At 42.9% G+C, this 144,179-nt stretch overlaps 5 protein-coding genes across 6 annotated transcripts in view; 2 read left to right on the top strand and 3 right to left on the bottom strand.

Moving 5' to 3' along the window:
* The window catches only part of ERI2 (ERI1 exoribonuclease family member 2), a 17,033-nt gene extending 10,434 nt beyond the window's left edge, over positions 1-6,599 (top strand). Inside the window, 2 exon segments of the mRNA XM_075564588.1 lie at positions 268-409; positions 412-6,599. Coding sequence (XP_075420703.1) covers positions 268-409; positions 412-1,610 — 1,341 coding nt within the window. The 3' untranslated portion in view covers positions 1,611-6,599.
* On the bottom strand, positions 2,676-33,794 carry ACSM3 (acyl-CoA synthetase medium chain family member 3). 2 transcript variants are annotated; one of them, XM_075564589.1, is made up of 14 exons: positions 33,656-33,794; positions 28,174-28,443; positions 27,145-27,355; positions 20,436-20,643; positions 15,091-15,234; positions 14,819-14,975; positions 14,492-14,571; positions 12,291-12,417; positions 11,021-11,101; positions 7,109-7,210; positions 4,890-5,017; positions 4,689-4,788; positions 3,631-3,750; positions 2,677-2,940 (listed from the first exon to the last, which is right to left on the bottom strand). In XM_075564589.1, exons 2-14 carry the CDS (start codon positions 28,414-28,416, stop codon positions 2,854-2,856), a joined length of 1,788 nt encoding a protein of 595 aa, XP_075420704.1. In that variant the 5' UTR covers positions 28,417-28,443; positions 33,656-33,794; the 3' UTR covers positions 2,677-2,853. The 2 variants fall into 2 exon arrangements, with proteins under 2 accessions (XP_075420705.1, XP_075420704.1); XM_075564590.1 differs by lacking the exons at positions 14,492-14,571; positions 14,819-14,975; positions 15,091-15,234 and having other exon boundaries at positions 2,676-2,940.
* A 10,772-nt stretch (positions 33,795-44,566) lies between these two features.
* THUMPD1 (THUMP domain 1 NAT10 acetyltransferase adaptor) lies at positions 44,567-53,287 on the top strand. Its single transcript, XM_075564587.1, has 4 exons — positions 44,567-44,869; positions 47,800-47,974; positions 49,326-49,574; positions 50,476-53,287. Exons 1-4 carry the CDS (start codon positions 44,636-44,638, stop codon positions 50,889-50,891), a joined length of 1,074 nt encoding a protein of 357 aa, XP_075420702.1. The 5' UTR covers positions 44,567-44,635; the 3' UTR covers positions 50,892-53,287.
* Positions 53,288-55,256: 1,969 nt separating this feature from the next.
* Positions 55,257-80,593, bottom strand: LOC142423156 (acyl-coenzyme A synthetase ACSM4, mitochondrial). Its single transcript, XM_075528361.1, has 13 exons — positions 80,393-80,593; positions 76,646-76,856; positions 74,111-74,318; positions 69,872-70,015; positions 68,499-68,655; positions 64,432-64,511; positions 62,385-62,508; positions 61,462-61,542; positions 59,702-59,803; positions 59,172-59,299; positions 58,478-58,577; positions 56,435-56,554; positions 55,257-55,343 (listed from the first exon to the last, which is right to left on the bottom strand). The coding sequence occupies exons 1-13, from the start codon at positions 80,591-80,593 to the stop codon at positions 55,257-55,259; spliced, it is 1,743 nt and encodes a 580-aa protein (XP_075384476.1).
* A 4,850-nt stretch (positions 80,594-85,443) lies between these two features.
* ACSM6 (acyl-CoA synthetase medium chain family member 6) lies at positions 85,444-138,324 on the bottom strand. The gene is made up of 12 exons (XM_075528106.1): positions 138,133-138,324; positions 137,143-137,353; positions 124,177-124,384; positions 114,319-114,462; positions 110,597-110,753; positions 109,718-109,800; positions 100,689-100,812; positions 97,267-97,347; positions 95,740-95,841; positions 92,996-93,092; positions 85,789-85,961; positions 85,444-85,626 (listed from the first exon to the last, which is right to left on the bottom strand). Exons 1-12 carry the CDS (start codon positions 138,322-138,324, stop codon positions 85,444-85,446), a joined length of 1,755 nt encoding a protein of 584 aa, XP_075384221.1.
* Between the last annotated feature and the right edge of the window lie 5,855 nt (positions 138,325-144,179).

Raw genomic sequence — 144,179 nt, 5'->3', positions numbered from 1 at the left:
ACACTAAGGATAGTGAGTCAAACTCACTCAGCAGCTCTGTGGAAGAAAGACCTGTCAGTCAGCTGCCATAAAGATGACAGCTGAGAGACCCAATTGGGTTATACTCTGCCACATGGCACCCTTTGGAGTCAGAATGGACTCAGTGACACATGACAGCAAATCATTATAACTCAAATCAGTGACATTTTCCTTTTGTCTTGTGTGGGATACCGAAGCAATTCTAAATGCACAGTTTCAAAGCTCTTGAATTTGTCTGTGGAATCACAGGTACGCCCTCAGAAGAATCCCAACATTTTGGCCAGCAATTTGAATACGAAACACGTTGGAGACACTTCTGCCTGTCGCAGTACCCTCCAGGTTCCCGGTCCATTGGATAAGCAGCCTAAGAGTGCTACAAATGCTGGGGGGGAGCTCAAATGAGATCAGCTTATCTGGGTTCTTCGAAAAAGGTCCCGCAAGATCAGTTACAATTAAAGATGAGCATGAAAGAAGATCTCCAGAGTATCCAAAGCCATTTATCGCTTTCCACTAATAAGTCGTTTACTTCTCTGGGAAAGTTGCAATCCCCCAGCTTCAATTCAACTATCCACATGCAGAAAAAAATTAAAAATGAGCACCTTGCATTTGATACCAAATCTCACTCTTCGACAGTTGGTTCAGGATCATTATTTGTTTCTACCACCATTTCTTCAGTTAATCATGTTTCTGATGCGGAAATTCCTTCTGCTCTTGACTGTTTACCTATGTTGGCTGATTGGGAGGAGGTAGCTTTACTGCCAGCATCTCAGCCTGAGCAACATAAAGGTGGTACACGTCCCATCAGTGACTCAAATGTAGACATTTCCTTTAGCTCTGGAGGAGGAGTGACGGTTTTGAAAGAAGCTGAAATGCTAAATTGTGAAACTTGTAGTGGTGTAGAAGAAAGCCCACAAAAGCTTGAGACCTCGAAGTCTGTTGTGTATAAGAGCCCTCACACTACTATTTACAATGTAAAAAAGGTCAAGGACCCGGTTTCACATGTTTCTGCCTTTAAGTTACCAGAACCCAAATCGAGTGCCTTCAGTAACATGAATGTCAATTCGACTCATTCTTCAATTTTGGGGAAACGGCCTCTATTTTTAGGCAGTACTAAAAGGAACTCCCCCAACCCCCCAGCTTTCCCACCGGCAAAAAAACAGACCTTCACTATTCATGAAGAAAAGTCTACTTCATCTGGTTGCTCCCCAGCAAGAAGTACCTCCCCAAAGAGTCACCCCTCTGTGTTAACACCTGCAGTTAACATACAGCAGCCTTGGAAGCTGGGGAGAGTGACACCTCCTTTGTGCCAGTGTGGCCGGAGATCTAAGAGGCTGCTTGTTTCTAATAATGGACCAAACCATGGGAAAGCCTTCTACTGCTGTCCTGTTGGGAAATACCAAGACAGTAAAAAACCTTGTGACTATTTCAAGTGGGAACAGACACTTCAAAAGGAGAGAGCCAGCAACCCAGTATTGGCTCATTCCCCTGGGGGACTCAGAGGTAGGGCTCCAGAAACGAGCCCAATTTCTGACAAAAGTATACATTTTTCTACTAAAAAGTCTTTGAGACTGAGACCTTCAATGAGGAGTTGATAGACTGCTTTTATATCAAAAGTAAGTTGTTAATGTGACTTTTAATGTAAAGGGGAAAAGCATACAGGACTGAGTGATGAGAGCTAAGAGGGCATGTTTGACTTTTTAGAGGGAAAATTTTCATGGCCTTACAATTTTATATACTACTTCATTCTTCCATTTGCCTTTTGTTTGTGTATGAATTCAAATTGTTCCTTAAATTTCTAAAAATTTTGGGTATTATGCTCCTGTCGTAAAGAAACCCTGGTGGTGCGGTGGTTTAGCACCTGGCCGTTAATGGAAGGAATGGCGGATTGAACCCGCGGGACACGCCACAGGAGAAAAAGTGGAGTTAAAGATTGTCACCCTGGAAACAGTTCTCTGGGACAGTAATCGTCTGCTATGGAACTGACTCTACACTAGCCTTTTTGGTTTTAATATCTTACACTCTTCATTTATATTTGTATGTGTTAACATTAGTGGGTTTACCATTTCTTCAGAATCACACACAAAATGTATTTATTACTGTCCAAGCTGATGTGAATATCAGCTGAGGCATCTAATTTTACCACAAAAACTGCATTTAAAATGTGCTGGAAAACTTGGCTTATACACGAGTATATTCAGTAGATTAAAGATAGTAAGAAACAATGGTATGTGGGATCCTTTGACCTTGAAGTAAATTTAAAACTGTTTTAGATTGTGATATTTGTTGAGTATAGCACGCCCACACAAGGCAGCCGTGCACACAGCGCGCATACTGCCAGAGGCGCGGGAGAACCCTCAGGATGGCTGCACATGTGCCCGATGTGTATGCTAAACTACGGCGTTTGACTAAAGTTGACTAGAACTAACTCCTCACTCTGTTTTCAGGTACATACTTGATGGTTTCCATAATGCTAATCTCCTGCCTGATATCTTTTTCTAAAAATTGTATATATTGTTTGGTTCTACTAGAAGGATTGAAAATTGTAAATTGGAAGAGTGATTTTAAAAGCAACAGTAGAGATTTGATTCAGATAGACTTTTAAATTCTTCAGCAGTTGGTAATATTTTTGTATTACTACAGTATAACGAAAATGATTCCAATACAAAGTCTTTACAGATTGTTGTATTTCAAAATCCAGTCTCCATGTCATAACCATAAGATATTTTAAGGCAGTCATATAACCATACTGCAATTTTTTATCATTTCTCCATAATCATGTGGGTATTACAGAATCTCTGGCATATAGGCACTGTGTTAATTAATGGAATTATGAATTTAAGTTCTTCCCCATTCTTTTTTTCTCAGTTCATTTCTTTTTATCTTCCCACTGACGGTTTTTGGCAGCTCTTGAATAAATTCTACCTGTTGGTGTCAAAGGAAAGAAAATTAGCCCAGAATTTTTAATATATTTATTTAGATAAAGTAGATTTATATCGCAATTCTATCATGAATTCTAAATGAGAGGATTAGGATACCTATTTTAGTGAGTTTGGGGCACTGACCAAAAAGAGAAAATAGTGTTAAGGAGATTTTTCTTGATTTCTGTTAATTGAACCGGTGACCCAACAAATTCAGTTAAGGGTTTAGTTTCTGTCTCAAAAGATTCTGATTTTTCTCCATTTGTCATTAGTTCAGCTTGGAACATTTAGTATAGCTCTTTTTAGGAGAATGTTCATTGGTGCTGGGGTCGGGCTGTGGTGGTGCATTTCTGCCTCTAGGTTTCCCCTCTGGGCTGCTAGGAATTGGGTTTCTCTGTTCTAGGCACACAGTTAGTTACTTTCTGGCTCATGCTGCTGGCTCGGGTACCATATGGCATCTGGCCAACCCCCCCCTTCTATATCCCTGGTGTGGAGAAGACAAGATCTCCCATTGTTGAGAAGCTGATCTCACTGCCTCTTGTGAGTCAAGAATTTATTCCAGGCATTCATTGAGTATCTGATGTGTGTCTGTTGACAACTTTGAACACTGGCACAACTCAACAAAAGACACCTGGGGGGAAAACAGATTTTCCTAGAATACTGTGCAAATACGCATCATAATTAGAATACTTACCTTTCTGGGATATTTGTAAGGTGCCGTCATCCTTTTTACATGTTCCTGAATCTCCTTTTTTAATTGCTCTTGGTCACATGACTTGTAATCAGCATTCAGAACAATAAAAGCTTTTACTACCTAAAATCAATTTAAAATGCCAGAAAAATAAGTTGTGTAGCTCTGCTTTTAATGTGTCCGTATTTGCTTTTTTTTCCCAATTGGATTTGATCCTATTGCTGATCCTGACAGCCAACCCTATTCCTCCTTGTTTGTACCTGACAAAAATGAGAGATTCTGGAACAACCTTTACTTTTGTTTATAGTCTAACTCTTGACCGGTCTCATCTTGACCTCTAATTTCTGACCTGTTCATGATGATCTCTGCCCTTGACCTTTGCTTTATTTTTTTCTCTCCTTCAATAAGGACAGAAAATTGACACTGCACTAAATAAAGCCCTTTGGATTTCTAATCTGTGTCCTTACTTCCCTGAGCTCCCACCAGGTTGGCCACACATCAACTGTGAGAAAATAGTTATCTGTACTTTACAGCCACCCACTTGTATTTCCTTTATAGGAGCACCGAGAAACCAAAAAGCAAACGAGAGTACCATTAAGCCAAAACCAATTGGTGGGGTGGGGGTGGGCGGTGTCACGCAGCACAAGTCAGAGTGGGCTTTCAGAATCTCTGTTTTGTTCATAGTTTATTTTCTGAATCTACTTACCTGGCCTGCTTCTGATGTCAGGCACAGCACCTGTGTCTCACCTTGCTCTTATCCCTGGTAGCCAGTGCCAGCCAGTCCTCAGTTATACCAAAGTGCTCTTAGCCAGCCTGGGGTGAGCCTTGGTGGCTGGCATTTACATCTTTGCCTTGTTTGTGTGGAAAAGAGTAAAATTCTTTCCAATATTGATTTTCCAATCTTAATCTTAGCAGTACAGATTTGTGTATTTCTATCTGACCTGCTTATTTAATAATGATTTTCTATCTGACTTGAAATTTAGTGTGTGAATCATGATTTTTTTAAACAACATGTTCGATTGCCAGCAAATCACAAAGTTGCGATGAGTCCGTTCTTGTACCTCTCCTCTGATGGGATCCGGACTGCTGACGACAGCTGACTCTACAACCGCAGGGTGCTCCATCAGTGCGCTTTCCACTTCAAACGGCCCGATCCGGTAGCTGGGAAAGAAAGCATGCAGCAGGAATCTGTAAAGTTGAAGAGCAGGTTAAATTACTCCAGAACCTAATGATCCATTAATAATGACACCTGCAGACATTACCCAGAGGATAGTATGACATCATCCGATCTTGCAACGAACCAGAAATAACCGTCTTCATCCATATAAGCCCTGTCTCCGGTGATGTAGAAATTGCCTCGTAGGGTTGAAGCCGTTTTTGAAGGGTTATCCTGCAAAGCAAATGTGAGCATTGTAATTGTATCATGACTGTAGCTATTCTGCTTTGCTGAGCGTTTGAAAATTCTGTTGTCAATTTAACACAAACTTTGCCATTTTAGTCATTTTTAAGTGGACAGTTCAGTGCCATTAACTAGTCATCATGTACAACCATCATTTCCAAAACCATGTGGATTCTTTTAATCCTGTGTGTGTATGTATTGAATATATAGCTAACAAATAATTTGCCACTTTAACAGTCTTCGTATGTACAATCCATTTGCATTTTTAAATGCCCAAAGAAAAAATGGTTCTGGAATAAAACAATGAAAAGGAGCCAATGTAAGATGGGGTTAAATTCCAACAGGAAGTTAGCCCAGCGTAAGAAAGGTAAGTGGCAATCACAGTCCTTAGGCCTCCATCCTGAGTATTGTCTCAGGTGGATCAAAACCAAATAGTGCACGAGTTCAGAGCCCAGAGGAACCGGAGAAATAAGTCTTTGGTTAAGCCTACGCTGGAGAAGAGGACAATCAGAATTGTAGAGAAGCACCAGCATCGAATGAGTTTTGGTTTTGTGTTGTTTCGTTTTGCTGTGCACAGAACTAGAGAGCTGCTGCTGTAACTTTGGCTTCTTGCTGTCATCAGTCACACAGGCCAGCGTAGAACTACCCGTGTGGGTTTTTAGACTATGCCCTTACAGGAGTAGAAAGCCCCATCTGGTAGTTTTGAACTGCTAACCTTTAGGTTGGCAGCTCAATGCATTAAAAAAAGGCATTGCATTATGTGAAGTTTACTGACAAGTACTGCCTGGACATTAAAAACTAAACTTTTATCTAATTTATATACTATTTAGTAATGATAAAATTATGCTTACAACTTTAAAGAGTTTTGAGAGAAAAAAAAATCCATTGTCAGCAAGACCCTGTGGGACAAAGCAGAACCTCCCCCAGGGATTTTGCAAGGCTATAATCTTTATGGAAGGGGTGGGGGGGTTGTCTGGCCAGCCATTGGGTTGGCAGCTAAGCTGTGCGAGCACTCTTCCACCAGAACTGGGAGCTCTGAAGGCTTCTAGTGAAAGGAACAAACTTCACCCCTTTTCTCATCCCTCCCTCCCTTCTCTCAAGATTTCAGGGTATTGATTGGGTCATGTTTTAGAGTGGAGGAAGTCAGTGAGTGGAAAGACGCTGTCTTTCCAGGAGTCACCCTTGCCTTCATGGACCTAAAGCAGTGATCTAGCTTAGATGGGTCCATTTGCTCGTGTCTAGTAAGCATTTGGGTACACCTCAGTACCCTATCTTGTATACACTTGGATCAAGTTTGGGAAAGAGAAAGGTTCCTGAGGCCACATGCTTTTCCCAGAGTTCTCTGCACTGGGACTTCAGGCGCAGACTGAGGCAACAATAAAATGCTTCCTTTCCTTTTCCATTAACCACCGTGCTCACATGGCTTCATTTTCCGGCGACAGTCTTGGTTGATGCCTGTGGAACCAGTGTACCTTTTCTTCCTTTTTTTTTTTAACCGTTAACAGTTTTATTGATGTATCATTCATGTACCATACAGTTTCAATGGCTTGAATATATTAAAAAGTTGTTCAATCATCACAATTTTACGTTTTCTTCCTTTTGTACTCATTTTTCTTAGCTCCTTGTTTCCCACCCTCCCCTGCCATAACCTTAAACTGTTCATCTAGTTATTATCTTTGTAGACTTACCTATCCTGGATTTTTTTATAAAGAAAATCATACAAGTACCCTTCAACACCCCCCCCCCAAATAAAATACAATAAAACCAGGAAACCTATCCACCATTGTAATTACTATCCTTTAATAATTAAAACCTTTGAATTATTCTGATTTGGAGGTCAAATTGTCTGGCTTCCTTATGTAAGTACCTTAACCTGGAAGTGATTTATAATAGAATTTGGATAGTTCTTGATCATGAAAGCTCTGATTTACAACGTCTCTAGGAGACATTAAAAATAACAAGTGCTCATTAGTGTCTGTACAGAGTCCCTCATCTGCATGATGATTATTCAGGCCAGGTACCAATCCACGGCCCATCTTAAGACAAATCTTTTGAAAATAAAAGATTACTAGCAAGTCTTACTACATATCGAGTAAAAAGGCCAAGTGGTCGTTGAGGTAGAACTTGAATTCCAATATCTCCTTCTTGTCCAGGAGGTAGAACATTGCCATTTACATCTAAAATCTAGAATAAAACAGAATAGCTTTATTTGAAGAAATTTTGTTGTCACAATTAAAACTTTTATTTTGCAATTTAGAGATAGAGGCTTCCATTTTTTTAATCGTTTTATTGGGGGTTAATGCAACTCTTATCACGATCCATACTTCCATCATTGTGTCAAGCACATTTGTTGCCATCATCATTCTCAAAATATTTTCTTCTCTAATTGAGCCCTTGGTATCAGCTCATTCTACCCTCCCCCCGCCCCCTGTGCCTCTTCCCTCACAAACCCTTGATAAGTTGTTATTATTTTGTCATGTCTTACACTGTCTGATGTCTCCCTTTACCCACTTCTCTGTTGTCTGTCCCCCATGGGGGGGCTTATATATAGATCCTTGTGATCAGATCCCCCTTTCTATTCCACCCCCCAGTATTGCCATTCTCACCACTGGTCCTGAGGGGTTCATCTGTCCTGGATTCCCTGTGTTTTCAGTTCCTACTGTACCAGTGTACCATCCTCTGATCTAGCTGGATTTGTAAGGTACAATTGGAATCATGATGGTGGGGAGGAAGCATTAAAGAACTAGAAGAAAGTTGTATGTTTCATTGTTGTTATACTGCACCCTGACTGGCTCGTCTCCTCCCCGTGGCCCTTCTGTAAGGGGATGTCCAGTTGCCAACAGATGGGTCTTGGGTCTCCAATCTGCACTCCCCTTCTTCACAATAATATGATTTTTTGTTATTTGATACCTCATCACATAGACAACCTCATGATCACACTGTCTGGTGTGCTTCCATGTGGGATTTGTTTCTTCTCAGCTAGATGGCTGCTTGTTTATCTTTGAGACCCCAGATGCTATATCACTTGATAGCTGGGCATCATCAGCTTTCTTCATCACACTTGCTTATGCACCCATTTGTCTTCAATGATCATGTCGGGAAGGTGAGCATCATGGAATGCCAGTTTAATAGAATAAAGTGTTCTTGCATTGAGGGAGTACTTTAGTCAAGGCCCAATGTCCATCTGCTACCTTAATACTAAACCTATAAATATATGCACATAGATCTATTTCTCCATCATCATATATGAATATATTTACATATGTACATGCCTGTACTTAGACCTCTATAAATGCCCCTTAGAGGCTTCAATTCTAAGTATGGATATGGAGAATGAAGACCACCCCTCCCAAAGAATTTTATAGCTACTTGGCCATAGTAAGAGAAGCTAGAATAAGGTCCAGTTCCCCTTCACCTCGTTAGTTTATGGAACAGCTAGAACAATAGGTTTCTTGACTCGTTAATAAGTGTGCCTAAGTTTGAAAAACTATAGTACCATGGATTTAGTAGAAGATTGACCCTGGAATTATTACCCACCTTGTAACTATGTCCTGGGGTCACATGGGCATGAGGTGACCCCAGCCACTACACAGCTAGATAATGAAAACCCAAGAACCAATCCCCATGCTGCTTCCTTCCTAGCATTTGTCACTCTAGTGATGCTATAATGAAAGAAGTTTTTTAACTTGCCACTCCCATTGAAGATGAAACACTATTAAAACTACAAATCCATTCGATTATCAATGAAATCAAAAGTAATACTTAGAATCTTAAGGATTTGGTCAAAGGGGTAAACATCATTAATTTTATTGCATCTTGATTCTAGAGTACACATCATTTTAGTAACGTGACAAACTTGGAGGAATTTTCAATGTGCTTTGCTGCAGCCCCAAATATGATGGCTTAATTGCAGAAAGCACTTATGGGATTGAGCTGCCAGTTGGCTGTTCACTATTCACAGGCCACTGTTGTTGAAAGGACAAGTAGCAGACAGGTGGTGGCTATTTTAACATACTCAGTGGGCAGACATGTTCTCAAGCTGCCTGTCACTTCAAATAAACTGGCAGCATTCATTCCCATGACAAAATGTAAATTAATATGCAGAAATTAGGGTTATGGAGAACGCTTTCCTGTTGCTCGTTTCTCTTCAGTTGGGATAGATGGTGATATTAACATGTACAATTTTTTAATAGTGTCATATGCTAACATTTAGAAGGAATGCGTAATGCATTCCTTGATGAACCAACATTTTCCAAATGTTGTTACTAAAAATCTATTGTAAACGAAAAAGTCTGGTTGATTTTAATGTAACAGTATAAAGAAAGGTATTGGTGAAACTACCATTTTCCATGTTTGGGTGTTGTATCAAAAGACGTATACTCAGTTACCTGGAATGATTTTAAAATCTTTTCCACTCTATACCCTGATGTCGCCTTAAAGTTAGCCTGCCTGCCTGAGCATTATGCTATTTTAACACCAGTCTATGTGGGATCAAATTTATAATACACGCCTGCAAGATTAGATAGAGACTATGGGGCACTGAGTTTGTTGGTGAGAGAGGGGGCAATTGGTTGTACAGCGGCAAGGATGTCATCAGTATCCCTAAGTTGTACATGTAGAAACAATGTTTTACTGTGCATGCTCTCGACAAAATAAAATGAGGAAAATCTTTTTTAAAAAGACAGCCAACATTGCTACTGGACTTCCCCACAGTGTCAACTTTATACAACTTCTCTTTTTCTTGCTAAATTAAAGTGGGTGAATTGGCTCCTGTGCTTCAGGGCACGGGCCTTTAATGTGACAAAATGTACTAGGGTAACCTTTGTTTAATAGTAAGAAAGAGCTCAACCAGTTACACTACCAATCGTGAAGAGAACACTTTCCGTGCACCTTCTAGCAGGGAAGGGCTAACAGCCAGAATGTAAAACTCGGAAGGCAAAAGAATTCTAATCATGAAAATTTCTTTTTACAGCTCGTAAGTAAATAATTGAACGCTACAAATTCCTACCCAGTCCTTCAAAACATGCTTGACTCCAAGGACCAAGGACTTAAGAGTTCCTGGGGGACGCAAATGCACTGGACTATTAGCCACCAGGTTCAAACCCACCCAGAGGTGGACAAGAACGAAGACCTAGTGATCTGCTTCTAAAAGGTCAAGCCTTGAGTGTTTCCGGGAGCAATTTCTACTCTTCATAGATGGGGTCACCATGCGTTGGAATTAACCAGAGCTAACAGTGACCACCGAGGGATTCTTGATGGAAAGGAAGTAAGTTAACCAATCACTCGTCACTGGCTACTCTTTAATAAATGGGAAAGCAGTCGATCTCTTGGGAAGAATCTCTCCTATGTCTTAGCGCTCACAAAGTCCTAAAATGTTGCACCATGACAATTACGTAACTTTGGAGTTCAAAGATTCTGTTACCCAGGTGGTTGGAGCACATCACCTGACACCTGAAAGTCATTGCTTATGCTCTTAGAGTACCAGTTGTACCCTGCGACATTGGGAAAACTGTTGATTTTCTCCTGTCAAGCTGTTTATTGTATATTAACTTGTGAAGTTAAGACTGAACCCTGAACCAGCTCAAAGGAGAAACTTGGCCGTTTTCCTCCTGCAAGCGTTGCAAGAATGAATTTAGAGTTTCTCCAATCAACCAGGTCTCTGGGGCCACAGCGACGGGCTCTCCTGGACCCTGGCAGTCTGTCATCCAATGGAAGTGTGGTGCTGTGGTTCCGGGACCACCAGTGTACATCAGTTCTTTACTTTTGTGTGGTTGATCTGTAAATGAGTCTAATGTTAATATCTCTCATAGGTTCCTTCAGGGAATTAAAGGGGCTAATACAAGTAACATGCTTAGGATTAACAAACAAACAAACAAACAAACAAACCAAAACATGTTTAAACGAGACCAACAACACATATCTGTGCATAACAACTGCGTTCACAATCACAAGACTCCTCACAAACCTAAGGAGAGGGTGGGGAGATAGGCAAACCTTAACATCAAAGGCAGGAGAAGGCTTTCCCATTGAGCCAGGTTTAATTTTCATTCCCTTAAAATTTCCACAGACCAGCACCTAAGTAGGAAGGAAAAAGGAAGATCACTACCAGCAAATTTGAACTAGACTCAAAACCGATTCCGCTCTCACGGGGTAGCCACCATCAACATCGACGATAAAACAACAATAAACCTATAGTTACTAAACAATCCACATTTATTATAAACCTAAGAACCCAGCCCACTTCCGCTGATGCAATTCCGACTCCTAGCAACACGTAGGACAAGGTCCTGCTCCTGTCCATGTGCTGTGTAGGGTTTCCAGACTGAAGGGCCCAGGGAGACCACTGCCACCTCGCTCTCCTATATAGCAGTTGGTGGCTGGTGAGTTCAAACTGCTGGCAGCCAAGTGCTTGAACCACTGTGCTGCCACGTGTACGATTTTTCATTAATTTCATAATTATTTCTATAAGCTCATGAAGGAACTCTTTTAAAGTCTGTTTTGCCAAGGAATTGTCGAACAAACTTGATATTTCAAGGAACTCAGTTTTCTGGTTTTCTTTTTTTTAAAAACAGTTTTATTGAATTTAATTCACATGTTAAGTGATTCAATAGTTTAGAGAGAGCTTTTCTCTTGAAGTAGCTCCAATTAGCACCAAGTACCCCATGATGTAAGGCAGTGCTTCTCAACCTTTCTCAGGCTGCAACCCTTTCAGACAGTTTCGCATGTTGTGGTGACCCCCAACCATAAAATTATTTTCGTTGCTACTTCATAACTGTGATTTTGCTACTGTTATGAATTGGGCTACCCCTGTGAAAGGGTTGTGACCCACAGGTTGAGAACCGCTGATAAGGGGAAAATTCTCACTATAAAGCTAGTATTATTTGTAGTCAGTTTAAAAAGACTATAAATGTCTCACAGATGTTCCATAGTGTGTTTCTCAGTAACTGCTATTTAACCAATAAATATATGTTTTTTAATCTGTTGTAGAGCTTGCTTGTAACTAGGTTCCCTCAAACTTAAAAAAAAAATACTCTTCTGCTAACCACATCATTCCTTCTCTATCCCTTAAATAATCAAAAGCCTTTCGTAACCCACTGCCATTGAGTTGACTCAGATTCATAGCAACCCTCTAGCACAGAGAACTGCTCTTTAAGGTTAGGAGGCTGAAATCTTGTGGAGAGCAGACAGCTTCGTCGGACACTTGGATCGTTATTCATCTGAATGAACCAGATCTTGTCCTGTTGTCTCAGCGGGGCCAACATACCGTTTCAGTCTGTCCGTATCCTTCATAGATGTCCAGGCCTGTCCTGTTTTTCCATTGTTCCGTCACTTCAGGGTTGATTGGCTCTCCAGCACTCACGCAGTGCTTTAAGCTTTTGAACTTACAGTTTCTTAGGAAACAGATAACAAGTTAGGTTAGGTTAGGAGGGAAAATGGAAGAAAGGGAAATTCAGGATGCATCTAGTCTCCTTTCCCCAATATACCCTGAACACTGGGGTGTCTTTGCTCCAAAAAGGGAGACCATTTGTTGCAATGAAAAGCCATGCTCTCGCAGGCTTTGCTTGGGAATACATTCTACAGTTGATTCCAACTCGAGGTGACCCACGTGTGCCAGGCCAGAACTGGGCTCCGTAGGGTTTTCAGTGGCTGATTTCTGGAAGTTGATCACCAGGCTTTGCTTCTCAGGTGCCTGTCAGTGGACTTGATCCTCTAACCCAGTGGTTCACAACTTTTCTCATGCCGTGACCCTTTAATACAATTCCTCATGTTGTGGTGACGCCCCACAATAAAATTATTTTCATTGCTACTTCCTAACTGCAATTTTGCTACTATTAAGAATTGTCATGTAAATATCTGCTATGCAGGAAGTATTTTCATTGTGACAAATGGAACATAATTAAAGCATAGTGATGAATCACAAAACAATATGTAATTATATTGTGAACTATTTATTTCTAAGGACAAATGAAATTTTGTCTTGAAGCTTGGTGTAGCATGGGTAATGGTCTTCACACTGGGTACTCGTAGGTGGGCGTATCTGAATGTGGGTGTAAAGCCTGGAGACGGATAGAGGAGCGGTGGTCTCAGTTCCTAAGACCATTGGAGCTATGTGTTTTCCGTTGCTCATTGTTGACCCCTCTGAAAGGGTCGTTTGACTCCCAGAGAGGTCGCGACCCACAGGTTGAGAACCGCTGCTCTAACCTTTCATTTACTAATAAAGGATTGTTAAATGTTTGCACCACCTTTTAATGTTTCCTTAGATTAGGCACCACCTAATAACATTTAAGCCAATAATTAAAAGTTTCTCAGTTGTCTGATAAAATTGTGAAATGCTAAATGGTTATACAAAGACCGAGGAAGCTCCTAGGTAGTGCTGCCCAAGAGAACCTGTGCCATCAAAGGGATGCTCTCCAGTACAGTACCCGTGAGCCTTATATTGCTAGTGAGGACTTGAAACATGGCTGAAGAACTGGATTTGAAATTTGATTTCATTCAAATTTAAATAGTCACACGCAGCCAATGGCTACCATATTGAACAACACGGTTTTAGGATATATGAGGGGCTTCAAGAACTTCCTGGCAAATGGGCTTCAAAGATAATGGAATTTTCCCATGACCCTTTGAAAGCACTCATATTGTGAAAGGGGAAGAAAGCAAGGTACAAACTTTGTGCCTATTATGCTATGGCTTTAAAAGAGAGGGGCAGAAAATATGCATATTGACTTGTATATGCATTGATTTTAAGAAGGGTGTACAGGAAATTAGAAACATTGGTTCTTTGGAGGAGGAGAACTGGGTGACTAAGAACAAGGATTAGAGGGGACCTTTCACCGTATGTTCTTACATACCTGTTGGATTTTATATCATCATGTCATTGTATTCTCTATTCCAAAATTAGGTGTTTACCAATCTACCCTTTCCAATGGAATCAGCAGTAAAGTAAAGGATATTCATCTTCTTCTTTATTGACTGGCATAGAGTTCCAAATAAGAGCGACTTCTCTACTTTCTCAGCTCAGGTAATAGCCGCCACCCAAAAGGTTCAGCAGCTTGTCACACCATACCCACTGGGCTGAGCAACCTAAAATATAATGCTCCCTATGCTGCCCTTGTTTGGGGAGCTCACATTGGCAACATTTTATAAATGATAGTTATAATCATTGATAGCAAGAAGGGGGAGGTGGAAAAGAAAGCTCGCTAAATCCTTTACAGCTTCCTTTTCCCTCTTTCCCTACCCAAAACCAAGCCCCTTGCCATAGAGCTGATTCCAGCTCCTAATTCCCCTCCGGAACAAGGTTACCAAGGCTGTAACTCTTTAGGGAAGCAGACTACTAAGCCTTTCTCAGTGGAGCAGCTAGTGGGCTCAAACGGCCACCTTTTCAGTAGCAGTCACACATTTAGCCACTACCTCACCCCGGCTCCTCCCTTTCCCCCAACAAAGTGTCGATGTATCCATTTTTCTTACCTAGTCAAATCGTCCTGAACAAGCATTCGGTATGCAGTTGGAGCCGAACAAAAGACAGTGATGGGAAACTTGGAGAGAGTCTGAAATTTAGAAGAAGTGAACGCTTGGCCTTACAGCTGTCATAAGTACGTAAATGGGAGGCAACAGGAGCCCTTGTTGTTCCTTTTCACATAAGTGCACCCTCATACCTTTGCATAACTTTTCAGACTTACTCTCAACATGTGAAATCCCTTACATCATTTCGTTTACTCTGATGTCTATAAGTGGCTGCACTTGCTAATTCTGGTCATACATTTCTAAATGCTGCCTGCTTGGGTTCTGCCTTACTTGCACAATAGAACTTGGCTCAAAGCGTGGCAAATAATGTGCAAAGACACATGCTCCTTGGATCCATGGAGAAAAGACACTACTCCAGGCAGACTTCGCCCAGCCTGTGTCTGAGGTATTCCACATCACATCAGAGGGTGTCAAGTCCAGCCAGAACCTGGAAACACAAAGAACAGGCCTGATACAGATGGGGGCAAGGATTAGAAAAAGCTAGTAAATGAATTGTCATTTTTATAGTTTTGACACATCAAGCTGCTGTGCTGTGGAAATACCTTCCATTTACAGATAACCCTATACCAAAACTGCCGTGGGTGTGTTCGGTCATCTTAGGCGATCCGCTAGTTCCACTGGTAAAGTAAATGGCCATCGGCTCATTGTGCTTTGTCTTCACACAGGTGTGTTTATCGCTGACATGTCTACGAAAGAAAACAACAATGATTCCCCACATAAGGAGACTGCAGAGCTGACCTCTTCATCTCACGGATCAGTGCCCAGTTGACCTAGGTTCAAAGTCAAGTTCAAAAAGCCGCCTCTCCATCTGGCTAGGGGCTTTCTGGAATCACGTTAAAACTTTACCATCAATGCAAAAAGTCATCTTTTCCTGGTGGTGAAATGTGGAAGCATTTAAGACTCTCAAGAGTTTCTTTTAATCTTGTCATCACAGGTACATAAAGACCTAACCCTTCTGCTCCAATGTAAAAATACTTTTAAAATGGTTTTAAAAAATTTTTTGAGTATGTCAATAGGAATCAGTTAATGGTATAAAGCAGGAGTTACTAACCTGTAGCCAACAGACCAGATAGGGCCCGCCTCCTGTTTTGTTTTTTTTTCTTTGAAAATAGAATTTGGAAAACAGCCATGTCTATTCATATATTGATTCCCTGTATATATATCTATATATCTGTATCTATCTCTTTCTCTATATATATATGATGCAATAGAAGAGTTGAATCACTGTATTAGGGATTATATGGCCTACAAAGCTTACGATATTTACTACCTGCCCTTTTATTTTTTAATGTAGTATTTATTTGGTGAATTTACATGGGAGGTAATTTGCAGAAGAAAAGATACAGACAGGTGCAGCCTTCGGTGCAATCTCAAAAATTTTCAGAGCAGGCAATAGAATCCACAAGGATCTATCTTTCCTTTGTAGAGAATGTTTGCCAACTCCTGAGAAAATTGTTTCCCACAAATGTCCACATAGTCCCAGCTAGACAAAGCGTTAAGACTAGAGAAGCATCCATGCAGAGGAAGAAATGACCCCGCTCAAAAGGAAAAAGTATTTTGGTTCAAAGAGTAATGGGGCTGCTATATGTTATCCGTAGCCATGCCCTTGAGTCGATTCCAACCATTGGCGACCCTCTAAGACAGAGTAGAACTGCCCTCCAGGTTTTCCAAGGCTGTAATTTATATATCATATAATTTAATAGTTCAATCAAAGACTCTATTCTTTATGGAACCAGACTGCCACATCTTTCTCCCATGGAGCTGTATGTGGGCTTAAACTGCCACCTGTTGGTTAGCAGCCAAACACCTCACCACTGCACCGCTAGGACTTTCTGCTCATATAATAGGGCAGCTGAAAAGTAAAATCTGCACACAGGAGACAGAAAATGCAGCAGTTAAAATTTGGACTCAAAATCCAACATGCCTAGATTTGAAACCCAGCTCTGTCAAATTCTGGTACAAGGCCCGAGGTGGTCCAAATGGTTACTACCCTCTGCTGCTAACTGAAAGGTTGGGGGTTCAACTCTACGTGGAGGCACCTCAAAAGAAAGACCTGGTTATCTGTTTCCCCAAATTCAGCCACTAAAAATCTTTCAGAGCACAGTACTACTCTGACACACTTGGGATCACCATGGGCCAGAGTCACCTTGAAAATAATTGGTGTTGATGTGAGATTTTAATTAATGAATATATGAGAATCTATAAGCAAAATATTGAACGATACAGGAAGCATCAAGAGAAGATGGAAAGACTACCCAGGGTCACTGCGCCAAGAAGAACCACGTGGCATTCCACCATGTCAGGAGGTAGCATATAAGCAAGAGCCAGTGGTGCTGAAGGAAGACGTTCAAAATACACTGAGTGCAGTAGGCAAAACATTGAGGGAACACCACTGAACTGTTCCCGAAAGCCCAAGCAGCACTGGAAGCACTCACTTATTCCAGGCAATTTGGAAGACAGCTACTTATCCACCTGACTGGAAGAGAGCCATATTTGTGCCCATTCCAAAGAAAGGTGACCCGACAGAATGTTCAAACAATGGAACGATAATTGCTATCACATGCAAGTAAAATTTTGCTTAAGATCAACAGTTGTAGCAGTCCATTGACAGGGAACTGCCAGAGGTCCAGGCCAGATTCAGAAGAGGATGTAGAACAAGGGAAATCAATTCTGATGTCAGAAGGATCTTGGCTCAAAGCAGAGAATACCAGAAAGATGTTTGCTTGGGTGTCATTGACATCAACGGCATGCAAAGATCCACTGTGTGGAACATCATAAACTAGGGGTACCCTTGAGAAGAATGGGGATTCCAGAACACTTCATTGTGCTCATTCGGAACTTAGCTATGGATCAAGAGGCAGCTGTGTGAGCAGAGCAAGGGAACGCGGAGTGGTTTAAGATCAGGAAACGTGTGTGTGTCAGGGTTGTACCTCTCACCATACTTGCTCAGTCTGTACTCTGAGGAAATCAGAGAAGCTGGATTATGTGAAGAAGAGTGTGGCATCAGGGTTGTAGAAAGGCTGTGTGCAGATGACAACCTTGCTTGGTGGAAGTGAGGAAAACTTGATGCACTTGCTGAGGAAGAGCAAGGATTGTAGGCTTCAGTATGGATTACAGCCCAATGTAAGCCAGACCCAAATCCTCACAACTGGGTCATAGGTAATGTCATGGTAAATGGAGAAAGAGTTTAAGTTGTAAGGATTTTGCCTTGCTTGAATCCACAATCGATGCTCATGGAAGCAGCAGTCAAGAGATCAAAAGATATATTGCATTGGATAAATCCGCTGTACCAGACCTCTTTAGAGCATTGAAAAGCAAGGATGTTACTTTGAGGACTAACGTGTGTGCCCAACCCAAGCCGCCATGTTCTCCATGATATCACATGCGTGTGAATGCTGGACAGTGAATAAGGAAGGCCACAGGAGGCTCTTGCTGCATTGTGGTGCTGGGGAAGAATGTTGAAAGTACTGTGGACTGCCGAGCTAAGAGGACAAACCTCTGTATTAGAAGAAGTAAGGCCAGAGTGCTCTTTAGAGACAAGAGAGCAAGACTTCAAGAGAGACCAGTCTCTAGAGAAGGGCATCATGTTTGGTAAAGTGGGGGAGGGGGAGGCGAAAAAGAGGAAGGCTCTTAAGGAGACTGCTTGACCCAGTGGCTGCCTCAGTGGGTTCAGATACAGGAACAATTGTGAGGATGGAGCAGGAGCAAGCAGTGCTTCGTTCTGTGGTGCACACGGTCACCATGGGTTGGAACTGACTCGGTGGCACCTAACAACTACAATCTATCTAAAGTGCTGGGAGAGTGTATAGCCAGCATGTGGTCAGCTGTTACTGCAGTGACAGATTTATGAGAAGACTGTTTGGTTTGGGAATAGCATTAAGAACTCGACATGTCGGCCACTGGAGATCCCCTCACAGAGGGGTTTAGGAGAGGAGATGGGTTAGTCAGGGTGCGACGTAGTACCGATGAAGAACACAGCTTTCCCCCAGATCCTGGATGCTTCCTCCCACCAACTACCATGATCCGAATTCTACCTTGCAGGACTGGATAGGGCAGAGGTTGTACACTGGTGCATATGGGAGCTGGAGGCACAGGGAATCCAGGGTGGACGATACCTTCAGGACCAGGGGTGTGAGGGGCGATGCTGGGAGAGTGGAGGGTGAGTGGGTTGGAAAGGGGGGACTGATTACAAGGATCCACATGTGACCTCCTCCCTGGGAGATGGATGGCAGAGAAGGGGGGGAAGGGAGACTCCGGATAGGGCAAGATATGACAAAATAACGATGTATAAATTACCAAGGGCTCATGAGGGAGAGGGGAGCGGGGAGGAAGGGGATAAAAAAAAGAGGACCTGATGCAAAGGGCTTAAGCGGAGAGCAAATGCTTTGAAAATGATTAGGGCAAAGAATGTATGGATGTGCTTTATACAATTGATGTATGGATTGTGATAAGAGTTGTGTGAGCCCCTAATGAAATGTAAAAAAAGAACTCGACATGTGAGCTTGTCGAGCTGAGCTGCAAGCCCATAGCTGCAAGGACATGTGTAAACACTTGAGGAAAGCAGGAAGTTCATTCTGAAGAAGGAATATTAGAACCAGCAGCTGTAGAATTCAAAGGTAACCCTGGAAGCACCCCCGTGCAGGCCTTGGGCATCAATGTGATTTGTTTTTAAGTGTGCTCACAACGTGATAGTGTGGCTGTCACCAGAAATTGTACACTGGTACAGATAGGAACTGGAAACACAGGGAACCCAGGGCGGATGAACCCTTCAGGACCAGTGCTGAGAGTGGCGATACTGGAATCTACATATACCCCCCTCCCTGGGGGACGGACCACAGAAAAGTGGGTGAAGGGTGACGTCAGACAGTGTAAGACATGACAAAATAATAATTTATAAATGATCAAGGGTTCTTTGTGGTGGGGAGGGGGAAAATGAGCTGATATCAAGAGCTCAAGTAGAAAGCAAATGTTTTCAGAATGATGAGGGCAGCAAATGTACAGATGTGCTTGACACAGTGGATGGATGGATGGATTGTGATGGTTGTACGAGCCCCCAATAAAATGATATTTTTTAAAGTGTGGCTATCAGTAATAATATAATCTACACAGAAAGGACTAATCCAAACCAGCTTCCTTGGGAGTCAACAGCCCTGCAGTGGGTGCCGTGATCGCCTGGAACTGCCTCCACAGACACAGGACTTAGGTCCCCAGATGCTAGGGATCGTCTTTGAGAAGCACCCTAGTGAGGTAGCCCCACACTACCTTTTCTCGGAAGAGCCCACAACTACTTACCAGTCAGCGTGGAGTATAAAGGCTTGGGCCTTTGCATTTGGTGGGGATCAGACCTATGAAGGAGCTACCAAGCGCCAGAAGACCTTATGGGTTGGCTGAGGGTTTTTTAGAAAATGCATCAAAGATGAGGCTATTTCTCACTTAATCCCACTTCAGCTCCCCTCTCTCAGAGGTGTTGATCCTAAGACACTTTTGTTTTAATAGCGGTTCTCAACCTGAGGGTCGTGACCCCTTTGGGGTTTGAATGACCCTTTCACAGGGGTTGCCCAGTTCCTAACAGTAGCAAAATGACAATTATTAAGTAGCAACAAAAATAATTTTATGGTTGTAGGGGGGCGGTGTTCCCAGCATGAGGAGCTGTATTAATGGGTCGCAACATGAGGAAGGCTGAGAACCACTGCCTTAATAGATTTCATACTCAGGGTCTGCCTCCTGGGTTTCCCAACCTACCCACCCCAGAACTTTGCACCGTTAGTGAAGCACTAATTGTTCCCTTGCTGATTATTTTTAATTTGCATTTTGCTGATCACAAGTGAGTCGAACATCTTTTCACTGTTTCCTTTTGGGAGACTGCTCTACCACGATGGTTACTCACTTCATCATCTCCTTGAGGTTTCTCCACCCTTCTCTGGGGTTTGGAGAGACGATGAGCTTGGAGTTCAGATGTTCACATTTAGGTGCAATAGCGTCGACCGCCGGGGCTAATGCGTCATTGGTGATAACGCACTTGGCTTTGGACGACTGTAACCTGTAGAGGATGTCTCTTTGCGTCAATTGAGTGGTTCCTGTAATTAAAACTGTCCCTAAGGAAGCAGAAAGGAAAAAAAAATGTTTAAAAGGAAGGAATTCCCTCATCGTGTTAGCTAGAGTCACATGAATCTGTCATATACAGAAGGGATTAATAAATTTACCAGGCAAGGTATATATATTTTTTTTACTTTTTTTTTTAATTTTAACAATTTATTAGGGGCTCATACAATTCTTATCACAGTTCATATATATATATACATCAATTGTACAAAGCACATCTGTACAGTCCCTGCCCTAATCATTTTTTCTCCTCTTTTCTTTTTTTACATTTTATTAGGGACCCATACAACTCTTATCACCATCCATACATATACATACATCAATTGTATAAAGCACATCCATACATTCCCCGCCCCAATCATTCTCAAAGCATTTGCTCTCCACTTAAGCCCCTTGTATCAGGTCCTCTTTTTTTCCCCCTCCCTCCCCTTTCCCCCCTCCCTCATGTGCCCTTGGTAATTTATACCTCGTTATTTTGTCATATCTTGCCCTATCCGGAGTCTCCCTTCCCCCCTTCTCTGCTGTCCCTCTCCCAGGGAAGAGGTCACATGTGGATCCTTGTAACCAGTTCCCCCCTTCCAACCCACTCACCTTCCACTCTCCCAGCATTGCCCCTCACACCATTGTTCCTGAAGGTATCATCCACCCTGGATTCCCTGTACCTCCAGCCCTCATATGTACCAGTGTACAGCCTCTGCCCTATCCAGTCCTGCAAGGTAGAATTCGGATCATGGTAGTTGGGGGGAGGAAGCATCCAGGATCTGGGGGAAAGCTATGTTCTTCATCGGTACTACCTCGCACCCTAATTAACCCATCTCCTCTCCTAAACCCCTCTATGAGGGGATCTCCATTGGCCGACACTTGGGCCTTGGGTCTCCACTCGGCACTTCCCCCTTCATTTAATATGGTATATATATACATATACATATACACATATATACACACACTTATATCGTTGTTTTTTTGCATGATGCCTTATACCTGGTCCCTTGGCACCTCGTGATCGCACTGGCCGGTGTGCTTCTTCCATGTGGGCTTTTTTGCTTCTGAGCTAGATGGCCGCTTGTTCACCTTCAAGCCTTTAAGACCCCAGACACTCTCTTTTGATAGCCGGGCACCATCAGCTTTCTTCACCACATTTGCTTATGCACCCATTTGTCTTCGGCGATCCTATCATGGAGGTGTGCAGTCAATGATATGATTTTTTGTTCTTTGATGCCTGGTAACTGATCCCTTTGGGACCACTCGATCACACAGGCTGGTGTGTTCTTCCATGTGGACTTTGTTGCTTCTGAGCTAGATGGCCGCTTGTTTATCTTCAAGCCTTTAAGACCCCAGTCACTATCTCTTTTGATAGCCGGGCACCATCAGCTTTCTTCACCATATTTACTTGTTCATCCACTTTGGCTCTAGCCGTTGTGTCGGGAGAGTGAGCATCATAGAGTTCCAATTTAATAAAAGAAGGTATTCATGCATTGAAGGAGTGTTTGAGTAGAGGCCCAAGGTCCTTATGCCATCTTAATACTTGACCTATAAATATAGACACATAGATCTATTTCCCCATCTTCCTATATATATTTGCATGTACATGTCTTTGTCTAGACCTCCATGAATGCCCTTTGACTCCTAGCTCTTTCCTCCATCTCCCTTGACTTTCCTCCTGCCCTACTACCATGCTTCATTGCCACCTGGGCTAGCAAGGGTAAGGTTGCTTAGAGAAGAGGTATACTCAAGGTATATTTTTTTAAGGTTTAAAAAGAGTTTATTGAAAGATGTTTTTGGAAAAGAAGTTCAAAAGTCCCTTAGCTAGTCTAAAGGGCCCAGCAGAATGTAGAGCCGAACCTCATCTTTCTAGGTCTGTACATCCCAGCACTCCAGATTTCCTGTTGTGCCCTTGGCTCAGACCCAGCACCCAAGCACCTATTCAGTCATAGTGGAGAAAGTGTGAGTATCTTGTCTGGCTCCTGTCAGCCTCTGCACCAACTCGGGTCACTTCCATTGACAAGGAAATGTGTCTTCTCTCCCCCAAGCCTCCCTTTGGGCTGAAGAGGTAAGTACTGGGAAGAAGCATGGCCCCACCTCTTTTGTGTCCCAATTCTGCCAGATTGCTGCCATCACCACCTTCCTTGGCCAGCCTCTGCCTAAGTGCCATTACCCCACCTCCCCTGCCCCTAGTAATAGGATCCAAATTCGTTTGGAAGTTGATGGGTGAAGACCCTCCTTCTGTAACTACTTCCTGCTGACCAGAGGCGAAGGGCCACATGGATTTGGATGGCACCGCTTCTATCCTCGATCTGGGTGAGGGGCTGAGGGGGTGGTGGGGCGAGAAAATATCTGCATGGAATCTGGTAGCCGTCCCATCGAGGGGGTTGAGCTGCAGGCTGGAGTCTGTTCTCTGCATGATCATCCACAGCCTCACAGCGGCCAGCTGTGCGTCTGTGGAAGGGCAGCGCTAGCCTCCCCCCTTTTAATGGTATTTTTAATTCTATACCACTGACTACATAAATGATATTATTCTTAGAATTATCAAATGACGCATGGAGGTTTATGCAATTTTTCAGGAGGCTGATAATGCTGAGTGCCAAGCCAAGTGTGGGGAAGAAGTCAGATGGTGCCCATCAGAAAGGGTAGTGTCTGGGCTTGTCTTTCAGCAAGCAGCCATCTAAGTGACATATCGGCTAAGTCCACATGGAAGAAGCACCCAGCCTGTGTGATCAAAGAGTTCTTATGATTAAAAACAATGTATGATCAGAGAGGGGGATTGTATTAGAGTTTAAATTCTGATCACCCTGGTTTGCAAAAGTGTATAAATGGCAGTGATAGCCCCAAATCCATTTGTGGAGTCCCCACATAAACAAAGCCTCCTTTGAATATTTCTGATCACTAAACAAGGATGTAGGTAATCTTGCCCTTAGGCAGAAGGCTTGGGAAAGTGGATACCTCCATCCATCTCTAGCCAACCCAGGAAGGAGCAGTCTCTCTCTTGGGGGCTTGCTTGATGGAATGTCCTTCTTGATGGAAGGCCAGCATGTACCTTACTGGAGACTGTACAGGGGGTTGCCTAGTCCGGTGTCCTGCCCTTTCAGTTCATTCCTGACTCATTTGGTTGGATGGTCCTGGACCAATCTTGTAAGTCCTTCTAACATGGCCCAATCATGCTCCTGTACCTGCTTTTGTGGTCCCCTTGGTAACTGTAGTGCCTTGATCTGCCACCAGTCATGCTTTTGCGACACTTCTCTGTGCCCACTCATGCCCTTTTTACAGCTTGGTATCTTCATGAACCCTTGGATGTCATTTCAACCTCCTGTTGGTGATCTCCCTCTCCCAGATGACATGTCGCATCTTTATATTGTCTTTGTCTCTCTTAAGACTGAATGAGTTCTCTATATTCAAGATGAGGTTTCTTTTGTATTCTAAAACAAGCTGAAAAGGAGTTTTAATGGAAAGGTAGTATTACCTAGGGGAATCACAATGTCAAAAATGTGTATGAACTGTTGAAGAATTTTTAGAAAGTTGTAAAATTTCATTCAATTTATAATACAAAACCTCTAAACAAAACATGTTGTAGATTAAATTTTATACCCTCCCCCAAAATATATGTTGAAATCTTAATCCCTACCCCTGTGGCTGTAATGTAATGCAGTGAATTAAATATTTAATGGAAAAGTCAGGAAAGAAGGGAGGAAGGAAGGAAGAGGTATTTCAGGCATCAAACCACTGTCACAGAGTCAATTCTGACTCATAAAGACACCTGTAGAACAAAGTAGAACTGTCTCATTGGGTTTCCAAAGTTGTAATCTGTATAGAAACAGACTGACTGACACATATTTCTCCTTCAGGGTAGCTAGGAGGTCCAAACTACCAACCCTGTGGTTAACAGGCAAGCACTTCAACCACTACACTACCAGGATGCTTGTCTTGCAAGCAGACACAGAAGCACTGGGCAGCTAACTCAAGGTTGGCAGTTCAAACTCAACAGCTTCTCTCAAAAAAATGAGACGCACTTACACCGGTAAGGCTTGACAGCCTCAAAAACCCTATGGAGCAGTTCTAACCTGTAGGATCACTTTGAGTCAGAAACCACTTGATGGCAATTGTTTTTGTCTTTTTTAATAGTCCCTGGGAGAAAGGGGACTCAAATTCACACTGGCCTCTCTTTATTTTCTCAGACCAAGTAATGTTCCACTTCCGAGAATTTGCACTTGTGTGTTCATTTTCCAAAAGGCCCTGGTGGCACAGTGGTTAAAGCGCTCCACTGAAAACTGAAAGGCCAGCAGTTTGAGCCCACCAGCTGCTCCCTGGGAGAACAATATGGAGTCTACTTCCCCAAAGAGGACAGCAGGGGCAGTTCTACTCTGTCCTATAGGGCCACAAGGAATCGACATGATGGCAATGGGTTGTGTTGTGTTGGGGTCAAAATCCTGGTACCAACCAATTGAATTTTGAAAGTCTCTTGCTTAGACCAACCTTATTGGTTAGACAGAGACAAGTGGGACCCCCCACACACATAAGACAAGGACTCTCAGTCATCCTCTTCTCTAGGACTGAACTCATCCCTGCGTAGAATAGACCATTTAAGAGCAAAAGAGCAGTATATCAACTTGAAGATATGTCAATGTGGGGGGGCCATCCTCCACAACTGAATGGATCGTAAGAGACCCACTGAAGGGTAAATTAAAGAAACAACAGACAAGACGTGGAAGTGCTCACCTCTTCTATGGAATCTGGAACCAGAGGAAGTGGAATGTATTCTCTCACAGACTTATATAACCTCAGGCTTGCAAGGCACACTTAACAGGAAGGGGACAAGATGCGGTATACACACGGCAGGAAGGTACATATATAATCAAGATGGGTGGGTTCTAGATCCTGGCCATCTCTGAACTGGCTTGACTTTGTGTCCCTGAGCGCTTCTCCAGAGGGGCAATCTGATCCTTATGAAAAGGGAGTGGGGCGGTCTGATTGCTCTTGATGGCAGACACCCGTTAAGCAGCTAACCTCCAAGCATACAGTAGCGACCATGTGTTTGCAATCAGCACCTGAAAATGGGCATTTTATGGGGGGACACTGAGGGGAATAACGCTTAGTCAGGACAGTGTGACTGAGATTCATTTCCAACTCATGAACATGAAGGGCTTCCTCCACCAGAGTCTGCCACTCAGGTTCTTAATTCTCAGCCTAGAGAATTTGTCTGTATACCCTCTCTCCCCAGTTCACAGTTTCCCACATGTGAAGACTTGGTAAAAATCCAAAGAGCCCGTATAGTGCTTTCAATTAGGCTGGTAATTGAGCTAGGGGTGTACACGTGGCCGGCAAGGCCAGTCGTTCAAATCAAGCCCACTAGCTTCTCTGTGGGAAAAGTATGAGGGTGTCTGCACCCATACAGATGTACAGTCATGGAAACCGTATGTAGAATCATCTGTCTCATAGAGGCTGCGGTCTTTAAGGAGGTAGACGGCCACAGCTGTCTCCTTCGGAGTCGCTGCTGGGTGCTAAGATGAGATTAGCAGCCCAGTGTTCAACCCCTGTGCCACCAGGACTGCCTTTGGAGATATGTCAGAAGCCAATTTGATCGGATTAGAAGGGAGGAGTCACAGGCTGAACGCATCCAACAGAAGGTCATGAAGAGGGGGAATAAAGAAGGAAGCAAAACGGGTGGGTGGGCATAAGACAAACTCAACTGCGGATACTTTGAGTTTCAAATGCCCATGAGTCCTATGAGGAGCTCTGGTGGGACTGTTGGTCAGGCATTGGACTGCTAACCTCAAGGTCGACAGTTCAAACCCAACAGCCACCCTGCAGGAAATAAATGAGGCTACTTGCTCTCATAAAGATTTATAGACTTGGAAACCCTATAAAATGTTGCTATAACCTATGTACAAATATACGTGACACAACTGATGTTATAAGAGCTGTCAGAGCTGCCCCCCACCCCAATAAAATGATTTAAATAAAATATTTTTTAAAAGGTTGCTGTAAGTCAGAATTGACTTTTAGGTAGTGGGGCTTTTGTTTGTTTGTTTGCTTGCTTGCTTGCTTTGGGCATGGGTCCTCAAGGATAAAAGCATTAGGTAAAAGAGTATTCGATTGTTGATTTTCATTTGTTGAACAAACCAATCCAAATCCTAATTCAGATCATGGTGTCCGCATGTGTGCAGAGTAAAACTCTTTCAAAGCATTTTCGAAGCTGTGACCTTGCAGAAGTAAATTGCCAGGCCTGTTTTCGGAGGCACCTTTAAGTTGATTTAACCTGGCAACCTTCTGACTAATAATTATGCACTTAACTATGTGTGCAGGGCCTCCTTCGGACTAGAACGGACACACAACAGCAAAATAGATCAAAGGATGACATCTTTCTGACACATTCCTAAAGTTCCCAGGGCTAGTCCCTTCATTCATATAACCGAAAACAGCATCTCCTGATTCCTTAGGGGTTTTAGAAAATCTCCCATCCAGCTTCGTTTACATATGATCATAGTGTAGACATGACTAACCTGTTCGGAGGCAGGCCATATTTGCAAGCCACCACTCTGGGATCCTGGGCAGGATGGTGATTACTCGATCTCCCCTTTGCAGGGCACAGGCTTCTGTAAGTATATTGGCAAATTTCCTGGACAGAGATCCCAGTTCTTCAAAACTCCATCTCACCTCTTCTCCATGCCCGTCTATCCACCAGAAGGCTGGATGAGAAGGTCTGTTTCCAGCCTGCGAAAGAGAAGCCAATCATGGATTTTAAGATTATTGTGCATTTAAATGAGACTTTTAAACTGATCCAATGGAAGATTTTCTTGGAAGAAAATTCCTAAGTCATCTATTAAATATCCTTGAGTCTTTAAAATGCCCTGGCCTTCTTTTCACATGTTGGGAGAGTTATGTCACCCCTTCTGGTCCATGTCACGTCTCATTTAGTCTGGTCGGTTTTCTCCCCCCAAAGTTCACATTCTCGCATCCATTTATCTTCCTCTCAATACATTCTCTGTGCCTCATTTCCTACCATATCTGACCTTCCACTCTTTATTTTTTTAAAAATCAACCTAGAACTAGACATTTATGAAACCCAGGGTTTCTTAATTGTGGAATTACTGATATTTTGGACTGGATAATTGTTGGGATCCCTGAGTAGTGTAAACAACGTGCTTGGCTGCTAACCCAAAGGCTGGAGGTTCTAGTCTGCCCAGAGGAATGTTGGATGACAAAAACCTGGTGATCTGCTTCTGAAAACACAACCAGTGAAAACTACAAAGCGCAGTTCTACTCAGATAGATGTGGGCTGCCAAGAGTCAAAATCTACTCCGCGACAACTGCTTTGCTTGGCTTTCTTACTTCTTTGCTGCAGGGGCTGGGCTCTGCAGTCTAGGATGGTTGGCATCATGCCTGACCTCTCCCTACTAGATGGGTATAGTATCTCTCCTAATCCATTCTGACACCAAAAATATCTCCAGATAGTGCCAAATATCTTCTGGGGGCAAAAGGACTCCCATTTAAGAATGACTGATGTCTACTGAGTGGTCTTCGTTCCGTACCTTTTCTATCTTGGTCCATTGATCCAGGACATCTTTAGCAAAGTTGAAATATTCTGGGATCTCCAGTGTGAAGTCCTGTTTCATGGACTCATAATTGGAGAAATTCTGAGGGGCCATTGCTCTATAATCTTTATATAATGTTCTAATAGACACAGCGATGGCTGGGTGCTGAAAATACTTGGCACGAAGTAATATCTTCATGGTGACAAGAGGTGGCATGAGTCTGAGTGGATGTTTTAGCATTCAGGATTTCTACAGCGACTGATCCATCTGAAAAGACAAGCACAAAGGACACATGTTGTTTCTGTAAGGTACCCAGACAGGAAAGCAGCCAACTTTTGTTATTAATCACTTGGTAACAATGTTACATGTATGTTACCATAAGTAACAAAATGGCCGTAATGGGACCATTTTTGAGCACTCACTGTGTTCCAAACACTCAACTCAGTGTTTTACATACAATTTCGCATTAAATCCTCATTGTGCTATCATCTTTAGAGTTGTTGCCACTATCTGCTCTGCTTCACTGACAGAAAATGGAGGCGCAGTGAGGCTTCATCATTACTTAGAGGAAGAAGCTGGATTTGAATGCAGGCGTTCTCTGCTTTCAGCTCATTTTCCTGACTGCTACATACTCCAACTGCTACATACTCCTCCCCCTACCTACCAGTCAAGTGGTTGTGCAGAGGTGGCTGGAGTGTTACCGTGATGCTTGGTGCTATGTCAGTGGTATCTCTAATAGCAGCAGGGGATGGACAGATTTCAGGAGCGCTTCCAGACTAAGACAGACTAGAAGAAAGACTCAGCAATCTGCTTCAATGGAAACCCCCTGGACCACAATAGAATTTTGTTAAAAGCCACTCACATACACCGTGGCTACAATGGTGGACCCCAGGATGGGGTGGCACACCCTGTTGTGCATGATCACCACGAGCTGGGTGACTGCCGACTGCCAACCCACCATGGGCGTTTCGAATGTAAGGATCTGGGCCATCTGGTCAGTTCCTCTCACCGAAAGCCAAGAGCTAAGCCACTTTATCTAACAGAGTTCACTGTTCACGGATGTCAAGGAAGTCTACTCCACAGATGATGAAACCAAGAGGAGTCCAGGATCCATTTAGGCCTAAAAGTGCTGTCAAAGATGGGGCCTCTATAGACTTCAGTGCCCATGTTTCCACGTCACTTTGGGGCCCAGGGTTATCAGCGATGGGTTGACACTGTATTTACGGGACATGTAATCATAGGGCTCTAGCCTTTACGACTTTTACACTTGATCTTAGCTCCAAGGCCGAGAAGCAATCCTTTATGACTTTTGTGGGGGAGGCCCCTCTGGGTAACTCAACACTCCCTGCTTCAGTGGGAAATTATTGATTGCTATGTTAATTACTTGGCTGGTCACTCATAAACAAGACTTAAAAATTCAGTGCTAGGATCGTGGGAGGCTCTTGTCTTTAGACTGTTAGCAATTTTCCAGATGACCTACAAGGGACAAGTGTTAATCTCACACTCATTAACTTGTGAGAGTAATTATTTTTAACTGCAGTGCTAGCTGCGGGGTGGGTAAGGCGGCATGGCTCTATGAAAACATTACTGGGTTGCTCCATTGCCCAGATAATTAAAGACAGATGTCAGCCCGAAGTCCTGTCGTAAATGGACCCGGTGTTCAGGCATCGTGCCGAGGAACCCAATGCATCAGCTCTGGGCACTTGTGATCCTCTCATCTAATTTGTGTGAGGACTTGACAAATCAATGAGCTTGAGTCCTGATTCCCCTGTGAAGAAAATTGAACCCCAGCAAAGGTGAGCAACCTGGTTTACCATAGCACGTCAGAGCTAGAACTAGAATTCAAGTCTTCCGCATGCCACTTAAATGTTCTCTAGAGCAGGGTTTTCCAACCTTGGTCATGTGTTGGAATGGCCAAAAAAGGTTTGTTTGTTTGTTTGTTTGTTTTTCAAAATGGTTGATGTCTGGGTCCTGGAACAATGAATTCAGAATCTTTGGATGTGTGGGGGTCTGGACATGTTTGTTTTTTTTTTAAGTTCCTCATAGGATTCCAAAATTGATGATCACTGGCCTAGAGGTTGTAGTCTGTAAACCAGGTACATCAATACCACCTGGAAGATGGTCAGAAATTCCCAGGCCCCACTGCTGACGGTGGAGCAGGTAGGTTTTGACATTTAAATAAGTAGCCCTGGTGATGGGTGTGCACATTCACGAGTGAGCAGCCCTCTGGCGTTGACCCCTGGAATCATCTGATTATGCAATAGGGTCCCAGTTTTGCTGCTGCCTTGAACTTCAGTTTCATACTTTACCAAAGGGGAAAACAATAGAACCTCTCTCAGAGCGGCTCTGAAGATGTGATGAGATCATGGGGCCAAGGTTGTTTGAATGACGTCCTCTCTGTGACTGCCCAGAAGCGCAGAGGTTGCTGTGGTTACCAACACTTAGTTCTTAGATGTACATTTTCTCTCTTTATCTTTAAAGTTTGGGATACTGCCTTTATATGGTTCAACATTTAGCATTCCGGTACCCACCCCTAGTCTCCTGGCTGTCTCATGAACTCCACCCCCCAGACCGTGTGTGTCATGAGGGCTATGTCTTACTCCAGGGCCGCCTAGGTGTCTTCAAGCACATCTAACCATAGATTCTTATTTTGTAAACACTTTGACACACGAGGCCCCTAGAATACATACTATTCTGAGCTTTTTTAAAAATCAGCACTTTGGAGGTGGGGGGGGGGGAATCTTTCCACATCAGAACGTGTGTGTGTGTTTCGTTTGACAGCTGCATGGAATTCTGTGAAGGGTCCCACTGTATTTCCTTAACCCAGATGAGCATTTGACATATTTACATTGTTTTATGATTTAGATATAATGTTGAAAATATACCTTGATTCTTTCTCTCATTACTTGGATGTGAAAACAGAAAGTTACATTTTAAAATACTTAAGAAGTATTAGAAGGGCAGGGGGAGACACTGATCCTATTAAAATAAGAATCAGTCATTAATAAATACTGATTGATCCTCTGGGATGAACTATTTCAGGCACAGGGAATACAGTATAGAGGTGAATGAAAGACAGAGTCCTTGCTCAGCGAGGAGAGAGGTCAGTGTAGGTAGTGGGTAAGGCAGTAAAGCAGAGGGTTCTCAAGGTTCAAGTGCGATCTGGCTGCTTTGTACTAGGTCATTTACAGTCATTTTCTTATTATTCCCATTCTGTAGACAAGGACACACACACAAGCACACCTCTTTAAGTTGGAAACTGGATTCGTGCAGTCCTCAGATAGTCGGTGAGCACCTCCTCTGAGCCAGACCTGCACTACAGCTGTGAGCCCAAGGGCAGATTACCCAATAAGCAATGTAAGCGTGGGTTTGCTGGGAAGTCCTTACTAACCCATGGCGAAAGCCACTTTCACATAGACGGAAAAAAACAACCCACTTTCACATGGAAGGTAATCATGGGCTTCCTTCACATACACCTGTGCAAGTGCTTATTAGGCACCGGTAGGTACTCACAAGTAACCCCATGCCTATTTTGCTTCCTTGGCGTGATGTCCTTGTCAAGGACTGTCCATTTGAAAAGAGGCTTTTTTCTGGAGAAAATGTGGGGAGGGGAGGCTGGGAGAGGGGCCAGATCTAGAAAGCAGAATCTTGATGTGGTTAAAGAAGAAAACAAATAGATAAAATTGTTTAGCGCAGATTCCTCAATAAACGTGAGCCTCTGCTTACTTTGCTTCTTATGTAATCTGACAGTAGGTGAAAACGACACAGGTCCAGGAGGGTGGAGGGAGGGTGGGTTGGAAAAGGGGAACCGATTACAGGGATCTACATATAGCCTCCTCCCTAGGGGACGGACAACAGAAAAGTACGTGAAGGGAGACGTCGGACAGGGCAAGATATGACAACATAATAATGTATAAATTATCAAGGGTTCATGAGGGAGGGGGGAGTGGGGAGGGAGGGGAAAAGATGAGGAATTGATTGATGCCAGGGGCTTAGATGGAGAGCAAATGTTTTGAGAATGATGAGGGCAATGAATGTACAAATGTGCTTTACATAATCGATGTATGTCTGGATTGTGATAAGAGTTGTATGAGCCCCTAATAAAACTATTAAAAAAAAGAAAAGAATATGGAAAAATGAAAAAAAGATACAAGTTAAAAAAAGACACAGGTGACCTTTGTACCCTTACAGCTTACACATTGACTATGAAGGAAAACATTGAGCAATTATGCAAATATCAACAGCTACCCTGAAGACCACTGCACTGTACTTAGCCAGCTAATAGGGAGCAGACTCGGAGGTTACCAGAACAATTTCTTCCCGAGGCCTCATACAGAATTCTCCACCGCCTTCAAAAGCCTTGAAAGCTCGGGATGAAAAGGAAACGGCCGATCGATCGTTTGAAACGTAAAAGGAGCCTCGTGGTTCTGTTTACTGAAAAGGAAAAGGTCATTGGCCCCGCATCCCTACCAGAATGCCCCCTTCTTCCCAAGACAGATGGATAACCTGTCTTTCCGGTGATCTAGCATCTTGCAACTCCCATTTGCCAGGCTTCCCAAACTCTTTGTAGCTGACGAACTGAGATGCCTTTACCACGGTGAACCCAGAAGCCTGGCGAAGGAAAACTTGGATCAGAAAAGGGCCGCTGCCGGCCAGATGGGCTTCAGAAAGTACGGAAGCTCTCATCTGAAACACAAAGTCGCCTCCACAGAGCATCGGTGCAGGAGCTTCAGGCTCCACCTGTCATCCTAAACACAGCCCCTAAACACACCTGTCGTCCTAAACACAGTGGTTCTCAACCTTCCTGATGCCGCCACCCTTTCACAGTGCCTCGTGTGGTGGTGACCCTTCCCCCCCATACAATTATTTTCGTTGCTACTTCATCACTGTCATTTTGCTACTGTGATGAATCGGGCAATCCTCGTGAAAGGGGGGGGGGTCTTTAAAGGGGTCGCGACCCACAGGTTGAGAACCGCTGCAAACGCAGCCAAGTGAACATGTTTGCCCAACTCTGCTTTCCACTCCCCGGAGACAGGATTCCTGGCATTAAAGTGGCTCTTTTCTGGAGTCTGCATTCTCGTGTTCACAGTTTCCTGCGGAGAGCTTGCAGATTTTCTGGATGGAGCCAGAGCCAGATTCCTGTCTGCACAGCACTGGGTGAGGAGTTAAGTGAACAATACCGGAAAAAACCAATGCCCAGTGGTTTTGCCAACACACTTTATCAAGTTAGCACAGACACGTCATTTTCAAAAGCCAAAACAGGGCCAAAGAGCTTAAAATGAAAAACTCAGCAGCTAAATTTACAGCCTTTGTGTTGACCTTGTCACATACTAAACAAAGCCCAGTAATGCTGACAGAAACATTTGCCTGCCCCAAACTCCATTTGTTTGTTTTGGCTTTGTTTCATTGTTCATATTTGTTCATGAATGCATATGCAAACCAAGCAAAGATTACAAAAGAGAAAAGGCGAGGTACTCACTCAAGTTAGATCCCAGTAGCCAGAGAAGACTGGCAGCCTTCTTGTCTAGAACAAGACTGAATCGTAACTTTTACATCTGCTTGTGGGAGCTGGGAGGGGGAGTAGACAGACAATCTGTAAAACCAAGATGTGTCCAGAGTGTCTTTTGTGGATTGGTGGAGACGTTCTGGGGGGAGGAGCAAGACTTGTATAAACCGAAAGTTTACTTAATCCCTCCCATGTTCTCAGAGCAATCACTTAGGCAAATCCTGAGTTGCTTGAGGACTGCAGGTATTGATTTACTGGAAGGAAAAGACAAAAGGAACTGCTTTAAAAAAATCATTTTACTGGGGATACTTATAGCTCTTAGAGCATTCCATACATCAATTGTATCAAGCATATTGTACATTTGTTGCCATCATCATTTCCAAAACATTTTCTTCTTGAGCCCTTGGTATAAGCTCCTCTTTTTTCTCCTCCCTCCCCCACCCTTGTGAATCCTTGATCAATTATATATTGTTATTATTATTATTTCATATCTTACACTATTCATTGTCTCCCTTCACCCACAGTTTTGCTATTTGTCCCTTGGGGGGGGGGGCGACTATTTATCCAATCTTGTGATGGGTTCCGCCTTTCTCACCCTTCCCCCTCCCTGACCATCCCCCTGCCCTCAAGATATTGCTACCCCCACTACTGTTCCTGAGGGGTTTGTCTGTCCTGAATTCCACGTGTCCAGTGCACTTCTCTGTACCAATGTGTGTTCTGTGGTCTAGCCAGATTTGTAAGGTAAAACTGGGTCATGGCAGGGGGTTGCGGGGAGGAAGCTTTCAGGGAATGACTTTCAGGGAATGACTTGTGTTTGGTTGATGCTAGACTGCACCTTGGTTGAATCATCCCTTCCTTAGAACCTTCTGTGGAGGGATGTCCACTTGTCTACAGATGGGCTTTGGGTCTCTGCTGCGGAACTGCTTTGTTGGTGCGTCACTGAGTCATCATTGCATGAGACTCTGGAGGCACCGTAGAGCTGGTCCGTAGGGTTGCCAAGCCTATTTTCCATGGAAGCCGACTGGCACACCTTTCCTTCCTCCCGCTAGAGCAGCCGGTGGGTTCTAACCGCTGACCTTTCCATAGAAGGCAAGTAGTTCACAACTGAGCCCTCAAGGAAGGTGTTAGGAAGCCCTTGTGAGGCTATCAGTACGCATTGGACTGCGAACTCCAAGGTCCTTGGTTCAAACTCACTAACTGCTCTGCAGGAGAAAGCTCCTGTAAAGATTTACCAAGTGTAGCGGACTCAGGATCCCTCAGAGTCAGAATCGCCACTACAATAGGTTTGGTTTTGGCTAATCTTGCGAAGGAGCAGGGTAAATTCTTCCTCAGGGAGGAGGGAAGAAGGAAGGATAGTGGAAAACTTAGAGGCATTAAGAAGTGGGGGGGGGGGGAAGTAGCAGAGATATGGGTATAGGTTGCCCAAGATTGCAACAGACTAAGTTCTAAGGTTATCTGCCAAATGTTCCCTTCAACACTTGCAACACATTATACCACTTCTTTGTAGCCTCTATGATTTCTGATATGAAATCTGCTGCCATTGGAATTGCTTCACCATCTTGTTTCTCTGACTGCTCTTAAGAGTTTGTTTTGATTTGGGTTTTGAAATCATTATGATGTGCCCTGATGTAGAATTTTCTTTGGGTTATCTTGTTTGGGGTTCACTCAGCTTGTTGAGTATTTGTTATAGGCCCAAGGATCCCTGGGGGTTGCTTAGGTATTGGGCTGTGATTCACAAGGTTGGCAGTTCAAACCCACCAGCAGCTCCTCTGGAGAAAGACTGGATTGAAAAAAAAATCATTTTCTTGGGGCTCATACATTTCTTATCACAATCCACACATACATCAATTGTGTAAAGCACATTTATACATTCGTTGCCCTCATCATTCTCAACACTCTTGCTCTCCGTTTGGGCTCCTGGAATCAGCTTCTCATTTTTCTTCCCCCCGCCCCATGAACCCTTTATACTTTATAAATTATTATTTTATCATATCTTGCACTACCTGGCATCTCCCTTCACCCACTTTTCTGCTGCCCATCCCCCAGGGAGAAGGTTATATGTAGATCCTTGTAATCAGTTCCCCCTTTCTACCCCACCTTCCCTCTTCCCTCCCAGTATTGCGCTCTCGCCACTGGTCCTGAGGGGATCATCTGTCCTGAATTCCCTGTGTTTCCAGTTCCCACCTGCACCGCTGTGCATCCTCTGGTCTAACCAGGTTTGCAAGGTAGAATTGGGATCATGCTAGTGGGGGGGTGGTGGAGGAAGCATTTAAGAACTAGAGTTTCATCAATGCTACGCTACACACTGAGTGACTCATCTTCTTCCCACTACCCCTCCACAAGGGATGTCCAGTTGTCTACAGATGGGCATTGGGTCCCCATCACATGCTCCCCTCATTCACGATGATCTGATTCCCCCCACCCCCCTTTGGTGCTTGATACCTGGTCCCCTAGACCCTTCGTGATCACACTTGCTGGTGTGTTCTTCCATGTGGGCTTTGTTGCTTCGGGGCTAGATGGCCGCTTGTTCACTTTCAAGCCTTTAAGACCCCAGACTCTATATCTCTTGATAGCCGGGCACTATCAGCCTTCTTCACTATACTTATTTATGCACACATTCGTCTTCAGCGTTTATATGGGGAAGGTGATCACACAATGGTGGTTTTTGTTCTTTGGTGTCTGCTACCTAATCCCTTCAACACCTCGTGATCACACAGGCTTGTGTGCTTCTTCCCTGTGGGCTTTATTGCTTCTGAGCTAGATGGCCACTTGTTTATCTTCAAGCCTTTAAGATCCCAGACACTATATCTTTTGATAGCCAGGCACCATCAGCTTTCTTCACATTTGGTTATGCACACGTTTGTCTTCAGTGATCATGTTGGGAAGGTGGGTATCACAGAATGACCACTTAGCTGAGCAAAGTGCTCTTGTATTAAGAGAATGCATGCAAGGAGGCCCAATATCCACCTGCTACCCTACTACTAAACCTATAAATATATATGCACATAGGTCTATTTCCCCCATAATAAAAATATATTTACGTATGCACATGTCTGTATTTAGGCCTCTATGTATGTCCTATGCCTCCTACTCCTTTCCTCTATTTCCTTATGCTTTCCTCCTGTCCCACTACCATGTTCAGCCTTCATTCTGGTTTCAGTAATTCCTCTCAGTTACATTGCCCTTGGTCACTCCCTACCAGTCCTCCCATCCCCTCCCTGCCACTGCTTTTGAACCACTCGTTGTTCCCTTGTCCCTGGATTGGCCAACACCTCCTCCCTTCCCTCGCCCCCCACTCTCCCAGTTGGTCCCATTGCTTCCTTCTCCACATTTATCCAGCCTATCTTATCTAGATAGACATGCAGAATAATAATACGAGCATAAAATTGTAGATGGCCTCGACAACATCACATAAGAACATGGCACATAAGAACATGGTGACAAAGGCAGCAACACTGACAAACTCAAAAACAAAAAAAGCCACTGACATACAAACTCTAAAAGAAGAGAATAAATAAATAAATTTTTTAAAAGAAAGAAACACCTGTTGGTTGTTCAAGGTCTGCTTGTTGACCTTTGGGAGTGTTTTCCAGATGAGTGTGATGGGGTGCCACGTGCTGGCCCCAAAGTCCATCCTTGATACTCCCTCAGGACCTCCTTGCTCTGCTTCCCCCGCCACTCTATTACACGCCCCCTCCCCCCAGTGTTTTGCCTCAGTGTGGTGGGGTCAGCTCGGTCACACTATCTCACACTCTGTCTCCAGTGCTGGCCCATGTAGGGCCATGGGTCAGTGCAGGATGTCACATCTCTCAGTGGGGCCAGCCATATGGTCCTCTCTGTGCATTGGCCGCTCCGAGCCAGGTTACAGTCCTCTGAGCTTGGTGGGCCCCACTCCCTTCCTGCCCCTTCATTTGCTTCTGCTTCCTTCTGAGTATGGTAGGTCCGTTCCTTTCCCTCACCCGACGATCTATTTTCTTTTTCTGAGGCACTCCCTTCCATGGTGGGGTCGGGCTGATTCTGGTTGGGGCCGGACGTATGGTCCAGTCTTTTTGTGGCTTCCTCTGTGCAGTATGTTGCTCTCCTGGTTTGGCACGTCATGGTGGGGTCTGGATGCACATTCTAGTTCTGTTGAAACACAACCAATGCTCCCCCCAGACCTAGGTAGATTAGTGCCCTGTTCCCCCTGTGCCATCAACTCAATTTCTCCCCATCCCGATTCTCCCTCCACCTTCCCACCTGTCCCTTCTTTATGTTGGGCTCTCATGTACCTCCCTGGGTGTGGTCTGCCCTCCCCCCAATTATCTACGCTTCCACCCGTTTATTGCGAGACAAGTGTCTGTTCTTCCTGCTGTGCCGATTGTACTTACCTCAGGGGACTCAGGTTAAACCTGTCCTTTTGAGATTGGCTTACCTCACTTAACATGATTCCTTCCAGCTCTTCCCATGAAACGACGTGTATCATGTGATCATCTGTGCATTTCAGTGCTGCATAGGACTCCATTGTGTGTATGTGCCAGAGTTTACTAATCCACTCATCTATCGATGGAAACTTAGGCTGTTTCCAAGTCTTTGCGATTGTGAATTGTGCCTCAATAAACATTGGAGCGCAGATGACTGGTCGTGTTTATTTGTTGCTTCCACTGGGTATATGCCCAGTAGAGGGATGACTGGGTCATAAGGTAGATCAATTTCCATTTTCTTTAAGTATCTCCAGATTGCTTTACACAGTGGCTGTACAAATCCACATGACCACCAGCAGTGGAGGAGGGTTCCTACTTCACCACAGCTACTCCAACGCTTGTTGTTCTCTGATTTGCTGATTTGGGCTAGCCTCAGGGGTGTTAGGTGGTATCTCATGGATGTTTAAATTTGCATTTCTCTTATGGCTAATGACCTGGAACACTTTCTCATATGCTTGTTGGCCACATGGGTCTCCTCCCTAGTGGAAGTTCTTTTCAGACCTTTCCCCACTTCCTCAGGGCATTAACTGTTTTTGCAGGTCATGAGGGTGTTATAGATGTTAGCAATGAGCCCTTTGTCCAATGTGCCATTACTAAAAATCATGATTGCTTTAAATCTTTATTAGATAATTCTCACATTTCTACTCTAGGTGTTGGCATCTATTGGTTGTCTTCTTCATTCAGTTTGAGATCTTCCATGTACTTGGGATGACAAGTGCTTTTTAACAGAAACTGGGACATTTTTGGATTATCTGGGAGAACTCTAGATCTTATCTGAATCCTTGGTTTTAGTTTTTGACATTGTTTTGGTGGGAGAAAAAGGGAACTCATGTTTTAGGTGAATATGGATGTCAAAGTCCCCCACTTGGGCCCTAATGACATTGAGGTGGGTGTCATTATTGAGGATGGGAAGGAGAAGCCAAAACTGATCTGCTCCTTACTTGGCCTCCTCTTTAGAGATTTATGAGTGCAGATGTCTAGGCTCTTTACTAAGAGAAGCACACCTGTCACTATTGAAACTATAGCAATGGTGGGCTGAAGCAAATTGGAAGAGGTGGGGGTCAGGAGTTCAGGGCAGCTTCAGGATTGAGTGAAGATGTGTGGAGGAGGACAAGAGCCAGGCCAAACGGGAGGCCTCCGGGGACAGGCACTAGGGTATTTGTTCACATTGGTTCAAGGGGAGATTCTAACCTGAGCAATGAGAATATTGGAAATGGTAGAGGAGGCAATCCTTTGACTGGCCAGACAGCTGTAATTTCTTCCCATTCCTTAACCCCTGCTGTCATTTCTAGATCTCAGGTAAAAACTGATGCCCCCCTGAGGTAGTTCATTTACTGTGCCAACCTGGCTGAAAAACACATGTGGGGTTAATTGAAGGGCAGAGGGATAAATGGTTCAGTGAGCCTCCCCTTTCTAGTTCTCGGGACTCTTGCTTTCTGATGGTCTGATCAGGGTGCAGCTGCCTTAGCCAGTTCCCTGCTTCAGCTCGCAAGGCTCACTTCCTTCAAGATATCCCCAAGGAGAAGCCACATGGTCCTACCCCGATGCAGCCCTGGGTGCTGGAGCAGCCGTGTGGAGACCCCTGCCAGCGCTGAGATGCTTACACATTCACTGACTCGGTTTTCCTCCTGCAGTTGGCATCATAGTGTGTTTTGTGAGATGGAGGAGGACTTTGTGGATTGGTTGGTGTTGGCCATCTGGGTTAATGTTGGACTTGTGGGCGTGAGCAGCTCTGAGTTGGGATGTTTTCTTGATGCACACTTAACCTTTATATAAAAACTCTCTCTTATACACAAGCTTCTATGGATTTGTTTCTCTAAAGTACCCAGACGAACACACCCCACCTCCCCCGAAGCATGAGGAGGAGCAAGACTAAAGTAATGAAATTCCACCTAGCTCCCATAGGTCTTATCATCCACTCCTTGGACATCTACACTGCACTCTATGTGGTGATGGATGCAACCTCTGGCGACATCTTGGTTCCTTACCTCTGCTGCAAAATGGACGTGTATGTAGGAGAGTCTCCATCTGCCCCGTCAGTTTTGAGGTGGGGGAGGGGAGTTAGCTGGAACAGAACTTTCTTGTTGGCTTCTGTGATGCATTCAATGGCTTTCATTCAGCAGCACCCCGCGTGCTCTGTGTGCAGCTCTCTCTGACTAGATGGCTGTGACACCCATGGAGTGGTTGAGGTCACCGGGTGGAATCCTTCTGCTTCCAGTCTTTGGCTGCTTGAGATTTGTGACAACTTAATCTATGCAACAGCTGTGGGCATGTGGAAGTATGATGCACGTGGTATTGGCTGTGGCCAAAGAGCCAGAGCAAGATGCGGGGCGTCTCAATACAATGCAGGGCCTGAATCGTTGGCAGAGGTAACAGCAAGCACGTCCTACTCATCTTATTTTGCCTTGCTTTAAATTACTTTATTATTTTAAATTTAATTTTTAGCTCTTCTTCCTAAAAGGACTAAACTTTGATTTCAATAAGTCTCACATCTAAAGAACCCTGAATCATTGATATAAGAGATCAGGGGGACAAATAATGAGAGGCTTGGATTGAGAAAAGGGATCATGAGACTGTGTTTGGCTGGGTCGTCTAGAGAAACAAATCCAGTGGCACTCAGAAATGTATCCAAATGAACTTTATATCAAGAAATAATTTTATATCAAGAAAGCATTTCTGCCCAGTCCAACGCAAGTCCAAAGTCTGATGCTAGACAGGGGTGCCCTCTTCAGACTCACATAGCCGCAGGCAGATAACACAGAAAGGTGAAGCAGGAAGCAAGAAGATCACAGGTCGATGGGTGCAGAGCTGAGTGGTTCCAAGTTCAGTGGACATATGGCAGGGCGCCTACACTCTCAGAGTCAGGTGCACACATGGGCCGCCCCTGGATGCAGGGAGCATTCCAGCAGGCAGGAAGGTAGAGGGGCATAGAGAGAGAGAGACAGAGAAATGCTCCCAGCTTCTTCCCTATCAAAAGACCACACCTCCCAGGAGGCATTATCAGGCTACAGCCTGACTGACAGGTTGAATTCCACCCCTGTATAGTTGACATAAAGCATCCAACTATCACAGCAAAACCAACCACCACAACAAAAACAAACCCCAGACCAAAAAAACTAGACTTCAGTGAGTCCCACCTGAAATCCAAACTAGTTTTCGAACCCACATTGATGGGGACCCCAAACGAGGCCCTTGTCATGCTATTTATGTTATTTATGTTATTTCCCCAATAATTCATGATATATTATTTTATTATTATATTATAATTATTATAGTTACATTATGATTATTATAATAATAATTATTCATTCCATTACTTACTTTTCATCTATCTATTTATTTATTAGCTAATGAGGAATCTGAAACTCAGATCGGCTAATTTGCGCTAAGTCTCAGATCCTGGATATAGTAGAATCAAGATTTTAACCGAGATGTGACTGACTCAAAATAGACTCTTGAGCTCTTAATCATGCATGGCACAAAATCTAAAGACAAAGGGACTATAGAACAAGTCAAGATAAAACTGAGATTTAGTGACAAAATATCTATTTTCTTAAACTATAGGTTAACTCATCTATAATTGTTGTTGTTAGCTGCCAAGGAGTCAGTTCTGACCTTTAATGACCCAATTCACAACAAAAAACGGGCGCCAGCCCTGCACCATCCTTACAATTGTTCCCACGTGTGGGCCCCTTGTTGCAGCCAGTGTCAGTCCATCTCCTCTCGGGCTTTCCTCCCGGTTCACTACTCCTCCACTTTACCACGCATGATGTCCTTCTCCAGGGAACTAACCAAAACACAACGTGAAAGTCAATTTCACCTCATGGTGACCCCATGTGTGTCCAAGGAGAACTACCCTCCACAGTGTTTTCAATGGCTGATTTTGGGGAAGTAGATCACCAGGCCTTTCCCCAGGGTGCCTGTATGTAGTTTGAACCTCCAAGTCTAGGCAACAGTCACGTGTCTACCTGTTCGAACCATTCAGGGTCCCTCTCTCTTCATTCATTCATTCTCTCTCTCTCTCTCACACACATACACACACACACACACACACACATACACGGCTTCAAAATGTTCACGAGAAATCCCATTATCATTTAATTAATTTTTTTCGCAGAATTTTTGAATGCTCATCATATATTTAATCACAAATGATAAATCCCCCTCACTCCCCACCCCCTTAAAAGTGATGATTAAGGCCGTGGGTCAACTTGACCAGGCATAATTCTCAGTGGTTTGACGGTTATGATGAGATCTTATATAATGTGATTCTTTCCATCATGAGATCTGCTATGAGCAGCTGATCAGTTGAAAGGGTGTTTCCTTGGGGTGGAGGGAGGAAGGCGTGTATGGATGTTCTGGAAAAGCTCGCTTGCGTTGTGCTTGATTTGGATCCAGCATCTGGCTTGTTATTATCCCACTTCTGGTTCTTTGGAACTGAGCCAGCAGCCTGCTGTCTTGCTGACCAGTCTTGAAGTTCTATGGCCCCCATGGCTATATGAGTGGGAAAAGTCCCCCAGCCACATGGAGTTGAGATTTGCCTGCCTTGATAATCCAGTGAACCATTTCCTTGAGAAGAATTTCTCAAGGATAGATAGCTGTCTATCTCTCTAAAAACTTCACTGGTTTTGCTTCTCTAGAGAATCTGGCTGAAGACAACCATGAAGCTCAGCATCACACTCATTACTTTTGATTCCTTTAATATTTTGTAGTTTAATGCATTAAAAATCTCAGAATGAGAGGTAGAAATAACATGGTTAATAAAAGACACACTATTCCTTCATATGTCCATTTAGTCCACAAGGAATTTCAAACACAAGGGATTGCAAATTTTCACTTTGGTTTCTAATTGCATGTACTTCAAGGGGAGAGATTTCCTGACATTATGGTATGGAGAATATTATATTAATAACTGAAGGGATTATTTACTTATCCAGACAAAATTATGAGTTTTTCTCTAGCAGTTTTTTGATAGGTATGGGGAAAGAAATGGAAAGGTATATTTGATTGGTGGGAAATTTTTTTTTCTTTAGTCTTAGTGAAAATTCTTTCATATGTATTAAATAACTTTTTCATGGGGATTACAACTATAATCCGTTCTACATTTTTGGGACTTTGGACAATTTTGTACAAAAGAGAGAATTGTGATGTTTGTCCAAAATGTTGGCTTCTGTGTGCACTTTAACCCTGGCAACAATGACAATTCATTGGAATGATGTCACTGTAGCTTCTTGCCAGACAAACATCAAGAAACTGATAAGAACACTTATTTTTACATTTTGCTTGTCTTTTTCTCTCTTCTTTTTTCAACCATACATTTTCATCTTGTTCGGACTAGGACATTGCTGATTGCCTAATTATATGGGTTGGACATGGAAGGGAAGCCCGGGGAAAAGGAAATGGGGTCAATGGCCCCAGGAGGTTTAAGGAGGTGGGAAGAAGGATGTGGCGAAACACTTATTTTTTTAAATCACTCACTACTATGGAGTTGATTCTGACTCAGTCTTAGGACAGAGTAGATCAGCTCCTGTGGGTTTTGTAATGTAAAATAAATAATGCTTCGGTACTAGAGCCTATCACTAAGCCTAGTGGTTAGTTCAAAACCCCCTGCCACTCTGGTGAACAAAGCTCAGGGTTTCTACTTTGGTGAAGAATTACAGTCTCAGATACCCAGAGAGGAGCAGCCCTACCCTGTCCTCTAGGGTCCCTATGAATTAGAATCTACTACATGGCAACAAGTGAATGTTCCCATTGGAGCAATTTACTGTTAAGATTAATATTCCTGTTTTTAATGTGCTGCATTCTGATCATCAGGTCTTTCTGTTATCACGGAGTACTGTTTTCCTTCCCTCGCCTGGGGTCCTGCAACAGGGACCCGAGAGGAAAATCTATTGAAGACATATTTCCAGAAGGGCAGAAAATACGTACAATGATGTAGAAGGCCCACATCTAAGAACGGTCGGTTTAACTTTATAAGGGCAATCAATGTGGGCAGACGCGGTATTGTGTTTCGCTCAGGCCTGACTTTGAAAAACAACCCAAAGCCACTGGCCTGGAGGAGAGTCCTGCTCAGTGACCCTTAATTTACCAACTGGCACCGCGTCAAGATGACTGATAAACATTCAGGGAATGAATCAGTCTGCATGAGGAGGTGAAACGGTTCTTGGCAAGGACAAGCTATATCCAGTTGGCGCTCTCCAGACCAGAGGTCCATAGGCCCGTCCGATCCCCCTACGCTGTGGCCACAACTTCAAGTGGAGAGAGAAGCAAGAAAAGACGTCTCCATCTCCCCGCGGGGCGGAATTGAGGCTCACGCCCATTGCCCGGTGAACCTACTGGCGCTAGGACCCCGCGACGCACGGACTGCGGCTCGGAGGCGGGATTACGCGGGGCCGTCGCACGGACGTGACGTCACCCGCTGGCGCCCGCAGAGGCGAGAACGCCGGAAGCTTGCTGGGAGCACGTTTCTCGCCCTCCGCCGCTCGCGCCCACCATGGCGTCCCCTGTGCAGCCGTCGCCGCCGCCGGCGGCGGGCGGGAAGCGCAAAGGGAAGGCCGTGTACGTGCAGGCTAAGCGGGCTCGGCGCTGGGACGTCGGCAAGCCCCGGCAGCTGGAGCCTGGCCTGCAGGGCATCCTCATCACCTGTAACATGAACGAGCGCAAATGCGTGGAGGAGGCCTACAGCCTGCTCAACGAATACGGCGACGACCTGTATGGGCCGGAAAAGGTACCAGCCTGGGCGGGCCCACGGGCCGTGAGGGAGGCGGGGAAGGCTGCCTCTTAGGCCGCCCTGGAACACACATTTTGTGGCGCTGAGAACGCACGGCCTTAGCTAGGTGTCGGCGGCCTTGCGTTTCCCCGGCTACGCCCTCCGCCCTGGACAGGATCCGCGATTCGAGGCCTCGCTCAGGGCGCCAGACCTCCGGAGAGCTTGACTCCGCCGTGGACACCTCGAACATCTGGCTCGCCTGGTGCTTCAGCGGTTGCCCCTGGGGCCCCCTAGCCCAAACCCCCGTCGTTAATCACGAATTTTTTTTTGCGTGTCGCCTAGTTGCTTTCCCTTCCGGTGAGGCTATCTGACAGGTTAGAACTACGTAGTTTGGGGCTGTAATTTATGACAGCAGACCACCAGGTCTTTCTCCCGCAGAACGGCAGGTGGGTTCAGACGGGACTCTGAATCCACTCAGGCCGAGTGTAGTTCGTAAGGTTCTCAAGTAACCACATGCGCCCTCAAAACAACCTTGTGAGGTAGTGTTCTGAGTGCAGGCCTACCTCGTTTTATTACTCTTTGCAGATTGTGTGTGTGTGTGTGTGTGTGTGTGTGTAAGACAAATTGAAGGTTTGTGGCAACCATGCTTGGAGAAAGCCCATTAGTACAATTTTCCCAAAAACGTGCACCCCTTTTTCCTTTTTAGAATTCCCACAGTCTTTCACAGTGCTAGGCTACACTAGTAGGCCACAGTGTGGTGTAAACTTGAATTGTAAGTACGCTGGGAGCCTTGATGGCTGGGCTAGGCATTTGACTGCTAACTGAAAGATAGGTGATTCAAACCCACCAGCCTTTACTCGGAAGAAAGATAGGGCTGTCTTCTCCTGTAAAGATTTACAGTTTAAGAAATCTTTATACGAATCAGAATTCACTTGGTGTCAGTGGGTTTGTTTTAGGGATTGGGAAACAAAAAATAGGCAACTCGCTTTATTGGTATGTTAGCTCTCTTGCCATGGTCTATACACGAAGACTTGGCTCAGCTTCACAAAGGCAAAGCTTTCTTTCAGGATGTTGGCTATATCTTTCCATCTGAGGAGTCCTCTGTTGCCCAACTGTTTGAACACCAACCAGCAGGAAGATTAGCCATTTAAATCCATCAGAAGAACCTTGGAAGATAACGCTGCAGTCCATCTGTTTGCTGCAACCTTGAAAATCCTGTGAGACAGTTGTATTTTGCGGATGTGGTACCAGTTGGTCTATCTGAACCATCAACCTTTTTGGCTAGTGGTTCACTGCAAACCATTAATACCATATAAATGGACCAAACTCCTCCCGCCCCCACATTGCCATTGAGTGGATTCCAATTTAATAGGATTCTCAACAGAACAGAATAGGAGCCCTGATGGTGTAATGCGCTGAGATCCACATAGTCAGCAGTTCAAAACCCAGCAGCTCCACAGCAGAAAGACTGGGCTTTCTACTCTCCTAAACAGTCACAGTCTCGAAACCCACAGGGGGTCACGATGAGTCAGCATTGACTCCATGGCAGTGAGAGTTGTGAACAGAGTAGAACTGCCTCACAGGGTTCGAGTGGCCTGCCACATCTTTCTCCCAGGAATGGCTGGTGAATTTGAGTCACCTGCCTTTTGGTTTGAAGCAGAGAGCTTCATCACTGCTACCAATGCTCCTCAAGTGTTGAGCAGTATTTCTGAAATAGTGGGCACTTAAAAAGGCATCTTAAAAAGTTAAAAAAAAATTGTGCCACAAAACGAAAAAAAGCACAAACCTGTTGCCTTCTAATCTGTTCTAATCCTGGTAGCTTTCTGAGGAACCCTAGTGATGTAGTGGTTAGATGTTGGGCTGCCAGCCGCGAGATCACCAGTTTGAACCCATCAGCCACTCCTCTGGAGAAAGATGAGGCTCTCCTTCCATAAAAAGTTAGTGTCTCAGAAACCCCCAGGGGCAGGTCTGCCCTGCCCTATAGGGTTGTTATGAGTCAGAATGGACTTGATGACAGTGAGTTGGTGGTGGTTTGGGGTTTTTTGTTTGTTTGTTTGGTGGCCCTCTATACCAGAGTAGATCTGCCCCATAGGTTTTTCAAGACTGTAATCTTTGAAGAAGCTGTTTCCCAGACATTCCTCTAGAGTTTCGGGGTGTGAGAACTGCCAACATTTAGTCCTACAGCCAGTCACAATCCACTTGTGCCACCCAGGCTCCGTACCTGTACCACCTAGCCATCCCATCCCCATTTGGAAATCAGATTGGTTCTAGATGGGTCGATACATACGTGGAATTAGGTGGAAGAAGACAGTGCATATGGGGATTTTTAATTCTGGCTCTTTCATTTACTAGCTCTGGGGAAACACTTCTTAACTCTGCCAAACTAGTTTTTTATTTGTTTTTTAGAATGTATTTTACAAAGTTGCCTTGAAGCTAATGTACATAAAGCTCATGCACGTAAAGTACTTCCTGGTTTGTGAGAAATGCTCATAAACGCGTCGTTGTTACTAATGCCAGCTTGGTAGTCGCATTTGGGCAGCGAACTGGACAGCGTGTCCTGTCCTGTCTCTGGTGGTGCCGTGGGCAAGCTGTGAACTATTTCTGTGCCCTGCTCCTCAAACATCCCGGAGCAAAAGTTTCGCATTCCGTAAATGTATGTTCTTTCTCACTGAAAGTGGGGGTATCCTGACTTCTAAGGCACAAAGATATCTGATGATATTTTTCTGTCACACAATTGAGATATTTTGGAAGGTATTGTCAATTATTATACATGCCACAGTTGGGAACTTGCTCCTTCCTCTCTGTTTTGGAAAGAGTGTCTCAGTCTCTCAATAAAAGCTTCATTGTTGATATTAAATCATCTGCCACTGGGGGCTTCATGTAAGTACTTAATTATAGTTTGAAAATAAGTGTTGTGACATTTCTGCTCATTAGTGTTCTGCTAACAGTTTACAGACACAAATCAGCCGTCTTCTGGAAACGAGGAAGAAGATGACGATGTGGAGGCTGCCTTGAAGAAAGAAGTTGATGACATTAGGGCGTCTACCGAGATGAGGCGACGACGATTCCAGTCTGTGGAGAGTGGCGCGAATAACGTAGTCTTCATCAGAACACTTGGGATAGGTGTGTCTGACTTATACTGTGTAAGATTGTTGTCCCTGTAACATCTGGTTATCTCCTTGACTCACTGAATATTACCTAGGAAGTGCTTCTCTTGGCATGGTTCCTTTGCTTACATCTCGGCTACATCGTAGTATTCCTGGGCATATGAAGAGGTGAATGGGGTCATAGACATGGCATTTGCTTGGGAGCTTTGACTTCCTACTTAAGTAAATCCAAGTAAGACGAGAAGACGTGTCCTTTCTAAAAGGGTAGCTGGCTGCTCTGCATAATCCAATTTGTGGGTGTAGGTCCTTATCCAGTTAGAGGGTATAGTACCAGATCTTCAATTTTTAAAACAAGTTGGAGACCTGGATAGTCTCTTGATTTTTAAATGTGGCCAACAAAATTTTAAAATGTTACAAACATAATAACGCTACAGACTTCATGTAGACCGGATGTGGTGCGTAGTCTTTGTCCATGTCATGTTCCTGCTTCCCTTGAATCTGGGATCTAGGCTTTTGTGCTGGCTTAGCTATAATGGATCTAGTCGATCAATTTTAAGTGACTTGTAGAGTTTGTTTTTGTAAGACGTATGTGCTATTTCAGGTTTGTTAGCCTGATAGTTGCCACTGTTATATGAAAACAATAGATGTGTATAATGGTTAGAATAAATCAGGATTTCACAAAAATGTTACCCCCTTCTGTCTTCATGAATAGTTGTTTTAGATGTTAAATATAAAGTAAGTCAAAAAACGTGTACAAAATTGTAGTAACATTTATTAAACAAAAATATCCAAATGTGAAGCTATTGACTTTTGACATGTTCTCCACCTGGGTGTGTGCACTTTGAGGACGGTGTTTCCCTCTCTCTAACCCTTCCCCGAAGAAGTCCATGGTCTTTGATTTACACCACATCACAGGGACGATGTAAGCTCTCTAATGAGACTAAGACAAGTGTGTTAAGAGAGAACTTGTGAATTTGTCTGCAGCCATTCACGGATCGCAAAGACATGTTTGAACAGGTTTTGCTTGGACTCACCCTTGGGATGTGTGAACTGGAGCCCTCATAGTTGTAGTAGGCGTTTTTGTTTGTTTTTTAACTTTGGTCCAATAGGCACAGAGGAAAGGGTTTCAAAACATTTGTGGGCAAACTTCATTATCTTTTCATTCCATTTTTTTTCTTGGAACTTTTTGAAGTTCCCCCTGAAAAGTGGAGGAAAATGACTGAGGTGACTCATTTAAATGTCCTTGTGGAAATTCCTTCTGTCATCAACTTAGGTCACTGCCAGCTTACTTGAGAGTTCAAATAATCTGTAAAATGTCTGAGAGCGTGTATTCTTATTGGTTCTGCTGATCGTTTTTGTTTTGTTAGAACCTGAGAAGTTGGTGCATCATATTCTCCAGGATATGCACAATACCAAGAAGAAGAAAACTCGGGTTATTCTACGAATGCTACCCATCTCTGGCACATGCAAGGCTTTCTTAGAAGATATGAAAAAATATGCAGAAACATTTTTGGAACCCTGGTTCAAAGCACCAAATAAAGGAACATTTCAGATTGTATACAAATCTCGAAATAACAGTCACATGAATAGAGACGATGTTATCAAGGAATTAGCAGGTACATTTCCCTCAATGACTCCATGCTGGTCTCATATTCTTGTTTTTAAGCTATTTAGAAAAATGAATTACGGCTGTGGTCAAAGCCTGGAGCAAGTATATTAAAATGTCCTTAAAATAATTGGAAGCTGCTGGGCAAATGAAGTTGCACGTCTTTAACCCCCAAAGTGCATGCCCCACCTGCGTATGCAGCATTTCTTCTCTGACTCTAACTGCCCAGAGCTCAGTCAGAACTCGTAATTCAGGGCGCCCCACCTCCATCAGGGCTAAGCAGATGCCACTGAAGAGATGCCTACGGCGTGAGATCTAGGAGGGTTCCTCAAGGGTAGCTTCTACATCCCCAAAAGGGACAGATTACCAACCCACCTCAACTGTCTTTACTAGTCAGGAAAGCTGTGGAGCTTTCTTATCCAAAACCCTGATTTGGGGCTTCATTACTTAAGTGTGGCTAGCTTCCTCCTCTGATGGTGGTGGGTGGTATCAGACGGGGCTTCCCCAGGGGTCATTAGCATAACCTGGCTGGAACCCTCATCAAAGACAATCCAGGTACAGGGAGATGTTCTAGGTGTTGGAGGTTTGTCAGATACCAAAGACCAGATTCTTTGGATAAAGTTCACCCAAAGTTAACTGATTTTGATACAGAGATTTGAGATTTTTCTGCTTCTTAGATAAAGTCTTTTTCAAATCAAGATGGAATGATTTTGTGGTTTTTTTAAAAGAAAATTATTATGCTGGCAAATGTTTCAGGATTTTATTTACACTTAACATTGAGAAGTTTAGTGAATTGAAGTCCATGTAGAAGAATTTTAACAAGTCATGAATAGAAAGGGGTGAAAAATTGTCTTTGTAGTCACCAAGCTAAATAATGACCTAAAGTGTTTTCTTAACTCTCTTTGTTACAGGAATCGTAGGCAGCCTCAATTCAGAAAACAAAGTGGATCTCACGAATCCAGAGTACACAGTGGTGGTAGAAATCATCAAAGCTGTTTGTTGCTTGAGTGTTGTGAAAGATTACATGCTGTTCAGAAAGTATAATCTGCAGGAGGTAGTGAAGAGTGCCAAGGACCAGTCACAGCTTCACCAAAAGCAAGCAGAGCATGCAGGAAATGGGAAAGAAGCAAAATTGGAATCTTGTGACAAATCACATCCAAGTGGCTTAGCAGAAAGAAATGACCAGCAGGAGGTACTAGAGAATAGTGAGAAGGTGGTGCAGACAAAACCAGGGTCTGAGACAAAAGAGAATGAGGGAGGAACTAAACCTGAACTTGCAAGTCAAGTTCCTGAAGAATCCAAGTCAAATGAAAATGACCTCACATAAGGGCGAAAAAATCCTCCCGTGTTGAAGTGGGTTTCATGGGAAATTAAGAATTTCCACAAACACAAAACACAAACTCTTGAACTTCCTGTGCTACATCATAGGAAGACTGGTACGCACCAGTGAACAGTGGCTGGGCAGCCCTCTTTCAGTTTTGTTAGAAGGCTCAGTGCTGTATGACAGCTTCTAATAGGCCCACTTGCATTTTGTTGAGCTGTGGGAAACTGTTGACAATTAGTGGGTATTGTGCTGCAATGAAGGGAGGATGGTAGGAGAATGAGCTTGACCTTTTCCTCCTGATAACCATCCCTGACCTCCCCTCATTTACTGCCAACTGATCTGTGCGAGCAAACAAGCTTTATGACAGAAGGTCCGAGGCAACTTAATTCTAACACAGTAGTTTTTATATGCCACAACTCAGCTATTTTCCGTCACGTTGTTGTGAATACTGTAAAAATGTTCATTGTGTAGATTTGTTTTTAGAAGTCAGCTTTATAATGACTTTCGTGATTGTTTACTTTTGCCCATTTTTATATTTTACTAATGCTTTTCACAAATAAATCTGATGGTCCAGTGCTATAATTTAAGAAGGCAAGGTGTAAGATGACCATGCTAGATACAGGCATTTCTGATAAAGTTAATGATGAAGAAATAAATGATCGGAGCTACTTCAGTTTACTAATGCAACAGGTGTCTACGAGAGCTACTTATCGAAGGTTTTGTATAGACTTGTGGAGCAAACTGTCTTCCATTGTGCAGCTGTGTGAGGCGTTCAGTTTCTAGATCTAGCAGTTGGTCCAGTAATTTGACAGAGAAAGATGTTGATTATCATACATCTTGAACTATTAAAATAGTAAGCCTTTTGTTAGAAAAATGTCACAGCTAAAAAGTTAAGGAAGCAAGCTTTTTAAGTAGTAGAATTTATCCTGAGAAAGACAAATTCACACAGTGGTGGGAGTTAAACTGCTAGGGCAAGATGCAGTATGAGAGACTATTCACCTTGAAAGACCTCGATGGGGACTCAAGAACCAGGGGAGTCCCTTAAAATAAAAACTGCAATAATATTGATGGACACAACTCTACATTTGATAAGATTGAAAAGAAAAAAATTTTTTTTTGAGAAACAAGCAAGCCCATCACTAAGATTCCTTTAAACACCAAAGCCCTTCAATTCCACAGGTGAGTCTGACGTCAATACTAATCGTGCTCACCATCCTGAGAGCACTTTTCACCTTGGCCACCTTTCATGAGGCCAGCAGGCATCTGCATAGGATTAGGTATTCTGTGGGAAAGCCAGAACGATAGAAATTACGTAATTTGAACAACAGAGAAAGTAGACAGGAGAAGAAAACAAATTCAGAGAATTGTGGAAATAGACAAAAGATCTAACATTGGTGTCCGCAAAGAAGAGAAACGGTGAGGTTTGGACACGGACTCAAATAATGGCTGAAAAGTGTCCAAATTTGGCAAACAATACAAAGCCAGTCTTCAAACAGGTTAACCTAAAAGGAATCCACATGAAGACATAATCAAACCATCAAAATCTAAGGAAAAAGTAAAATCTTGAAGCCAAGAGAAAAACGGCACCTTAGAAGTGGAAAAATAATTCAAAGGAGAGATTTCTCATCAGAAACCTTGGAAGCCAGGTTTCTGGCTTTTTTCGAGTGCTGAAGGAAAAGACTGTCAATCTAGAGTTACAGCCCAGTGAAAATCTTTCAGAACTCTAAAGACATTCGCAGGAAAAGCAAAATTAAAGAAGAATTTGTTACCAGTCAGCTTCTCTAAAGGGATGACTACAGTAATTCTTAAAGCAGAAAAGAAATGTTAGAAGGAATCTAGGAACATTGTGAAAGAAGAATTACAAAAAGAACAAAAATATGGGTAAATATATATTCAATGCTATATATTTGTGTCTGGAAATAGAAATTTTTAAAAAAGGCTAGATTTTGCTGGGTGCTTTGAAGTTGAATGGCCCCAGGAAAGAGCCTAGTTAGCAACCATGTTTCATCACATGAAGAAATGAACATACTTGTTTCCACAAAGTCCTGGAAAAAAACACATTTCTTAAGATGACAAGGTTCTTCGCTTTAAAGGGAAAATGACTCCCTGTCATAATTGTGCGACCAACAGAGCCCTGGAACTGTTTCCCTAGCCATTTGAGCTGGGGAAGGGCGAGGTTAACTACTTGGAAGAGCTAAAACCCAACTGTATTTTTCCAACACCAGACTCGGCTGTGAAACACTTTCTTTAAATTTGCTTAGCCTGGGAATTTGTCTTTGTGAGAATGGGAACACTTCTGTGATCCTAGGCTAACAATTGCAGGTTTCCGTGAGGAGTATTTTTATGTCTACAACCTAGGGGGTTGCACCAATATAAATAATTTTGAAAATTATTGCAAGTTCTGCAAGATAAAAAGAAAAAAAGTCTAGAAGAGACACCAAAAGGGGGTGTACAACAAAGCCGTCTGGATTGAGGATATGAATGAGCTGTAAAATTAGATGGATGGGTTTAAAAACTTCGTTGCCATCCAGTGGGTTCCCACTTAGAGTGACCCAGTTGCATGACATTCTTACCACCATGCATGTCATAGGTCTGAGCCCACCTCCTTGAGGGTCTTACTCGTTTTCACTGACCTGCCACCCAGTGATGTTCCTCTCTAGGGATTCCGCCCTCCTGCTGACCATCCCGAAGGTGGGCCACTAACTACAAAGTTCCCAGTTTGAGCCTCAGCCACTGCAGGAGAAAAGATGGGCTGTCTGCTCATACAAATTAACTGCCGTGTAGTGGCAATCAACTTGGGTGAACAGGGAAGGAATTTGGTGCCTTCAGCAAATTAGCTCAAGACAAAGATACTTTATTTTGATAGTGCAAGACAAAAGGATTCTAGGAATGTCTACGGAATATACTTGTAGTGAGTCCTTTGTATTTGTGGCAGCTGCTACCCTACAGAAGGATTTTCATTTCTAGTCTCCTTTGTATTTATTTGTATTGGGTACAACCTGTATCTGACAATCTCTAAAATAACTATGTTGTATTGGGATTTAAACTCACTGAAAGTTTTGTTTTCAGCCTTATAAATTTGTATTTTCACTGACATTTGAGCATGTTCTTTTACAAGGCTCTAGGGTAGGAATTGAGTGCTTAAATTTTTGTTTTCTTCAAATTTTTTTACCTGAAAAAAAATGAAGTCAGTTGAAAACTCCAATGTTGTGATTTCTAGTGAACTTGTTTTGCTCTATAAAGACTGCTAAACGTTGTATGCTTTATTTAAACCATGTTTCTAAGCTTGAACATGGTTTTCAAGTGTTATTTTTGCCTGTATTTTGCCTTTGGTGTGGTCACATATTCAATTTGTTTATCATAGTTCCTGATTTTAGAAAAATTAAAATCAATGTATTTCTTAAACAATTGGTATAATGTGCTTTTCCTTTCTGTCTCGGAAATTCTCTTCATAGGAAACATTTTAAAAAGTATACGTCAATTTAAGTAGCATATGAACAAAACTTTTAGTTATCCAATAGTTCTAAGTAATACAAGTTTTGTATTACTAAGTAGTACAGTGTTTGTATTCTAAGTAATACATATTATTTAATATGTTTGCTTCAAAATAAAGTTCAGTAAAACGTTTGAAGTTTTATTTGTATTGGGTAAAACCTGTATCTGACTCGCTCTGATGAGTTGTGTTTCTGATTGTAGAATTGCTATTTTAATACCTAAAAGCTTGGGTGGCGCATATGTGTTAAGAAGCTGGGTCTGGTCATTCTCATAATAATTTTTGTCTATTTTTGATTAATCAGACACAAGTGAAAACAGACTCATTGTCCCCTAATCTTTTCTAATCATTTGGTCCCTTTTATTTATACTACAAATCAACATAACCCTTGCCTTTGTCAGACTGGTTTTTAAAAGTTTTCTTCCCAAATAGCTTTAGAATTTTCCAGTGTTCTGGCTAAGTATGAAACAAAAACTCAGTTGGGAATTTTTCAATCAGGAAAAAACAGGAGTAAGTCCTTGCACAACTCTCTTTAATAGACTTAAACATTGTACTGCATGATACATGAATTGTATGACAGCTTTTTTTTTCTTTAAGCCCCCCCCCACACACCAAAGCAAAATCCACTGCCTGAAGTAATTTCTAGTCATAGCAAAGGATAGGACAGAGTCGAGCTGCACCTGATAGCATGTCCAAGGCTGTAAATCTTTTTGGAAGCAGACTGCCACTTCATTTTCATGGAGTGGCTTCGATTCAAACCACCTGCCTCTGGGTTAGTAGAGTGCTCAGCTACTGCACCCACATGGCAAAGTTTTAAAAGGCACTGCTTTATATGGGATCAAGTACTAAAAGTAAGTGGTTACTGTCCTGGTTTCTTACTTTCTTCCCCATTCTTGATCCCTTAAAACATTTCGTTTGACTTTTCCAGTGATAGTTTTTGGGAGTTCTTGAACAAATTCCACCTAATAGGAAACAAGAAACAATTGAATTGAAACTCAGGTTCTGAGTTTTAGAATGTGGGCATTGTTTTAGTCAAGGCTCACTCAATGTCTTGGACACCAGAAACTTTCACTTATAGAGTAACCATGACACTTCACAACGTTCCCAGAAGGAAAGGATTCCTTTATCCCATTACTTTGCCCAGTTCAAGCAAACTTAAGCCTAGTGACTCAGAGAGATGCAGGCAACATATAAACGCAAAGGCAGCTAATTCTTGATTTCTGACTTCTTCCAGGTTGGGGCCCCGGCAATTCTTTAGGGAGAATTTTGAGGTCATTTTGCATATACATAATTTGCTCCTTATCCCTTTGAAGACTTGACACCAACATCCTTTGTTCCTATATTCTTAAATGCCCTAGAGCAAAATTTAAGGACTTTTGGTTGGTCACTGGTTTAGTAAATTCAGGGGAGAGAAGGTGACCAGTTCTTAGGTGAAAAATTACCTTTTGGCTTAAATGAAGCCAACTGAGATGGAATTCTCACGTAGGGAGGTCAATCTAAATCAATGTACCAGGGCTAGAAGGAACCCCTAGTGCCATCTGAGTCTTTACATAGTGGTTTTAGGAACAGGGTGACTGGATAATACTTTCTTGACCCTTAAATGTGGTCACTTGAGTCGTATGTTTGAATAGAGGATTACGGCCTATGAGAACTAAAGTTCAGATGGCCTCCCTACGAACAAGGTACTGCAATTATGTGTCACCTTTGCTTTGTGTTTGCTTTATTAAACTCCAGTAATTCAGTATTGCAGACTATATGTATTATCAAACATTTATAGTGTTCTAAAAGTATTTCAAAGTAAAATAAGCACTAAGATGGAAATAGATATCACCTATGTATAAATGAGTTAATAGAGAAGCTATTAGCTATTAATATTGGGCTATCAGGCAAGATTAACTTGCCTGTAAAATGTCTGTCTTGCTTGATACACCTTTATATATCTCTTTGAAACCCAGTTAGATTATATATACATATAGATACACGTGTGTGTGTGTGTGTGTATACTGTAGTTGCTAGTTTGGTAATACCCTTAGCTTTGGAGCAAAGTACTTGCCTTTCTTGGGTATTTGTAAGGCGCAGTTGATTTTTTCACATGATCCTGAAGTTCAAGAGTTAATTTCTCAGGGTTGGCTGATTTAAAAGGAGCAGACAGTACAACAAAAGCTTTCACCACCTGTAGGAGAAATGTCAGTTCATATTGTTGCCTTTGATTTGTAGACATCAAAAGAGTTTGAAACATAAACACACTGTTTGAAGAATACAAATTACCTCTGAAGAAGGCTTTACAAAGGTACTATTTTGAGATGTAAGTAGTTTGTATACATGGGGAGTACAGTGGCTCACTGAAGATAAAGTTTATACACATGCATTTAACATTTTAGTCAAGATAGTTGTATTGAGGAGGCTTTCAAAGTTAGTGGAAAAATCCCATGATCTCTTCCATTTTTCTATAAAATTACCTTGAAGGTAGGGGGTCACTCTTTTGAAGTCACCTTGTAGGGGAACAAATAGAAGTTCCATAGAACATTTGGTTGAGGCTTTGGGAAGGCCTGTTGGATGAAGATCACATGCTGGGAGTTGGGCTATCAGGCAAGATTAACCTGCCTGTAAAATGTCTTTCTTGCTTGATATGCCTTTGTATATCTCTGAAACCCGCCAGTTAGATAATTATTGAGTTCATATATATTCTTCGAATTATAATTCAAACATTCATGCTGATTGGTGTTTATCAGTACTACTGAAACCAGTATTGAGAGAATGAGAATGTGTCAGTTGGGAAATCTTGGGGTGTGGATTAACTGCATCGAGAGTGGAGGGGATCCGGGAGGGCAAAGCACAGGACCCTCGTGTCACTGCAGGGGGTCACTGGTATGTGAGAGGGAGGTACTGACACGGGAGGAGGGTGATAGAAAAACTACCATGACAACGTGCCATTTGCTGAATCTAAGAAACTTCTTCCATATCATATTCCCTTCAATTAAGGAGTAAGTCATCTAAGTGCCATTTCTTAGCCCTGTGACATTCAAGGGGTCTTCCCTAAGAATCAACTCAGCTGCAACTAGGGGTGGACATGGGGGGAGGCTTGTGGAGCTTGCCTGGGAATCTGACCGCCGTCTGTTGCAGGGCTTCTGTGAGAACGTGGGTTATGAGTTCCGCCACAGCTGGGTATACAGTGAAGGAAGCTGCTTGTCCTATTGAAAGGTGCCCTGATTTGCTGACTGAAGAGCTACCTAACATCTCTGTAATGGGGTTGATGCCAACTCCCTGATAGGCTTATACAAGTCTGGCCAATCAGCACACACCTTTCCTCTGACCAGGTTAACTGAGAAAGATGATCCAGGATAGGCAACTTTCTTGGCTCTGCTATTCTTTGTGTTGACTCTAATTTAGGAAGGGACTTGGTAGCAACTACCTCCAGGCTTACACAGTTTACCCCAAGACAGGGAGGTAGCTCTATTTCAACCCCTAGGAATAGCTTGAAGCCTGAAGTTTGGCTACTGAGCCTCCCTCCTAAGTGAGCAAATCAATTCCGTTTTCATGATTCATTTTAAAATTTAAGTCAGCTTGTCTTCCATCACCACCAAAGGAATCTGAATACCCCTATTTTGGGACACAATTCGTTTGCAAATCTGATCACCTATGGATGCTCCAAGCCACGGTACTTTCAATCACTTCATGTGCATGCAAGGGCTGGACATTGAATTTGGCAGACCGAATTTCCTTTAAAAGCTAGGATGGCAGGCGACTTTGGCTCCTGTATTGTGGACATGTTGTCAGGAGAGGCTAGTGCTTGGTAAAGCAGAGGGGGGGGGGCAGGCAGCTAAAAAGAAGACCCCCGACAAGATGGATCCACAGAGTGGCTGCCACCACGGGCTTGCGCACAGCCCTGGCGAGGATGGCGCAGGACTGGACCGTGTTTCCTTCGGGTTGTACGTAGGGTCGCGATGGGTCGGAAGCCACTCTCAACAATAGCAGTTGGACATCAGTGCCTTGTAATGAGACGTAGATGACTACTCCTGATTCCTTTTTTCCGTGGTCAAGTGCATGGGACTGGAAAGTATGAAATGGCTACTTTAATCAGCAGCTGGCTCTCTACCTCTCCTCTGATTGGATCTGGACTGCTGACAACAGCCGACTCCACAACTGCTGGGTGCTCAATGAGCGCGCTCTCCACCTCGAATGGCCCAATCCGGTACCTAGGAGAGCAAAAGGAGCCTCCGGTCACCACACTGCTGAGGAAGAGGGTCTTAAAAAAAAAAAAAATCATCTATCGCGGGCTCTTCCAGCTCTTATAACATTCCATGCATCAATTGGATCAAGCATATTTTCACAGATGCTGCCATCATCATTTTCTAAACATTGACTTTCTATTTGAGCCCTATCAGCTCCTCTCCGCCCCCCCTCTCCTCCCACCCTCATGTCCCCTTGATAAATGATAAGTTATTATTATTTTCTTATCTTACACCCACTATTGTGTCCCTTCACCCATGTTTCTGTTGCTTGCCCCCCTTGGCATGGGGGATTATGTGACGATCATTGTGATTAGTACTCCCAACCCCTACTTCCCTCTCCCCTCCTGGTTTTTCTACTCCCATGTCTGTTCCTGAAGGGCTTATCTGACCTGGATTCCGCGTGTCAAGACCTCTTATCTGAACCTGTGTACATGTTCCCGTCTAGCCGGAACTGAAAGGCAGGACTGGGGTCATGATAGTGGGTGTGAGGAAGCCTCAAAGAGGAGGTTCTTATGGTAACTTTTTGCTTCCTACACGGTGGGTGGCAAGGGTACAAACCCAGAGGATATAATGACATCATCAGCTCTGCCGACAAACCAGAAATAGCCATCACTGTCCATCACGCCTCTGTCGCCAGTGACATAGAAATTCCCTCTCATTGTGGCTGCCGTCTTCTCTGGGTTGTTCTAGGAACAACAGGCAACATTTGGGGATTAATTTGGTCAGAACAGAGATGGTGTTATAGCACACGCTAATCTAGTAGTCATTCTATTTTTAAAAGAAACATAATTTTGAAGAGACTCCCAGTATAAAATGCCAAATAACATATTTACCTCTCTTCCACCTTTAGCGCTCTAACCCCTCCCTCCCTTCCCCTCTCCTGCCAAGTTTTCTGTGCTGAAGACAATCACTACAACCAGCATCTTACACATAGGATTTAATGTTTCCACAAAAATTCTGATGAGATTTTGTAAGTTGCCCAAAGTCACACAACAGAACATGGCAGTTGTGAAATTGGGCGTATCTGATTCTGAATGCCAATCATATTTCCCATTGAAGTGTGAACACCGTATTCTGCATTCTCATACCACATATTCAGAGAAGAAACAGAAGGGCCGAGTAGACGTTAGTCTGAGGGCAATTTCCCCTTCTTTGCCACGTGGTAGGACATTGCCATTTTCATCTATAATCTAGAATGAAAAGAAACAATTTAAGTTCTTAAAATGTTGGGGGGCCAGGGCATGACACCCCATCAGACTCGACTGGAAAACACTCCTAGGGATCAAAAACAGACCTTGAACTATTTACAAGCTTTTCTCTTTTTTTGGTCATTGGTCTTTGTTGTTGTTTTGTTTTCTTTTGTTGCTTTGTTTTGCACTGTCTTGTTTTTATGCATATGATCTCTGCAGGTCTATCTAGATAAGATAGGCAGGATAAACAATCTGGAGGAGAAATACCAGGGCTGATGGTTCCAGGGGACGTGAGAGAGGGGGAGGCGGGGTAAAGGAGGTGGGGACAAGGGAACAACAAGTGATCCAAAATCAGCAAGGAGAGTGTAAGAGGCCTGGTAGGGCTTGAAGGGCAATATAACCGAGAGGAATTACTGAAACCCAAATGAAGGCTGAGCATGATAGTGGGACAAGAGGAAAGTAAAAGGAAATAGAGGAAAGAACTAGGAGACAAAGGACATTTATAGAGGTCTAAATACAGACATGTACATATGTAAATATATATATGACGTGGGGGAAGTAGATCTATGTGCATATATTTATAGGTTTAGTATTAAAGTAGCAGATGGACCTTGGGCCTCCACTCAAGTACTCCCTCAATTCAAGAGCACTTTGTTCTATTCAACTGGCATTCCATGATGCTCACCTTCCAGACACAATCGCTGAAGACAAAGCGGGTAATAAGCAAATGTGGAGAAGAAAGCTTATGGAGCCCAGCTATCAAAAGATATAGCATCTGGAGTCTTAAAGGCTTGAAGGTAAACAAGCGGCCATCTAGCTCAGAAGCAACAAAGCCCACATGGAAGAAGCACACCAGCCTGTGTGATCACGAGGTGTCTAAGGGATCAGGTATCAGGCATCAAAGAACAAAAAATCATATTGTGATTGAGGGGTAGTGTGAAGTGGGGACCCAAAGCCCATCTGTAGGCAATTGGACATCTCCTTACAGAAGGGTCACAGAGGAAATGAGTCAGGGTGCAGTGTAGTAATGATGAAACAAAATGTTCCTCTAGTTCCTAGAGGAAATGCTTCTTCCCCCCACCCCACCCCCCACTATCATGATCCTGATTCTGCCTTACACATCCGGCTAGACCAGAGGATGTACACTGGAACAGGAGCTGGAAACACAGGGAATCCAGGACAGATGATCCCTTCAGGAGCAGCGGTGAGAGTGGCAATACCGGGAGGGTGGAGGGAAGGTGGGATAAAAAGGGGGAACCGATTACAAGGATCTACATATAACCTCCTCCCTGGGGGATAGACAACAGAAAAGTGGTGAAGGGAGACATTGGACAGTGTAAGACATGACAAAGTAATAGTAATTTATAAATTATCAAGAGTTCATGGGGGTGGTGGGGAGGGAAGGGAAAAAATGAGGTGCTGATGTCAAAGACCTGATAGAAAGCAAATGTTTTGAGAATGATGGCAACAAATGTACAAATGTGCTTGACACAATGGATGTCTATGTGGATTGTGCTAAGAGTTGTATGAGCCCCCAATAAAATGAATTTTTAAAAAGCTTCTCTCCATGAAATGAGATCAGCTTATGAATAGTTGGGTCAAGAGTAGCAGAAAAGTGCAAGGCATTCTCTCTTTACTGGACCAGTTTCTTAACCTACCTGGACGTCGTAAGGTAGTACGCCTTTCCCCATTGAGCCGGCTTTAATTTCTTGCCCTTTCTGATTGGCACAGATGATTCCCTATTGAGAAAGACATATTTTATATGCACGCCAAATGCGAATCTCTCTATCTCCATATGAGAGAGAAACATGTCTGACCAGATCTAAGACATTATGACTGGCTTTCTTGTACGCAAGCACAACTTTTGTTTCGGAATATGTTATTTTAGACAAACGGTTCTTAAACTTGAGCATGGAGTAGAGTCACTGGGAACATTGTTAAAACAGATGGCTCAGTCCCAGCCCTTGTTCCTGATTCAGTCAACCTGAGGTGAGGCCTGAGAACTTGACATTTCTACAGAGTTCCTAGCTGCCACTGCTCCTGGCTTGGGGACTACAACCCGGAAACGATTGCTGTTGGCTCAGAGGACTATTCAGTTCATCACAGAATACATTCCCACCTGAGGCTTCCGGAGGAGGGTCTTCTCAGGTCAGTGGTAAGAGTTGCTGCTAAGAGTGCTTAAGAGTACCTCTCCCCCTCCTACCATCCCTGAGCTGTCCCCTGGGCCCAGAGACTTGAATCTGCATCACCCCCTTCAATTGACCTAAGTGCTCCATTCACAAGTCTTGGCAACTGCTGGACAGGTAAGTGTTCTGGGAAACATCATAAAAATGTAGCATGTGGTGGAGACACTAAACTCTTTGAAGAGCAGAGTTTCTATCTGGTTGATTCGGGTTCCAGGGTTCAATCCCTGCTGAGACTTTGCATTCCCATCTGGGGAGAGAACATCTGGAAATGCAAATTCTCAGCAGGGGTGTGGGTCTGGGGGGAGCAACCAGAAGGAGCCCACAGGACATCCAAAGTGTCTCAGGTCTGAAAGGTTCTTGTGATGGGAAATCCCGGCCTTGCCCTTTAACTGTACCACTTCTGTCTGTCCGTAGCCTTCATACAGATCCAGGCCAGTTTGCGCCTTCCACTGCTCCTGCACCTCTGGGTTGAGAGGCTCCCCTCCGGTCAGACAGTGTCTCAGCTTCTTGAATTTGTATCTAGAGAGAGAGAAAGAGCAGCGTGGAGTCCCAGGGAGGAGCAATCCCAGGGCCTTTCCTGCAGTGAAGACATTCAAGCCACTGAGCTGGGAGGCAGGCCTTGGGGAAGTTGGTTCAGTACCTATTGTTCAGGACCTGCGACAGCCAGATGGTATTGCAGGCGTGTGGGACATGTTTGTGATGAAAAACAGACGGCACTTACATTCTGATCGGTAAGGGAGAAGTTAGTTGTTCCCAAGGGAAAGGGTGGATGTACATGTAATGATGCTGGCTATGCATCGCATTATACCAGTTGGCTATTCATGGATAGTTTGCTATGCTGTAAGGCTCTATGTGAGCGCTCTTACAATCCCTGTGTAAACTAATGCAATGCACAGATGAGGAAATGGAGGCTCAGGGAAGTTAAAGGACTTGCTGAAGATACCCCAAATAATGAATGAATGCTCTGTACTATGACACTTACATTTGACCAGACATTGAGTGCTGCAAACGTAGCATCCTTACTGCACCTCTTTGAGGTGTATCTTAATGGTCAAGTCCAACCCACAGTGATCCTGAAAGGAGAGGGTAGAACTGCCCCCATAGGGTTCCCGAGGCTGTAATCTCTAGGAAAGCAGAAGGGCATGTCTTTTCTCCTGTGAAGCAACCTGTGGGTTTGAAGAACTAACCTTTTAGTTAGTTAACAGCAAAGTGGCTAACCAGGACTTCTTTATGGATGGAGTTAAGAGGGCCATCTTGACTATCTAAAATCATACTATTAAAAAATTGCAAGCTGCTGGCTGGTTGGCATTGGAGTTGGAGTTTTAACCTCTGATCTTACTTAATATTGAGCTGCCCACGGGACTCAGGTTAGAGATTGTGCGATAGCCCAATGCTGATAAAGGCCCAAATGGGCGGGAAGGGATGGATAGGGCACAAATCTTGTGTATTCGAAGTCATCCTTGATTCATCTCTGATTCATTCTCGAAGTGTGAGCAAGATGCTGATATTTTAAAGGCCACCCAGAAGGGTGGTCACTGACTCAGAGGCGTGGATCTGCCGTATTCTTTCTCTCAGAGCACACTCCCTCCTAAGGATCCAGAGCTTAGCAGGAGCAGAGCTGGAAGAGCCAGGGTGACTTCACTTCCATGTTTCTCTCTTCCTTTCTCTCCTCAATTTGCATTAAAGAAATATAAATGTGCAGGTGATTTGACTAAATTGAATACAGCCAAGTAAGTTAAGATCTCTTTAGCTTCTCTTCAATGAAATATAAATGTAGTTTCAAAAAACAGACTATCAGTTCTTTTGAGGTAGTTCTCATGTTCTAGTGGTACTTCTCTCTCTCTCTCTCTCTCTCTCTCTCTCTCTCTCTCTCTCTCTCTCTCTCTCTCTCTCTCTCTCTCTCTTTCTCCCTCTCCCTCCCCCATTGAGTTGATGCCATGCATAGCACAACCTACGCAGAGAAGCACTGCCCCTGTGAGTTTCTGAGACTAAAGCTTTACGGGAGTACACAGCCCTGTCTTTCTTCCACACGGCTGACCTTGCAGTTAGCAGTCTTACGCTAAGCCACTCCACCACCAGGGAGAGGTCTTAGGAGACAGTCTTTTGTGGGGCAGGAGCTCTGGGACTATACGCTGCCCTGGGGGTTCAAATCCAGTTGTTCCTAAACATTATCCAAGGGGTTCTTAACTATGGGGAGGGATTTTGCCCACCAGGGGACATTTGACCATGTCTGGAGACATTTTAAGTTGCCAAAATTCGGGGGAGGAAGTCAGGAATGCTGGTCAACATCACATATCTGGGCTCCCCAAACACAGCATAATTGGCCCTCGTGTCCGTTGTGTCAGGGCTGAGCAATGCCAGCCCCTCCAGTGCAGATGGGAACTACGTGATGCCAGAAGAAAGCTTTTCTTGTGGTTCTGGCAGAAATTTCAGCCAAAATACCTCTTGAGGTCCTTTTGCACAAGCATTCGGTACACGGTGGGAGCACTGCACAGGGTCGTGATGGGGTACATGGTGAGCGTCTGGATCACATGCAAGAGAAGCACGTTAGAATGATTAGTTACACGCAAGGACCGGGCTGATGTTTACAACCTCTCATTTTCTTCCCTGAATTTGTGCCCATCTGCGGTCACTGCCCCAGGAATCAACGTCTGCTACTGTTGAGTCAATTCCAGCTCGTGTGTTACCGAGTAGAACTACTCCATGGCGATTTTGTGTCTTCAATCGATTGGAAGAAGACCCCCAGTCCTTTCTCCAAGGCTTAGTGCTAGGCAGGTTCCAACCACCAACCTTTAGCTTAGTAGCCAAGGAAAATCACCTGTGACACCAGCAAATAGAGTTATCACCAAACCAAAATCCATTGTCATCGCGTCCATTCTGACTCATTACAACTCCATAGGACAGAGTAGAACCGCCCCACAGGGTTTCCAAAGTTGAACGGAAGTCAGCTGGCCCAGTTTGCTCCTTTAGAAGTCTGTTGGGTTCAAATCACTGACTTGGGTTAGTAGGTGAGAGCTTAACCATTGCACCACCAAAGTCCTTTCTGTGGCCACTTGTGAGTATATTTGTTATTAATTTCCCACTTCTGGAAATGATGGGCATATGTTACAGAAACAGGTGTTTCTGTAACAAGAAACACATCAAGATTGAAAATGACCGTACAGTATTGGCTGGTTTATTTTGCCTATCACGATGCCATCCTTTCACGGTGGACTCTTGAAACCTTCTGCCCCTGTATCTATGTACAGTACTGACTCTGGATGCAAAGTTTTTATTATTGAATTGATTAAATACATACCTAAGGAAGTTTTTCAGGCCTTTTCTTACTGGCTTAATATTTCCTGGGCTCGTTATACCTCTAGTTCTTCAAAAGAAGAATAACTATGGGTAGGTATCTTACATCTAGAGAAACACTAATGTTTCAGAGACCATCTTTCTGGAGAGGCTCCAGTCTGTCACTTAGTCATCACTTAATCAATGTTAAAATCAGATTTTAACATTGGTAAAGTGGGACACCATTGATAAAACTCATATCCTGGGGAAGTAGCCACGTGGCAGCCGAAAACTGTATACCCTAGCTTGTCGTGTATTCTTTTAAAAAAATTGGGACTTTTTAAAAATGCCACGGGACCCGGGAAAAATTGTTAAAAATCGGGACTGTCCCTCCAAAAGCGGGACGTCTGGTCACCTTAATGTGATGACAATTTGCATTGAATTTAAACATTTTGGAGAAGGTGCTGAAGAGTTATGGGTCGTCATATATTAAAAACCGTCTGGAGGGGGTTTTTGTGTTCATATAATTTACTTAATGTTTTTTCCTTTTTTGAGTCCAGCTAATTTTCCCCTCACTCTATTTTATTCAGAGCGAATCCAGACATCATACCATTCCATAGTTCACTCCCATCTAGCAGTATTGCACAATCACTGTCACAATCAGTTTCCAAATATTTTCTTCTTTCCTGAACTCCTTGATTCCATTACTCCCTTATTGGTTCTGTTTTACTTAAAATTTTTAAAAAAGTATTATTAAACCGATGATTTGCTCTGTAAACTTTCAGCCAATTCACAACCAAAAGTTCAAAGTCCTTGGCTTAAGTGGAGAGCAAATGTTTTGAGAATGATGAAGGCAATGAATGTACAAATGCGCTTTATGTAATTGATGTATGTATAGATTGTGATAAGCTCCCAAGAAAATGATTAAAAAGAAAAGTTCAGAGCCTGGTGATCGGTTTCCATATGCCTTGAACCAGCATCCAGCAGTTGAATGGATTCAAACACTCAACCACTTAACCACTGCATCACCAGGGCTCCTTATGACAAAATAAGAACAAAATATAATTAACAAACTAACTTAAAGGGTTGGGTCATTTGAACTATTTTCAAGTGAATAATTCAGTGCTGTTGTATTTGTTATGCTGTGAAATGATCACCTATTCTTTAAAAAAGTATGGTATATAATTCACACGTCATACAATTAAACAGTTCAAGCATATTAAGAAGAGTTCAAGCATATTTTAGGACATTTTCTTCTTTCTTGTATTAATTGTTGTTAGTCCCCATCTTACCCCAACTACTCCTGCCATGTCGCTAGATGATTGTTAATCCAGTTACTGACTATAGATTTTCCTATCCTGGAATTTATATATATATAAAAAATATACAAAACAAAATCAAGAGAAAAACAAACAAAAAACCACAAACCCAGCAATTATAAAATAAAACTGAGAAAAAACTGTTTTTAATATAAAATATTAAAATTTTATTTAAAATGAATACAAAATATTAAAAACTGGAATTAACCTAAAATGGGTCAAATGGGAGATCAAATGATAAAGTGTTACATTTTCACCTAACTGCATCAGCCACAATAGACTTTACAATGCTTTCTGTCTGACAGCAGGTCTGTTCACATCTACAGACTACGGTCAGAGACTTATTCCCAAGGGGACCCTGCAAATGCATTTTGGGCTTCCACTGTCATCCACAGCCTTCTGAAAACTAGATGTTCAGAAGTTGATTTCTGATACTGTTCCTGCCTCTCGATTTGGATTTTATTATTTATAATCCTTGGATCACACAGACTGCTGTGCTCTTTCCGTTGTAATAGTTAGCCTAAATAAAGCCATTTTATATTAAGCAATCATTCTGCACCAGTCCTAAAGTGCAACTTCAGGCTTTACAGCAAAAAAACAAAACAAATATCCCTTGTTCCTAAAAACCAGCAAAAGACTATCCTGTACCAGGAAATTGTGCAACCGCAAAGTCTGCTCGCTCAGTTGTGCTGCTTAATTGCAAGTTCTGCTTCTGTACCAGCTTGCTTGCACAGCTCAGCAGTTTAATGAAACCTTATCAAAACCCAAGTCTCTAAGCAGGGGGGACCGGCGATCCATTTTTTTTCCTTTTCAGGTCGCTGGTCCCTGCTCATGTTCTTCTTTTTTGTTAATAAACATTTATTTCTTTCAATCTCACGTCTCAGCTGTTCTTGTCTGGCTCATGTACAACACTGTGTGGGCTTAGATGACAGCTCCCTAAGACGACTGCTTGTTTTGAGACACTGCTTTCAGACCCCAAGCCCGTTCCTTCCTTCACCTGGTCTTAATGCTTCAGAACAGGGTTTGCTCTTTAGATGACCATTGCTACTGAATGCACTTGTTGCTTCCTCCGCTCTGTTTTACAAAGGAGAATGCATGTAATTAAAAACAGTGCAAATTCACAAGGATTTGTTTTAGCATTTGTAATATACATATTGTCTTGGTGAAAGAATGCTGTTCTTAGTTTACAAGTGCATGTTTTAAAACTGCAAAGTTTACTTACCTTCTCCAGGGCGAGCCCAGTGTAGAGCCGCTAGTGCTTAGGTTACTCCCATCGCTTCAGATCAGTTAGCAGAGCAACGGGGCACGGCGAGCTTTCACTTACACACAGGTGAGCTCTTTGTTTTGTTAAACTACTTGACTTCTCCTGGTGGCAAAGAATTAGCCTAGCCGATGATCTCTTTCTTAAGGCTAAGGAAACGGGAGCCCTAATAGCTCAATCTCACAGTCTCTGGCTAAGGAGAATGCTTATGAGGACTTTCTTTCACAGAAATCCTGAGTGTGGGAATTAAACCAAGTGAGAAGGACCGAGCGGGAGGGGGTGGTGGAAAGGGATCTTCTGGGCGGAAGGGCCCCCCATCTTTCATCTCTTCCACAGGATTCAGATTTACCAGCTATTGTCCTTGTTCCAGTGAATCAGAAACCAAGTATTTGTTAAGACTTAAAATTTCTAATCTCTTATGAGAACCAGCCTCTTAAATAGTCATAGCTTAGACAACACTAGAGAAACCTTGAACAATTTGAAACAGAAGACTGGATTTCATGCGTGAGAGTGTTGCAGGGAATTGGCTCCTTTAAAAGAGGAATGATTTCTATAAGCCCAAGAAGCCCTGTGTTCTGGGGATTCAATTATTCGTGGGCTTAGGGGCCAGATGAGAGAGCTTTGGGGGACAAAGGAAGCTGAAGGTCAGGACTTACATCCAGGAACATGTCAGGGTCAAACTGGGTCATCCGATGCACAAACACACAGGCTCCCAGAAGCCAGGAAGAGAACATACTGCCGATGGCAGCCTTGACCCAGCCAGTGTCAGACATGTTCCAGATGACATCTGAGGGCTTCAAGTCCAGCCAATACCTAAATGACAGAAAGAAGCAATAACCGCAGAGGAAAGGAGGGCAAACAAGGAAAGCAAACAAACTGGTGATCTGAGAGGTGAAGGAGCCCCAGGGGCCCTGGGATGAAGTGTTTGGCTGTGTCTGAAGTGACTGAAACCGGGCAGCTACTCCCAGGAAGTTAAGGCTTAGAGGTCTGCTGCTGGGGAGACTCCCCCCCCCCTCAACTCATTGCACTGCATATGGTCTCTGAGGCTATAAATCTTTACTACCCCGCCACCCCCTCCCCCCCAAAAAAACATTACTGCCTTAGAGTTGATTACAACTCATAGCAACGCTATAGGACAGAGTAGATCAGCCTTGTGGGTTTCTGAAGTTGTAAATCTTTACAGGAGATCAAAGCCTCATCTTTCTTCTACAGAGCAGCTGATAGGTTCTAACTGCTGACCTTGCAGTTAGCAGCTCAAAACTTAAACCCACTATGGCAGTCTCCTCTTTCTCCCAAGGAGCAGCTGGTGGGTTTGAACCACCGACCTGGTGGTTAGCTTATCCCACAGTGCCGCCGGGGATCCTTCCTGTAGAGATTACAGTTTTGGAAATCCTATGAGGAGAGTTTTTCTCTGTTAAATAGGATCATTCTGAGTAGGAATTGACGTGACCTCAATGGGTTCAATGGGGTTCTTGCCCCAGAACCTCAAGGTCAAAGATAACCATTGGCATAATAAAGGATTCCACCTCCCACTCTCTTAGAGGCCCATTTCAGAATTCTAGGTGATCTGAGAGTGGAGTTGGAGGTTGGGTATGACATGATTCTCAGAACCCATCTGTTGACACAACAAATAGTTACTGAGCAAACATCACTAGATGTCCTACACCAGTAAACAAGAAAGACCATATCTCTCTATTCCGATTTTATTGAGGGGATAGGTCATGAATAAGTATATAAGAAACAAGGATTTCAAATTGTGGTTACCAGTGCTAAAAGGAAAGCAAACCAGGCTAGGTAAATTGACTTGCCAGCCGGGACAAAGCTGGACCTGCTGCTGTGGAGGTTGAATTAAAATTGGTTGCTGCTTTCCCTTGGCTAGTTGGTTCGATGGCGCCATTTGCCAAGCTTGGGGAAGGCAGGCATTCCGGTTTGCACACATTATTTTTGAGAACGTCAATCACTACCCAAGTAGAAGAATTAAGTAGTCAGTAGGATGCACACGTTGGCAGTCCAGGAGAGAGTGCCCTACCTCCCACAGAGGGTGTAGCCGATGCCCATACTGCTCTGAGAGTGCTGAGCCATCTTGGGAGAGCCTGTGGTCCCACTGGTGAAATAAATAGCCATTGGTTCTTGACTTCCTGTTTCTACACAGCTATGGTCTTCTGAGGCCGATCTGTGAAATATAATCCCGAAGATTAGCTGGAGATGGCACACAGTTTAATTCTGCTATTTCTTTGCTATGAAGCTTACACCCTCTTGAGGTTCCAAAGACCACCCCCAGCAGCAGCAGCCCAAGCTCACTGCCATCATGTCAATTCTGACTCACAGTGGCCCTTGAGGACAGGATTGAACTGCCTTTCTGGGCTTCTGAGACTGTCACTCTTGGCAGAAGTAGAAAGCCCACGCTTTCAACCAAGGAGCAGCTGGTGGTTCTGAACTAGGAAACATTAATAGAACTGAACATAATCCAAATCTTCTTTTAGTTGGATTCGGCAGATTAGTGCCAAGATTAACAAAACAGATTTTGTTTTTCCTTTAAGCTCTGCCTCCCCTGGGGCCTACTCAACTTTCAATATTAGCAAAAGGTCTCCTGCTTTGTTTATTTAAAGTTTTTCTCTTAAGTATTTTTTTTAATCTCCCCCATCCCCCCAAAATCTTAACTTAAAAAATTGAATCTTAAAGTTATTTCTAACACTTCAGGATTTTTTCTTCCCTAAGTTTTATTTATTTATTTTGTTAGTGTTGAGAATATACCTAGCAACACATACACCCGCCCTACAGTTTCTACATGTAATGCTGCTGATGGCATTCATGAAGTGCGGCCATTTTCACCCTCATCTGTCGAGTTGTTCCTCCCCCATTACCATCAGCTCACCACCCCCAATTTCTAATCTAATCTATCAAGTTGCTCCTGTCAATTTGATCCCATGGAGATAATTCTTATAAGGGCTTAATGCTCGAGGCAGACCTCTTTTTTTTTTTTTTTAACAATTTATTGGGGCTCATACAATTCTTATCACAGTTCATACATATACATACATCAATTGTATAAAGCACATCTGTACAGTCTTTGCCCTAATCATTTTTTTCTCCTCTTTTCTTTTTTTACATTTTATTAGGGACTCATACAACTCTTATCACAATCCATACATATACATACATCAATTGTATAAAGCACATCCATACATTCCCTGCCCCAATCATTCTCAAGGCATTTGCTCTCCATTTAAGCCCCTTGCATCAGGTCCTCTTTTTTTTTCCCCTCCCTCCCCTTTCCCCCCTCCCTCATGTGCCCTTGGTAATTTATACATCGTTATTTTGTCATATCTTGCCCTATCCAGAGTCTCCCTTCCCCCCTTCTCTGCTGTCCCTCTTCCAGGGAAGAGGTCACATGTGGATCCTTGTAATCAGTTCCCCCTTTCCAACCCACTCACCCTCCACTCTCCCAGCATCGTCCCTCACACCCTTGGTCCTGAAGGTATCATCCACCCTGGATTCCCTGTGCCTCCAGCCCTCATATGTACCAGTGTACAGCCTCTGTCCTATCCAGCCCTGCAAGGTAGAATTCGGATCATGGTAGTTGGGGGGAGGAAGCATCCAGGATCTGGGGGAAAGCTGTGTTCTTCATCGGTACTACCTCACACCCTAATTAACCCATCTCCTCTCCTAAACGCCTCTATGAGGGGATCTCCATTGGCCGACACTTGGGCCTTGGGTCTCCACTCTGCACTTCCCCCTTCATTTAATATGGTATATATATACATATACACACATATACACATACATACACACACTTATATCTTTTTTTGGGGGGGGAGGCAGACCTCTTAAAATAAAATTTCAGGGGACAGTTTTGGTTTAAATCTCAAAAATGATCTCAGGGCAATAGTTTTAGCAGTTCATCCACTCTCTAGTATTCTCGAAAGTCTACCGTCCATAAGAATATAAGATTGTGTTCTCAGTTTTCCCCCTTTCGATCAGGGTTTTGTCCATGGGAGTTTAATTAGTTATTTTTTTAAGGAAAATCTTTTGGCATTTGAATAAAACTTTCAAATAATTTGTGTCTAGTTCCTCTGGCAGAAACAGCCGTTGCTTACTAAATAGCTATTCTCTTCATAATTTTTGCACGAATCAATCCCAGGTTTTGTTTAGGGATCAGGCAGGTAGGTTCTTCCGGGAGGACCAATCATGGCAATTCCTTCCCTTGCAAGTCATTAGCTTATGAAGGGACACGTGATAGCCTTTTGGCCAATGCGAAGGTTTCATGGAAATGTTGTCTTATTCTAAAGAAGGATCATGAGGAAGGGCAGTTCCTTCCTAGCCTTCACCCATACTGTGCTCTGGCCTGGGGCTAGTATAGGAGTATGAAGCTTGGCCTATCGCAGCCATGTGGGGTCACAAGATGAGAAGCAGGCACATTGAAGTATGGCATGAAGGACCAATCAATGAATCTAGGTTCTTATTAAATTCATAGAGCCCGAGAGCTACCCAACCTCAGCCCTTCTTCAGTTGTGAAATCATTAAGGTCGTTTATCTTGCTACAGCAGTGGACTCAGCACAGCTATGACTGTGAGGATGGGATCAGATTGGTCAGTGCTTCATTCTGTTTTACATAGGGTCCTAGAGAGACATAGGGTCTCTCTGAGTTGGGATTGATTCTCTGTGAGTTAGATGTCCACAGATCCCCGAGTCTCAAAAAAGCTGACTTGAAACTGGACAACAATCACCACCTATTTAAGGCAGAAGCATTCTGATAAGATCTGTCGTAGCTGGTTTGTAGAGATTGCTTCCATTGTTTCCGTATGCTACTCCCCCTTCGAATCCGGGTTGGCCTCAAGATGCTGCTTTGTGCTGTGTGACAAAGGTTGGAGAATGTCTCAGCTTAAGAGTCTTTGTAGTTCTGACTTTAGCTGGGGAGAACCCAGTTACTGTATAAAGATGCCCAGGCTATTCTACTGGACAGAAAGGTCGTGTAGAGTAAAAGCAAGCTTACCCAGTCAACAGATACTCCCCCGGTCCCAGGCATGTGAATGATGTCACTCTGGGTCCTCCAGCCCCGGGGAAGCTGCCTCAACCTAAGCCTCTCTAACAGGGAGCTGAGACCAGCTGCTCTTGCTGAGTCCTGCAGAAATGTCTGACTCACAGAATCATGAGAAATAAAATCATTACTGTTTTGTGCTGTGAGGTGGAATTGACTCGATGGGATGTCACAGGATTGTTTAGAAGAGTGTCTGGCGTCGGGATGGGGGCTGCAACGGGGGAGTGCAAAACAACTGAGGCGGGAGAAGAAAAATAGGAGCGCTTGAATGAGATGTACTGTTTTACTCCTTCTGTGAAATTTTTATGGTTGATATTGGTTAGTACCTGAGTGCTTAACCACGGCAGCACCAGGGCTCCTGGAAAGCAGCTGCAGACTAATATGTAAGCAAATGGGGTTTGCTGTGTTTCCATCAAAATGTATTTCCTAAAACATGGCTGCATCTGGCCCATGAGCCCTCACTACAACCCTATGAGCTACTCTCATAAAGATTACCGGCAAGAAAACCCTCGTGAGCTGTTTTGCTTTGTGACATACGTGGCCCAATGGGTCAGAATGGACTCAAGGCAACTTTATGGTTGTTTGTTTACGCCAGGGCAGGAGAACCGACACTGAATAAGCGAAAGTGGCTGACCGGTATTTTTAGATAATAAAGGGTCCTAACAGCCTTGCTGGCGTCGTGGTTGCACATTGGGCTGCGATCCGCATGGTCAGCAGTTTGAAACCACCAGCTGCTCTACGGGAGAAAGACTGGGCTTTCTTCTCCCATAAATGGTTACAGTCTCCGAAACTCACAGGGGTCGCTACGGGTCAGCATTGACTGGATGGCAGTGAGTTTATTTGGAAAGAAACAACAGTGGTGTGACTGGTAGCCAGAAAAGAGTCTCATTGAGGATAAAACATCTGAGCCGAAATCTAACTGACAAGCAGGAGCTCTCTGCGAAAAGCCCTGGGCGTTCCATATGGAGGAGTCAGCAGGTGGAAAGACCCTGAAGTGAGGAGGGGGTAGATGTTGCAGGAACAGACAGGTGGCCAGCATGGGCCAAGGCAGAGATGTACTCCAGGAGGCAGGGGGCGGCCAGGCCAGAGGAGGAAGCTGGAGGACGGACTACATCCCTTCCTTTCGCTCTTAAGTCCCGTGTGCCCTGACACGGTTCTTTGCTAAGAAGGACCCCAGACCAAGTCAGCACGCTCCGAGGGCCTTACCAGTGAGGCTGAGAAATTACTCACCGAAATAACTCCTGGAAGTTGAGCCACCCATTCTGGTTGTGCAGAGACACCAGGAGTTTGGTCTTCAAATCGGGGCAGTCCGACTGAATAGACTCCACAGCTGGGACCACCTCCTTGCTGGTCACAATGCACTTGGCCTTGGATGCTTGCAGTCGGTACAGAATGTCCTTTGCTGTCAGCTGAGTGGTTCCTGGCATGAAGACAATCCCTGGGAAGGACAGAGGGCCCCAAATGGAGCAAGATTGTTGTTCATCAGGGAAGATGCTTCATAGATAAACCCTAGGCTTTATACTTGGATTGGGAGAAACTGTGATACGCAGCCATTAGCAATCTCTGCCTGGGTGCCCAGGGCCATCCCACAGGATGTGGGTCACACACTCTCAGAGCTCTCACTTCAGAATCCAACAGGCAAGGGTTCTAGTCCTAACCTGGCCACTTGCTAGCTTTGTGACCATGAGCATGTTACTTGACCCCTCTGTGCTTTCATTTCTTTATCCATGAAACATGGGTAATAATATTAGGTAATAGACATAGTAGATAATAAATGAGATAATGACAGGACAATATTATTTTATTATATATCCAATAAATTTAGATGATAAAATAGATAATAAATATAAAATGATTAGATAATAATATGGGTATTAGAATTCTCTTTATATTCTTTAAAAATAATTTTATTGGGGGCTTGTACAATTTTTATCACAATCCATACATCCATCCAATGTGCCAAGCACATTTGTACATATGTTGCCATCATCATTCTCATAACATTTGCTTTCTAATTGAGCCCTTGGTATCAGCTCCTCATTTTCCCCCCTCCCTCCTGCTCCCCACTCCCCCATGAACCCTTGATAATTTATAAATCATTGTCAGTTTGTCGTATCTTACACCATCCAACGTCTCCCTTCACCCACTTCCCCTCTATCCGTCCCCCAGAGAGGAGGTTATCTGCAGATCCTGTATTCTGCTCCCCCTTTCTTCCTCACCTTCCCTCCGCCCTCCCGTTTTTTATATTCTTATCTCTTGAATTTTGTATATGTTTCTTAACATGCATGATCAGAGGGTAAGTCATAAAGCCCTGCTGTAACCTCCTGGACACATTGATTGCACACACATATTCAGATCCTGCTGCCTCTCAACATCCCCTCTATGGAGGTCTATCCCTTCTGCAGGCAGGGTTTCCATCCTCTAGCCTTTCCCCAGAGGATTCTGGGCTCTTGGATTTGCAGCACATCAAAGGGCAGTTTTTGCGTCCTCAAGGAACTCACTGTTCCTTGAAACATTCTTTGAGTTTGGGGAGCAAAAAGACGTCTGAAGGGAAAGACATGAGGGGACTGTCGGGTAGATGGAATAAGATTTCCCAGCAAAATTCTCCAAGGACAGCCCCTTGATACCCTCAAAGATTTAGCAGGTGCCTTGTGATGGGAAATAAAACTTCCTCAATGAAACTTTCCTGGCTGTTTTCTCAATAGTGCAGTTTTAATTTTCTTAGAACAAATATCAATCTATTAAGGCTCCATGGTCATACTATGTCTTTTGAGAAAAATCTTTCAAGATTCTACATTTGGCTTCCAAGACTGTAATCTTTATGGAAGCAGATTGCCACAGCTTTTTCCCATGGCTCTGCGGAGGGGCTGTGTGACATAATAACTGTACTATTCACACATAAGATTTACTCCTTGTGAGCTAGAAAGCATAATCCTCAGCTGTTTGCTTCACACTTAATTACCTGAATGTTCTTGACCTTGTGTTTATTTTTGTGACATTTTATGACATTATGAAGTTGTCAAGGATTTTGTCTTGTTTGGATCCACAATGGATGCTCATGGAAGCAGCAGTCAAGAGATCCAAAGACAAGGTGCATTAGGTAAATTTGGCTCCACAAGACCTCTTTAGAGTATTGGAGAACAAGGATACTCCTTTGAGAACTAGGGCGCCCCTGACTGAAGCCATGGTATTTTCCATTGCCTTAAATGCGTGGGAAAGCTGGACCTTGAATCAAGGAGAGTAAAGAAGAATCAATGCATCTGTGTCGTGGTGCTAGAGAAGCTATTGAAAGTACCACGGACTGCTAAAAGGATGAACAAGTCTGTCTTGGAAGAAGTACAGCCAGAGTGCTCCTTAGAGGCGAGGATGGCAAGGCTTCAGGCTAACAGGCTTTGGACATGTTGTCAGGAGAAACCAGTCCCTGGAGGACACCATGCCTGGTAAAGGGAAGGACCGGCGTAAAAGAGGAAAGCCCTCAACAAGATGGATGGACATCGTGGCTGCAACAATGAGTTTGTCCATGGAAACAATCGTGAGGATAGCGCAGGACCAGGCAGTACTTCTCGCTGTTGTGTGCTGGGTCGGAACAGACTCCATGGCACCTCACTACTGCAAAGGTCGCTGCATAACGATTGCAGCATACGTCCTGCTTGCTCTTAATTTTGACTCAGTACATTTGGCCAGACTTAACAATTGAGAATCACCTTGAATTTCCGTCGTGTTTACATGTCTCGTGATTTTCCAAGACTGGGTATGGACACTGACCTGTTCGTATACAAGCCACGGTGAGGAGCCACCACTCTGGGATCCTGGGAAGAATCACAGCCACCCGGTCTCCTCTCTTCAGACCACAGGGTTTGGTGAGAACATTGGCAGCCTTTCGAGATAAGAGGCTAAGTTGTCCAAAGCTCCATTTCACCTCATCTCCTTGGCCGTTCACCCACCACAGTGCTGGGTTGGCAGGTCTTTCTCCTGTCTGGACAGGGACACATGGGAACGAGGGGAGAGGTTCACATGGCTGCTGACCACATAGTAAGGACATTGTCCTTATTTCCCCTTAGGACTCGCTCCTTTGGATTCTAGCATGAACACCCAGTATGTCTTTGGGGATACTGTCCTCTCTTGTTGTGTGTAAACTTAAAGCCCATCAGGGTGCTTACTCTTCCCTGATGAGTGGGTGGGTGGGCGTGGGACCCAGGTTGAGCCAATCAGACCTGCTCTCGAGACTCAGAGTTTTCTGAGAAGGACCCACAGCTCCATATGATTGGAGTAAGAAACTGCCTATTGGATCCTGGTTCTTATACACACTCAGGGACTTGGCAAAGCGAGTCATGCTGCAAAACTGCTTTATGTGTTACCTGAAACACAAAACTAAACAAAACACACTCCCCTACCCTCCTACTTCTATGTGGAATGCTTCCTCAGTCGGCAAAGTACTTCAAAGGCCAAGTGATATTTCACGTCCTCAGCTTCTTCTCCCTGTTGGTGTCCCTGGGCCCTCACAGCATGGGGTCCATATTGCAGGAGACTCCATGACATTTAAGAGGCATATCCTTACTCTATGCCTGCAAGCTCCCGTATGACCAGGGACTCTGTTCAAGCCCCTTTGAAGCCGTGGGAACTTAAAGAAGTAACATGACGTCTATCTCAGTGTTCTGATACACAACACCCAGGGTGGTTGTGGGGATTTCCTGAAACAACGCAGGTCACTTGTTCTCAATCTTTCGTCTGTCGAGTGTTGCTTTCTCTATTTTTCTCAGATCGGCCTATACCTGTGCTGGTAATCTTTACTTCGTACTCCTCTTTACACAGATTCACGTGTAGACATTTACTTAAGAAGGACAAAGTATTTAATCACCATCATCATTTAAAAATCTGACTCAGGGACTGGGCTTGCCACCTCATCAGACCCCATTGGAAAGCACTTATAAGGGTCAGCAGACAGACCTGGAACTATATATGATTGGTGGTTTTTTTTCCCTTTCATGCTATGTCTATCTATGTCAGATAGGCAGGACAAACAATCCAGAGGAAAAAACAATATAGGACTGGTGGTCCTGGCAGGGACATGGGAGAGGCAGGGACAGGGCGGGGAAGTGAGAAGCTGACAAACTCATGGATAAGGGAACAACAGAGATATAAAATTGATGGCAAGGAAGGGGTATAATGCCTGGTGGAGTTTGATCAAGTGCAATGTGTCCAAGAGGAATTACTGAGAGCCGAATGGGGGGTGAGTGTGATAGTGGGACAGGAGAAATGTGAAAGGAAATAGAGGGAAAGGGTTGGAGGCAAAAGCTATTTTTAGAGGTATAGCTACAGGCATGTGTATATATGAATATATTAATTTATAATGAAAGGGATAGCAGCCAATGTACGTATATTAATATGTTAAGCATTAAGATAGCAGAGGAAATTTGGGCCTCTACTCAAGGCCTTCCTAAACACAAGAACACTTTGTCCTAATAACCTTTGATACCCTTTGATATTCACCTTCCCAACACAATCACTGAAGACAAAATGGGTGCATAAGCAAATGTGGTGAAGAAAGTGGATGGTGCCTGCCTATCAAAACTGTAGCATTTGGGGTCTTAAAGGCTTGAAGTTAAACAAGTAGCCATATCACAGGGAGGCAAATAAGCCTACATGGAAGATGCACACCAGCCTGTGTGACTATCGACAGGATCAGGTATTAAAAAATCCAAAACAAAGAATTATATCGATGTGAAAGATGGGGGTTGGAGTGGAGATCCCAAACCCCTTTGTAGACAATTGGACATCCACCCACAGAAGAGTTGCAAGGAAGGGCCAATTCAATCAGGGTGTAGTATAGCACTGACGAAGCACACATCATTCCTCTAGGTCTTGAATGTTTCCTCCCCCTGACTATTATGACCCAGTTTTACGTTGTAAATCTGGCTAGATCAGAGTACACACATTAGTACAGATAAGAGCTCTTGACACATGGAATTCAAGACAGATAAACACCCAGGAACAGTAGTGGGAGTGTCAATAGTATGAGAGTAGTGGGATGGTGGAGACAGAGGGTGGGGAGAAGGGAAGGAAGAGGGAGCCCATCACAAGGTTGGATATATAGCCCCTCCCCAGGGGGACAAATAACAGAAATGTGGGTTCTTCAGGGAGACAATGGACAGTGTAAGACATGAAATAATAATATATTATTGATCAAGGATTCATGAGGGTGGGTGGGTGGGGGAGGAAGGGGGAAAAAAAGAGGAGCGCTGATACCCAGGGCTCAAGTAAGAAATTGTTTTGGAAATGTTGATGACAATATATGTACAAGTGTACTTAATACTATTGAATGATGGGTTGTTATAAGATTTGTAAGAGCCCAGCAATAAACTGATTAATAATAATTTTAAAATTCTGTTTCTTAAAAAATAGATATATTAGTAACAAAATTATGTCCCTAAATTTTGGGGGAGATGATCAACTTCGACTTGCTTTTTGTTCAAAAGAGAGTTTAGGCAGTGTGATCGGCTGTTGTCAAGTCAATGCTGACTCATGGTGAGCCACTGTGTTTCAGAGCAGAACTGGGCTGCATAAGGTTTTCAGTAGCTGCCTGTCATCGGAGGCACCTCTGGGTGGACTCAAGCTATGGATCTTTTGGTTAGCAGTCAAGCATATTATTTTTGTACAGCACCCAGGGACTCCTTAGCAAGCATTACAGCCGTGTTAGATGTGATGACTTTAAATGAAGGTGTAATAAGTTACATAATGCCTTGTATAGCAGAGTCCTGGAGAGCTCAAATGGCTAAACACTCTACCCCTAACTGAAATACGGGCATTTTGAACATTTCAGAAGCGCCTTAGATGGTGGGCTTGGGGGTCTGCTTGGAAAGCCCACTGGTGCTGTTTGACTCTGCTCACAGTCACCATGAGTTGGAATCAACTTGATGACAACCAGACAACCTGTCTAGCAGCTAATGTCATCTTCTCAGTCTGGGTTCTTGAGTTCATTTTGGTAAGCACTTGCAGTTAAGTGCTTAGCTCAGTACCTAACTGGGGGGTGGGGGGGTGGCGGTCCAAAAATAGGGGCTTTGTCCTGAGGATATAGACCCCCGTTGGACACGCTAGCTTGCTTTGTCCTCTTCAACCTCTAATTCTCTCCTTTCCTAATGACCTCAGCTGTGACTATTTGTAGGTGAGGCTCTATCCCAAAACCAAAACATGGATGACTGCCCTTTGGATAAGCCTGCTGCCAACCTGAACAATGAACGGGGAGCCCACAGCTGTTGCTAAGATGTGGAGCCAAAACGAAACAAAAGAGGCCGAACTTTGTGAATGTTGTGGAGGCTTCAGAGAAAGACAGCTAGCGATACGTAGTTTAGGATCAAAGATCTTCCTCGGAAAGAGAGCAGGGCATTTGGAAAACAAGAGGGATGGAAGAGTTAAATTAAATTTGCCAAGTGGCCCAAAGAACAAGAACATGGAAGACTGAGAAATGAAGTGGGCAGCACCCGTCAAATGGAAGCCGATCACATTCATGTTCACCTTCTCCTTTTGAGACCACTGGTCCAGCACATCCCCAGCAAAGTTGAAGTTCTTGGGCAATGCCCTTTCACAGCGATTTATGGCTTCAAAGTCATTAAGAGTCAGAGGTCCCCAAAACTGGTGAGTTGTGTGAAAATTCTGGCCAGGTGGCTTCGTGAACCAGAGCAATCTAGATGCCTGGTACGAAAATAAAATCCTCATGATTTTCCAAGAGCGTTGCCAAGCAATATGGACGTCGAAGTAGTATAACCTGTTGGGAGAGATGGGAGGAGGATGTCAGTCTCTCTTTACCCTCACAATGAGATTTGGAAGTGGACTTGTGGTTGTGCGTGCTGCTCAGAAGTTGGAGAACTGAACCAAACCGAACTCATGGTCATTGAGTTGATTCTGACTCATAGAAGCTGGCGAGTACCTGAGCCTACCTTGCCCTTCTTCAGAACTGTTGCAGTTAGCCACAGATTGGTCTCCCTGCAATTGGATGCTCCCTCTTCAGTCTATAACTAGATTGGTTTTGTGTGTGTGTGTGTGTGTGTGTGTGTGCGTGCGTGTGTGTGTGTGTGTGTGTATCCAACTGTAGAATTGTCAAGCTCGATCTCTTGCCCTTAGCCAAACAACAAACCAACAGAGCACTTCCTCCTTGGCTTGGAATTCAAGGCTTCGTCCTTCCATCAACCTCATACTCTGTTCCTACCTGTTGAATCCTCTGCTTGAATCTTCTCTCCCAGAAAAAATCAGCTCTTCACTTTCCATAAATGTCTGTTTTTACCACAGAGATTTGACCAGCCATACTTCTTTCAGCTGGCTAGCCTGAATATAATATAATATAGTACATTCACAACATACACAGTTATATTCACAATATAACTGCAGAAACTTTGGTTTAAGTCCTGGACAAGCATTTTCTGGCTGAAGGATATCAGGCAAGTTACGTAGCCTTTCTATTGCTCAATTTTCATATTTGTAAAATGTGAAATGAAACTATGAGAAAATATATAGTACCCTGCTGCGAATTATTATGAAGATTTAATAAGACAATGCCAGAACAATATGCCCGTTAAATGTTATTTATTGCTATTATATGATTCTCCTCCAGCATAGTTGATGAAGGAGTCTTCCAGTATGACTCAGAAAACCTGGATTTCACTTCTAATGTGCTCCAAACTCTAAACTAGTTTGTGACATGGATAAGATCTGTGTAATAAAAAAAAAGTTGTAAAAAAAATTAAAAATTTTTTAAGTTGTTTTTTTTCTGTGATGTTTGAATATCTATAACATGTGTCTATACTATTTACATTACAGTTGATCACATTGTATTAGTTAATAGGTACACATCTGCACCTACCCGATGTCCTTAACCTACTTCGATGTTGGTAGAGAGAGACTTTGTATAGCACCGATCACATCTTTCTCCTGTGACTGGTGCGTTTGAGCCACCAATCTGCTAAGCATCCAAGTGCTTAACCACTGCACCACTAGGGCTTCTTACAATAATAATAATAGCCGATATTTATTCAGTCTTTCCTACGCCAGCCATTTCGCATCCCTGATATCATTCAACATTTATGACAAGCTTGTAAGCTTGGTGTTATTATTTTTTCTACTTATCAGATGGGGAAACTAGGGGTCACCGAGACTTCAGCAGCTTGCCCTGGGTCACCCTAGTAACATTTGAACCTTAAAAGTTTCCTGGGAAAATGGAACGAAGGATAATAGAAAATTGCCACGAACGTTTTTAAATCCTCTCCTATCATTTGACTTCAGAACTTGCTTACTCCACACCTTCGCTATGCAGCTTCAGTGTTGATGGTAAACACCCTCCCTCTCCCGTCCACCCTCTTGTTCCACGGAGCTGCACGGGTAGAAACATGGGCAGGTGCAGGGGTGGCTGGGTCTGCCACAGAGTGGTAGCATAAAAGCAATAGAACAAAAGGCGCTGCGTGTGCCGCCTTCACCGTTATCTCACAGCCTCTCTGCAGTTTGCAGCGGGGTCTAGAGAAGCGGGGTGCTCCAAAGCCTAGGAAAGGTGCTTTCCGGCTGTCATACAGGTGTCTAACTCTACAATGTCAAAGGCAGGAGAAGAGGGATGATGTCTTACCCAGACAATTTTCTGGAAGTGGGGTGCAGATATGAAGCGTGAGCGAAAGAAGGGGAGAGCAGTAGAAGGGGATCATGCTCAAAATTGAGACCCCCACTCCTCTCTTAACGTGCGCATGTGCACGCGCACGCATGCACCCCCCACGCACATATCAAGAAGAGTTGTACAGTTATTACCACGATCAATTTTAGAACATTTTCTTCTTCCTTATACTCATTGTTATTAGTGTATTTTTTTAATTGTGGCGAGAATATACACAACAAAACATCCTCAAAGTCTCATTTTCAGCTGTACAATGAAAGTCATGATAAATACCTGCTTCCTTCACTAGTTACGGGGTTAAGCGCATTAGGACAGCGCCTGGCATATGTCTAGGATAATTTAAGTGCTAGGTATTAAAAATCAACCCCCCAAACCACTTAGGGCAGAACGTTTAGTGGCTTGACATATCACAAAATAAATAAATCTAGAAAAGTCCTTGGATGAGAACTATCAGTGTTTATCTTTCAAAGTCCTGTCAGCACTGTGCTCCAAGCTGGAGGGATTGAACTGCATCAACAGCCTGAAGCATTCTAGCCTTTACTTCCATTATTTTGGCCTCTCTTGGACTCAGTTTAATAATTTGGAAAGAGAATGGCTCCGCGAGTAGGATGCTGCGAGGCACCCTGGAATTAGAACCAATTCAAAGGACCGTCAGGACAACAGACTCAAGGCTCAGTCCTGCATCGCTCTCACAGGGTTGCTGTTTGAGCCTGCTATCTTGTAAAATCATAGCAGGTAATTTCCCATGCAAATCTCCACCCTAAACTTCAAAAAGATGATTTTGTGTTGTTCTTACTTCCCATAGCTCCATGAATATTTTTTTCCAAATCTTGATGAATTATAAAACCATAGATCTGAGAAGAACAACAGAAACCACGGGGGGAGGGGACGGCAGTCGGTGTGAGAGGTGAAAATAAGAATAATTTCTAATCTATCAAGGGGTCACGAGGGTGAGTACTGATACCAGGGGCTCAATAGAAAGTAATTGTCTAGAAAAGAATGATGGCAACATATGTACAAATATGGCCGATGTAATTGATGTATGGATTGTAAAAAGAATTGTAGGAGCCCCCAGTAAAACGATCTTAAAAAACTATAAATATGAAACAAAATATCACAAATTGATCAGATCCGAATATGCATTTCAACACGTTGCCTTGTTATAGGCATCAACAGTGAAGCAGGTATTACACGGATGTAAGGACAATGATCAGCAAGTAAATTGAGATATCTACGACTTTTCAACTAAACCTTAATTTTTTCCCCCACCAGTGTCTTAGATACTTTGTTTCTTTGATCTATATTTTTTTTTGGTGAAAAAAAATTTTTTTTTGGTTACAGAGAAATTTTATTGCAGACGATGAAACTTTTAAAAGCCACCATTCTGCATCAGTCATCCTGACTTGGGATTCTGGGGGCAATTCGAACGACTTCATGGTCAAATCTGAAAGTCTTCATGATTTTAGCTTAAAACATTAACTGTGTAAAATTTTCTTTAAACGTTTTGCATATTTTGGGGTATATACAACATTATATTCTTATTCCACTTTTTAACGTCTCCTCACATAAAATTGTTTTATAAAACGATCCCTGGAAGGTAGCTGTACAAGACAGCGAGTTGAATGGGATGATTTCTGAAATGTTAGTGATTTCCAGAGGAGGAGAGCAAATTTGAAAAATTTAACCATGAAAGTACTTACTGAGCACTTAGGACAGGCTCACCAATGCATTCAGAACTTCCATGCAATACTTGGTTATTTCCCCCAATGGTCCTTGGTATATGGTTATTATTTTACCAGACGAAAACCGAGGGTACAAGGGGCTGCACCATTTCTTTAAGACTATTTATTCACCTAGCAAGGAGCAGGAATCCCAGGCTGCCTTCTGGCAACCAAAGCCAGTGTGAGGAAACAGTCTCCCGGGCTTTTGCTACATTTCTACCCACCATCCCACCCAAAGTAGATGACAGCTCCATTTGCCGTCAATGGGCCATTACCCAGGGAAGGGTCTGCCGTTAGGCCAGGAAGACACGATTGTTCTCTTACTGCTGCCCTAGAACTAAGTGCATTTTCACAACCATTCATTTATTAAGTTCATTCTTATGTGACCACATGCATGGTTTCTTACCTGAAGATGGTTTAATTGGCCCCCACAGACCTTCGGCTCCCTCACAAAGACTCAGCTCTTTGCCGAAACAAAACAAAATAAAGCAAAAAGCACCCCGGCTCCTTCACTTCTTTTGGTGACTCCTATGCCGTCACAACCTGAGTCTCTGGTGTTTACCTGGGAGGTTCAAAGTCACATAGGAGGAGAGTCACATGTTCGTTTCTCTGGACAACCTGTGGTCAGAGGGATAGCAACTTATCAGGCACAACTGGGAGGGGAGAAAGAAAATTCAGGAGCAACCTCCTCTCATGGTTCATTGCCAAACAATGGCTAAGCCCCAATACATTATCAGATTATTCGCACCCTTGGAGCTGGTAATATGGGGCTCTGTACTTACTGATCAAGTAGCCTCTCCACATAATTATAACATAGCCCGGTTTGTTGGCATGCACCATTCTTGTGGCATAACTGGATCTAGGCTGGAAAACTTTTCAAAATAGGACAGTTGACAGAATTACACAGAAACTGCCAACTCATGGTGAGAAATGATTACACTCCCCCTTCCCCCGCAAATGCCTGGCTTTTTATCAAGCAGCTACTTCAAGCCAGTCATGACTGGGTGCCTGACCTGGTCTTCTCTCATTTGAAAATCCTTCTGAGACAACGTCACTGACTGGCTTGGATATACTTTGCCTACCAGTGCCCCTGTGAAGGTTACATGCTGACAATAGGGACAATAGGGTCTCACGAGGTCTAGGCCTGAATGTTGCTTGTTGATGACAAAGCGGTGCTGAGGTAGTGGCGATGGTCAGATATTGGCACTTTTCATCTTAATTCCATCTTCATCGGTAGCCCACGTGCTAACCAGAGGAGGGTATCTGGCAGGATCAGACATGATGCTTGAATAAGTGAAGTCCAATGTCAAGCCCAGTGTGGTCGGCTGAGGCATGATGTTCATTTCCTTCATCTCATACACCTGTGGATGTGTTACCTTGTGTGGCAAAAAGGATTTTGCAGATGCGCGTAAATGAAAGACGTTGAGATCGGGAGATTCCCCTGACTATACAGGTGGGCCCAGTGTAAACACCACTCCACCAGCACGTCTTTTGTCAAAGGCACTCAGCACTCCTGCGACAGGGCTAGGCAAACCCACCGTAGCCACCTGCTGTCTCTTGCTGCTGCCATCTTTTGCCTCTGCTGTCTGGAGCCATCTCGTGCTGTTTTCAGTATACGGCTCACTCTTTCCTGCATCTAGGAAGTTCTCGACACAGGGATACTGGGTCTCCAGTTTCTTTTTCTTGATGGCGGTCAAGTCCACTTCAACCTCTGTGAAATTATCTCTTTTATGAAGCCTATTTTTACCAAACCCCCAAACTGGCCCTTCTCCTCAGTAGGCCACAAGCACATTAGGGAGTAAACGGTCCAATTCTTGCAAAGGTCTTGGGTACCGCATGTCCACTTAACTAACCAATCCCGGTGCACATCTATGTATGCACTTCAGTTACATAGTTTGCAAACTCCTGCAAAAGTTCGAACCTAGCAAGGCCCTGGGCAGAACTACAAATGATAAAAAGAAGCCCGTTGTACCGTACGCAGTGAGGACGGTTGGGGTGAAACGGCTAACGTTTAGGTTAGTCGTCTGCACACACGATTTGCAGCCCCTGGGCATTCAGATAAGGAGGTGCAAAACTTGTGGCCAAGATGCTGCACGTGGAGTTTGCTTTGAGTCCCAGAGCAATGAGGTAGAACAGATAGATGGTTCTGGGCGTGAAGGACCGAGCGGCCATCCTAGTGGATGCCATGGCTGCCACCTGTGACACAACCTGCCACGCCGCTGACGGCCTGCTCCCGGCTGGAGCTACCAAAGCCGCTGCTACCCTGACCCATGGACTCTTCGCCGGGCCAGCCATTTCCAGAATAAAAAGGCTGCCTTTGAGGGCATCACAAACACGGTCCCGCATGGGGACAAAAGGAAACACTGCTTCAAGTTTCAGGTGCTCAATATTTCCAAGATCGAGGCGGACGATGAATCGGTGCCTTACCTGCTCAGCCATGTTGCCTATGACTCCCAGTTGTGACGTGGCCAACAAGTCCGTGCTCATTTTAATATCTATGCTTAAACCACTGAATTGTATGGTGTGTGAATTAGATGTCAATAACACTATTTTTGTGTGTGTGTGATCCAAGTGAGTTTTTCTGAAGGACAAGACAAATTTCAGGTTTTACCGTCTCAAAAGAGGACATGCTATTTCTGGAAAGTATGCCAAGCTGTGCGGAAGCTGTGCTGGGTTCACGACTGGGCACAAACCACCACATGGAAGAGGGCGCCCACCCATGCGGAACTTACTTGGTGGGTGTCTCAGGAGGCCCAAGAACCCTAGAGGCTAAGAGCATGTGGGCCAAGAGGCTGTAGGCCAAGTGGTTGTGGCCATTTGGAGGCCCGTGCAGGAGAGGGACACCCTCATGCTCCCACTGCTGTTGACCAGGAGCAGGGCAAGCAAGAGCTAGGCCTTCCCACAGCCAGGATATTTCAAACCTCTGCCGGGGGAGGCGAATAACACTATTTTAAAAAACAACCAGTTTGTCCATATTGTAAGAATTGGTGTAAATGCTGTTATGCTTCTTACGTGGTTATACGGGCAATCCCCCCTGAAACAACCAAATTCATAGGGCAGGTTAAAACTGCCCCTGTGGGTTTCTGAGACCATCATTTTTTGTGGAATTACTACGTGTAACCACTATCCTACCAGGCATGGGAAGCCTGTGTGAACCTCCTAAACTGTTATGAGCATGTTAAACCAGTCACCACTGGATTGCTACCAACTTCTAATGGCCCTTTTGGGAAGGGTCAGTATTTTCCCCATGATGTTAAGCACCAGGGACCTTGTTATGTCGGAGACCCCAGGGAGTACAGGAACCTACAGCTTGGATCATTAGGTGGACCGTTAGGGAGTGTACTCCAACCATGGTGAGTGAGAAACTAAGATAATGATAGGCTAGAATAAATTTCGAGGTGGAGATTGTGAATCATATCCAAATAGAGAGTCTACATTTAACCTCTTAGTTGAATCACCTTGGATCAGAGGATGAGAGTTTAGAATTGCTCCTCGGGGTCTTTTTTTATAGTAAGAATGTAGATTTATTCATCAACTATTTTAAAATTAGTGTTTTCTTTTAAATGACTTGTTTTCCTTCTTGCACATATTTTTTTTGCAGAAACAACTGATTTATTTATTTTATTTTTTACATTTTATTAGGGGCTCATACAACTCTTATCACAATCCATACATATACATACATCAGTTGTATAAAGCACATCCGTACATTCTTTGCCCTAATCATTTTCAAAGCATTTGCTCTCCACTTTAGCCCTTTGCATCAGGTCCTCTTTTTTGCCCCCTCCCTCCCTGCTCCCCCCTCCCTCATGAGCCCTTGACAATTTATAGATTGTTATTTTGTCATATCTTGCCCTATCCGGAGTCTCCCTTCCCCCCTTCTCTGCTGTCCGTCTCCCAGGGAGGAGGTCACATGTGGATCCTTGTAATCAGTTCCCCCTTTCCAACCCACTCACCCTCCACTCTCCCAGTATCGCCCCTCACACCCCTGGTCCTGAAGGTATCATCCACCCTGGATTCCCTGTGCCTCCAGCTCCCATATGCACCAGTGTACAACCTCTGCCCTATCCAGTCCTGCAAGGTAGAATTCCGATCATGGCAAGTGAGGGGAGGAAGCATCCAGGATCTGGGGGAAAGCTGTGTTCTTCATCAGCGCTACATCGCACCCTGACTGACTCATCTCCTCTCCTAAACCCCTCTGTGAGGGGATCTCCAGTGGCTGACAAATGGGCTTTGGGTCTCCACTCTGCACTTCCCCCTTCATTCACTATGGTATATATATATATATATATTTGGGGGTTTTTTTTGCATGATGCCTTATACCTGGTCCCTTTGGCACCTTGTGATCGCACAGGCTGGTGGGCTTCTTCCATGTGGGCTTTGTTGCTTCTGAGCTGGATGGCCGTTTGTTCACCTTCAAGCCTTTAAGACCCTAGACACTATCTCTTTTGATAGCCGGGCACCATCAGCTTTCTTCACCACATTTGCTTATGTACCCATTTGTCTTTGGCGATCCTATCATGGAGGTGTGCAGCCAATGATATGATTTTTTGTTCTTTGGTGCCTGATAACTGATCCCTTCAGGACCACGTGATCACACAGGCTGGTGTGTTCTTCCATGTGGGCTTTGTTGCTTCTGAGCTAGATGGCAGCTTGTTTATCTTCAAGCCTGTAAGATCCCAGTCACTATCTCTTTTGATAGGCTCCTCAGGGTCTTTTATAAGCACCACAGTCCCGAAACCAGTCATCTATAAACCCTCAGCGATTTATTTCACTTGGCAACTACCCACATAGTAATAATCTCTCTTTTACATGCATACAATATGCTATGATTTCCTGTGGTCCCATATGTTACTGTTTTCCGTAATCCTCACAAGAACGAAGCAGGTATTCTTAGGCATCTTATTTCATCAGTGAGGAAATTGGGATTCTGGAAAGTTAAATAAATTGTCTAGGGCCAACTCATTTTTATTGTTTGATTCTTTTTCTTTATTATCTTCTTCATCATCATCAATTTTCAGCATAAAGAGTTGATGTGGTAGCAACTTGTAGTGGTGACTAAGGGATTTTCAAAGTGGTGATGAACTCATGAATTTGTGTGTGTGTGTGTTTCAATCCAGTGCAGTCTATTACTTTTTAATTTTTATGTTCAAATTATCCCAAAGTGACTCATGGAAACCCCTTCAGAATGACTTCTGCTGTTCTTTCAACATGACCCCATTGGTCTTTGAAAGGGTGCTTGCTTTTTGTCAAGATATAGCCCAAGTTCTGCTTATAACATCCTAAAAGAAGTCTTAATTTCTTTTAGTGACAAATTGTATTTGATGATCAGTCAATCAAACATCACTGATTTTTGGTCTAATGGTACCACAGTTCTCACTGACATTTTGGCCCATTAGGAGACAAGACAGTAAGTCGAATTGACCTCGTCACTCTTGTTGATCAGCATTGCCTGTTTGAAGCCTAGGATATTTTAGGACACATTTACTCCTAAAATATTTACCAATTAACAACTTTTATACCAGAATCTGTGCAGGGTCCAAGACAGAGATTACCGTATCTCATAGTTATTAGAATACAAAAACCGAGATAGGGTTGTCACTCGATCCTGGATCATGATTTGCAGTATTTTCTTTGTAAACAGTCTTGTTAGAGGCTGCTCTTGTGTTGCTAAGTACTGTAAGTTCTACCATCTGAGTCTTCAGGCCTGGCTACATAATCACCCCAGGGAGAGTTTGCTCTTGAATGGTACCTGCATCTCCAGAGGCTTCTAAGGGGAAACCTTACATGCCAAATGTAGTGATCCAAACGTTCAGTCTACTTCTCCCTCTAAGCAAGTGGGCAGGAACCCAGGTGCAACCAGAAGAAAGAGCTGTTGTTTCCTTTGAATGGAAATGAAAACCCAGCATTTAAGAGTTTAAGCCTAAGTAATGGTTTAGATTTCAGGGCCCCAGATGCTGTAGGTTGGATTGACACATGTATTGCTTCAAACCCTACTCCGGAGGTGGAAAGAGAGTGAGATTGCTGCCTTGCCATATTCTTTGTTTATTCTCAGCATGTGAGAGTTGGGGAGACTCTCCAGGGGCCCTCAAACTACGGCCCATGGGCCACATGCTGCCCGTTGAGGACATTTATCCGGCCCATCAGGTGTTTTTCCCCGTTTTGATTTTTACTTCAAAATAAGATATGTGCAGTGTGCATACGAATTTGTTCATAGTTTTTTTTTTAAACTATATTCCGGCCTCCAATGGGTCTGAGGGACAGTGAACTGGCACCATGTTTAAAAAGTTTGAGGACCTCTGCTCTAAACTGATCTAATTACAGGCTTCTGTATCCATCCATTACCTTTCATCCCTCTCTTGGAATAAAAACTCCCCCAGAGGGAGAGTCTTTATCTACTCCATTCTCCAGAACCTTGATCAGTGGCTGGTGCATACTAACTTGCTCAAATGATATTTGTCTTTATCAAGAATGGGTTTATCCCAGAACAACATGGCTACGCACAGGCTCTTTTTTTTTTTCTTTCAGGGTCTTGCTTTTGTCCTTGTTTGGCTCACATGTGTCTTCCTCCCCAGGAGAAGAACTAATCATAGTTAGTCTTTAGTCTGACCTCCATCAACTGCCTCGAAAAATTAAACAATTGATATCTCTTGTAATGAATAACATGTAGAAGAATGTTTTCCATGGCTGGACTTGGAATTTTCAACCTTAGTAGACTTATTAGGAACACACACACATCCCTTTGGGCATAATCAATAGAGCTGATCATGTGTCAGCCTTAGTCAAACTCAGGGAGCTAAGACAGCATCATTCAGGATAAGCTATGCTATGCTGCGCTACAGTAACAAGTTACACCCCCCCTCAATGCTAATTGGTTATATAACTGTGGGTGTTCCTGACACAGACTTTGGGAATCAGAGAGACCGTAGTTCAAATCTCTTCTCTACGACTGAATAACTTTGTGTCATTATGCTGGACACTTACTCTCTCTAAGATTCTATGTTCTTGTCTCTAGAATGGGTCTATCACAGAGAAAGGATAACACTGAAGATAACAGGAGAACATGAAGTCAAGCACTTTTCACAAAACGTCTGGTACTCATCACAGGTACAATGCAGGTCAGCGATCTTGAAAGACAGAACATCTCAACAATTTATTAGTTGGTGCCTCTTGGGCCAAGTTTTCTTGGCAGGCAATGCTTTTACATTCTCAGGAGGTCTGGTAATTAAGACTGCTTGAGTTTCTCTGTAGGGGAATGTTACTGAACAAGTAGTTCTTTTGAAATACTTATACACCCAGTCTTTCCCATACATTTTTCTCACTATAGATTCTCTGGAAGTCTCCATCTTACAGGGTCTCAAACATGGTTACCCATCAAGAATCCTTGGGGACACATTTTATACCTATTGCTACTCTTTAGAATACCATCCTATTTCATTTCCTTCTTAAAACTCACTGCTGTATGGTCTATCTATTGATACATTTGCTTAATTAGTACCTGTCTCATTATATTGTGAGTGCTATGAAAGTAGAGGCCGTGTCTAACTTGGTCATTATTGTATATGCAGCATTTAGAAGAATATCTGGCACATATATAGATTATTCATCTCTACCATTCATTTAAATAATTGCATAAATTATTTTAACGATAAATTTAAAAATTTTTATTGTGATTTAGATGAAAGTTAACAGAGCAAATGATTTTGTTTTAACAATTTATATAGGGTTTTTGTTTGTGTGTGTGTGTGTGTGTGACATTGATTACAATCCTTACGATGTAATAGCACTCTTCCAACTTCATCCTTGTATTTCTTATTTCCATTCATGCTGTGTTTCTGCATTCTGAGCTACATCTTTGGGTTAATGTTGCCTTCAATGATGAATTCTTATTATATTAAAAATAAATTTATTTAAGAGCAAGTCTCGTGATTTATATTTCACCGTGCCCCTTTACACAGCTTCTCTATTTATTTTAGTGGGAAATTGAAGTACTTAGATAAATACAGATTCCTATTAACATCATTACAGACACCATAACATTCCATAGTCTAATCATATCAAGCACTGTTGTACTGTTGCTATCACATTTTCTTTCTTTGTGAACTCCTTGATATCAGCTCTCCTTTGTCCCCTCTCTCCCCCACCATACCCTTAGGAACCCTTATTCTTTCTTCTTTTAAAAAAAATAGTTTTGGGGTCATGTTTTACACAACCCAATATATCCAGTCACTTACAATTCTGTTATTCAATCCCATACACTGGAGTTATACAATCATCAGTGCTATCAGTTCTCCCTTCCCCACCTTCCCCCCTCCTTTTTCTCTTCCTCTACACTCAGGGAACCATTACTCCTGTTACCTGTTTCGGAAGAGTTATCTTTCATGTACCAAATGATCCTCAAGATACAAACGAACAAACACAAATCTAACATACCTAATGATGTAAAACCAATAAAAACCATAATCATAGAGGGAGGAAGTATTAAAGAGCTAGAGGATAGTTACATGGTTCATCGGTGACTGGTAATATTTTTATTGTATATATTATGATATATGCTTTTGTATAAGAAGAAAGAAGACTGGGGGGACATATTCCAAAAACATGAGATTTTGAATGATTTGGATTTTTAAGCTTTGTCTGCATTCCACAAACTTTCCAGAAGGCCTCGGGACCCAGATTCAGTAGCTGTGACCATCAGCATCTAGTGACCACCAGTACGCACCACCTCAGAGCCTCATGCTCTACCGGTCCACCAGAAGTAGCCATCTTCATCCATTATCCCTCTGTCCCCTGTGAGGTACAGCATGTGGCCCCTTGCTGAAGCGTAGTCTTCCCAACTCACCTGATCGAACAACAAATCCAGAAACCCGGAGTTGATTTACTTCACGATTTTTAAATGATGTGATCTGACAAGGGTGACTAGTCCCAGGCAGTGTTAAATTACACAGGCTCTCCAGGTGCCAGGAGTTTCCCACGTAGAAAACTGGACGCACACGGCGATCTATGCCTGGTGCCCTTTCTCAGCATCACTTGTTCCCTCCTCAGCTGGTGTCACAGGGAAGTCTTGGTGCTTTACTCAGAGGTTTATTCTGATGCTTCATTGAGGCAACATAAGTCCAACATTTAGGACAGAACCAACTACAGTGTGTGCGGGTGTGAAAGCGAGGCCGTTTACTACTTTCTAGGACTGGGTATCCACCAAAGGCAATCACAACTGACTGTCTTTGAATTGTGCCCTTTATTCTCACCTTGGCCATCTGGGGAAGGAAGTTTTACACAATGATTCCTACACCCGAAATAATAAGGGTGGTCAGCACGAATGCCCCTGGGACTGGTCTTTCATAAAGCCAGCCCACATTGTCCGTCTGCCTTTGGAATAGCATTACCAGGTGTGCAGATGGGTAAATCTAATAGATTACTGCTTATTAAAGTTCTAATGAATTTTAGTAAAAAATGGTGTAAGCAGATAGCACAGCAATCCTGGTAGGTGTATGAAATATCTAAGTTTCTTCTATGCCACCTTCTCCATGTATCGGCAAGATAGACGCCAAGCTATCTTGACACAGTTTGGAAATATTCCTTTTGTAATTGATATTAAAATATTTTTGATTTCTTACCTAGCCTTTAACCTAGCAATTTTGCTTTATGCGTTTCTACATCTAGACATTTAGCTATATGAAAAAGTCAAAGCAACCTTAAAAGAGGTATTAAAAATGTCATTTCCTGAAATAGTATCTATCACCTAAAATGCTAGAACTAACCCAAATGCCCAATAATTGTGAATGTTTTAAGTAAACATGTGATACATTCATTTGCTAGATTACTATGACATTTTAAAATCATTTGTCATATGAAAGGATTCACTGATGTATAAAAGTTCCTAGTGAAAAACTTCACAACCTCAGGCAGGACATGATCCAATTTATAAAACAATATAAATGCATAGGAAACTAATAAAAGGATGTTGTTATTATTACCAAAATGTAAAAAGTGAGTAATTGTGGTGGGGTTGTGAGTGAAAAAAATAAAAAATTCTGATTTGGTTCTTTTACCTGTTTTCCAAGGTATTCTATCTCAATGAATCAGTTTTATTATCAGAAAAGCTAAATAATATGTATATATTATAAATAATTAAAAGACAAGTCTTCTTACATGCAGTTTGGGCTGCTCATCTTTATAAAATGATATCTCTTAATCAATGCAGAACAGAGCCCTGATGGCATAGTGCATAGTACCTAGGGCTGCTAGTTGCAAGGTCAGCGGTTCGAGCCCACTAGCTACTCCATGGGTGAAAGATGAGGCTTTCTGTTCCTATCAAGATTTAAATTCTCAGAACTCCCCAGGCACTGTCTACTCTGTCCTCTAGGGACAGTATAAGTCAGGATGGATTCCATGGCAGTGCGTTTGGTTTGGCTTTTGTTAATGCAGAATGAGTGGCAACTCAAAAATAACAATGTTGCATACCCAAGAATAACCAGTGGATGCTAAAATTATTGGGTTAAAGGTGAGTAGAGAATAGATTATTCATATGGTTGAAGATTGTCACCATACACTTATTCATTATGAAGGGGAAAACATATTCTTATGATGGTGAGAAATGGCACTCACCACCTTAAGCAAAGGATCAACATTATCAACATCAGAAGTGGGACAACACAATGTTTCCCCCCATATGATGTGAGAAATACAATGCTCTTACAAATTAATGTGTATCCTGAGTCTCATCATGGGGAAATAATAGATAAATCTAGAATATGGGACATTGTATAAGACAACAGACCTCTGCTCTTCAAAAATACCAAGGTATGTGATTATTTTATGTTAAATAAGCAAATAGAAGAATGAAATAAAATATGTAAATCTTGATTAAATTCTGGATTTATAAGAACCATATTCAAAATACACATTTTGGTCCCAGATGTGGGAACTATCAATATGGACTGGATACTGGAGAAGATTATGGAGTTATATTCAACGTGCTTAAGTATTATAATGACATTGTAGTTATTAAGAATACTCAGGAGAATCTACTGGAATGTCTAAGGGAAAATATATTGTCTACAACTTACATAAAATACAGAAATATAACTCGAATGAGGCAAGATGTTAATAGGTGAATACAAACGAGAACTATATTGGTGTCCAATTTTGATTCATAGTGACCCTGTCGGACAAAGGGTAGCTGTCCTCTCGTGTTTCCTCTGCTGAAACCTTGATAGACGCAAACTGCCACATCTTCCTCTCATGAATCATCTGGAGGGTTCAAATGTCACCCTTTCTGTTGGCAACTGAGTGGTTAGCCGCTGTACCATTAAGACTCCTCATACGGGTGTTTACTATACAATTATTTCAAAGATGTTTGTAGGTTTGAAACTTTGAAAAACTTTCCAAAAGTTGGAACACAGGGCTTGGCAGATCACAACATGTTTTATAAGTATAGTACCTCTATTGGTAGTAACAATAAAACTATTTCACAAAACTTATCTTACCATGTGTGGACAGTAGTGATAAGCAGGTTGATTTAGTTGTACATGGATTGCAATATTGCTTTCTTCTCCTGGAGACAAGATATTTGAGTTTTCATCTACAATCTGAAATGAGAAAACAGTAAAGGAATTTTCCTTTTGTATAATGTGTGTCATTCCTAAAACAGATCTAAACTCAAGACATATCTTATTATCAGGAAGCTGCTTGGGGATGATTGTGTCAGTCTGGGTAGACTAGAGAAACAAATCCAAGGAGACTTATATATGTATAGGAAAGAGCTTTATATAAAAGAGTAATTATATTTTAAGAGAACATTCCAGCCCAGTCCAGTCTAAGTCCATAAATCTGATATTAGCCCATATGTCTAATGCCAGTCTATAAATTCCTCTTCAGATTCATGCAACACATGCAATGATGCTCAATATAGAAGATCACAGGCCAGTGGGTGGAAAGTCTTGTGGAAGCATCTCAGCACTGGTGTGGATCTCCACATGGTTCTTCTAGCTCCCAGACTCTGGCTCCATCAGTGTGTCTCTATGTGGCTTGTAAATAGGAATGTCTCGAAGAGAGAGTGTGTCTTACCATCAGGGAGGAAGACCGGAGTTCCAAGAATCCCCAGGAGAGGGCCATGCCCCCGCCCCCCCAGAGGCCTCATTGGCTATGAACTGATTGACAGGCTAGACTCCACCCCTTCACAAGTTGATAGAAGATTATGTAACTGCCACAGATGATGTACTTGGAGACGAGATGCTCTGTGCTGCTGCATGGTCCAGCAGTTAGTGTGAACATCCCAGAGTCGAAATATCTGGATTGGAATTTTCACTCACTGCAAATTTCTGGACATGAGAACCATGGACTGTTTACTTCTCAATTTCCTTACCTAAAAGATGGGAATTTTACAAGGATCTTCTACATAGCTTTGTTATGAGGATTAAATAAATATGTGATATGAAAATGAACAATATTAAATAAGTTAAAGAAATACTATAAGTAAAGAACACCAGGACTTTCAAACCAAATATCTGATCATCCATCTCATGTGTAAGAAGAATATAAAGTAGACATAGGAAAATATTTGAAAATATTACACAGCTAAAAGTAGCAAGGTCTACCTCGAAACCTAAGAAGTCTGTCTCCAGAGTTCTCACTCTTAGCCCCAATGTGAAGTGTTAACATTTTAAAAAACCGTCTCTACAATGCTGTTTCTTCTTTTAAAAAATTTATTTAAAGATCATTTTATTGGGTGCTCTAACAGCTCTTATAACAACCCATACTACGTTTCTTCTTAATATTTACTCTAAAATGTTACCAAAATCTGGAAATACTCCTATACTTTATTATAAGCATAAATGAAATAAGAACCTTATTCTTTGAGGGCTAAATTCTGTAAAAGGGATAATAATAGTATTTTCCTGCTAGACTTGTTCCCATGACCAAATGAAATAATATTGAATGCTAAGGACAGTGCCTGGCACTTAGTAAGATGTCAATTAACAACAATAGCCATAATTATAACTAAGGTGTTGTACCTGAATGACATAGGGAGACACTGGTTTTCCCAGAGAACCTGGCTTCAATTTTATTTTTTTGGAAGTAGCACAAAGCAGCCCCTATTTAAAGAAAAAAATTTTTCTTTTTAAAATCATTTTACTGGAGGCTCATACAACTCTTATCACCATCCATCCATCCATCCATCCATCCATCCATCCATTGTGTCAAGCACATTTGTTGCCATCATTGTTTTCAAAACATTTTCTTTCTACTTGAGCCCTTGGTATCAGCTCCTCATTTTCCCCTCCCTCCCCCACCCTTCCTCTCTCATGAACCCTTGATAATTTATAAATTTTTATTATATTTCATGTCTTCCACTGACGAATGTCCCCCTTCACCTACTTTTCTGTTGTCCATCGCCCTGGGAGGGGGTTATAGGGAGGTCATTGTGATTGGTTCCCTCTTTCTCCCCACACCTTCCTATTAACCCTCCTGGTATGGCTACTCTCAATATTGGTTCTGAGGGGTTTATCGGTTCTGGATTACCTGTGTCTCCAGGTCTTATTTGTACCCGTGTAAATGCTCTGGTCTAGCCAGATTTGTAAGGTAGAATTGGGATCATGATAGTGGGGCAGGGGAAGCATTAAAGAACTAGAGGAAAGTTGTAAATTTCATCAGTGCTATACTGCACCCTGACTGGCTCATCTCCTCCCTGAGACCCTTCTGTAAGGGGATGTCCAGTTGCCTCCAGATGGGCGTTGGGTCACCACCCCGCACTCCCCCTCATTCACAATGATATAATTTTTTTGTTCTGGGTCTTTGATGTCTGATGCCTGATCCTACTGAGACTTCGTGACCATTTATGTGATTTTTCTTAAATTCACTGCCTCCCCCCAACCCCCGAGTCATCTTAGTTTTTCACTTCAACTGTGTTCGAGCCCATCTATCAGCCCATTTCCCTGAAATTGGCAAAACTGTAATTTTGGATCAACCCAACTACCCACTTTTACCATTCCACCATCTCTATTGTAGAGGTTATTGGGAAAAGTGACACATTGTGTGGATGAGTGACTTGGAAGGTGATTTATCACCAGCCCCAAACACTTTTGTTTTTTAAACATTCTACATTTTCATGAACTTTTGCAATCTGTTTGTTCTCTCTTCTGTTTTTTTTTATAACCATTTTATTAGGGACTCATACAACTCTTATCATAATACATACATACATCAATTGTGTAAAGCACATTTGTACATTCATTGCCCTTATTATTCTCAAAAATATTTGCTCTCCACTTAAGCCCCTGACATCCTCATTTTTTCCCTTTCCCTCCCCACTCCTCCCTCCCTCATGAACCCTTGATAATTTATAAATTATTATTTTGTCATATCTTGACCTGTCCGACCTTTCCCTTCACCCACTTTTCTGTTATCCGTCCCTAAGGGAGGAGGTCACATATAGATCCTTGTAATTGGTTCCCCTTTTCCAACCAACCCTCCATCTACCCTCCCAGTATCGCCACTCACACCACTGGTCCTGAAGGGATCATCCGCCCTGGATTCCCTGTGTTCCCAGTTCCTATCTGTACCAGTGTACATCCTCTGGTCTTAGCCAGACTTGCAAGGTAGAATTGGGATCATGATAGTGGGGGGGGGGGGGGGGCTGGGAGAAGGAAGCATTCAGGAACTAGAGGAAAGTTTTTTTTTTCATCATTGCTACATCACACCCTGACTGGATCGTCTCCTCCCTGAGACCATTCTGTAAGGGGATGTCCAGTGGCTTACAAATGGGCTTCAGGTCTCCACCCTGCACTCTCCCCCTCATTCACTGTGATAAGATTTTTTGTTCTGATGATGCCTGATACCTGATCCCTTTGACACCTCATGATCGCACAGGCTGGTGTGCTGCTTCCATGTGGGCTTTGTTGCTTCTGAGCTAGATGGCCGCTTGTTTACCTTCAAGCCTTTAAGACCCCAGACGGTATATCTTTTGATAGCCGGGCACCATCAGCTTTCTTCGCCACATTTGCTTATGCATCCATTTGTCTTCAGCGATTGTATCATGGAGGTACCACATGGCTGGCCCCACTATGAGACATGATGCCCCTCATTGACCCATAGCCCTACAGGGCACAACACTGCAGACACAGTGTGGGAATTGCGCCCGATCTGATCCCGCCACACCGAGGCAAAACACTAAGGGGAGCAAGAGAACAGCAAGCGAATGGAGCGGCAAGGTCCCCAGGGAATGCTGAAGGTGGACTTTGGAGCCAGGGCGTAGTGCCCCAACAGACTGACTGGAAAACACTCTAAAGGCCAACAAACTATCCTTGAACTAACTACAAGCTCTTCTTTCCTGTTTTGTTTTGTCATTGGTATGTTGTTGTTGTTTTGTTGTATATTGTTGCTTGATTTTGCTCTGTCGTGTTTCTGTGCATGTTATTATCTCCACAGGATTGTCTAAGTAAGATAGGCCGATGAACAATCTGGAGGAGAATACAAGAGGACCGACAGTTCCATAGGGACATGGGAGAGGGGGAGGTGGGGGGAAAGGTAGTAGTGTTAACAAACCCAGGTACAAGGGAACAACAAGTGATACAAATTTGTGGGGAGGTGGGTGTGGGAGACCTGGCAGGGCATGATCAAGAGTAATGTAACCAAGAAGAATTGCTGAAATCCTGGTGGGGACTGAGCATGATAGTGGGACAGGAGGAAAGTCAAGGGAAATAGAGGAAAGAGCTGGGAGGCAAAGGGCATTTGTAGATGTCTAGATAAAGACGTGTCCATATGCAAATATATTTATATATGAGGATGGGAAAATAGATCTATGTGCCTATATTTATAGGTTTAGTATTAAGGTAATAGAAGGACATTGGGCCTCCACTCAAGTACTCCCTCAATGCAAGAATATTTTGTTCTATTAAATTGGCATTCTATGATGCTCACCTTCCTGACAAAATCACTGAAGACAAAGAGGGTAAATAAATAAATGTGGTGAAGAAAGCTGATGGTGCCTGGCTATCAAAAGATATACCATCTGGGGTCTTAAAGGCTTGAAGGTAAACAAGTGGCCATCTAGCTCAGAAGCAACAAAGCCCACATGGAAGAAGCCCACCAGCCTCTCTTCTGTTTTCATTAATGCAAAATTTAAACATTCTAAACCTAGACTCCTCCCCTATCACCTTTCCCGTGCTCATCAGATGACACTGTCCTGTTCATAGGGAATCATTGGTTGGGAATCTGTTCAATTCTTTTTGTCCTGGGATCTGTAAGTTCCTTTATCTGTATATTCATAACGCTTCCTCTTTTGATAGAGGAAGAGATGCTTTCTCTAGCTTCAGTTCAGCTCTTCTTCTCAAGATTATAAGACAGCTTTCTGCATTTTAGTATCTTATATCATATCTTAGACAGTAGATAGGCAGGTTTATTCATCTAGTTAAATGGTAAATCAGCCTTAACGTACAGTTTCAGTTAGCCCATAGCCTTCATAGATGTCCAACTTAAAGACACGTTTCCAGTTCTCAATCATCTCAGGGTTGATGGATTCTCCAGCAGCCATGCAATACTTCAAGTTCTTGAATCTGTATCTGGAAAGGCATCAAAAGTTATTCTTAGACTTAGTGGGTATTTCTATTAATAACAAATTTCAAGAAGTCTGGAGTAAGGAAGAATTTTAGAAAAATGATGTGGATATTGCCAAGTAGCTTGGAGGTACTAATTAAAGTGTCCACCAGTTCTCTGTTGGTTTGTCACACTGTGGTGGCATGCACGTGGCTGTGATGCTGGAAGCTATGTGACTAGTATTTCAAGGACCAGCAGGGTCACCACAGTGAACAGGTTTCAGCAAAGCTTCCAGAGTAAGAACAGATTACAAAGAAGGACTAGGCTGTTTACTTTGGAGGAATTAGTCATTGAAAATCTTCCAGATAATATAAGATTTTGATAGGACCTTATAAGCCTAGTAAGATGGGTCTAATTAAGAGAAGCAGAACACTGTCAGGGACAGTGCCAGAAGGTGAGCCCTCAGTTCAGAAGGCACTCACAATAGGACTGAGGAAGAGGTGCCTTCTCCAAGTAGAGTCAACCATAATGACAGAAATAGAGGAAGTCTCTGGGAGTAAAGCCTTTGGAGCCTTCATTTGCTGATGGGGCACGACTCAAAATGAGAGGAAACAACTGTAAAAATCTACTAATAATCAGAAAATCGGAAGTCACAAAATATGTAATATAATATAAAAAATGTAATGTAATGCATATCCCAGGTGGTAGTGAACTGAAATGGATTTGTACTGGCTATTTTGAATCAGACAATCATATTGTTTACTATGCTGGGATGGACAAAATCAAGATGAATGGTGTATTCATCATTCAAGATTTATCTTGAAGTACAGTACTACCTGTGATATGATTATGTCTACCTGCATTCAAGCAAGCCCAATCAATACAACTGTTTTTGAAATTCATGCAGCAACCACCAAAGCTAGTGATGAAGAAATAAAAAAGTTATACCAACAGCTACTGTCTGAAATTGACCAAACACACAATCAAGACGCATTGATAATTATTGGTAATTAGTTGGAAACTGTTGGTACAGTATTTGAAAAATATGGTCTTGGTGATAGACACAAAGCTGGAGATTAAATGATAAAAATTCCCAAGGCCAACGACTTGTTCATCACAAATACCTTTTTCAACATCACAAATGGGGCCTATACAAATGGAGACTTCTCCAGATGGAATACGTAGAAATCAAATGGACTATATCTGTGAGAAGATATGATAGAGAAGCTCAAGAGCAGCAGTTAATTTTAAAGTAGGGACTGAATGTGGAACAGACCATTAATCACTCATATGTAAGTCCAGGTTGAAGTTGAAGAAAATGACTTTTCTCACTGTTCAAATTTTTTGATGGTTCCATAACATAAATTTATTCTTTGGCTTTGAAAAAGGTTGTTGATGGGCTTTTCTTCCTTACATTTTACTTCTATTTTTATCTTTATATTATTATTGTTTTCTTATTTCTGTTTTTTATTGTTTCTGTTCGGTGTCCCAGTTTAAGAAGCACAGAAGGAAATTTCCATGAACTGACAAGTGCATTAAAAAGACTGTAGATATACATACAGTGGAGTACTATGAATCGCTAAAAGGCAGTGACGAACATAGGAAGCACATTGCCACATGGGAAGAACTGGAGGAAATCATGCTAAGCAAAGTAAGCCAAGCACAAAAGGACAAGTAAACACGAGGCTGCTGAAGTAAGCTTAAAAAAATGCAAAGGGCATAGGGAAAAAGCTACTGTATGCAAACTCTCCTGGGGCAAGGACCAGGTAGTATGGCAGGGCCCAGAACAAATTCAGGGATACATATGGTAGCCAAGTAAAAAGGAGGGGTGGGGGTAGAAAATTTTTTTTTAAACAATGGGTAGTGGGGGAACAGGGAACTAAGCCACCCAAGGGGAGAGTATTTTTTATATCTCCATAGGGAAAGAGGGACCAGACTTGGTGCTCCAAGATGTGAATGCAATATGCCAGCATGGAGTAGGGAACCAGTGCAGAGGTCTGAGGGGCTGGCCCCAATTCCAAATATGTAGACAGCTGCCCCTTCCCCCAGAAGAATTTATTTCAGAGGACAGCACTGAAGCTACAGCTCAGGGAGAGGCACATGTATGATCAGAGCACATGTGAGCAAATGAAGGGGGAGGAGGAAAGAGTGGAGCACATTCTGGTTCACCAAGCCTTGAGGATGATATTCCCACTCAGAGCAGCCAATCCACAGAGAAGACCATATGGCGGGTCCCACTATGAGGCACGACATCTCTCACTGACCCATATCCCTACAGGGGACAACACTGGAGACACAGTGTGGGAACTGTACCTGATCTGATCCCACCACACCCAGGCAAAACACTAAGGGGGTGCAAAATAACAGCAAAGGGAACAGAGCAAGGAAGTCCCCAGAGAATACCAAAAATAGACTTTGGGGCCAAGGCTTGGCACCCCATCAAACTCAATGGGAAAACACTCCTAAAGGTCAACAAACAGTCCTTGAACTAACTATGAGCTTGTCTTTGTTATTGTTGTTGTGTTGTACAGTGTTTTTACTTTGTCATTGGCTTTTTGTTGTTTCGTTTTCTTTTGTTGCTAAGTCTTGCTCTGTCTTGCTTTTGTGCATGTTATTATCTCCACAGGTACGTCTAAATAAGATAGGCTGGATGAACAATCTGGAAGAGAAAACAATGGGACCAACAGTTCTGGGGGACATGGAAGAGGGGGAGGTGGGGGAAAAGGTAGTAGTGTTAACAAACCCAGGGACATGGGAACAACAAATGATCCAAATTTGTGGGGAGGTGGGTGTGGGAGACCTAATAGGGCATGATCAAGGGTAATGTAACCAAGAGGAATTGCTGAAATCCTGGTGGGGACTGAACATGATAGTGGGACAGGAGGAAAGTCAAGGGAAATAGAGGAAAGAGCTGGGAGGCAAAGGGCATTTATAGAGGTCTAGATAAAGACATGTACATATGCAAATATATTTATATATGAGGATGGGAAAATAGATCTATGTGCCTATATTTATAGGTTTAGTATTAAGGTAGCAGAAGGACATTGGGCCTCCACTCAAGTACTCCCTCAATGCAAGAATACTTTGTTCTATTAAATTGGCATTCTATGATGCTCACCTTCCTGACACAACCACTGAAGACAAGAGGGTGAATAAGCCAATGTGGTGAAGAAAGCTGATGGTGCCCGGCTATCAAAAGATATACCATCTGGGGTCTTAAAGGCTTGAAGGCAAATAAGCGGATATCTAGCTCAGAAGCAACAAAGCCCACATGGAAGAAGCACACCAGCCTGTGCGATCACAAGGTGTCGAAGGGATGAAGTATCAGGCATCATCAGAACAAAAAATTTTACCATAGGAAATGAGGTGGGTAGTGGGGAGTGGAAACCCGAAGCCCATTTGTAGGCCACTAGAGATCCCCTTGCAAAGGGGTCTAGGGGAGGAGATGAGCCAGACGAGTGCAATGTAGCAACGATGAAAAATATAACTTTCCTCTAGTTCCTAAGTGCTTCCTCTCCACCCCCACTATCATGGTCAGAATTCTCCCATGCAAGTTCGGCTAGACCAGAGCATGTACACTGGTGCAGATAGGAACTGGAAACACAGGGAATCCAGGGTGGATGATCCCTTCAGGACCAGTGGTATGAGTGGCGATACTGGGAGCATAGAGGGAGAGTGGGTTGGAAAGGGGGAACCAATTACAAGGATCTACATGTGACCTCCTCCCTAGGGGACGGACAACAGAAAAGTGGGTGAAGGGAAAGGTCGGACAGGTCAAGCTATGACAAAATAATAATTTATAAATTATCAAGGGTTCATGAGGGATGGGGGAACAGGGAGGGAAGGGAAAATGAGGAGCTGATGCCAGGGGCTTAAGTGGAGAGTAAATGTTTTGAGAATGATGAGGGCAATGAATGTACAAATATGCTTTATACAATTGATGTATATATGGATTCTGATGAGTTGTATGAGCCCCTAGGGGAAGGGGGTGTAAAAAGGGAGAACCGATCTCAGAGATCTATGTGTAACCTCCTCTCTGGGAGATGGGCAATGGGGAGGCGGGTGAGGGGAGATGCCGGGGAGTATAAGATAAGATATAATAATTATTTATAAACTATCAAGGGACCAGGGGTGGGATCGGGGAGGGAGGGGGAAGGGGGGAAAAAGGGAAACCGAGCTGATTCCAGGAACCCAAGTGGAGGGTGAATTATGAGAATGACGAGTGCAACGAATGTATAAGGGTGCTTTGCTCAATTGATGTATGTACAGACTGTGATAAGAGCCTTATGAGCCCCAATAAAAAGATTTTTAAAAGCCCCCAAAACATACTAAACTATAAAAAATAAATAAAACGGGCATAGAAATAAATCAATAGAAATATATATTTCTCTCTCTATATTTGAAAGATAAGGAAGAAAGATCAAAGTAGATACCAGAAGAGACTCTGGGACTTTCTCTTAATTGTAGAGTAGCTAAGGCAAATGGAAGAAATTGTAAGCTTAAAGAGATGAACAGAAATTTTCAAAGGGCAGCTTCAGATGACAGAGTAAAATATAATAAAATTTGCAAATACCTAACGTTAGAAAAACAAAAAGGAATAAAAACCTCATCATATCTTATGTTATCATATCTTAAACTGAAAGAACGCAACAAAAAAAACAAGCCTCAAGTTGCAATGTTGAAAGAGTCTATGGGAAAAATATTGAATGGTGCGGGAAGTATCAAAAGCAGATGGAAAGAATCACAGTCCCTACCAAAAAGAACTAGTTAACACGGCATCATTTCAGGAGGTAGGATATGAGCCAAAGCCCGTGGATCGCTGAAGACAAATGGGTGCATAATCAAATGTGTTGGAGAAAGCTCATGGTACCCAGCTATTAAATGATATAGCGTCTGGGGTCCTAACAGGGAAGCAACAAAGTCCACATGGAAAGCAGCACACCAGCCTGTGTGATCATGATGTGTTGACGGAAGAGGTATCCAAAGTTCAAAATAAGCAACCAAATCAATGTGAAAAGTGGTGTGGATTTAGTGGAGACCCAAAACCCACCTGTAAGATAATTGGACAGTCCCTCATAGAAGGGCCATATGGCAGGGATGGTAAATCCAGGGTGCAGTATGGCACTGATGAGCCACGTAAGTAGCCTATAGTTCTCTAATATTTCCTCCCCTTTCTATTAAGACTTTTATTTGTTTTACCCCCTTAAGTATGCTAGGCTTGCATATGCTCACGGTTATGTTTAAGAAAGCTGGGTACATGCAAGTCAAGATAGATAACCCTACGACACAGCAACAGGAACAATGGTTCCCTGAGGGAATGGGAAGAGAGATTGGGGGAAGAGTGGAATGGGGAGCTGATTGAACCACAGAATAGCCTGTGAAAGGATAGACAGAATTGTATAAGATATGGGGCAAAAAAAAAAAAAGGAATAAGGGTTCCTAGGGGGTACGGTGTGGAGGGAGGAAAATGTTTTGAAATAGATTGTGTTAGCAATTGTATAGTGCTTGATGTAATTAAATGGTGGAATGTAATGCTATCTGTAGGAGCTCCTAATAAAATGATTTTTTAAAATCTGGGGATCTGAGGGCGCGGCGGCTGCAGCCATGGAGATGGAGGAGGGGCCCGGGGCGCCAGGACCCCCATCGAGGCGTGCCCCAGCCTTGAAACCCTGTGTGCCTGGAGTGCGGCCAGGGCTTTGGGCACGGCGCGGCGCTCCTGGCGCACCAGCGTGCACAGCACGGGGATGGTCCCTGGGCGGTTGGGGGCGAGGAGCCTGCCCACATCTGCGTTGAGTGCGGGGAGGGCTTCGTGCAGGGAGCGGCGCGCTGCGGAGACACAAGCTGGTCCACGCTGTAGGTGCGGCCGTCTGCAGCAGCTGTGGACAGAGCTTCTACTGCGAGGGCGGCGAGCAGGAGGGTGACCAGGAGGAGGAGGAGGGTGCTAGGTGCAGCGAGTGCCGAGGAGAGGCCCGGTAGGGGCGGTGGCCCAGGGGACATGGGCAGGCCCCTCGGGCTCCCTTGGCTGGGCAAGGATCCAGAGACCCAGGGGAGACGGCAGAGGGTCTTGGCACCCTCCCAGCACCCCCATACTTCCCCTTGTGGGCACTGAGGAGTTAGGGGAGGGGCCCGAGGCCCACTTAGCGCTCCCCTTGGACTGCGCCCACCTCTCCAAGCCCTGCCCCTCCGCCTGGCCCACCCTCTCCCTGGGTGCTTGGCCTGAGAGACCTTGAGTGGAAGGGACAACGGACAACCGAGCAGGGCGCACAAGCCCTCCCTGTGCCACTGACCTGGAGAGAGCCTGGCTTTTCTGTGTGGAGTTGTCCCCTGGCAGGGCCCCTGTGCCCTTTTAGACTTTTTTTTTAATCATGCCCACCCCTGACTCCATCCCCCTACATTTTCTCCCCTGTGAGTCCTCTCTGCCCCAACACCAAGTCTCCCGCCCTTCATGCCCTTCACCGCGCCCACTCGTGGATTGGGGTGGCCAAGGGACAGACCCAGTAGGAGAACCAGCCCTGCAGAGGAGGGCCGTGTGGATCAGGAGAAGGGCTGCGGGCAATAAATGGCACTATCTACTTGTCAAAAAAAAAAGCCCCCGATAAAATGTTTGTTTTTTTTGTGAAAAATCTGGATGCTTCATATGGTAATGGCACATTGCTGAATGAACACATTCTGTATTTGCATATGACTACTTTTGGATTTTCCATAAAATACCAACGAACTAAGTCTGGTGCTTTCTTCACATAATCACAATTTAATATTTTTCCCACCACACGTGATTTCTTTTGCAGAATGTGTGTCTTTGTCCACATAGCTCTAAAAACAAACTAAAAAACCTAAAAGCTAAAGTTGTTAGGCAGCTTAGGGATTTGGGAAGTCCATTTACACATGACCAGGAGAGCCAGCATAGGAAAGCTGGATTTTCCCGCCGGTGGGCTTGGATGGGCATTACACCTGGAGCAGCCCACCTGGGCCAGGTGATTGCAATTCAGCCAATGGGAGGTCGTTCACCACGCCTGCCCCCTCCCTCCCCCGGAACCCTTGAAAAGGCAGGGACCGGAAGGGAGAGGGGCTTGCTGTTCTGGTCGTCTTCGTGGGAGGAGAGAGATCCTTGTATGACCTGGAGCAGTCTCTGCCAGTCCGCAGAGTCAAAGGAATCCTATGGGTGCCGTGTAAAACCTGAAACTTCTTTTAACTCTCATTAAATTCACTTGGATCACGAGCCCAGCTTCGGTGCGAAATCTTTCTCTCGCGGAGCCAAGGACCGAGGTTGGAATTTAGGCTGGAGAGAGAGACCTTACAAAGTCATGGCCATCAAGTCAAGCTCACGGTGACGCCCTGTGGCTTCCCAAGAATACAACTGTTCACAAGAGCAAAAGCCCAGTCTTCCTCTCGCCCAGCTGCTGGTGGCTTGCAGCTCAACATGTAACCACGATCCCACCAGGGCTCAGTTAAGCTTAAAGTGAAACGATTATTTAGAACATTCTAAGGTTTTCTCTGAAGCAGTGGATCTTGGTAATTCCCCCCCACCCCCCCTCTCTTTTTTCTTGGTGACTAGCAATTCTGCTTCTCAGTAGGAGTGCCAGAGAAGTCTATAGTATGTGCAAGGATGTTCATCTTAGCATTTAGGAAGAACATTAAAACCTAATTGAACTAATTAAAACTTAGCTCATTAAACTAAGGTCCATCCATCCTGTGGAAGACAATGCAATGACTCAATAAGTTATGCCGCTAACTATGATCATAGATAAATCTCTAAGGAACTCAGCACAGGGGAAAAAGCAAACTTCTAGGATTACAAAAAATGTCATGAATTGAATTACATCCCAAAAGACGTGTCAGTTTGGCTGGGCCATGATTCTCAATGGTTTGATAGTTGTGTAATGATGCAATCACCCCCATGATGTGATCAGCCAATTAGCTACAAGGAGACTAAGGTGGATACAACACCCATCCTCATGTCATAGCACTGAGCTGATGTAAGAGGAACTTCCCAGGGGTGTGGCCCAAATCATCTTTTATCTTACAAGAAATCAAAAGACAGGGAAGTGAGCAGAAAAATCCTACCAGGAAAGAAGTGGGTGTGGAGCATGTACTTTATATCTGGGGTCCCTCTGCTGAGAAACTAGAACCAGAGGAAGATTGATGCCAAGACCTTGAAGATCTTGCAGGTGTTGGCAGGCACAAAGGACCTGCCTCTAGAGTCAACAGAGAGCGAAAGCCTACTCTGAGAGGCAGCACCTGATTCAGACGTCTATTCTGCTAAACTTCAAGAGAAAATAGTTGTTTGTTAAAGGCGCGGTGGCACTAGATGACTAAAACATACGCCATCTCTATAATCTCTTCACAATATTATAATATATTTTATGGGTACATATGTATAATATACATTTATTTTAAAAAGCTTAGAAGGTAGTCGAGGTCTTCAATATTTACCTTTGGGGGTAATGTCTTTTCTTTAGTGCTTATATTTTTCATAGGGAGGTGTAAATTATGAATTTATCAAAGAAACCCAGTCTTCTGATCACAATTGGGCTTATATTCTAGAATACTTTAAAGTTGGAAGATATGGACTCTTAACATTCCAAAGGGAGTAAAAAAAAATACCCACAATTTGTTGGAGTTTTGCCATAAATGGCAATAAAATAGGGTGTCAATCAAGGGTGGGATTGGACTCTGCTTCCACATATTGTGGAGTCCTAATGGCCCAAAGGTTAAAAATTCGGCTGCAAACTGCAAGACTTGTAGTTCAAACCCACCTCTGTGGGCAAAAAGACCTTGTGATTTATTTTCTCCTGTAGTGATTACAGTCTTGGAAACTCTATGCGGCAGTACTATTCTGTCATACAATGCTGGTACAAGTTGAAATCAAGAAGAACCTTCTTTATGGGCCCAGGGTAGGAAATGAACACTCTCTGGAGAGATCTCTCTTACCTAGTGAGTGAGTGGTGTTGAAGAAGCTCCTGATACATGCCTTTAGTTCCAGACAGAGTGGTGATGGGAAACCTAGACAGGGCCTGGGTTCCCAAGAAAGAAAAGCAAACAAACTTGTGAGCAAAGATAGGAAACACAGCAAGCCAAAGCAAAGGGTGCAGGCTAAATGGATGAGGATACCTAACTTCAAGACTCAGCTGATGGAAGTTTACCGGGAGAACTTCATGATTTTATACAGCCCAAGCAAGAGTCTTGCAAGAAAATTTAGCTTGACCTACTTGGGCCTAGGAGCTATCATGTTAATGACTGGGTTCCTGAGTGCATAGTAACATAGTTAAGCGTTATCTCCTAGATCCCAGAAGTCCCTTGCTTCAATCTTTGAGTTTTTGATTTATAAGCCTGCTTCTTGCTAGGAAAATTTTGGATTGTAGAGGTATAGTAGTATAAACATTTAGAGATTGTGCTCTGGAGTTCAAGAGATTCCTTGGGTTGATTACTTCAGTGCTCTCAGCCTCAATTTCTTTAATTCCTTCCACATGGGGTTTCATGAAGAGAGAAAATGAAATAATAAATATAAACTGCCAATAACTAATCAGTAAATGGTACTTGATATTATCATTTTAGTCATAGTCTTTTAAATGTTTCCTTTTCAGTCATATGCATGAAGCAGTCAAGTCCCCCAAAGACTTTACTTCTATAGGAAATTCAACAGAGCCTATAAAAGTGTGAGATCATGACTCTTAGAAGGAGGGAGGATATTGTTAAAATCACATTCCAAGTTTAACAGTTGGTTCATCCCATTTTGGGCATGGATCACTGGTCATTACTAATTCTCCCTTTCTGGTCTTTACCCCAATTTACAAAGGACACTGGCCTTACCTTTAGAACAGTCTCGGGGCAGAAAGTTGGCATGTGATGTAGAAACACACAGGTTCCTTGAAGCCAAGCTCCCAAGATGTTACTCAGAGATAAAGTTCCACCAAATAGATCACCCAGACTCCATAAGACGTCTGTCCGCTGGAAGTCCATCCACTGTCTAATGAGGAGAAGAAACCATCTGAATTATCTCCTGTTGGCATCAGCAATAATAATTTCTGGCTAAAAGACTGGTAATTCAAGCCCGCTTAGAGGTGACTTGGAAGAGAGGACTGGTCCTCTGCTTTGATTCCATGGAATTAGAGTTCTCTAAAGCAGAGTCTTGGCACCAGGAAATGATTCAGGTTAGATGATAGGGCAGAGGATGAAGGAAAGTACAGGACTGCTATGGTGGCTGATCTAAGACTCTTCTTCCTGATCTTAATATATCATCATTTAGAGCACTGTTCGGATGATCAATTGCTCCTGATTAAAGAAAAGAAAGAAGCCTTTACATGGCTTTCCACTCCTACTAAGATAAAGATCGTAATGTTTTCTAATGGTCAGGGCCATCTGGTTCCATTCTCATTTCTCATTTCTCCTCTTTCATGTAACATACAATGCATTCAAACTAGACTCTGTGGTGTTCCCCCTGGCCCCACAACTATATGCCTTGGGGCTCTGGTGGTGTAATGGGTTAAGTGTTGGGCTGCTAAGGCCAGCTGTTCCATACCACCAGCCACTTTGAGGGAGAAAGATGAGGCTCTCCACTGCAGCCGAGAGCCCCAGTCTCTGAAAACCACAGGGACAGTTCTGTTTGACCCTATACAAGGTGATGAATTAAAATGGACTCCAGGGCAGTGAGTTTTTTGAACATATGCCTTTTGAATTTTACCTTTCACGCTTTGACTCTGTTTATGCTGCTTCCTCTCTTGGCAGTGCCTTTCCTACCTACACCTCCACCTGATCAAATCCCACATATCAACAGTCTCTCCAATTCTTAAAATGCCCTTCTTGTGTGGGAAAGGATTACTTTGTCCTATTAACCTGCTCAGCATTTTATTCGACAGAAGCCTCAACCATTCTGGCATGTGTTCCTGAAATCCACATACTTTCTCTCTCTCTCTGACTAGCTGTCCTTGAGATGTGCACACCATGGGGTTCAATGTATAAATGACACTTATTGTGTAGAGAAGATGTGCCATGAACCTAGAATTAGAAATAACTTCAGATACAAAACTTCAGATCTGTTCTCAAGTCTTATAACCTTTTGTTTTCACATTAGGTAAACATTTATTGGGGTATAACATTTTCCCCAAGCAGTTTTATTCACAAGTAATTTACATGTCATATAATTCAATAGTTCAATCATTCAATCACATCATGGAGAATTGTACAATCGCCCCACATCAATTTTAGAGCATCCCCCTCCCCCATGGTCAAATCACCTTTAAGATGATGCACCCAATCACAATCCATTCTAGTGCTCCTTTCGCGCTCCTGTCTTCATTAGTTATTCCTGAAATCCCCTTTCCTTCCCTTTCTGCCCCGCCCCCACTGCCCCATTTCCCCCTCTATTCCCTTGTATCCATTATTATCATTTATGTCTTTACTCCCCCTGTGCTTCACAGCTGGGAGACCAGACAGAAAACAAAAATCGCACTAAGGTAGTAAGGGTAAAAACGTAATAGTATACAGACAAAAATACTAATAATGCTTAAGAAGGAAAAGACCTAAAACAATAACCAAAAATCCAGGGAAGAAATTTCTGGGGCATGTACATGGGTCCAGATAAGAGCTGGAGACACAGGGAATCCAGGACAGATAAGCCCCTCAGGACCAATATCACACCGCTATAGTTTCTTTCCCTGTAGGCACAACATCCCTGAGTTTCATTTACTGAACAGTAATGCAACAGATTACACAGTTTCAAGAGGATTAGCCCAGTGGTGGTGCATCTATGAGGTATATCCTAATACAAACGAGCACAAGCAGAATATAACCGAATGGCTGTCACAGGATTACTGGGATAATATGTATCTCAATACGGCATACAGGGCATTGATGTACCAAGACCTTGCTTGTTCGCCAACCAACAGTGCACCACTTTTGGTACAGCTGTCTTCTTCTACCTCAGATACCTTGTGACCTTGTGTTTTCTGGATTAAGTCCTCAGGTTACAAGTGTGTCTGGAGTAGAGTCCAGTTCAACCAGTGGTGTTCCCAGTTGGGATCTCACTGATGCAGCCTCCGGAGCATGACGTGCACCCTGAAGATCCAGGACTTAGTGTCCCAGTGTTCGGTGACATCCAGCCTGGGTTCTCGGGATAGCCCCAGATGCCCTAGGTTAATTCTGCCCTTCTGCTGCACGCCAATAAAGACAGTCCCTACCTAGTGATCCCAAGGTCATCCTCAGACTCTTCTCCCACCACCTGATGGTCAGTCCTTCCTCCCCTCCCCACAACAGACGTGCACCTGTGGCTGCCCTGAAAAGACCTGTATTCTTTATTCTCCTCACACCACTATGATTTTCATGGCCCGATATAGACATATATCTTTCCTGGATTAGAATACTTGTTAAGTAACTGCTTGTAGGCCTTTGACCCAATTACAACCCTTTGGGAAAACCTCTGTGTTTTTCTTTCCTTTGTATCTCCTATCATGTTGATGTGGATGGTTAAAGAGTTATGTTGTAAGGGAGATAGGATTGGAGAGTAGAGGGTATGAGGAATCGGGAAATATAACAACTCTAGGTCTTACAAAATCTTTGTTAAATTTCTTTCTGACTTTGAGCGTTTGGGAACAGTTCTTGGCTCTCAGGACATGATATTAAGACCTTAAATTCTGTCAATCAATATCTGTCCTCACCGACATTATTTTGTATTTCAGAGCTCTGGATTTGTAGGGGTCTTGGAAGTTATAGAGTGAGCACTTCTATTAAATTGTGGATTTGTCCCTACTTTTAAAAATTCTACTTCCATACTTGATCTCTACTAGCCATAGTAACTCATTAGAGGGAAAATCTTCAGGATGTGGGTAAGCAACACCTATACCTAATTTCCCTAAAGGATCCTTAGGAAGAATGTGTTTAGAAAACTCGGGAATAGGGTTATCAGAAACAACCGTTTATCTTAGGCAAAAAAAAAAAAGTTTTTAAAATTCCGACCAACCACACCAAGACAAATGCCAGCCAATTATGTCACTGTGTGGTCAATAGAAGAGACTGCAATCAGTTTTAGTGGTGGGGGAAAAATCTTACTATCTTATATTTGTCAAGAGCTAGTACAGTGTTTATAAATCATGTGTCCTACACGGTAAGTCCTATTGAAAGGAGCTATAAAAGGAAGGAACATGGTGACATGTGATTTTTATTTTGGGTGCTAACTCTAGAACCCAAATCTTCCTTTAGTGTGACTCTACCTGCATTTACCACTACATATAATGATCATCAACATGTTTGCTCAGCAAGGGGCTGGTAGCACAGAATATCCAGCAAGGCATACAGAATCCTTCCCTGCATTCTTTCCCATTGCCACTGCTCTTCCTCTCTCTTCAGACCCTGAGATTTTTCACTGAATTTGCACTCGATCCTTCCATGTCCACCCATTCTGCTTTCCAGCCTGTCCTCCCCCTGAATATTAAAACGTGCTGCAGTCTTGGATGAGAAACCCCTTTCTTAGCTTTGGTCTCATGAAAGTTTCCCTTTACCACACAAGAGAGAAGACTTAAGACATGCATGGACCGTACCTTGAAACTTGGCTAAGAATCATTCCTAAGCCATACTGGGTGTATTCGACCAATTTAGGAGTTCCAGTAGTCTTGTTGGTGAAGAAGAAGACCATTGGATCTTGACTCTTGGTTTCCACACAGGTTGGCTTTGGAAGGGCAACTCTGAAAAGCATGGAAGAGGCCACAGTTTTGGTGATTCAGTTTGGTGATTTAGAGAAATTCAGTTTGGTGATTGTGCTTTTTAAAAACAGCAGTCCATGCACTAGTCAGTAAAATGTGAGAGACCTAGAATCCACTGGGTCTGCCTTGTTTTCTGGGTATCCTAAGTTTTCTGCTTTTGGCAGAGTACAGGCTTACCACTTTTATTGTCTCTTGTTTGGACCAGAAGTATTTTATTGAAGCACCGTTTACTAAGTATTACCCCAAATTAAGCAATCTTACTATTAGTCTATTGTTCTCTATTAATGGAAAATACTTGAATTTTTCTTTCCTGACCATTTTTCCCCCTCACACAGATTCTAGCTTTCACAGGTTTTACCATAAGAAGTGATTTGTTCTTTTCTCTAAAAAAAGTGTGTGTGTGTGTGTGTGTGTGTGTGTGCGTGTGTTTTTCAAAAAGGAAGGATCCACAATCCAGGTCTTCCACATCAAAGACTTCAGAAACCAGTGCAATGGATATGGAGGACGCTTCTGGAATGTCGAGTTTCAAAAGAAAGGATAAAGAAAAAAAATCAAATACGTCAAAGAGAAGAAGAGACCAAACAAAAACAGAAAAAGAGTAGGTATATGGAGACTACTATATAATGCTTTTGCTTTCAGAGGTTTTTTTTTAATAAAGAATTGTATTGGGACATAACCCAATTCAATAATTCAGTCATATCAAGAAGTATTAGCCAAAAACAAAGCTTCAGGAATTGTTGTAATATCAATTGAAATGTTTCAATACGCTGATGAATCACTACAAGCACTCATTTATCTATGTCAAGAAATTTGGGAGACAGTTTATTGGCCAACTGACTGGAAGAGATGCATATTTGTACCCAAATATTTGTTCCAAAGAAAGGTGACCTAATAGAATGTGCAAAGTGTTGAACAATCTAATTGATATTGCATGCAAATAAAATTTGCTCAAGATTATCCAACAAAAGTTGCAGCAGTATGTTGACAGGGAGCTGCCATAAATTCAGGCCAGGTTCAGAGGACTATCATTGATGATGTCAGATGGAAATTGACTTAAAGCAAAGAATACTAGAAATATGTTTACTTGTGTTTTGTTGACTATGCAAAGGCATTCGACTGTGTGGATCATAACAAACTATGGAAAGTCTTGAAAAGAATGGGAATTCCATAACACTCAATTGTGCTCCTGTGGAACTTCTACATGGATATGGATGCAACAAACAAATGAATACTGCATAGTTTAAAAGAAGGAAAGTTGTGCATCAGAATTGTATCATCATACTATTCTTAATCAATCTGCATGCTGAGCAAATAATCAGAAAACCTGGATTAGATGAAAAAGAATGTGGCATCAGGATTGGAGGAAGACTTACTAACAATCTGCAATATGAAGATGGCACAAGCTTGCTTTCTGAAAATGATGACTTAAAACTATTGCTGATGAAGATCAAGGACTACAGCTTTTAGTGTGGATCACAACTCAATTAAAGAAAATGAAAACCCTTGCAATTGGACTATTGGGTAACATCATGATAAATGGAGAAAAGATTGAAGTTGTCAAGGATGTCGTCTTGAGTGGGTTCACAATCAATGCTCATGAAAGCAGCAGTTATGAAATTAAACCACATATTGAGTTTGGAAATCTGCTGCACAAGACCTCTTTAGGGTGTTGAAAAGAAAGGATGTTTATTTGAGCACTGGGGTGCATTTGATCCACGACGTGGATTTCCTCATATGCATGTGAAAGTGTATAGAGCAAGGAAGACTGAAGAAGAACCAATCAAGAATTGTGGTGCTGGAGAAGAATATTGAAAGTAGCCCGGACTGTCAAAGAACAAACAAATCCTTTTAGAAGGGTAGCCAGCATCTATAGAAGAAAAGGCATCAAGATTTGTCTTATGCATACTTTGGACATGTTTATAAGGAAAGACTAGTCTCTAGAAAAGGACATCATGCTTGGTAGAACTAAAAAGAGGAATACCTTGGACAAGATGGATTGTGGCAGTGACTGCAACAATGGCTTAAAGGTAACACTTTTGAGGATGGCTCAGTACTGGACAGTGTGTGGGACCTAGGACTGCTGTGAGCCTTATTGAAGGCTAACAGGTGTGAGAGTGGGAGAGGTGGTAAATCACTAACTAGAAAGTAAACATGAATTAAGGTAGCAGATGGCCATTGAGCCTCTACTCAAGTACTCCCTCAATGCAAGAACATTTTGCTTTACTAACCTAGCATTCCATGATGCTCACCTTCCTGACACGATCGCTGAAGACAAAGTGAGTGCATAAGCAAATGTGGTGAAGAAAGCTGATGGTGTCCAGCTATCAAAAGCTATAGCACCTGGGGTCTTAAAGGGTTGGAGATAAACAAGCAGCCACTTAGCTGAGAAGCAACAAAGCCCACATGGAAGAAGCACATCCGCCTATGTGATCACGAAGTGCTGAAGGTATCAGGTATCACTCATCAAAGAACAAAAAATCATATCACTGTGAATGAGGGGGAGTGTGGAGTGGGCACCCAAAATCCATCTGTAGGCAACTGGACATCCTCTTATGGAAGGGTCGTGGGGAGGAGAAGAGCCAGTCAGGGTACTGTGTAGCAATGATGAAACATACAACTTTCCTCTAGTTCCTAAATGCTTCCTCCCCACCCACTATCATGATCCCAATTCTACCTTACAAATCTGGCTAGACCAGAGGATGTTCACTGGTACACATAGGAACTGGAAGCACAGGGAATCCAGGATGGATGACCCCTTCAGGACCAGTGGTGAGAGTGGTGATACCAGGAGGTTGGGGTAGAGAGGGGGAACCAATTATAAGGATCTACCTATAACCTCTTCCCTGTGGGACAGACAACAGAAAAGTGGGTGAAGGGAGAGGTCGGACAGTGTAAGATATGACAAAGTAATAATTTATAAATTATCAAGGGTTCATGAGGGAGGGGGAGGGGGAATGAGGGGAAAACTGAGGAGCTGATGTCAGGGACTTAAGTGGAGAGCAAATGTTTTGAGAATGATGAGGATAATGAATGTACAAATGTACTTCATACAATTGATGTATGTATGGATTGTGATAAGAGTTGTATGAACCCCCAATAAAATTATTAAGAAAAAAAGAACCGTATTATTCCCCAGTAAAATGATTTAAAAAGAAGAAGAAAGTAAACACATTAATACGAGTGAAAGGAAAGGCAAAAAAGAATGAAAGGCCAGCAAAAATGATCAAGGCATAAGAAGGAGTACAATCATTAAATGTAACAGAGGTAAACATTAATACGATCCTGGTGCATCAGGCCTGAAGGACGATATCCCCGCTCTGAGTAGACAATGGACAGAGTGGACAATAGGGCCGATCCCACTACAAGACACGCCATCCCTTGATGGCTCAGGGCCCTAAGGGGGACAACACTAGAGACGCAGTATCGGGACTGGCCTAGATCAACCCTGTGACACCAAGGCAAACCACTAAAAGCGTGTGACAGAGCAACCGTGGGAGCAGAGCAGGGAGCCCCAGAGGGAGTACAAAGGACAGACTCTGGGCCATTGGACCTGACTGTGGGACACGCCTAGAGATAAAAAATCAGACCTTGATCTATTTACAGGTTTTTCTTTCTTTTAATTAATTTATTCTTCTATGGGTAATTGATTTCCTTTTTTGTTGTCATCGTGTTCTCATCACCTATCTTTCTATGGCTTGATTTTTGGCGCATATTATTATTTCTACAGATCCATCTGGATAAGATAGACTGGATGAATGGTCTGGAGGAGAAAACAACAGGAGGACACCGGAAAGGGGGAGGCAGGGGTAAGGAGGTGGTGCTGATGAACCCAGGGACAGGGGAGCAACAAGTGATCCAAAATCAGTGGCAAGGAGGGTGTGGGAGGCCTGGTAGGGATTCAGCAAGGGCAAGGTAACTGAGAGAAATTACTGAAACCCAAATGAAGGCTGAGCATGATAGTGGGACAAGAGGAAAGTAAAAGGAAATAGAGGAAAGAACTAGGTGACAAAGGGTATTTATAGAAGTCTAAAGACTGGAATGTACATATGTAAACATATTTATATAAGAGTGTGGGGAAACAGATCTATGTGCATATATTTATAGGTTTAGTATTAAGGCAGCAAATGGACATTGGGTCTCCACTCAAGTACTTACTCAATGCAAGAACACGTTGTTCCATTACATTGGCATTCCAGGATGCACATCTTCTCGACACGATTGCTGAAGAAAAATGTGTGCATAAGCAAATGTGGTGAAGAAAGCTGACGGTGCCTGGCTATCAAAAGATATAGCATCTGGGGTCTTGAAGGCTTGAAGATAAACAAGCAGCCATCTTGCTGAGAAGCAACAAAGCCCACATGGACGGAGCACACCAGCCTATCTGACCACGAGGTGTAGAAGGGACCAGTTATCAGACATCAAAGAACTAAAAATCATATCAATGGGTGCCCACCTTCCTGATACGATCAATGAAGACAAACGTGTGCATAATCAAATGTGGTGAAGAAAGCTGATGGTGCCCAGCTATCAAAAAATATAGCATCTGGGGTCTTAAAGGCTTGGAGATAAACAAGTGGCCAACTAGTTCAGAAGCAACAAAGCCCACCTGGAAGAAACACACCAGCCTGTATGACCATGGGCTATCAAAGGGATCAGGTATCAAGCATCAAGGAACAAAAAAATCATATCATTGTAAATGGGGGTGAATGCAGAGTGGAGACTCAAAAGCCCATTGGCAGTCAACTGGACATCCCCTTACTGAAGTGTTGTGGGGAGGAGATGAGCCAATCAGAGTGCAGGTTAGCAACGATGAAACATATAACTTTCCTCTAGTTCTTAAATGCTTCCTCCCTCCCCACTATCATGATCCCAATTCTACCTTACAAATCTTGCTAAACCGGAGGATATACACTGGGACAGATAGCAACTGGAAACAAAGGGAATCCAGGATGGATGATCCCTTCAGGACCAGTGGTGAGAGTGGTGATACCTGGAGGGTGGAGAGAATGTGGGGTAGAAAGGGATAACTGATTACAAGAATCTACATATAACCTCCTCCCTGGGGGAAGGACCGCAGAGAAGAGGGAGGGTAGGGGGAGACATTGAACAGCGTAATATATGACAAAGTAATAATAATTTATGAACGATGAAGGGTTCACGAGGTAGGGGGGAGTGGGGAGGGAGGGGGAAGATGAGCAGCAGATATTAAGGGCTCAAGTGAAAGGCAAATGTTTTGAGAATGATGATGGCAACAAATGTACATATGTGCTTGACACAATGGATGAATGTATGAATTGTGAAAAGAATTGTATGAGCCCCCGGATAAAATGATTAAAAAACATTAATACGTATTAATACACAGTCAACCCAGTTTTGGTATTGCATTGGGCAAATATGTTACACCATATCTCTTTAAAATGTTAAAGAGCATAAAATTCACCTTGAGAGGTAAAGTGCTCTTGATTCAAGTCACAGCATTTTGTTTGTAAGCAATATTATTCTAAATCACCTTGTATACATGTGAAAGCTGGACCACGGTGAATGGGATTACACATGTATTTATATGTACTATAAATACATCCTTGGATATAGGAGATTATATATTCACTATGCAAACTTCTTAGCCATAACTAGCACCTGGGGGGAGTGAGTCAATGACTCTGTGGGCTTGGCAATGGTCTTGAGGGACGCCAATGATAATTGGCATAACAAATCCACAGATTCCACAATATTACACAGCATCCTGAGCAATGACAGGGATCTGAAAAGTTTGTGAATGGCCATAAGGTGAAACTATTGGCTTCTCATGGTCTGAAACAAAGAAGAGTGCAGAAAACCCCTGGGAAACAATTAGTCAAAAGGACTAATGAGAAGAGATGCCACTGAGATCAGAACTAGATAGTTCCCAACTACCACGGATGACCTTTCTAAAATGGATTGCGACAGGAGGTCCTAGACAGAGTTAGAGAAGGAAAACTGACAAAAACTTAAAAATTGATTGAACCAATATGTTTGGTGGAAAATCTGAGACTCTGATCCTTAGGCATCTTTCAAATCTGCAATTAAACTCACTCTTGTTCCTGAAATTTCAGTTAAATTATAAACAAGCCTGTAACACAAGGGAGAATCCATAGAATAATGAGATCCAAAGGGCAGCATTTGTTCAGATTAAGCTCAGAAGTACAGCCAGATTGTTCATTAGGAGAAGGATGAGTAGGGGACTTGTTCAAACTCCCTCTTTCAATTGTGTTTTATAATCAGTACAAATGACCCTATAAAAAGAAAGTCCTCCCCCTGACTATCATGATCCCAATTCTACCTTACAAATCCGGCTAGACTAGAGGATGTACACTGGTACAGATAATAGACACTGGAAACACAGGGAATCCAGGACAGATGAACCCTTCAGGACCAGTGCTGAGAGTGGTGATACCAGGAGGATGGGATAGAAATGGGGAACTGATTACAAGGATATGCATACAATCTCCTCCCTGGGGGATGGACAACAGAAAAGTGGGTGAAGGTATACATTGCACAGTGTAAGATATGACAAAGTAATAATTTATAAAGTATCAAGGGCTCATGAGGGAGGGGAAAAATGAGAACCTTATACCAAGGGCTCAAGAAAAAGCAAATGTTTTGAGAATGATGATGGTAACAAATGTACAAATGTGCTTGAGACAATGGATGGATGGATGGATTGTGATAAGAGTTGTATGAACCCCCAATAAAATGATTTTTTTTAAAAAATGAAAAGAAAGTCCTTATGCTCCAGGGAGATGATTCATAAGATTATCTACCATAAATTAACAAGGATGTCTCTAAGGTGAATAAAAGGCATATAAAATAAAACATACATTTAGAGTGGATTTTGGATTTGCACTTAGTCCTGGCTCCTAAGAACAATTAGTTTTTTTCAATATGGCCCTGCAAGAGGGCCAGACTTACCATCTTGAAAGAAACATAGGAGATATGGGTGTGAAAGCAAAGAGTGGTTAAGAAATTGGATGGTGCCCTAGCTACCAGATAGAATAGTGTCCGTGGTTTTAAAGGCTTGTTTTCAAACAAGCTGCCATCTAAGTGGGATGTCAACTAAGCCCACATGGAAGAAGCACACCAACATCTGTGATTCAATGATGGTCAATTATATAATTCAAATCTGAATGAGGGAATAGTATTAGAGCTTAAATTGTGAGATTCTGGTGTGCAGAAGGCTATGGATGACAGAGGAAGCCCAAAATACATTTGCAGCATCTACACCGGGATTAAGCCTTTGACGATTCCCCTCTAACCATAATTGATGGATGGGAATAACCTGGTTATCAAACAGAGAATATTGGAGAAATGGCTGTAGTCGATTAAAATGATAAAATCTGACTTGAAAGGTTAAAACCTTGCCACTTGGCAGCTTTCTTGACTCTATAGTATGGGCTTTTTGTTTGTTTTTTTTGGGTGCATGAAATCCAGGATAGGTGAATCCATAGCGACAGAGACTTGAACAAGGATTCCTGAGAGGTAGGGTGGGTGAGGAGGGGGTGGTGGAGGTGGGTAAGGGGGAGCTGAAATTAAGGAGCTTAAGAAGGAAGAAAATGTTTTGAAACCGATTTTGGTAGCAATTGTAAAACACTGATTGTTATGATTGAAATGTGGAATGGTATGATGTTTGCATTAACTACTAATAAAATGGTTTGAGAATAAAAAAAGAAAGGCAAACTATGCGACTTTGTTTCACAGGCTTTGAACTAGTTTTCAGGAGGGACCAGTCCCTGGAAAAGGACATCATGCTTGGTAGAGTCGGTCCCTGAAAAAGAGGAAGACCTAAAGTGAAATGTATTGGCATGGTGGCTGCAACGAGGGGCTGGAACGTACAAACGAGTTGAGGACGGCGCAGGACCAGGCAGGATTTGTTGCACATAGAGTCGCTATGAGGCAAACTGCTTTGCTGGCACCTAACAACAACCATACCCACAACCACAACACTTGGCTTCTCGTTGCCTGAAACATAGACGAGTGAAGAAAAGCAATGACACAAGTAAATCATCCCAAAGGACGAACCAAGCGGGGATCCAAGACTTCATGGGGCAGCAGGAAGGAACAGCACAGAAGGTGAAGAAACACGGTGAACACAGAGTGGACTTGGGAAGAGTGTTATTACGTTGTGGGGATTACAGTCAATGTCACACACACACACACAAAAGAAAAATAAATTGAAAACTAATAAATAAATAGAAAACTAATGTGTCCTGCAATCTTCACCAAAATCACAACACAACTGCTGAAGACAAAGTGGGTGCATAAGCGAATGTGGCAAAGAAAGCTAATGGTGCCCGGCTATCAAACGGTATAGCATCTGGGGTCTTAAAGGCTTGTAAACAAGCAGCCATCTAGCTCAGAAGCAGCCAAGACCACGAGGAAGAAGCACACCATCCAGTGCGATCACAAGGTGTTGAAGGGGTCAGGTATAAGGCATTATCAGTACAAAAAAAATCTTACCATAGTGAATGAGGGGGGAGTGTAGAGTGGCGACCCAAAGCCCATTTGTCCGTCACTGGAGATCCCCTTGCAGAGGAGTCTCGGGGAGGAGATGAGCCAGACAGGGTGCGATGCAGCAACGATGAAAAATACAACTTTCCTCTATTTCCTAAATGCTTCCTCCCCACCCCCAATCCCCACTATCATGATCTGAATTCTACCTTGCAAGTCTGGCCAGACCAGAGGATGTATACTGGTACACATAGGAACTGGAAACACAGGGAATCCCGGGTGGATGATCCCTTCAGGACCAGTGGTATGAGTGGCAATACTGGGAGGGTAGAGGGAGAGTGGGCTGGAAAGAGGGAACTGATTACATGGATCTACATGTGACCCCCTCCCTGGGGGACGGACAACAGAAAAGTGGGTGAAGGGAGAGGTTGGACAGGTCAAGATATGACAAAATAATAATTTATAAATTATCAAGGGCTCATGAGGGAGGGTAGAGCTTGGAGGAAGGGGAAAAATGAGGACCTGAAACCAGGGACTTAAGTGGAGAGCAAATGTTTTGAGAGTGATGAGGGCAATGAACGTAGAGATGTGCTTTACACAAGTGAGGTATGTATGGATTGTGGTTAGAGTTATATGAGCCCCTAATAAAATGATTTTAAAAATTCAATTAAAGACAAAAGAAAAATACCATTATCTTTTAAGTTCATTTTTTTTACTGTGGACTTTTGAAACCCACTTATATTATTATTTTAGTAAAAAGCTAATTTTATTTCCTAACTTAAACATATTTAAAATTTTATTTCCAAATGAGAATGTTTTTTAAAATCTCGCTTACTGAATTTTAGGTGTTTCTCCCCTTTAAGCTTTGTGCCTGAGCCAAGTACCTCATTTACATCACTCCACGAACATTCCTGATCCTGTCCTCCCTCCCTGTTACCACCTGAGTCTATGCCAGCATAGTTTCTCATGTGGCAACAGCAGCCACGTCCGTCCTGCCAGGTCTCTTACCTAAGCTCTCTTTTCTTCTGAAAATCATCCATATCGTCGCCCGAGTGAATCTTCAAAAAGGCAAATCAGATCAAGTCCTTTTCTTCAATGTTTCCCTAACAACTTCCTACATGAATTCTGCAGTTCAACAGCTCTCATACATTATCCTATTTCCCCACACCAGAGATTTTCTCCCCCAGGGTCTCAGTTTCAGCACCCACTCACCGGAGCAACTCCTTGAAATCCAGCCACCCAGCATAGCGCTTATCTGACACCAAAAGCTTGGTCTTCAAGGTGGGGCAGTTCGACGCAATGGAGTCCACGACTGGGACCATGGCCCCATTGACCACGATGCACTGAGCCTTAGACATGTTTAATCGATAGAGAACTTCCTTGGCAGTCAGGTGGGCAGGCCCAGGCACAAAGACGATTCCTAAAAGAAGCCACAAGAGAAGGTTTCATTTGTACATTTTAAGTAGGAAGTTCTTCTAGTATCCTGATTCCTGCCTAATTCTTTGGGGTGTTAACCTGTCTACTGGATCAGCAATAAAATAGCAAATAAGAAGGACGAGAGAAGGGCAGGAGACTGAGCTGTGTTAGTGGCTTTGCTGTTATTAGCCTTTGTCTTTCAAGCGTTCTTGAGCTTATTTGGGGTGGCTGCCAGGCCCTTAGCTATCGGAAATATATCTCATTTTGAAATTGTGTGATGTAAGAGAGTTGTGGAAATGTCCTGTTTGTGGCTCTCTCCTTCCTTGAGAAAAGATGGCGCTGTGGATTCCTGGGTTGTCCTTGAGACAGAAACCTGCTTCCTTGCCAATTTCTTGGGTTATGTGAAGAAAGATGTGTGAAGCCATCCACCCAGATGACTCGGTCTCCAGTCCAGACAGATGCTACTTGTGCATTATGGTGTAACTTTGATGAAAATATTCTTTTAAAAGAACAGAAATGAATTTCCTCACAGCTTAGGAGATTCAGGGTATCCGCTGTAGGCGATAGCATTCTCTGTCATCTCTGGGGGGAGTTTTTCTGTGTGTTTCTGTACAACCAACATTCTGTGATTCTTTGGGGAGCCCCAAATGGCACGGATCTTCTCCTCCCTCTGTGCCTACTTAATTCTCCATGCTGACTCAATGAACAGAAACTTTAAAATGAAGTGCAATCTGTTCATCTTTCCGGTATTGTTTGGGCATTTGCTATCACATCTAGAAAGTCCTTCCCCAAAAACCTAAATAGTGATTTATATTTTCTTCCTCTACATAGGTCTTTAAACGTTTGTATTGCTGTTGAGAATATACACTGTAAAACACGCACCAATTCAACAGTTTCTACTTGTTCCGTTTGGAGATACCAATCATTCTGATCCTCTGTTTCTGAGTTACTCCTTTCCCATGAACATAAATTTGCTGCTCATGAAGGTTCTTAGTAACTTTTCATGTTACTGTTCTCAATTTGATTCCATATAGATCAGCGATTCTCAACCTGTGGGTCATGACCCTTTTGGGGGTCAAATGACCCTTTCACAGGGGTCGCCTGATTCACCACAGCGGCAAAATAACAGTTATGAAATAGCAATGAAGGTAACTTTTTGATTGGGGGGGGGGGGCATCACCACGACATGAGGAACTGTATTAAAAGGTTGCAGCATTAGGAAGGTTGAGAACCACTGATCTAGATAGTTCTCAAACAAGTTTCATGTTGCAGGCACACTTTTAAAAACCAGTTCAGCTAAACCATTAGTTGGTTTTAAGAAGTCTTCAGGGGATATTTTTGTCTTAAGGTATAAAATTTATCTTAGGGCAAGAGTTTCATGGGTTCATCCAATCTTTTTGGCTCCAGGGCATCTGAAGTCCATGAGAATTTTAAATTCTGTTATGAATTTTTGCTGTTTGGATTAAGATTCTTTTATAGAATGTTTTATCTAAATGTTCCATATTGGTAGCTGGACACCCTCTAGTTCACGCCAAAGGAGGCAGCTCTTCCTGAAGGCAATTAGTCATGCGGTTCATAGCCTCCTTTTACTTCTGACTCTCTTTCTCTTGTCCCAGGAGAATAGTACCTTCTATGACTGCATGCGAGCTTTTTAGACCCCAGGTAAAAAACAATGAATTCAGAGGTAGAGCAGAAGTACGAAACACCTTCTAGACAAATTACTTGTCATGTTCCAGGAAACCATTACCCTAAGCCTCCAAGCCCCCAAATAAAATTCCATGAATCTTTAGGTTGTGTGTAAGCAACCTCGGCAGCTTCTCTCTCTCTCTTTGATGTGGTTGGATATGCATCAATCAGACACATTTAGCCAGTTCAAGTTTTTTAAAACTGGGGCACAACTTATTGATAGCAGTTAACCATGCTCCAATGTACAACTCTATCTTTAATCAATGAAATATTTCCATCACAATTACCCCATCCTCCTCCTTACTACTCCTGATAGCTACTAATAAGCTTCCAACTCTATACACTGGCCTTTTCTTCTTATATAGGTGAAACCATGCAAATTTTGTACTTTCGTGATTGACTTATTTCACTCAGCAGATCTTCCCGTTCCATCCCTATTATATCAATACTTTTTCCTTCTGCTGCTGCTGTTGTTGGAGTCCATCCAGTCAGTTCCACCCGATAGCACCCTTATGCATACCGGGATGAAACACTGCATGGTCCTGTGCCATCCTTACAACTGTACTATGTCCGAGTTCATTGTTGCAGCCACGGTATCAATCCATCAATCTCGTCAAAGGCCTTCCTCTTTTTCATCGCTCCTCCACTTTACCAAGCATGATGTCCTTCTCCAGGGACGGGTCACTTCTGGCAACATGTCCAAAATATCTAAGACAAAGTCTTGTCATCTTTGTCTCTAAGGAGCACTCTTCCAAGACAGATGAGTTTGTCCTTTTAGCAGTCCATGGTACTTTCAGCATTCTTCCCCAGCACCACAATTCAAATGAATCAATTCTTTTTCAGTCTTCCTTAATTAATGTCCAACTTCACATGTGTGGGAAACAGAAACATTTCTCACAAGTTGTCTCCCCCAGATATATGCCAAACTTAGCTGCTTGCTACCCATGGCAAATGACTGTACACTTGGAGGTCAGCAGAAGTAGGTCAGGGGTTATTCTCTCTAAGGGTTGTCAGCCATCCCGAGCAAGCAGTCACCTCTGTTTATCCCACAGCTGGCTCCCATCATGTGGGGCCTGGTAGGAAAAGAGCTCTTTTGAGTTATATCCCGTGTAACAATTGTACGACATCATCGGACAGAGAGAGGTGAATCAGGGAAACATTTTTTTGAGTTTATTTTTTTTAGTGTGTTTTTTAGTCTGAGTGAGATATGGGTCAGGCAAAGAGCAAGGATACAGAGTACAGTATTTTGCTTTGCCACCTCTTGAAGAAACAAAATGTAGTGGTAATGAGCAAGAGAAAGAGTTTCTTCAAGTGGTAAAGAAATTTAATCCTTCTTTTTCAGAGTCAGGAACCTTTGATATGGAGATCTGCTCGCCTGGAAGTTAAGAAAGGCCCACAGGGAAGGACAGAGCATACCCATGGAGACCTGGGAGCTGTGGGTGCAGATTAAAACAGTGTTGGAGCCGCTGCAGGGTGAGAGAGCAAAGGAACAAGACCAGCAGAGCAGTGAGAAGCCTCTAAGTTACGCAAACTTACATCAGGTGAGAAGCAGGCAGAATGAGTATCAGGCAGATGGGAAGATTTAAACCAGAGCTGAGAAAATGAAGTCTGAATCAGGAGATATCAGACTAGAACCAGCTGCGCCACCACCAGAGTACAGTGTAGAAAATCACAATATAATCAAGCAAGTCAGTGCTGGAGGGAGAGATGAGATTAGATCCAAAGAAAAGCAAACGGAGAGATTTAACCTAGAAGGTGAGGTTCGAGAAACGAGAAGAAAGAGGCAGGGAGTAGGAAGGCACCGCTTCCTAATTTCACAGAAAGAGAAGAGCATAGCTCAGGAAGCAGATTTAGAATGTGGAGTGGCTTATCCTGACAGCACAGGCCAATCAGCCTGGCTGAGAAAAGCAAGCTGCGGCCTGAGCCAGAGCATGGGCCAGGGCCCTCCAGTTGGGGTTTGTCATCAGCAAACGCATGCTGCTAGATTATTTTAGAATATGCATTTTCTTTTAGGCATGGTGTAATTTGCCAAGGCAGCTGCCATGAGGTTGGCCTTGTACTCATCTGTCTCTACATTGCTGCAGATACTAAGATAATCTAACAGCATGCCCTGTTCCTAGAGGGAATGTTAGGTAGTTCTAGCATAGGGATGGGGAATGTCCGTTAACGCATGCCCAGAGAGCCAAGCACGGGAACAAGGAGTGGCGCAATGCACATGCTCAGAAGTTTAGGTTTCCTGCAGGTAGGCATGGGTGGGTGCTAAAACTGGATTGGCCCACCTAGGCCAACCTGGATTGGCCCACCTAGGCCAACCTGGATTGGCCCACCTAGGCCAACCTGGATTGGCCCACCTAGGCCAACCTGGATTGGCCCACCTAGGCCAACCTGGATTGGCCCACCTAGGCCAACCTGGATTGGCCCACCTAGGCCAACCTGGATTGGCCCACCTAGGCCAACCTGGATTGGCCCACCTAGGCCAACCTGGATTGGCCCACCTAGGCCAACCTGGATTGGCCCACCTAGGCCAACCTGGATTGGCCCACCTAGGCCAACCTGGATTGGCCCACCTAGGCCAACCTGGATTGGCCCACCTAGGCCAACCTGGATTGGCCCACCTAGGCCAACCTGGATTGGCCCACCTAGGCCAACCTGGATTGGCCCACCTAGGCCAACCTGGATTGGCTCACCTAGGCCAGGTGAATTCAATTCAGCCAATGGGGTCGATCAGGGGTCGTCCACCACACCTCCCCGTGGAATCCTTGAAAAGGCAGGAGCCTAGTAGCGTCAAGACAGACTTTGTCTGCATGATGTTGAGCAGTCTCTGCCAGGCCGCAGGGTCGGGAGGTGTCCTACGGGTGCCATGTAGACCTGACACTTCAGGCTTCGCCGTGAATTCTTTCTGGCGTGGGGCCAAGGACTGAGGTCTAACTCTAGCTCCAGGAGATCTAACAGGAACACTGTGGAGTCCTTGTGGCTGTTTCCCTCTGGGAAGCGGTTGCTAATGACAATCCTTTTGTGTTCCCTTCCTATAGCAGGTGCAGTCTGGATACTTTTAAACCTCAACTAGGGGGCCCTGGCCCATGCTCTGGCTCAGGCCGCAGCTTGCTTTTCTCGGCCAGGCTGATTTGCCTGTGCTTCCCAGAGGGAAATAGAGAAAGGTGCTTGATCCAGACCTCACCCAGCAGAGCATGGAAGGCAAGGTGTCTGCCTTCCAGAGCAAAAATAATCTTAGAGAGAAATTACAGGTATCACCCAGCCTCACGCCAGAAGACCAGACCTAACCAAACTTGCGAAAGCCCAGCTTCTGTTCTCACTGCAGTAAGTTGGACTAACCAAGTAAAGGCTCAGACACCCTCACAACTGTTTGATTCTCAAAAGCAGGAGCCTCTTATTGAAAGAGTAATAGTTTTCATCAGCAAGGCTTAACGTAAGTACTCAAGGCATTCCAATTGATACTGGGGTTGATCAGAGTTGTGAGGAAAAGCCAAAAGCTGTGATTAAATCAGAAATTATTAAGAGTGGTAACTGGGGTCCGCTACCTATAAGAACTATGGGATGTTTATTAGGAAAGTCTGACCTAAATTCTCAGTGTTCAGATGGTTGCTGGAACTACTGCTGAGGATTATGAAGAAGTTAAGGCAATGATAAAATCTGATATACCATGGTTTATAAAGAAGGAAGATCGCTTAAGTCAATTTTGCTTCCTTGCGTTTCTAGCGTTCAAATGTATACCTATCGGGAAAGAGCATTTGAGAAGTCTGAGCACCCTATAAGTCAAGGGGTCCTTTGGAAGGCTGCTGCGGGGAAGCAACAGCACCCCCACATGGATTTAGAAATTGGAGGGAAAGGGTTTTGCAAATCTGGATTTGGGATCATTTCCTTAGGGTATTTACAGGGGTCTAAGCTCTGCCCATTAACTTCCTCTAAATCTAGCATGGAAGGAATGAGAAAAGTTAACCAATACAGAATATTACAAGAGGGTAAAATCATAAAGTGTAATAAGCCTGAAGGGCAAAATGGCTTAATTGAGCCCGTAGCCTTATTGGTAAACGTGGAGAAAAAAATGCCTGTGTGGTAAGTTACTTCAAGAACAGCTGAACAAATTTATTAAGAATTTTTCATTCTTTCAAATCATCCGGAGTGTGGTAAGAAATTCTCAGAATTAGCTCTCCCCATTCTCTAAGAGCTGGGAGCCAAAATTTACATAACAATGAACTCTATCTAAGTCGTTATACTGGTCCCAAGCCAAGCAAGTTAACTGAGATTACCAGCAGTACTTTAACATTTGCATTGTTAAAACAGAAGGGGGAGAAGAGAAATCTTATGTGTGACAAAGTTCATTTCGCCATTTTAACTAAAAAAATTTCTCTCCTTGCTAAAAGTTTGTAACAAAATTAGGGCAGATAAACACATTTTCACTTCCACAGAGAAAGCTGGTCCCAAGGAGTCCCAAGAAGATGGGAATCGCATTTGGGATCCAGGTCCATTTGTCACCTGGAGAAAGGGCGATGCATTTATGTTTTTGCGGAATAAAACTGATGGACTCCCCTTAGAAGGATGCAACCACGTTTGGAGAAAGATGAATGACAAGAAAGAAATGAACAAGCCATCCAATCTTAATCATAATTCTATTTCTAGGTTGCTGGCCCTGGGAAAGGAGGGCCTATTTGTTTATGTTTTCACAGGCAAAGGGGATAGGTGGATTTCTTTTGAGCCAGCAAGGCCCAGAAGAAAGGAGAGATGCTCACTCTGTGCCCCAAGAGTTAAGGCAACAGCCAGACATCCTGAAGAGGAAGACAAAAATCTTAATTTCATTCTGGGTTTTGAAACGCTGCCTTTATGTGTGGGCACCATCCCTAGCTGTTTAGCCATTCACTATCAGGTGTGGAATAACTGGCTGGCCTTTAACGAAGCCAGCTATAGCTTCTACATGATAATGGTGAAGCATTTGCAGAATATGAAAACTCCACTACTGTGGAGGGGAGAGGAGATATGGAAACTTGTAAAATTATGAGTTACCAGCATGTCTTTGGTGACAGACTCATGGAAAGGTGTTAAGAAATGACACTGTAACTACTATTAATTGGAGCCCCCACGGAAAGTTTCTAACTAACTGCGCAGAGGCATCCAACATCACCTCACGTGATTATGTCAACAATTGTGGGTGGCAAAAGACCGCAAATGGCATTTCCACTACCAGGTCAAAGTTAATGGTCTGGCATGAAGGAGGCCTTGCACCTCCCTGTCCCAGATTGCTGAAGCCTGTGACAGGGCCTGGACAATGGGACCTGTGGAAATTATCGCTTGCCACTAAGCCTTTAAAGGGCTATACAGGAAACTTTACTGGCACCAGTCATTCTGGCTATACTTATGCTTTCCACAAGAATGAGACTCGATACAGTCTTGTGTGTAAAAGGGACTTATGTTTCATAAATGAAACTGCTCCCAGAGCCACTTGCCATAATTGTAAATCATTCACTTGCATTAACCATGCTCTGCTTATAAACTTCTCGAAAGACAGCCTCCTCATCCTAAAGAGCAGGTGGAGTGTGGATCCCGGTGGAGATGAAGCGCAGATGGGAGAGCAGCCCGGAATCGTCCTTCTTGATGCAATTGGTGTCGGAGATGCTGAGAAGACCTCGCCGATTCGTGCGATTGCTGATCACAGCTGTAATCGGACTCACAGCCATTGCCACCACTGCTGGGGGAGCGCTACAGGAGTCCATCAAAAGTGAACATTTCCTGCAGAAGTGGCAAGTGGACTCGCATCAGCTCTGGACCAGTCAGGCAAAGGTGGACGATGAACTGGGGCGGGGGAGGGAAGGAGCGGAGCTGCAGCAAACTGTTCAGTGGTTGGGAGATCAAATTATGGATTTGCAACATCAATTAATGCTAAAATGTGATTGGAATGTAACTCCTTACCCATATACTAAGACACTGCATGATTGGGATTTGATTAGAAAACATTTGCAAGGGTTTAAGGGAAACATTTCATTAGATGTTGACCATTTGAAGAAGGATATTTTCAATACATTCAAAGACAGACTCGAGGCGTCTCCTGGCTCTGATATGATTAAGTAATTGGTGAATGGCATGGAAGGCTTGTACCCGCAAGCTTGGGCTCAAAGTATTTCTCATCGCCTGGGTTCCAGCCTAACAGCGCTGCTCAAAGTCATAATGTTTGTCCTGGCGATCACGTGTTGCTTCTATAGAAAGCTAAGGCGTGGGAAGGAGAATCATACGGCCCTCTATGGCACTTTTGAAATTTGCACATAAAGCAAACCCTGTGGGGAGCAGAGAACAGGAAGAGAGCGTTTAAGGACGAATCCTTTATTCTCACAAAGAAGCCTGGCAGGCTAGGTTTCTATAGGTTAAGGGGGGACCTTCACCCTTGTGAGTTGTAAGTCCTAATCACATTCTCATGACATTATTCCCTACGTTACTCTCATATAAGGTGCTGATTTGAGGTTGTCTCTTACTAACACATAGCTGGTTGCTGTGTGGCTGGCAGCTTTTGCTATAGAAGCGGACGCTCCTATTGGCTCTATTTCTTCCCACGGTGGCATCCAATCCCTCTCATACCTTCCCCTAATAGCAGATTGCATATAGGGGGACTTTATCCCCCGTGCCTGGGTTCGAAATGCTTGCCATAAGCCTGAGTTCTTGGCTATATTAATTTGGTCATTAAATTTGCCTTGATGACTTTCAATGTATAGAAAATAACCATGTAGCCGTTGTGGCCCTTTTGAATTTTATGTATAAAACAAAAGGGGGGATTGTGGGAAACAGAAAGATTTCTCCCAAGTTGTGTCCCCCAGATATATGCCAAACTTAGCTGCTTGCTACACGTGGCAAATGACTATACACTTGGAGGTCAACAGAAGTAGGTCAGGGGTTATTCTCCTTAAGGGTTATCAGCCATCCAGAGCAAGCAGACACCACTACTTATCCCACACACATGCATATGAGGTAGTTGAAAATACCATGACTTGGGTCAGGTGCACCTTGTCTCAAAGTAACATCCTTGTTTTTCAGTACACTAAATAGGTCTTGCGCAGCAGATTAACCCAATACAATGCGCCTTTTGCTTTATTAATTGTTGATTCCATGAACATTGATTGTGATCCAAGCAAGACAAAATCTTTGACCAATTCAACCTTTTCTCCATTTATCACGTTACCTATTTATCCTGGTGGTTTCTTCTACTGGATGAATAATATTCTTTTATATGTATACCGGGCTCCAAAAGAGTTTATAGAAAAAAGTCTTAATTCCATTTTCTTCCTCATGTCTCCCATTTTGACGGTCTATTCATTCATCAACAGGCGTTTGGGTGGTTTTTGCTCTTAAAGACAGTGTTGCAGCAAGCGTCTCTGATTGGATCTCGGCTTCAAGTCTTTTGGGACTGTATCTAGGCTGGAATTCCTGGGTCAGAAGGCAGTTCTACTGGTAGTGTTCTGAGGGATCATTTTGCACTTTGCATTGTTGTATCGTCTTGTATTCCCATCAGCAAGGGTAAAGAGTTCATCATCTTCACCACTGTTTGTCTGTTCTTAAACTCACCTGTCCTGGTGGAAGTGAAATGGCATGTCATTATGGTTTTGACCTGCATCTCTCTGGTGGCTTCTGATGCTGGGCATCTTTTCATGAGTTTGGTGGCCATTAATATGTCTCCCCTAGGCTGAAGTGCCAATTCACGTCCTTTGGCCATTTTAGGATTGGGTTATTTGACTTTTTACTTTTGAGTTATCAAAATTGTATATCAATGTTGCTTATTAGATTCTTGTCAGATACATGGTTTTTGAAGATGTTCTTCCATTGATAGTTTGTCTTTTCACTTTTTGGGTAAAGCCTTTTGAATAACAAAGCTTTTAATATTGAGGAGATGCCATTATTAATTAATTTATTTAGCCTTTTGTTGTTTTATTTGAGAATCCATTGTTAAAACGTAGGCCTGATAGTTTTGCCCCTGTTTGTTTTTCTAAGAATTTTATGTTTTTTTCTTTTCATACTTAAGACCCCAAACCATTTTTAGGTTTTTTGTTGTATATGTATTGTGAAAGATAGATCTTGTTTGATTTTTCTGCTGGTGGAAATCCAGTTTCCCCAACACAACACCCTAAATCTCCTGCACAAGAACTATTTAGAGTTTTGAAAAATAAGGATGTTACTTGAGAACTAAGGTGTGCCAGACCCAACACAGGGAGACTGTGCTCTCCCCAATGAATGGACTTAGCACTCACAAAAATTTAGTTGGTCATAGATGTGTGGGTTTATTTCTGGACTCTGAATTTTATTCCATTGTTCTCCGTGTCTATTGTTAGTCTTACCATGTTTTATTACGTGTGAGTCTTCCTACTTTGATCTTCCCTTTCAGCATTGTTTTAGTGCATCCTTCATGTCCTTGGTTAGTCATTCCTAGGTAGTTTATTCTCTTAGATGCTATTATAAATGGAATTGTTTCCCTAAATTCTCTTTCAGTTCCCTTGCTAGTGTTTGTTGACTAACTTACTATTTATTGACTTTGCTAAATTTATTCTAGGTGTTTTCTTGTGCATTCTTTGGGATTTTCTCAATAGAGGATCATATCTGTATGGACATACAGATCATTTTATTAATTCCTTTCCTAGCTTGACATTATTTCTTCTTTTTTCTTTCCATATTGCTCTGGCTAGGACTTCTACTGCAATACTGAACAGCAGTAGTGAGAATCGGTAATAGTAGGTTTGCTTTCTGGTGGTTTGTTTGGTTTTAGCATCAGGGTCCTGTTTGCTTCATATATGGAATTAAGAAATATTTCTTTTAAAAAAAAGTATTGCTACTTGCTTTTCAGTTCATATATGCATGTCATTCCAAATAAAATATATTTAATTAAAAACCAGTGTTTCTTCCTTCTCTATCTTTTGGAAGAGTTAAGATAGTTTAGTGTCACTTTTTAGGTCCAGGACTTTTTGTTGGGAAGTGTTTGATCATTGATTCTATCTTTTTACTTCTTATGGGACTGATAAGGCTTTCTAATTCTTTTCGAGTCTCCTTGGTAGATTGTATACTTCTAAGAATTTGTCCATTTTTTCTAGGTTTTGCAGTTTGTTGCCTGTAATACAGTTTTTAATAATAGATTGTCATAATTCTCTGTTTCTTCAGGTCAATTGTAATATCCTCTCTTTAATTTCTTATGTTGGATATTTGCATCTTTGACATAATTTTGTCAGTTTAACTGAAGATCTGTCATTTTTATTGATCTTTTTGAAGCATCAATTTTAGTTTCATTGATTACCTGTTGTTTTATGGTTTTGATTTTATGTATATCTGCATTTTTTTTCGTATTTCCTTTCTTTTGACAGACTTAGGCTTAGTTTTCTCTTCTGTTTCTAGCTCCTAGAGTTGCCGATGTAATGTAGGCAGTTAATTTGTGTTTGTTCCATCCCAAAGTTTTGTTATGTTGCACCTTCATTTTCATTTGACTCTTAAATAATTTGTGATATATCTTTTGATTTCTTTTAAGATTAGGTCATTTTTCTTGACATTTCTATTTATTTGCAATTTGAAATTTATTTTGGTACATTGTCTGAGGCAAATTTTTTATCTTTCCAAAACGTTATCTTCCGCCAATTTAAGAATTAAATTAAATGGCATTCCTGGCTTAAAATGACATCCCAAGAAGTGTTTCTTGTACTTAGGACTGTGTGTGGGCTCTTAATTTTGTTTTAAGTACTGTGTCCTTCTGTCAATAATCTACTATCTATATTCTCGTAGGCGCAAGTGTCGTCCCTACCCTCGAAGACCCTAAGATGTACATAGCCTGGAAATTATTATGATATAGCTTGACCTCAGGTAACAAGAATTTCTATTGGGCCAGAAGTGGTTCACATCCCTTCTCAGGCATGGATCAGGATCGTTTGTCCTTCAAGATAACTCCCTCTACTGGAAGCTGGGAGAACCTTGGGAGCTAAGGCATAAGAGCAGGGATCATGCCCTACCTGTTTTCTCTGTGCCTTTCCCCAACACGTGGCAGGCTCAAACAACCCTATTCTTTGAATTACTTTTCAGAATTTCCTCAACTAGCATCCCACTAGGAGGCAAAGATAATGGGCTGGACCTTTTGTGGCAGACCATACTGATGTATATTTGGCCTATCCAACTGGTACTTTTGGAACTTTCCAACCACCAAAAATGTTATCTGTCACCATCGTAAGGATAAAACATTAGATACCATGGCAGGCAGAGATGAATGCTGTTTGAATGGTGGAATGCTTCCAATATGTGTTGCTTCACACTTAGGGGAAGTAGTTCGTGCCTGAGACATTTCCTTCTGATACTATTTATGTGGTGGTCTTCATCTGAGCGCTGTGAATAAGACATTCACGGCGAGGGCTCTATCCTGAAAACCATGCCCATCTAGACCTGATTTAGGCTGACTCTCAAAGACTCTCTAACTGGAGCACAGAAAGTCCTTTACAGATGTTGGAGTCCCTGAATGGTACAACTGGGCAATGTGCTGGCTGCTAAACAAAAGGTTGGAGGTTGGAGTCCCACCTAGAAGTGTCTCAGAAGAAAGGCCTGGCAATCTGCGTCTCAAAAACCGGCCACGGAAAATCCCACGAAACACAGTTCTTCTCTGCCACACACGAGGTTGCCACGAATCAGCACTGACTTCACGGCAGCTTTTGTTAGAGCCGTTCCCACACTCTCTTGACAGTGGGAGAAACTGAGGCTCAGCGAAGGACAGGTGTGCTTGCTCAGCCTGCCACTTTGATGTTAAGAGGTTTACTTTTACTTGAAATGATAAATGACCCGAAGGTAGCTAAGTATTTTATATGGCTTATTTGCTTTTAATCTTTACAAACCCCTATAAATCCAGTACTATTCTTATCCCTATTTCATAGACAAGGAGATGAGGCTTAGATAGGCATTAACTTCATAAAGGTGGTAAGTGGTGGATCTTGAGTACAAACAAACAAACACCGATTCAGTGGGGAATAGTTAAGGGCCAGATGCATCTCTTCTATTCTGTGAAAGATTGTGACTGGAATCCCATGTGAGTCCTGACTAGGGGTCCCCTGCCCGGTGTCTTACCCAGTCGCACACAGGCCAGGTAGATGCAGTATGTTTCAGATGCTGGGGGTAGAAGTATCATCAAACGGTCCCCATGGCTGAGGGTACAGATGTCAGAGAGGATGTTGGCCGCTTTCGGAGAGAAATGAGTTATCATGCCAAAGCTCCATCTCTTCTCCATTCCTTTGGCATTGACCTCCCAGAGGGCTGGGTAAGGCTCCCTGGGTCCAACCTAGGATGGTGAGGTTCAAGAGATTTACTATCAGTCAGCACAGACCGTGGCTACTAACGTCCCCAGTCTGTTAACTATCGCCCCAGAGTAGCTAAATCTTGAGAAGAGCCAGGCTGCCTGAGACACTGGGGCAATGACGTTTCCTCAATTAGTGTGGACCTAGTTCAATGCTTAATGAGCCCAGGGAATACTGCTTCGAGGAGCCCTGGGAGCACAGTGGGACTACTAGCTGTAGATGCTTGAGGTAGGAGATGCATATTGGGTTGCTAGCTGCAAGGTCAGGAGTTCAAAACTACCAGCTGCTCCTTGGGAGACAGAAAAGACTTTATACTCCTATAGTTACATTTTTGGAAACCCACAGGGGCAGTTCTACCCTATCTTATAGGGTCCCCATGAGTTTGATGGCAGTGAGTTGTGTTTTTTTTTAAGTTAAGGCACAGATGCAGGTACCTAGAACTTTCTAAGCACCTGCCTTCTGATGGAACCTTCTTCTCCATGCCTCTGCCCTCCTCCATTTTTTTTTCAATGAGAAAATTCAGCTCCTTGAGGATAAGTACTTGCTTAGGGTCAAATGTTTAGTTATTAACAGAACCAGGATTTAAACACAGATCTATCTGACTGCCAGGCCTACATTCTTTGTCAGGGCTGTAATATTTCTCCTCCAAATGTGCAAAGTGTACTGCCAAGCATATATGGGGTTTGAATCTTATCACCTTTGTTCATATATCACACAGTTGGCATGGGCCTACTTTGCAAAGATAGATAGCAACACATTTTACCTTCTCCTGTTGGGACCAGTGGTCTAGAACATCCTTTGAAAAATTAAAATATTCAGGAATTGCTTGGCCCAGGGGTCTGGGATTGGTGGATCTGATGGCCCAAACAGCTAATTTCTGCTTTGGTTTATAGTAGGCTTCACATCCCAGTCTGGAACACCGGACTAAAGAGAAGAGCTGAGACCGGGCTAGCATTTGGCTCGGACAGGGAAACACCTTGGAAAATTAGAGAAAAAGAAGGGGCTGGTAACATGAGTTGGAGGGAGAATCTTTGAGGCTTCAGTGCTGAGAATGAATTCATAAAGCAAACATATTCCTTATTAATACAATCAAAACATATGAGCACAAATACTTACCCACTGCAAGAGTATGACTTCAACGTTGTGATGTTCCGATGCGATGATGATAGAGCCTTCTGCCTCCTCTGAGATCGGCTTTACCTTTTACCATTTAGTCCCCAGCCTTGGGCCAAAAGGCATGTCTCTGACCTGGAAGACATTAAGACTGAAATCTCTTTCATTGGCTCCGGAACCAGTCTCCCTTCCTTGTAGGAGGTGGAGTTTCAGGGCTGTAAGCTAAGTGAGGGAAATAGGAGGATCCTGGATTTTAATCTGATGCTAGAAGGAACGGATCACAGATAGCTGTGCCAAGTGCGGAGGAAAAGAGGACAACCAACACAGAATTTAAATAAGATTTTATCACTCCCCAAAACCTGAATTGCAGAAAAACAGGGGATTGCTCCTCAGCCAGAAGTAATCCCACAGTTGGCTTTTGAACATGTCAAAGTGACAGGTGTTCTTACCCAAGAGCCTCTAGGGATTTTATTTTTTTGAGGTTGACACTGTAAATGGAAATCTTGGACATCCAGTTAAGAAGGAAGGTTAGAACTTAGAGCCACAAGTTAGTAAAGTTAAAAAGGTTATTAGAAAATGTGTTGACATGTGAATAAAAGGTCATAATATTTGCCCAATAAAACATTATAGACTTCCCATTTTATTGAGATTTAAACCTTATTTAACTAAGTCCATTATTTGGGTCTGGTTTTATTTATCACAATTCCTGACCCTCTCTATAATCATACACAGGATCAGACCGCGATTGCTTCTGGTACTGGATTGCATGACTAAATTCCAGAAACTTAGGACTGGTGGTTTTAATTTGCTCATACTGGCATTTCCAAATTAACTTAACATTAGTACCCAAATATTCTCAGTCGACAAGTTAGTTAAAAATTTTGTCAGTAACTTCTTATTCTCTTTAAAATGAACAGATTCCTTTTTTTGTTTGTTTTTAAACAATTTATTAGGGGCTCATACAACTCTTATCACAGTCCATACATATACATACATCAATTGTATAAAGCACATCTGTACATTCTTTTCCCTAATCATTTTTTTCTCCTTTTTTCTTTTTTTACATTTTATTAGGGACTCATAGAACTCTTATCACAACCCATACATATACATACATCAATTGTATAAAGCACATCCATACATTCCCTGCCCCAATCATTCTCAAAGCATTTGCTCTCCACTTAAGCCCTTTGCATCAGGTCCTCTTTTTTTCCCCTCCCTCCCTTTTCCCCCCTCCCTCATGTGCCATTGGTAATTTATACATCGTTATTTTGTCATATCTTGCCTTATCCGGAGTCTCCCCTCCCCCCCCTTCTCTGCTGTCCCTCTCCCAGGGAAGAGGTCACATGTGGATCCTTGTAATCAGTTCCCCCTTTCCAACCCACTCACCCTCCACTCTCCCAGCATCGCCCCTCACACCCTTGGTCCTGAAGGTATCATCCACCCTAGATTCCCTGTGTCTCCAGCCCTCATATGTACCAGTGTACAGCCTCTGCCCTATCCAGCCCTGCAAGGTAGATGAACAGATTCCTTACTGCAATATATTCTATGTAGGTTTGGCTGCTTCAGGGAAACCCCAAAATAATAAGGGTTGAAGTCAGACACACTTGTTTCTATAGACAGTAGACTAGTTGCCCTTGAGACATCTCCAAGTCATGGTGATCCCGTGTGTGTCCAAGTAGAACTGCGCGCCATAGACTTCAGTAGCTGTGTACTGCCCTGCACGCCCCCCACCCCCGAAATGGAGCATCAGTCTCTTCTTCAGAGGTGTCTCTGGGTGGAGTCAACCTCTCAACTTGGTTAACAGACAAGCATAGTTACTGACTGCACCCCCCAGAGGCTCTTCCTGACTTAAACGTCTGAATATATGCAGTCTGTAGCTGATTTAGCAGTTCTACCCTTTCAGGGACACAGGTTGCTTCTCCATCCTTGTGCCACAATCTCTAAGGCATAATTGAGAGGATTTACTATGAATTCTGCATTCCAGTCAGTGGAAATAGGGAGTGGGGAAGGGAAGTCCAAAAGGTTTATCTATCTATCTATCTATCTATCTATCTATCTATCTATCTATCTATCTATCATTTCATTGGGGGCTCATACAACTCTTATCACAATCCATACCTACATCCATTGTGTCAAGCACAGTTGTACCTTTGTTGCCACCATCATTCTCAAAATATTTGCTTTCTACTTGAGCCCTTGGTATCAGCTCCTCATTTTCCCCCACCCTCCCCACTTCCCCTCCCTCACGAACCCTTGATAATTTATACATTATTATTATTTTGTCATGTCTTATACTGGCCGGCGTCTCCTTTCACCCACTTTTCTGTTGTCCTTTCCCCAGGGAGAGGGTTATATGTAGATCCTCATGATCGGTTCTCCATTCTACTCACCCTCACAGGTATTGCCACTCTCACCACTGGTCCTGAGGGGTTCATCTGTCCTAGATTCCCTGTGTTTCCAGCTAAGAGTTCATTTTATGCACCACTTCTGTCAATATTCTACCGAAACAAAAACTTATTCAGATGGTCATACTTAGTCTCCAGAGAGGCTAGGAAATAAGATTTTAATTTTGATTGGCTATGCGGTCAGGTAAGAACTGAACATTCCACTTCTAAGAAAGAGGTGAGGGGTTGGATATTGAGAGACAGCTAGCAGTTTCTGTCTTGGTTCACCACTTGGTTTAACCAAATGTCTATGAACTCTCAAACTCTGTCACTGAGTCAATTTAGACTCAAGCAACCCTATAGGACAGGAGAGAACTGTCTCTGTGGTAGCAGGCATATTTTGTACACATAGAATATTCTTATCTTTTTATGAAGAAACTTGACCTCAAAATATCAGAATTGGTCCATCTAACTAAAAAGACAAAACAAAAAATCACGCTCTCAGTATACAACTCAGTACTTTGCATCCAATCAGTATGTAACCCCCTATCATCTGGCACTTTATCAGCTAAATGAGAAGTTATGCTTACATTACATAGTATTTGGTATTCAAGCATGGAGTAGGTAGTATAAAACAGCATCTAATGAAGAAAGTGGTGGAAGGGGGACCTTTGGGGTCTTCATTTGCTGATACAACATCATTCGAGGTAAGGAAAAAGTGCTGCAAAAACCTGCTAATGATCTAAACATGAAATGTGCAAAGTATGAATCTAGGAAACTTGGAAGTTGTCAGAAATGAAATGGAATACATAAAAATTGATATCTTAGATATTAGTGAGATGGCACAGATAGGCATTGATCTTTCTGAATCAGAAAATCTTATAATTTACTCTGCTGAGATAAACAAAACCAAGGGGACATTGTAATATCAGCATTGAAGTACAGTGCTATTTGTGATAGGACTGTATCTATCCCCCTTCAAGAAAATCCAATCAACACAACTATTACTCAAATTTATGCACCAACCACAAAAATTAAATATTGGGGGCAGGGGGATGGAAGGGATCGGAGCTAATAACTAAGGGTACTAGAATATAGAAACTATTCTAAAACTGAAAAAAGTTTAGTGGTGATGAAATTGAAAGATTCTACAAAAAACTTCAGTCAAAAATGGATCAAACATGAAATCAAGATGCAGTGATAATTATTGGCACTTGGAATGCAAAAGTTGGAAATAAAGAGGGAGGAATGGTAGTTGGCAAATATGGACTTGGTGATAGAATGAAGCTGGGGGTCACATTACAGAATTTTCCAAGACCAATGACTTATTTATAGCAAATATGTTTTTGAACAACAGAATAAGTGACTATACACATGAGCTTCTCCGGATGAAATACACAGAAATCAAATTGACTACATCTGTGGGAAGACACAATGGAGAAGCTCAGTATTAGCAGCTCAAATGAGACCAGGGATTAAATGTGAAATAGACCAGCAATTGCTCATATGTAAGTTCAGAGAAGGCTGAAAAAAATTAAAACAAGTCCACAATAGCCAAAATATAACCTTGAGTCTATCCCACCTTAATTTCAAGAACATCTCAAGAACAGATTTGCTACATTGAATGCTAATGACAGAAGATTTGATAAGATGTGGGAATGATCATCATTCATGAAGAAAGCAAAAGATCATTAAAAAGACAGGAAAGAAAAAAAGATCAAGATGGATGCGAGAAGAGACTCTGAAACTTGCTCTTAATCGGAGAGTAACTAAAGTAAATGGAAGAAAGAATGAAGTCAGAGAGCTTGATAGAAAATTTCAAAGGGCCACTTGAGAAAACAAAGTCAAATATTATAATGAAATGCGCAAAGATCGGGAATTAGAAATCCCAAAGGGAAATACACACTCAGCATATTTTAAACGGAAATGACTATTGAAGTCTCCCTTCACCCACTTCTCCGCTGCCCGACCCCCAGGGAGGAGGCTATATGTAGATCCTTGTAATCTGTTCCCCTTTCTCCCTCACCTTCCCTCCACCCTCCTGGTGTAGAGATTGGAATTCTCTACACTGCTGGTGGCCTTCAAAATATATACAACCTTTGTGGAAAGTGATATGGTAAAATACAAAACAACTGACAATAGAAATACCATATGACTCAGCAATACCTTTGCTGGGCATATAGACCACCTCCTCACATTCCCTTCCCCCAAATAAGAGATAGAACAGAAATCGATATATGCTCCTCTATGTTCATTGCAGGACATTTCACAACATCAAGAACCTGGAAACAACCCAAATGCCCACCAGTGAAGAATAAATAAATTCTGATACATGCACACCATGGAATACTATGCATCCTTGAAAAACAGCAATGTCACCATGACATGGATGGACCCCTTTCTAGTTACGAAATATTTTCATCTCCCTAAAAGGAAACTCATACCCATAAGCACATTTATTTTTTTCTAAATAGTTTTATTGGCATATACTTCACATATCATACAATTTAATCATTCAATCATATTAAGGAGATTTGTGCAATCCATTTTCGAGAATTTCCCTCTTTAAAAAAAATTTTATTGGGGGCTCATACAACTCTGATCACAGTCCATCCAGACATCCATTGTGTAAAGCACATTTGTGCCTTCATTGTCCTCATCATTCTCAAAGCATCTGCTCTCCACCTGAGGCCCTGGCAACATTTACTTCTTGCATTCATTTTTGTTACCTTCCCATTTCCACCATCCTTCCTTGCCAGGCAATTATCATTCCAGTTACTATCTCTACAGATCTACCTGCCTTAGATTTCATATATAGAAAACCATACAAAACACAAACAGGAAGCAAGCAAAAGACAAAAACAACATAAATTCCCAACAACAATGACTAGACAAAACAGAAAACCCTCAATTAAAAAGAAAGCAGAAAAAATTGAAAACTAAAATAACTTTAAAATTGATCAAAAGGAAGATCAAATGATATGGTATTACATTTATACTTAACTACTTCTGCCATAATCAACTTTACGATACTCTGTGTGGTAACGATTCTATTAACATCCCTGACCTGTGGTCATAGTTGATTCACCAGAGGCTTAATCCATAGGGATCTGAGATCTGGCAAATGGATTTTGGGCTTCTTGTGTCAACCATAACCTTCTGCAAACTAGGTATTCAGAATTTAAGCTCTGAAACCATTCACTCCTTTAGATTTGGAATACATTATTTACAATCCTTGGATCACATAGGCTGATTTACTTTTACCATGTGGATTTAGTTGATGCCTGACTTAGATGGCTGCATGTTTGAA

The sequence above is a fragment of the Tenrec ecaudatus genome, chromosome 12 (assembly GCF_050624435.1).
Source record: "Tenrec ecaudatus isolate mTenEca1 chromosome 12, mTenEca1.hap1, whole genome shotgun sequence".
NCBI classification, from domain to species: Eukaryota; Metazoa; Chordata; class Mammalia; order Afrosoricida; family Tenrecidae; genus Tenrec; species Tenrec ecaudatus.
The sequence above is the reverse complement of the archived record's forward strand: the minus strand, read 5'-3'. Positions and strand labels throughout refer to the sequence as shown.

What these genes read in the sequence shown, in the direction of transcription:
- ACSM3 (XM_075564589.1), bottom strand. Translation starts at nt 28,416, where the DNA reads ATGCTAAAACATCCACTCAGACTCATGCCACCTCTTGTCACCATGAAG. An exon ending in CTCCTGCCTTTGATGTTAAG is followed by an intron (nt 7,211 to 11,020) that starts GTTTGCCTATCT and finishes GTTTTATTCTAG; the next exon opens with ATTTTAGATGTAAATGGCAA. An exon ending in CGGATCCCATCAGAGGAGAG is followed by an intron (nt 3,751 to 4,688) that starts GTACAAGAACGG and finishes AATTGATTTTAG; the next exon opens with GTAGTAAAAGCTTTTATTGT.
- THUMPD1 (XM_075564587.1), top strand. Translation starts at nt 44,636, where the DNA reads ATGGCGTCCCCTGTGCAGCCGTCGCCGCCGCCGGCGGCGGGCGGGAAG. An exon ending in ACCTGTATGGGCCGGAAAAG is followed by an intron (nt 44,870 to 47,799) that starts GTACCAGCCTGG and finishes TTCTGCTAACAG; the next exon opens with TTTACAGACACAAATCAGCC. An exon ending in CATCAGAACACTTGGGATAG is followed by an intron (nt 47,975 to 49,325) that starts GTGTGTCTGACT and finishes TTGTTTTGTTAG; the next exon opens with AACCTGAGAAGTTGGTGCAT.
- LOC142423156 (XM_075528361.1), bottom strand. Translation starts at nt 80,593, where the DNA reads ATGAGGATTTTATTTTCGTACCAGGCATCTAGATTGCTCTGGTTCACG. An exon ending in ACCCTGACATGTTCCTGGAT is followed by an intron (nt 64,512 to 68,498) that starts GTAAGTCCTGAC and finishes CATGTGATCCAG; the next exon opens with ACGCTCACCATGTACCCCAT. An exon ending in CAGATCCAATCAGAGGAGAG is followed by an intron (nt 56,555 to 58,477) that starts GTAGAGAGCCAG and finishes TTTCTCCTACAG; the next exon opens with GTGGTGAAAGCTTTTGTTGT.
- ACSM6 (XM_075528106.1), bottom strand. Translation starts at nt 138,324, where the DNA reads ATGCTAGCCCGGTCTCAGCTCTTCTCTTTAGTCCGGTGTTCCAGACTG. An exon ending in GCCCCGAGACTGTTCTAAAG is followed by an intron (nt 109,801 to 110,596) that starts GTAAGGCCAGTG and finishes TTGGGAACCCAG; the next exon opens with GCCCTGTCTAGGTTTCCCAT. An exon ending in ATCACTACTGTCCACACATG is followed by an intron (nt 93,093 to 95,739) that starts GTAAGATAAGTT and finishes TTGTTCGATCAG; the next exon opens with GTGAGTTGGGAAGACTACGC.